We start from the raw sequence: 144,179 nt of genomic DNA on the forward strand, positions 1-144,179 counted from the left end.
CGTTTCTGTACCAGCATGACAATGCCCTTGTCCACAAAGCAAGGACCATTGACTGCATCGAAATATGTGGATGTGCTACACCGGCCTACTTAAAGCCCCGACCTGAACGTCATCAAACATCTTTGGATGGACAAGAGCGTTGGTTGCGTGCCAAATCAATTTGTCCATCAACCCGGCAACAACTATTCACCATGCTTCGGGAAGAATGGAAATAAATTCCACCTTGATTGTATCAGAACTTAGTGGAAAGCCTTCCGCGAAGATTAAACACCATAATAGTAGCAAAGTTATGTCGTACACGGTATTAGTTACATGGCTGGCGTCTTTGGAACGAATAGCAAGGGGTGTAGAGACTTTTGGCCACAACTCGCTATTACGAAAACTGTTCACCCAATAGCAATTTTTTCATTTAGCTAATAAAGTAATCTAATATGAAGGACGTACTTAGTAAAGCGAATAAGGCGAGGAACATTGCTCAAATTGATAAACGTATCTATATTTACTAAGGAGAACTGGATCTCCAATACATCCAGAATACATACTCTATACGGTACATCTAGATCTAAAGCTGAAGTGATATTGCTCACATAGATTATATTTCAAGAAAGCTGCCAAGTGTATCTTAATCTATATATATAAAATAGCTTGTCCTGACTGACTGACTGACTGACTGATTCATCATCGCCGAGCCAAAACTACTGGACATAATGAAATGAAATTTTGAGGATAAATTCATATTAAGATGTAGGTGCTCGTTAAGAGAGAATTTTTGGATATTCCGTCGCTAAGGGGGTGAAAAGGGGGGTGAAATTTGAAAATGAGTGAATCTATATCTCAAAACTTTAAAAGTTTACAAATGTAAAAATTGGTATTTAGAATCTTCTTTAAAAATAAGGCAATACGTATTTTTTTGTTTTCAGAAAATCCCAATAGGAGGGGTGAAAAAGGGTGAAAATGGGGGAAAATGGGTTGAATGCCTTTAATAAGGATACCGGTTCTTATATCTCAGAAACTGAAGGTATTACAGACCTGAAAATTGGTACTTTTGATCTCTTTTAAAAATAAAGAAACACATATTTTTTTGTTTTTGGAAAATCCAATTAATGGGAGTGTGAAAAGGGGGGTGAATTTTTAAAATCAGTGTATCTATATCTCAGAACTTTGAAAGTTTACAGATGTAAAAATTGGTATTTAGAATCTTCATTAAAAATAAAGAAACACGTATTTTTTTGTCTTCGGAAAATCCCAATAGAAAAGGTGGAAAGGGGTGAAAAATGGATTGAATGCATTTAATGAGGATACTTATATCTCAGAAACTGAATATATTACAGACCTGAAAATTGGTGTTTTGGATCTCCTTTAAAAGTAAAGAAACACGTGTGTTTTTGTTTTTGGAAAATCCAATTAATGGGGGGTGAGAGGGGGTGAATATTTAAAATGAGTGTATCTATATCACAAAATTTTTAAAGTTTATAGATGTAAAAAATTTGTATTTAGAATCTCCTTTTAAAAAAACGGGTATTTTTGTTTTCGGAAAATCCCAATAGGAAGGGTGGAAAAGAGTGAAAAATGGGTTGAATGCCTTTAATGAGGCTACTTTTATTTCAGAACCTGAAGATATTACAGACCTGAAAATTGGTATTTGGGATCTACTTTAAAAATAAAGAAACAGGTATTTTTTCGTTTTTGGAAAATCCAAATATGGGGCGGGGGGGGGGTGAAAAGGGGAGTGAATTTTTAAAATGAGTGTATCTACATCTTAAAACTTGAAAAGTTTAGAGATGTAAAAATTGGTACTTAAAACCTCCTTTAAAAATAAAGAAACATGTATTTTTTGTTTTCAGAAAATCCCAATAGGAGGGGTGTAAAAGGGTGAATAATGGGTTGAATGCCATTATTTTAATCAAGCTACTGATATCTCAAAAATGAAGATGTTACAGACGTGAAATTTGATATTTGGATTCTGCTTTAAAGTAAAGAAACACGTTTTCTCGAATAATCCAATGAAGGGGGGGGGGGGTGAAAGAATTAAAAAATTAATTGACTTAATTGTATGAGAATACTTACGCCTAATAAAAACCAAAGTTGTTACAGACGTGAAAATTGGTATTTGGATCTCCTTTAGAAACAAAGAAAACGCGTTTTTTGGGGGGGGGGGATCATCTTGGTGGGCGGGTTTGAAAAGGAGTTGAATTCCTTTCATGAGGTCACACAAATCAAGAGTGGTGATAATTGGTATTTAGGAGATCCTTTACTATTAAAGAAACAAGGTTTTTGCCGGAAAACTCAATTCGGGGGGGGGGGGGGGGAGTGTGAAAGGAAGTGAAAAAAGTGAATTATTTTTATGGGGATACTTATATCTCAAAACTGAAGGTAATAGACGTGAACATTGGTGTTTGGAATCTCCTTTAAACATAAAGAAACATGCCTTTCTGTTATTTTTGTGTGTGGGGGGGGGGTGTTAATAAACTTAACGGCGGTGGGGTGTAAAAGGAGGTGAGAACAGTTGATTTTACTGTTCATAATGTACTTATAAGGGGCCTCCGTTGCTCGGGTGGCAGCGCGCCTGCCTCTCACAGCTGGGTTATGTGGTTCAAATCCCGGTCACTCCATGAGACATTCGTGCTGGACAAAACGGAGGCGGGACAGGGTTTTCTCCGGATACTCCAGTTTTCCCTTTCATGATTCATTCCAGCAACACTGTCCAATATCATTTCATTTCATTTATCATTCATTCATTATCCATTGCCCCAGAGGAGTGCGACAGGTTTCGGCAGCCGGCACAATTCCTATTGCCGCCGCCAGATGGGGGCTTCATTCATTCCATTCCTGACCCTGTCGAATGACTGGAAATAGGCTGTAGATTTCCGATGTACTTATTCTGATCATAAACCGATCATTTTTTATCTTTCCTGGGTTCGTTTTCAAGAGCCAACTTTTTCTTCGGAGAACGTTCTTAGATTACAGTACATTCTCCTGGCATATAAATAAAAATTTAAACACCTTTTAAATAAACGATAGGAATGAGATTGACCGTCCAATTGTTCACCTCTATAATAAGGTTAACAATGCACGGAATATGTCATTCGTATCACCAGAAATCCCGCACACTTGGCTACGCGCGACAATGATGCTGGTCACATTGTTAACAATAACAGTGGCAGCAGATGTAATTTACCGCCAAGTAGCTGTCTTGCAGCTTGCTGTGGGGTCCAGAACATCTATAATAATAATAATAATAATAATAATAATAATAATAATAATAATAATAATAATAATAATAATAATGTTCTGGACTGTCGTCAAATGTGCAGACCGCGCTGGAAACGGGTCCTGGGCGGGTAATGACTAAGAATGCAGTCCAGCCGCGGGTTCAGTATCGCCAAGGCACCCAAGAGGACACCACGCCGGATCTCCTCAAGGATTTGATCAATATTAAAAATTATTATAGGAAAAGATGGCAAAGATTTAGGGACCCAACTGAGCGGGTGGAATACCTGGACCTAGCCCGGGAAGTACGAAATCGATTGCTGGAAAGAAAGATTGAAAAATGGGAGGAAACTTGCCGTAATCTATTAGAAAACGAGTCAGATCGCGAATTTTGGCGGATTCTCTCAGATAACCAGTCAGATCGCGAATTTCGGCGGATTATATAAAACAATAAGCATTCAATTGTAAATTTCAGTATAATACCGTAGCGAAGCACGGGTATCTTGCTAGTCACAGATAAAGTTGCCAGGGAATATCTTTTTACACCTTCACTTTGCATTCTTTCAGTGTTCTTCAGTACGGAATTCTAATCTGGGGAAACTGTAACCGGATTTCCCAAGTATTGCTTCTCCAGAAAAAGGCATTGCGCGCGAATGCTCATTGCAAGCCTCTTTTTGTTAAACTATCTGTCATGACTGCTGTGAACATTTATATTTCCCTTCTCGAGGTATGTGGAGAAAATGATGCAATCAAACGCAAACACAATACCAGGGCTCTGTTCCACAAAAGAAAGGTCTTCGACAACCCTCACTGCCCAGAAGACCCTGGAGAAATAGCCGACTTAAACTGCATCATACTGTCATGTAAGACGTACTCCCAACAACAGAATCATCTGTACTCTTCTTTGGTGAAGTTAAATACCCCACTGCCAACTTCAGTTGCCATCCTGTTATCAAACCTAAGTACACAATTATGCGCTGTAATTTGCCAATATTTATCAGACTGTAAGATACGACTTTTTCTTTTCAACCACGAAATGTATATACCATAAATATTTGCTCACTCTCTTCCGAGGCCTAACGCCATTAGTAATAAAAACAAAACTACAAGTGTATTGAGGTATTACTAACAGTTATTCGTAGAATTCGGTTTCAAAAAGCCAAGCTCTGCATTCGGGAGATCTGTGGGTTTGAACTCCACCGACAGCTGTCCTGATATTGGATCTCTGTGATTTGCCATTTTCACTTCCAGGCAAATGCCGGGACAGATTCTATTCACAGACCACAGCCGATCCCTTCCATCTCCTTACCCAGCTTCATTCACTTCATTAGCTCCTCAACTGAAGTTGGCATCAGGAAAGACATCCGTACATAAAATATGCCACATAATTTCATCTCACTTCATCCCTAACCCAATACCCGAAAACATGCATTATATTGTAACTTGTATAGATTTCTGTATATGTAATTCAAAGAAATGAAATATGAGGTATAGTAGGAGTAGCAGCAGTAATAAAAGTGATGATAATGACAACAATATGCTGGTGTACAAAGAAAGAATGATATTTGTACTGATATTTGATGGACGGCAGTTCCGGTTTAAGAAAAATTATTCCAATGAGGCTCAACTTGAAGGATTCCGACAGGATATAGCAGATATTTTAGATTAAGGAGGTCAAATGTACTATTTTGCTACTGACCCATCCAATACTTTTGATCAGGCAGATCTTGGGAAATTGCTGAAGAAAGTGGGGGCTACTGGACTTGACAAAAGAATGGTTGAATGGGCTGCTACATTTCTAGAAAACAGGCCTCATATAATTAGAGTAGGTGAAGTGTTATCTGATCCTGTAATCATTAAGAGAGGAATTCCTCAAGGCAGTATTATTGGACCTTTATGTTTTCTTATACATATATATATATACAGGGTTATTCACCTAACATGTTACACGCAAATAACTTCTAAACCATTAAAGATATCAGCATTCTGTCTTCATATTCGTAAATGGTACGCAGGGCCTTGTAAAATAACGTGCTACTTAGTCTCATAGGGTAATTAACAACCGAGATATTGATACTAACTCCATATTTTTAAATGGAACAGCACAAATTCATACAGCTGATTTAAAAGTTCATCTGCGTACAAGTTCAAATATGTAAGTATTTTCAAAATCGGACAATTACTTTTTGAGATATAAGTAAGAACAGCAAGTGCTGTTTTCCATGCCGCATTAGACGGCGTGAAGTCGGGCAAGGACATATTGAGGTGCAAGCAGTTCCCTGGGAGTGAGTTCAGCCATAGAACGGATACCAGGCATGTAAGCACCTCGTACACATGTGATGGGTTTGCAAAGTGTATATGGCAGATGAACACATGACAGGACAGAAAGGGTTGATGTGTTTAAAAGGAATAGAATAAGTACTTTGCCTTGAAAGGAACATAACGAAAGCTATAATTGTCACTGGTTTTAGTGTACAGTTCATACTACTCTATGAGTTGAGAAATAAACATAACACAAAACACCGGAAGACCTCCTTCTAGAAAAGCAAATGGTCAGAGCTGATCGTGGTGAGATGGCAGCAACACTATTATTTATGTTTATTTTACACGCATTAATCTCCGCAGAGCTCCAGCGCGACTGTAGTAGCGTGCATTCGGGAGAGCGTAGGTTCGAGTCCTGCCTCGCCCAATCTGAAAGTGATTTTCATGGTGTCCCATGTTCAACACCAGGCAAAAACCGGATAGGTACCTTTGTGATAAGCCACGGTCGACTTCCTTTCCAAATCCTCCCATTCCCATCCGTGAGAAAAAACGCTAAATTGAGCGCAACCCATTACATGTCAAAACAAAACAATACAAGTTTAATCTCCCTTCCCCGTTGTGTGTTCGCCAGTCATACAATAACGTTGCACACCCAGGGTATGTTACGGTACATCACATTATGTTTACAGTACATGCCTGGTATCCGTTCTGTGGCTGGAATCAAGGCCAGGAAGCAGCTTGCGCCTCAATATGTCCATGGCCGACTCACGCCGTCTGATGCGGCAGCAAAACCGCGCATGCTGTTCTTATTTATATCCCAAAAAGTAATTGTCCGATTTTGAAAATACTTACATATTTGAACTGGAACGCAGTTCATCTTTTAGGCCAGGTGTATGAATTTGTGCCGTTCCATTTAAAAATATGGAGTTAGTATGAATATCTCGGTTATTAATCACCCCATGAGACTAAGTAGCACTTTATTTTACAAGGCCCTGGGTGCCATTTACGAATATGAAAACAGAATGTCGATATCTTTAATGCTTTAGAAGTTATTTCTGTGTAACATGTTAGGTGAATAACCCTGTATACAGGGTGAAGCGTAATTCGCGCACTCGGGCGTCGCAGCGCGACTCCTCACATGCCAGCAATAAAAAAATGTCTCTTACAAAATTTCGTCTTGCGAGTATATCCGGCAGAAAAACGACGTTGAAGAGTAGCAATCTGGCAACACTGTAACCACATGTAGGGTAACTACCTCTGTCAGCAGCAGACAGTCGCACTGTACAGTTGGTGCAGTGGATAGAGTTTTGGGTTAGCATGCAGGAGGTCGAGTGGTCGATCCTGGATTGAGGCGTATGTTTTTTATTTCGTAAGTGTAGTCCAGGTGGTAAGGTATCTGGCATCTTAATCGTCAACAGCGATTGCAGTGGGTCTTCTAGAAACCATTTGCACTTACATACTACGATCCTAGAAATGGACGAACAATCGTTTTCATTGGTCAGCTTTGAAAGGCGCCCTTTCCACGTCGTGGGCGTGAATTTATTCGCACCACTTCATCTACTAGATGTGAAACCTGTTTTCTTTGTACCCTTCTTTGTACTCTCCTCCAATGGTCCCATAGATTAGTACCAACTATTATTCTTGCCTCGTTCAGGTCCATTACATTTCGTTAGGGCCTTACGTTACGTTACGTTGTTTCAGCGTTACAAAATGTTGTAAATGTAGGATACATGTGACCTCAGAAACGGTGTCTTACTGTGTTACAGTAGGTAATGTAAGATGGAAATTAGCAAATAAAAAATGCGCCTCAACCCAGGATCGAACCATCGACCTCCTGCATGCCAACCAAAAACTCTACCCACTGCACCAACTGTACAGTACGACTAACTTCTGCTGACAGAGGTAGAACCCTACATGTGGTTACAGTGTTGCCAGATTGCTACTCTTCAACGTCCGTTTTCTACCGGATATACTCGCAAGACGAAATTTTGTAAGAGGCATTTTTTTATTGCTGGCATGTGAGGAGTCGCGCTGCGACGCCCGAGTGCGCGAATTACGCTTCACCCTGTATATAGGCCTACAGTAAATGATATGAGTAAATAACTAGAAACAGCTATAAGACTTTTGCGGATAATGTTATTCTGTATAGAGTAATAAATAAGTTAAAGAAATGTATATGACTACTATGCCTGATTATTTATTTATATCGTGTCAGAAGCATACATTTAAAATTAAATATAAGGAATAAACATAAAACATAATATCATCATCATCATCATCTGTTTACCATCCAGGTTCGGTTTTTCTCTCGGACTTAGCGAGGGATCCCACCTCTACCGCCTCAAGGGCAGTGTCCTGGAGCTGCAGACTCTTGGTCGGGGGATACAACTGGAGAGTATGACCAGTACCTCGCCCAGGCGGCCTCACCTGCTATGCTGAACAGGGGCCTTGTGGAGGGATGGGAAGATTGGAAGGGATAGGCAAGGAAGAGGGAAGGAAGCGGCCGTGGCCTTAAGTTAGGTACCATCCCGGCATTCGCCTGGAGGAGAAGTGGGAAACCACGGAAAACCACTTCCAGGATGGCTGAGGTGGGAATCGAACCCACCTCTACTCAGTTGACCTCCCGAGGCTGAGTGGACCCCGTTCCAGCCCTCGTACCACTTTTCAAATTTCGTGGCAGAGCCGGAAATCGAACCCGGGCCTCCGGGGGTGGCAGCTAATCACGCTAACCACTACACCACAGAGGCGGACTAAAACATAATATAACTACTTCAAAGACGAAGAGCCACATTAAACTATGTGAGCCCAAAACCTTGCAACATCAAGTGCATTTGGCTTCGCTTTAACCAGGTCTTCTGTTGTGCAGCTGAATGGGCATGAACTATATTGCAGCAAATGGGCTGTGGTCTGCTCTTCTCCACATACACACAAGGTACTGTCCACCTCAAAACCCCATTTCTTCTGGTTTGCCCTGCACCGCGTAACACCAAATCGCAGTCTATCCAGTGCTCTCCAATTCACCCATTCTGTGACATGGCCAGGAAGGAGTTCCTCTTTTGGAGTCATCTATTGACTGATCCTCGTATGTTGACTTCTGGCGCGCCATTCTTGAATTCTTGCTTGCTGCGCTGTTCCTGCAAGTGTTTCGGTTACTCTCAAGAAGCTTTTTCTAGACTTAAGCCGCTGGCGTGGTGGCTCATATCCAAACAAAGGGTGGGCTTCCGATGTCAACACCTTTCTCTTTTCTTTCTTGGCTGCCACTTCACGGCGGATATCGGGAGGTGCTATCCCTGCAAGGCAATACACTTTTTCCAAAGGTGTAGGTCTCAAACATCCAGTAATAATGCGGCAGGTTTCGTTGAGTGCTACATCAACTGCTTTGGCATGGCAAGATTTGTACCACACCGGGCATGCGTATTCAGCTGCGGAATAGCAGAGCGAAATGGCAGATGTCCTCACTGTGTCTATTTGTATTCCCCAAGATGTTCCAGTCAGCTTCCGCACAATATTGTTTCTAGCAGCCACTTTCTGCTTGATGTTCAAACAATGTTTTCTGTAGGTTAAGGCACGATCCAGAATGACTCCGAGGTACTTCGGGGTAGGATTGTGTTGTAATACTATGCCTTGTCAAGTGACCTTCAGAGTTCGGGAAGCTTCTCTGTTGTTTAGATGGAAAACACAGGTTTGCGTCTTAGTTGGGTTTGGTGTTAGTTGATTTTTCTTGTAATAGCCAGCAAGAGTGTCTAGAGCTTTGGACAATGTTTGTTCAATCGCCTCGATAAAAGCATCATATGACATTGTGGGAATGCTAATAATCCTGGAAAACAAATTTGTTACCGACGAAGTAAACATAACCTACTTTAAGTTGTGGAATAGCTTATGAAGCAGCTATTCCTCCATCATACATTTCTATGATTACACTTGTAACTTTTTACTAATAGTTTATTAGTGTCGTAAGGTACATTTTGGAACTATAACTCCATTCATAACAAGAACCTTTACGAATAACTAATAATGTACTAGATCCTACTCTTCTCAACTTGTAGCATTCCAGCATAGCAGATATTTTAGATTCAGGAGATCAAGTGCACTGCATCGTTATTGATCTACTAGGCCTAATGCGTTTGATGGAGTGGATCATAGGAGACTACTGACAATAGTGAGGACAATTGGACTAGACAAAAGAGTGACTGCATGGAATGTTACATTTCTAGAAAACATAACTAAGAGAATTAGAGTAGGTGAAGCATTATCTGATTCTGTGATCACTAATACGGAAATTCCTTACGGAAGCATTATTGGACCTTAATATTTTCTTATATATATATATATATATATATATAAATGGCATGATTAAAGAACTAGAATCAGAGATAAGGCTTTTTGCGGACGATGTTATATTGTATAGAGTAAAGATACGGGATTGTAAACGACTGCAAAAATACCTCGACAATGTTGTGAAATGGACAGCAGACAATGGTATGGTAAACGGGGTGAACAGTCAGGTTGTGATTTTCGCCGACAGGAAAAGTCCTCTCAGTTTTAATTTTTGCGTTGATGGGATGAAAGTACCTCATGGGATCACTATAAGTGCCGAGGTGTAACCGTAAAGAAAGATCTTCATTCGGGTCATCACATAAACAATATTGTAAATAAAGGTTAGAGATCTGTTCATGTGGTTATGACGGTATTGTGGGTTGTAATAAAGATATAGAAAAGATGATATATATGTCACTGGTAAGAGCGCAATTAGAGTATAGTTCCAGTGTATGGGAACCTCACCAAAATTACTTAATACGAGAACAAGAAAAGATCCAAAGGAAGGCAGCACGATTTGTTCTGGGTGATTTGGGACAAAAGAGTAGTGTTACGAAAAATGTTGCAAACTGTGGGCTGGGAAGACTTTACAGTAAGGAGGCGAGCTGTTCGACTAGACGGTGTGTTCCGAGCTGTCAGTGGAAAGATGGTGTGGAATGGTATTAGTGGACGAGTAAGGTTGAGTAGTGTTTTTAAAATTAGAAAAGATTACAATATGAAGATAAAGCTGGAATTCAAGAGGACAAATTGGTGCAAATATTCGTTTATAGGAAGAGGAGTTAGGGATTGCAATCATTTACCAAGGAAGGTGTTCGATTAATTATCAAGTTCTTAGAAATTATTTAAGGAAAAGACTAGGTAAACAACTGATAGGGAATCTGTTATCTGGGCGTCTGCCCTAACTGCAGATCAGTGGTTATTTATTTATTTATTTATTTATTTATTTATTTATTTATTTATGATACTTTTGTGGAATGGTCCCCAGGTCGCTTAATCTTACGATGTACCTCGTTATAGGCTACAAAAAAGGGGTTTAATTAATTTCATTGTTCAGTTAAAATAAATAACAAACAGAACCCGGGTTTGTGTGATATAGCGGACGACGGGGGGGGGGGGGGGGGGAGGGAGGGGAGGGACTATGTACATAAAAACAGCTACAAAATGGTAAGTTTCTGATGCTGTCTGAGCGAATTTTGACAGAGAGGTAAAGGATGACAGTTTACCTACTTAAGTGCGGTAATAATAGCTTTCTGAGATTTTGATTCAATACTATACAATAACACTTTCGTTAAAGGAACAATTTTACCCATTTATTACAATTAAAACGAAGTATGGCGTGATTATACAATTAAAATCTTTTAGTATTTGACTACACACTAAGAAACTAACAGACAATAAAGAGACTGACAGACTGACGAACGCGAGTGGCATGCGGGTGAATCATACCTCAAAGTTCCCGACCATGGCAAAAAAATGCCCCTCCTATCCTTCATCACAGTACATGCTAAGTCTGTATTACTTGCTGTGGCGCTATACAAATCGGTTAGCCGCATGCGACTCGGACACGGATGTTACGGCGACCATCTCTACCGTATAAAAGTGTTGGGACTCTCCCACGTGTGAGTATGACCCTCCGGGTGTCGCAGATTTAAACCATGTTGTATTTGTTTGCTCAAAGTGCAATGCTGCACGAACAGTAACGCTTTCAAAATTGATTAAAACTGGAACTCCTTTTCCAACCAGTGTGCCAGTTCTTCTTTCTCCTGCCAACCAGAGAATATATGCGATTTTAGCCGAATTTATCAAAAATAGTGATCTAAATATATATATACAGTAGATATATACACTGGCCGGCAAAAAAAGTGGATCACTTTGAAAAAAATTGTTTCAATGGATATAGTGTTAGTCCAGTGTCCTAAATAAATAATAATACTGATAATACTAATCAAACATTATGTTACCTTCACGTTTAACACTAAATTCACTTTCAAAATTTATCTGACATTCACTTTATTATGACATTTTATCGTTTCTGTAATTCCTGTAATTTTTACTCATTTGCATGTCTTTCACTGTATTTAAGTTAACTCCAATTTTAACACTTTCACTGATTTACACTGTCAGAAAATGTTTTATCAAACCACTAGAGACATTAAAATCTGGTGTTTCCGCCTCTGGCAGTGATGACCTCCTGGAGGCGTTGTGGTACACTGCGCACTAGATTCCTAATTGTTTCCTGAGGAATACTGTTCCATTCTGTCACCAATCGTGCGCTCAGTTCAGCCAGAGTCTCGATATTCTGAGACCGAAGTCTTCTCCCAATCATATCCCATACGTGCTCTATGGGATTTAGGTCAGGACTCCTTGCTGGCCGGTCTAGAGTTTGAATTCCGACTTCTTCTAGGTAACGGGTGACGATACGGGCGACGTGCGGGCGAGCATTGTCGTGCATTAAAATGAAATTGTCGCCCGTAAATTGTGCAAATGGAACAACATGATCCTGCATAACTTCTTCCACATAGCGGTGAGCAGTGAGAGAACCGCCATCAAGAATCACAAGCTCGGTACGGGATTCAAAGTTTATGCCACCCCACACCATCACAGAGCCTCCCCCAAATGGTGTCCTTTGGGAGAGAGTTACGGGTGAGAATCGCTCTCCAGGCCTCCTCCACACTTTTTCTCGCCCATCTGGAGATCTCAGACAGAAGCGGCTCTCATCTGTAAAAAGCACCATGCTCCAGTCCTGAATGGTCCAGTTTCGATGCTGCATCGCGAACTCGAGTCGTCTTCTCCGATGCTGCCCCGTTAATAGTGGCCCTGTAGCGGGCCTTCTTGAAGTAAGGTTAGCCTCCTGGAGCCTTCGTCTTACGGTTCTCTCACTCACACGGACATTTCTTGTAGCCTCTAGACGATTTCTCGCCTGAACCGCTGTTGTTCTTCGGTCTCTCAAGACTTGGAGGACAAGAAATCGTTCATCCCTGGCGTTCGTAATTCGTCGACGTCCAGATCCCGGTCTCCTTTCGCATCTTCCACGTTCACGATAACGTTGCACGGCCCGTTGTACACTTCCATAAGATGCTCCTACAGCATGGGCCGCATACCGAAGGCTGCGACCGTCTTCAACCAAGGCGATTACGCGTGCAACATTTTCTCTACTTAGAGGCATCTTGACTCATCAAGGATCGAACAAAAACTGATTTGGAACTCCCCAGAGTTTTTACAAAGAACATCTTATCACTGCAAATGTTTACAGTAACTTTAACGCTTGATTAGGGGGCGAGGAACCACGTTAAAAGGGACCGTCATAAAACCATAAAAGTTAAAAGGGATCGTCATAAAAGCTAATGGCATGGAACATTATCACTAATAGTCGATCAATTCGGACCATATGCACCACACACTTACCAGAGAGTGCTGATAACATTTATTTATAAAGAGGAACATCACAAAATGAAATATGTCCTAAAAAATTTGTTTTAGCGAACAGAAAATCAACATTTTCAAAGTGATCCACTTTTTTTGCCGGCCAGTGTATATCGTGTCTTTATTCTCTTTTATTACCTATCTTCTTCTTCTTCTTCTTCTTCTTAATCTGTTTACCCTCCAGGGTCGGTTTTTTCCTCGGACTCAGCGAGGGATCCCACCTCTACCGCCTCAAGGGCAGTGTCCTGGAGCTTCAGTCTCTGGGTCGGGGGATAAAACTGAGGAGGATGACCAGTACCTCGCCCAGGCGGCCTCACCTGCTATGCTGAACAGGGGCCTTGCGGGGGGATGGGAAAAGTGGAAGGGATAGACAAGGAAGAGGGAAGGAAGCGGCCGTGGCCTTAAGTGAGGTACCATCCCGGCATATGCCTGGAGGAGAAGTGGGGAACCACGGAAAACCACTTCCAGGATGACTGAGGTGGGGATCGAACCCATCTCTACTCAGTTGACCTCCCGAGGCTGAGTGGACCCCGTTCCAGCCCTCGTACCACTTTTCAAATTTCGTGGCAGAGCCGGGAATCGAACCCGGGCCTCCGGAGGTGACAGCTAATCACACTAACCACTACACCACAGAGGCGTACACCTCTTTTAATTAATCAAAAATTTGTATTGAATTGCGTCTCGTTCATAAAAAAAAGTGTAAATCATGAACTGTGAGTGTCAGAGCATCCAAGGAGTGTGTGGTGTGAAAGAGACTGTTTCAGGTGATATTTTCTGTCTGCCATTTATGTCATTTATTTCCTGTGTCTGTCATATGCATATATATTATTGTGTGACTTGTGAATCTTTAATGGTTTGCTGGCTGTATGGTTGATGGGACCAAAAGCAAAATACATTTTTTAAATCGGTTAGCCGGGACAGTCGACATTTTGTGCGTATTCCCGCTAATAATTTTGTTAACAGTTAAAGAAAATAAAGGAAAGAATTATTAGCTGATAAGACAACACGGCTTGTAAAAATGGTTTTTTTTCTAATTTCCGTAATTCCTAGTTTCATCCGGCTAAAAAGGAATAAAATGTAATATTTTCGCCTCCCCCCCCCCCCCCCTCAATCGCCACTACTGTGTATGCGCATTTATACATTTATTTTCTTTGATATTGTATACGGTAATGTATGCAGCACGATGACTGAAAAAATATATTCCTACCTCCACAAGGCCCGAAGTTATGTTTCCCGCTTAATAAATTCATATTTCCTTTTTTGAAGATGCAATCTGTAGAAGGAAAGTTTCCTTTTTGTTCAAGGAAGAGCTACAGTAGAAGTGTTTTTATCTCTGTTTCCAGGAATGCCAAGGAGCCAGTGAGTTATCAGGCCGCCTGATATCGCGCAATACGTCTCTCTGGAATATTCTGAGATAAGGAACAGAACAGGGTTCAGTTGCATGTGGTCAACACAGAGTGAATGGTAGAACTTTACAAATGTGTGGAAATCTTTCAGGTAAGACATTATTATTTCTAAACTGCATTTGTATCCGTGAAATACTGCATATTATTATGGCTGTGAGATTTTTGGTGCTACACGATGATAGTTTTCATGCTTATTAAGAAACAAGTGAGTTACATAACGATTGTGAAAAATCTTGTTCTTCATCCACCGTACATTTTTATTTATCAGTGCTGCGTACGCGTAACTGTGATCAGCTGTGTTATTGTGAGTCTGTAACAGTGTATACTCCTGTAAATGTTTGGGCTGTCACCGGGCGAGTTGGCCGTATGATTAGGGTCGCGTAGCTGTGAGCTTGCATTCGGTAGATAATGGGTTCGAACCTCACTGTCGGTAGCCCTGAAGATGGTTTTCCGTGGTTATCTATTTTCACACCAGGCAAATGATGGGACTGTTCCTTAATTAAGGCCGCTTTCTTCCCACTCCTAACCCTTTCCCATCCCTTCGTCGCCATAAGACCTATCTATGTCGGTGCGATAAAAAAAAAGGGATGTCGGTTGCGGAGGGTGACAAAGGTATGAAATCAGCCGCATTTTCGGCATTTACTTGAAATAATATGAAAAATGCACAAATAAAACCAAGATAGTTCACTATTTGAGACTTTCAACAGTTCAGATGCCCAGTTCTGTGATGAACAGTGATTGAAGTGTTTAGTCGCTGTAATACTCGAGGCAGGTAAAATAACAATAAAAATAAAAATGTCAATTTAAAACTTCTGGCGCATGATTCTTTCCCAAATATTGCCGTCTGTTCTCACCAGAGAGACTGTCTCTTTTTACTAGATGCAGTCGCAAGGCTTGCTTAGAAGAGGCAATAAAGCCGTGCATGGTTTACTCAAAAGTAATAATAATAATAATATTGGTTTTACGTCCCATTTGTCAGAAAAAAAAGTAATGGAGTGCAGTCGAGCGAAGTCAGATGATGCAGGAAGGTAGATAATGTTGGGTCTTGGGTAGTAAAATAGCTAACGATGGCAGAAGTAAAGAGACATAAAATGCAGACTAACACAAGCAAGGAAGGCCCTTCTTAAGAACAGAAATGTGCTCATTTTGATTATTGATATCGGAATTAGAAATATGTTTTTGAAGACTTTCATCAGAAGCGTGACATTGTATGGAAGTGAAACATGGACGATAACGAGCTCAGAAAGAAAGAGAATAGAAGCTTTTGAAATGTGGGACGAGAGGTCGTTTGAGTTGATACCAGCACTAATTGCTATTAGGAATATTACCCAGGAAATTTACTGTGTACAGGGTGTATCTAAATTATACCGCCAAAAAATTTCAGGGATACTCTTCGTGTTATATAAAGAACCATACGCAGTCGAGCTGGCGGAGAAAATTTTTCTTTTCGAGAAACTAAGGTTATTTTGTTACTTCCGGGCGTGCGATTCAAATGGTTGAACTCGTCGCATTTGCTGAGCCAGAGTGCAAAGCGCAACCCGGTGCTGTTCTTCAGGGAAGGGCGGGGAAGTGAGGTGTGTGGTAGATAGTGACAGAGATAATGCTCCGCGCGAATTCACAAGTTTCCCCGTTCAACTTGCGCAGGATTGTCCTCTTCTCTTACAGGCAATATTCACAGGTTGTTTATTAAACATCCGTAACTGCACACATAGTACAAAAACACACAGTAATTAAGACACACCTGGTAGTCAAGGAATTCACCCGATCGTTTCTCCCCTCGTCTATTGATCTCAGTAACTTTCTTTATTATTTAACATGCGCGAAGATGCAGCCACACGATCTTTCATTCCTTACTCACAACAATGCAAAAGAAATGAAATACTGAACGAACAGTATAACAGTATTTCGTGTAACAAGAAAAGTCCGTTGGAGTTAAATCGACCGATCGTGGATGCTACTTAATAATTTTCCCACCACGATATACCCAACTACCTGCATAATGATCAGTTAAGTACATACATACATACATATCTTTATTGCCCACCCTAGTGTACACCATCGGCTTACAGGCAATAAAGACAGACAGAGCGAAACAAAGGAAAACAAGCAATAATAGCAACTACATCTCTCTTAAAACTACTTAACTACATTAACTACCTCTACATCTACTCAGTATCATCCCACACGTACGCGGATAGCCAGCACACATGCAGGACGATACCGCACTACTAACTACCCTAAGCCCAACCCCTGACTACCACCTAAAAAAGTAATTAAAAAATTAATTAGACTGGTCGCTGCAACAGCCCTGGCATGGAACACACGCCCACCAACCCGTCTACAGCAGCCACCAGCCTTGCCACGTGAGAACTGGTATCGTATCTCACCGACCCTCGCTGACAAACACTGTGTTCCTTTCCTTATCATGTGTTACAAGCCAACCTGGCTGAAACCAGACCCAATAGGTGGCCTGCAACACACTTCCGCTATGTACGTCACACATACTCTTGTCCATTGTCAGCACACTACCTTCCCTAGCCTTTTCCTTTCCGTGCAGACATGCTCAAGTCTAACTTCTTTGGAGTGGGATCAAGTCCCCACCCCTCCCTCTTCCCTTGGTACGTCACCCTCACCTCTCACGCACTACTCCCGCTCTCTACATCTCACTTCATAAAACTTAAGACTTAAACATCAGCTAACAACCATTTAACATCCCTCATCAACGCACCTAAAACAATTAACACTTTTTTTTTTACACAGACAAACTTTTTTCATTCGAAGTCCATTAGTTCACTCAGTCTTCTCCACCTACCGCACCACACTTCACATATCAAACCGTCTCACCTTATTAAACTTCAGACTTAAACATCAACTAACAATCACTTTACATCCCTCATCATCGCACTTAAAACAATTTGACTTTTTTTTTAACATTTCACTTACACACAAACAAACAGTTTCCATTCCAAATCCATTAGTTCACTCCGTCTTCTCAGTCTACAACACCTCAATTACATCAAACTGTTAGACTTATCCCATTTCTTCCATCCTATTAAACTTAATACATAAACATCAAGAATCCCTCAATTTTACACCCCTCATCAAGGCATCTACACCATTTCACTTTTTTTTATATGACCTACTTTCATAATTTCCATACTGCCAACATTTTTTCCTTAACTACATTCCCACTTAATCTATCTCAATTCTATCACATATACCTTCTTTATACTCCCTCCTCACACAAATACACTTAAATAATCCATTTTTTTCACTCCTCATTTACACACCAACAGACAGTACTCCATTCCAAGTCCATTAGTTCACTCAGTCAACTCGCTTTTTTATGTTTTTTTTATTTTTTTTTTTACTTCCACCTAAGCTTTACACTACACAGGGCAAGGTGCTCTCCCCCTTTCCCCTAACACTACAGCCCCCTCTTCTGATATCATGATTACCATGATAACCTTCCCTCATTTGCTCAGGGCGGATATCCATTCCTCTGAGCAAAATGCCTTCCCCCTTTTTCCCTCGGCACGAACCATATTATCTGCACAACCCCTGTTACTCCCTCAATTTCTTTATTAATATAGCTCTGGCCACATTTAAGAATTTCGCTATATTCGTTCCTTTCTCCCACTCTCTACATAACCAAGATGTTATGATCAGTTAAGTGCTGCGTGACACGGCGAGTGAAATGCAGTGGAGCGCCATTATGCCACAGCCACATTCACTGTCGAATACCCAGAGAAACATCTTCCAATAAACCAGACAGTGATTCTACCACGAATCGGTAGCACTTCTCACCATTCAGGCGAGGAGGAAGGGCATGTGGCCCAAGTAAATAGTCACCAACAATACCGGCCCAAACAATGATACTAAACCGATGCTGAAATTTGGGCACTACTGCCACATGATGATTTTCTTCCATCTTCCTTCACGCAGTCGCCTGGCAATGGGCACGAACGTTGAATGATGAAGTTGGCGGCGATTAAGTTGCCGGACGCCATAAATCAGTGCGGCTTCTCTCACGTTGCCATTTACTGCGCCATACGCTAGGTGCATATCAGATATTTCTCCGTTGGTGTAGCGAAACGGAGCCTTTCACACCAATTTCTGCTGCAAACTTAGTAGTCAATGTGTACAGAAAAAGCTGGATGCTGCCTGCTGCGGCTGTGAAGCGACTGCGCTAAACGAACGAGAAACTTGTTCATTCTCACCGATCATTATCTCTGTCTCCATCTATCATATATCACACTTACCCTCCCTCCTTTCCCTTCCCTTCTCTCCTCTGAAAGACAGCAGTGGGCAGCGGCTCTGGCACAGAAAATACGGCGAGTTCCTCAATTTGAATCTCGCGCCAGAAAGTAACGAATTAACTTCATTTTTCCGAAAAGAAACATTTTCTCCACCAATCCAACTACACCGTCGTTCTTAATACAACACGAAGAACATTCCTGATTTTTTGGTATACTTCAGTTACACCCTGTATAACAGGAGATAGGTAAGTCATAAATAATTAAGTAAACAGGTTATCATTGTAATTTAATAATAATAATAATAATAATAATAATAATACTGAGGGTTCATTTCCTGTGTCCTACGGTATTCGTATGTCTATGTCAGGATCATTTGTCTTCATTGACAAACCAGATATATTACCTCTCAAGGTCTTGTTTATTACAAATGCAGCATGGCTTCACTACAGTTCACAAAGCAAACATCAATGTTGACGGTAACGGAGGGTCCAAAACATTGGCCCCATCCAAAAACTGTACCTAATAAAAGTAGAAAAATGCAACTTCCGTTCTTTAATGTCTTAAACAATTTCCCGAGCGGAGTGGCCGCACGCAATAACGCGCAACGGCTATGGAGCCAAGCTCCCTGCATTCGGGAGACGAGTGAGTTCGCATCCCACCTTCGGATGTCCTGAGAATTGTTTTCTGTGGTTTCCCATTTTTTCTTCCAGGCAAATGTTGCGATAGTTCCTACTCATAAGCCAGAACCGAATCCTCCATCTTCATCCCCAATTTCATTCACCCTTATTCATTTCATCTTCATTAGCTCCTCACCTGAGGTTAGCGTCAGGAAGGGCATCCGACTGTAAACAACATGCCATCAAATTTCATCTCACCACATACCAGACCACGTATCAGGAAACAGGGCTATCTAGACATACAATATCCTGAACGAGTTCTTATAACGCCGTATGGGGAAGTAGAGCTAGACAAGTATCCCCGTTCAACTCTAATCAGAGTGGTGGTGGTGGTGGTGGTGATTATTGTTTTAAGAGGAAGTATAACTGGGCAACCATCCTCTATTAACACTAATCAGAAGGAAAAAGTGGAAGGGATCCGACACTTCGTAAAATGAACGTATCGGCCAAAGAGAGACAAGGGCCACGAAGGGTCCATAGGCCATGAATGCTCTAATACCGTCGGGGTCGGAAAAGAACAAGAGTTAACCAAGGGAGATCAGATAGGGTAGAAGAAAGTGAGGAGCTTGTAACAAGTAAGTGGAAACAATGCCAGGACCCAGTTAAGGGCCCCGTGGTCACCAACCCACACTCCCAAGTTCAGAACCTCTGGGGGCCCTTTTAGTCAGTATCAATCAATCAATCTACATGGATCTGGATTCAGGGCCGTCGACCAGGTGGCAGATTCCCTATCTGTTGTTTTCCTAGCCTTTGCTTAAATTATTGCAAATAATTTGGACATTTATTGAACATCTTCCTTGGTAAATTATTCCAATACCTAACTCCCCTACCTATAGGGCCTAAACGAATATTTGCCCAAATTTGTTCTCTTGAATTTCAACTTTATGTTCATATTTTGATCGTTCCTACTTTTAAAAACACCACTCAGACTTATTCGTCTACTAATGCCATTCCACGCCACTGACAGCTCGGAAGATACCACTTAGTTGAGCAGATCGTCTCCTTTCTCCCAAGTCTTCCCAGCCCAAACATTGCAACATTTTCGTAACGCTACTCTTTAATTGTAAATCACCTAGAACAAATCGAGCTTATTTTCTTTGGATTTGCTCCATTTCTCGAATCAAGTCATCATGGTGAGGGTCTCGTATACTGGAACCATACTCTAGTTGGGGGTCTTTCCAGAGACTTACATGCCCTCTCCTTTACATCTTTACTACAACCCCTATATACCCTCATAATCATGTGCAGAGATGTATACCCTTTGTCCGGCTCCATGGCTAAATGGTTAGCGTGTTGACCTTTGGTCATAGGGGTCCCGGATTCGATTCCCGGCAGGATCGGGAATTTTAGCCATCATTGGTTAATTTCGCTGGCACGGAGGCTGAGTGTTTGTGTCGTCTTCATCATCATTTCATGCTCATTACGACTCGCAGGTCGCCTTCGGCCGTCAAATTAAAAAGACTTGCACCTGGCGAGCCGAACATGTCCTCGGACACTCCCAGCACTAAAAGCCATACGCCATTTAATTTTTGAACCCTTTATTTACAGTCCCATTTATGGGATTACCCCAATGAAGATATTTCCTTATATTAACACCTAGGTACTTACAATGATCCCTATAAGGAACTTTCACCCCATCAACGCAGTAATTAAAACTGAGAGGGCTCTTCCTATTAGTGGAATTCACAACCTGACTTTTAACCCCGTTTATCATCATACCATTGCCTGCTGTCCATCCCACAACAGGCAATGGTCTCTTACGACAGTCAGGGGATGTCGTGGGTGTTATTCTACCGCCCCCACCCACAGGGGGTTGTGTGAGAGAGAAAAAGGAATCTTGAATAATATCATCGCTGTATTGAGTGATAGCATAGGTAGACTTGGCGTTGTGAATGGCCATGATTGCTGCTGTCGTTCTGTCTATTATGTGGTTATTGAAGGATGTCATGATCGTTTGAAAGAAGATACCCAAGTATTGGAATTTCTTGACTATTTCTAGTGGTTTACTTTTTATCACTATAACGTCGTTCATGGCCATCTTGCCGCCTATTCCTGGTTAATCTCAAATGTGTTTTCTGTTGCCCATGCTTCTACCTTCATTATTGTCGGGTGGAGTTTCGTCTTGGAGCATGATCCCAGTCCCATATCGTCGGCTACGTTAATAGTATGGTCGCGGTAGAGTTCAGTGTTACTCGTGTGATGACTACAGTTGCAGTGGGCTTAAGGGGTCTCCTTGTGCTACACCGTTTGTTTGAACCAACGAGCTAGAAAGAAAGCTCGTTGGTTTGAACCAAGACCGACTCCAATACTCAGACCATAACATTTTAAAAACATGGCGGCTGAAGTAGCCAGACTGTTGGTATCGGCTAACACGAAAATACCACGTAATCATTATACCAACGGCGGAAAACATGATAAATGTAACGTAATAGGAAAAATCACTGTTGCACGTATGAAAATGCTTCGCGAGCAACTACCCATGACATATAATCAACTACAATCACATATATTCTACCAGAATATATGGACAAATAGCGTTTCCTCTTAAATTTCACTTCCCTGAATAGATGGAAATACACGATAAAAATATTAAAATGATATTCATAACATCATTTTTAATGTTTAAAAATAAATTCAGGTGCGAAATTCCTCAATTTATTCACTCTCATGAGAACTATGAATCATAACTTGTTGCCTTAATTTCGAAGTGGTGGACAGTTTCTAATGCTCAGCATCCAATGAAAGAAAAGTACGCCTGAAATGATTATGCTAACCAAATAAACATCCCTGATGATGTTAACACTTGTTGGCATACGGCATAGCAACACCTCACACTATGACGGTAAACTTAGTAATGACCGAGCTCGATAGCTGCAGTCGCTTAAGTGCGGCCAGTATCCAGTATTCGGGAGATAGTAGGTTCGAACCCCACTGTCGGCAGCCCTGAAAATGGTTTTCCGTGGTTTCCCATTTTCACACCAGGCAAATGCTGGGGCTGTACCTTAATCAAGGCCACGGCCGCTTCCTTCCCACTCCTAGCCCTTCCTTGCCCCATCGTCGCTATAAGGCCTATCTGTGTCGGTGCGACGTAAAGCAACTAGCAAAAAAAAAAAAAAAAAAAAAAACTTAGTAATGAAACGTTCAGACACTAAAGATATAATAGGTTTTTATCCATGGAAGAACATGAGTGCAAAAACTCTATTGACTCTAAACACTGATGTCTTTAAACAGCATGGACGAGCTTCAATTTGGTGTAATCTGCTTGATAACAGATAACCATAACATGAATCGGAAGATGTTGGTACTGTAAAACCCCGCGATACAAATCCAGCTAATCCTTCCAGATCACTCTTTCTTCTGTGTAACAGTGTACAAATTGCTCCATCTGTCACACTTATAGGTTTTGTTATACTCCAAGATCCAGCCGAACGTTTCCGCAGGCAAGCACAGATTCTTGTAAAATACACTTGGATTTGTATCACTCGACACTTTGAAGCATATAGACACTGACTGAACAACACCGTATCAATTCTCACCTGTCTATTTTGTTGTTGTTGAGGAATACGAATAGGTTCACCATTTAGAATTTTCAAAAGTTCTTCCCTAACCTCAGACTTATTCTGAAAAGGATGTATACTGTGGTTACTCTTTCATTTGTAATGAAACATAATTAAAATATTCATGAAATAAAATACTCAATCGTCGAACTATGTACTCACACTTAGTACTTACCTAATTACTTACACGTACAATTGTTGATGGGCGCTAGCTACAAATAAATGTAACGATAATAGAATGAGAATCTTGAATATCTCTAGGGTGTAAGGTAATAAGCTTACTTTGACAGCATAACATATAGGTTCTGGGAAAAGGAGATTGAAGTTTGGTTTCCCCATTAAAATTTGAGGTTCTCTGATCTACCCTTGAAATAAAACAATCAATTGTATTTGATACCAAACAAAATATATTCTTTAAATATTGACTTTAACGGTGAGACCTGCTGTGATAATAACAATGATAATATAAAACCCTAAAATAACAACTGAAAGAAACTCTAGGCATTAAATTTGGAATCCTCTTGACCGGACATTTAAAAATGTACAAGAAATTTATCCCTCACTTGTTCACTTAACAGTACCTTGAACACTTTGAGTGTTATTACGAAGTATTCCTTTGAATTGGTATCAGCTGTAGGTATCTCAAACCAAATTTGGTGATGTATCCTTTTAGTTTCACAAACAAGATATAGCATGGTTTGAAATTATATTCACACTCACAATCAACTTTACAAGTAATTCACTGATAACTGTTAGTCTGCAGTAGGAAAAAAAAAAGCCGGAGCTGGTCTTGGGGCTAATGTGCAAGATGGTGGCTATACTTGGACTCTTATGGGACTAACTCCCTGGAGCTGGCCCAGGGGCTACTGCGCAAGATGGCGGCTACACATAGGCTCTTACGGAGAAAGGTGGCCTAGGGGAGACATACGACTTGAGAAGACGGCCTAGGGGCGATTACGCAAGATGGCGGCCGCGTTCAACTTCCTAGTTCTACGACCCCCGAGGCAAGATGGTTGCTATACATCGGTTATATGGGACTAACTTTAAGGAGATGGAGCAGGAGCTAATGGCATACATTGTTCTTATAGACCTAACTTTACAGAGCTGTCTCAGGGGCTTACAACTTGTAACTTATGACCTATAAGTTTGATCGGCCTGACATTCGAGAACTGAGGCAAGGGCTACCATGCAAGATGACTGCTATGCTCTATTCGTATAGACCGTAACTAGAGGGTCGGCTCAGGGCCTCACAACTTGTAACTTATAACCTATTAGTTTTATCAGCCTAACGTTCGAGAACTGAGGCAAGGGCTGCTATGCAAGATAGTTGCTATACTCTATTCGTATAGACCTTAGCTAGGGAGCTGCCTCAGGGCCTCACAACTTGTAACTTATGACCTATTACTTTGATCAGCCGGCCATTCGAGAACTGAGGCAAGGGCTACCATGCAAGATGACTGCTATACTCTATTCGTACAGACCTTAACTAGAGAGCTGCCTCAGGGGCTCACAACTTGTAACTTATGACCTATTAGTTTTATCAGCCTGACTTTCGAGAACTGAGGCAAGGCCTGCTCTGCGAGATGGTCGCTATACTCTATTCGTTTAGACTTGACTACAGAGCTACCTCAGGGGCTCACAATTTGTAGCTTATGACCTATAGAGCTGCGCGCTACGACGTCTGACACTTCGAGAAAATAGGATGTCGTCATCTTATGGTATACTGTCGAAGGCGGCTACTAAAAGGGGCACCTGACTTGGGTTAGCAAACTCGATGTCTTTAGCCGAGTCTAGGCATGATGCGTGCTAAGCTGTCATCTATCTAATCTCCTTGACCAACTCTTGGAGGAGGCACTTCTACCCGAGATCTGGTTGAGCAGAGTAAATTTTACTCCTAAGGATTCGAACGTGGAGCTGACATAAACTCTAAACTAAAGAGCGTAAGTGTAATTCAAATATCCTCGCCCTGTTTGAAATGTGTGTACGATGAAGGTGTACTGACTACAGTAAATGTGGAGACATGTACATCTCAGCAGAAAAAGAATGGCTTTGTGTGCTAAGCTGTATTTTCCGATATGGTATAGTAAGGGAACGCCGACAATGTGTTATGATGCAAGACGCCTGACTTGAGAGAACTCTGGGTCTACAGGTCAAAGCTTGTCAGCAGTAACGTTACTACAGCTCTCGCTACTATGATGACGTCACTGCGCTTAGATCCTTATTTTATGAGGTGGGTAGAGGGGTAGATTTGCATCAACGGTATACTGTTAGTCGTAAGGGTGACTAAAAGGGAGGGCTAACTCGGAGAGAGAGCTGTGTTATGGTGCAGGGGTAAATAGGCATACACAGAACCTTATGAATCTAACTCAGGGAGAGCTGTGCTAGGGCTTTTCACGTATTAGGTTAATGCGGGGGTTTCGTCCTCCTAACCGAATGCCCTTCCTAACATCAGTCAAACGCTGGGGCTCTTGCGTATACACAGGCTTTTATGGGACTATCCCTGGGAGAGAGCTACACTAGGGCTCTCGAGGAAGGAGAGTTACTCAAAGCTAAAAGCACAATGAGATGTAGATAAACATAGAATGTTGTTATAACCTAACTTCGTTATCCTGTTAGAAGTTTTGAAGTTCATTCAGTGTAGGATTACAAAATGCTGAACCGAAAAAAATCGTGCTACACACATGGTAGGGAATGGAACCCAGTAATCACGTCTTATCAGAAGGACAAAAGGACTCCTCCTCCTCACCGCGCCCTCCTCCTCCTAGGGCTAAATGGTCTAATGGACTAAAGGGCTAATGGGCTCCTCTTTTTTCCTCCTCTTCATTGCGCCCTCCTCCTCCTCCTCATTTACAACGGGAAGGTACCTCACTCCTCATTTCCCTGTAGTTTGTTTAATTTTGTAAATGATTACACAATAAATATTTCATTAAATTTAAAGTGTTCTACTTATTGCATACTCTTTGCCTCCTTGAGGTTAGCATTGCCCTCGTATGACCTTATATCCCCACCTAGAGGGGTCATAAGAGTTGTAAGCGTTCTTGAACACTCTTCTACAATGTTTGCATTGAAAAATTGTCCTACAATGTATCTCACGACGTCTCTTTTGATAGCCTAGGGGAAAATGTTTTTCCACACTCTTTGCAAATATAGCTAAAATGGGTTGTGTAGATTAGAAATGTAGCCTATAGTAGCTATAGGACGAGAGGACTTACCACGATGTGAACAGCTTGACGGTTGAAATCAAGGGCCATGAAGGGTATGAAAATGAAAGACTCCCTTGGATTCGCAACCTAGTACCGTCAGGGTCGAAAAGAACAAGAGCTGACTGACCAAGGGAAGTCGGATAGAATAAATGAAAGTGATAAGCGTGGCACAAGTAAGTGGATGCAATGCCAGTACTCAGCTAAGGCCCCTGTGGTCGCCAACCCACACTGCCAAGTTTGGAGCCCCTAGGATCGCTTTTAGCCGCCTCTTATAACAGACAAGCGATATAGTGGGGTGGATGTGACCTTTAAATCCCTAAAGAACTCTCTTTAATCATCATTGTCTTGGTCTTACCCTACCTCTTTTACCCTCCATTCCCAAGTCCATTATTCTCTTAGAAATCATCCTCATCCATTAGTTCTTCCTGTGGTGTTAGATGGTGGTGGTTGTGGTGGTGATCACTGTTTTAAGAGGAAGTTAATCAAAGAGGTGAATAGTTTCTGTTTGTTGGGATAACTATCTGTAGAAGTGGCTCAAGCAGTCCAGAAATTCGCCGAAGACTTGCCCTTGGAAGAGCAGCTTTCAATGGTCTGGATACGATCTTCAAGAGTTCAGATGAATCTTTGCATACTAAAGTCACAATAGTTAAGGCATTAGTCTTTCCCATACCTACATATGGTTATGAAAGCGCAACCATAAGGAAGCGTGATAGGAAGCATACTGATGCATTTGAGCTCTGGTGTTGGAGAAGGATATTGCGTATCCCTTGGACAGCCAAGAAGACAAATGCAGGGATCATTCAAAATATTAAACCAGATCTGTCTCTTGAGGCATTCATTACAAGATTACAGCTGTCATATTTTGGACACATTATAAGACGCTCTGATTGTTTCATGAGCGTTATGAAAACATAAACGTTTTAAAATCGAAATAATTTCTGAACAAAACGTACGACGATAGTGGTCAATGTCTCATACAGAACCAATGTACCCAGAAATAAAAGTCTTGTGTCTATAAGACGTCACCAGGTGTTGCAATAGCACCACCATCTTCAGGTACTAAAATAATCGTGTTGTGTCACGCGGCTAACAGTTTAGCTCTGGACTCCGACATGTGAGGTATCGTTTGATTCATCTCAATCAGCTCTACAAGAATAGGGCAAAATAAATCAAATAGTGATTATTTAAGAAAATTGTGGTACGAAGTATTATTTCGTAAAATATCGTAACATACAGACAATAAATGCCTTCAGAATCATCGCAAAACGGTGCTCTTTCCTATCGATTTGTCAGAATTCTAAAACATCCTAAATTACCATTACCGAGATTCAAAAGGCTTATTGGGAGAGACTCAAAGTTACTGTAAGACAACCGAGCGTCTTGAATAGTAGCACGTCTACTACCCCTATGGTGGAAAGTGATTTGGAATGTTATTTTAAGGGTACGTATCCCATTATCCGTACACATATAACCAAGTATATGCATTTCTTATGAAGATTATCAGTGTGTCAATTTCTGTAGAAATAAGAAATAAAATGTAAAAAATAACATTTCGAACCTATTTTGACTATTTTATTTCGCCAATATATGTCATGCGGTACGTATTCTACGTCAAAACTTGCGGCTGTAACTCAAACACAGCCGTGTTCCCAATTTTTTTGATACTGAAATTATGTCCTTGAGTTATTCAACGTTCTGGTAAATAAACTGACAAGATCTCCCGGAAGTAAATTTCTTTAACACACTGATATTAAGCACAATAAATTCAAGAGGTGAAGTGCACTGACAATTCTTGTTTTTTGTTTCTTTCTTTGTATTCGCAGTAAGTCGTCATGCTGCTTTGTATTTTAAGGGGCCTAAAATATGGGTCATCTGTCACACAATCCTACTTTTATGAACGTATTTTATATCACACTGAAAACACATTACAATACGTACGATGGTAAATATTTCAGATAGATAGGCCTATTTCCTGTGAACAGTTAATTTCACTTTTAATTCATTTAATTGATAATTGAGTTTCGCATTATCAGCCCTGAATTCGCATTATCAGTCCTGAAGAGTTCATAATAATCATAAATAATTTAGTTCTAATTATTTTCATGCTGTACTCTTTAAAATGTAACTTTGTCTAACACTGCTTTTGTTCCGAAAGTCTCAGCCGATAAATTAACTAAGGTATTGACGAACGGACGAACAGGTTTAATGCATTAGTGTAGCTTGACATTCATAGTTCCTTTATGTGAATAAATGGCAATGTATTGTCATTCAAAGTTCTCGTATGAATTCAGTTATCCCAGTGCCTTCAGAGATTATAATTTTCTGCAACAACTTGACCTTGTACGCCGACAGAGGGAAAAAAAGATAACTTATTGACCCTCAGATAAGATACTTCTGCTTCCAAACATGTTTGTAAATGGATAATGGAATGCAACTTCATTGACGACATGTATTTCTATAGAAATTGTCTGCCCATGTCTTATCTTATAATATTACATGTTGTAAAATTGTGAAATTATGGTGGCTACATGAAGGTGTGAAACATCAGTAATTTCAAACTGTAAGTGGGAAAGGCATCTTCAGGGCTAACGATAGTGGGGTTCAAACCCACTGTGCAAATTCACAGCTACGTGACCCAAACCGCGTAGCCTTAACGAACAGCTCCAGTATTTGCCTGTTGTGAAAATAGAAAACCACGGAAAACCATCTTCAGAGCTGCCGACAGTGGGGTTCGAACCCAGTATTTCCTGAATGCAAGCTCACAGCTACGTGACCCACCACGTAGCCAACACACTCCATAGGAATAGATATAGTTTAATTTTAGAAGAGCAACTTTGTGAAATTGCTACCTCGGTACAAATTAAAGCGTTGCATCGTCTTTCATGTACCCCTTATTGCAATTCACCTACAGTAGGTGAAAACCGTCTATCGGTATCTTCGATCACAATTATTAGTCAGAAGTTATATGAGGTGAAAAAGAAACATTTTCCTTTGCGAAAAACAAACGGCCATAAACAATATGCTCGGGCATCGCCATTCATGAACGGCTGCTAATTTCAGGTGACCACCAGCCATAAGACACAGCCTGCACGGTTGCTAGGTAACATTGTCTGGCAATTCACATTTTACATCACAGCCTGGTGGCCATGATCGTTAAGGCGTAGAAGTTTATATGTTCTGATACCGTGGTTAGCCGGTTCGAGTCCTGTTGGTCGAAAACATTTTCACCATCAGAATGTTGGCCGGCAGGGTAGGGGAGGTGGTGGAAGGTGGTGGTATACAATTTATAATCACTAGATTGTATGCCAAAAGCATGGATTCCATTCCAAACCTCACCGCAGTGTTCATGTGGAGTAAGGGCATATGATGCTATTAATTGTGATTCATCCGTCCGATGGGCACGTAAAGTTCTGAGCAGACCACTTTGTGTTATTCGACAGGAGCAGGCCACGTGCCGACACCGGGTTTCATCCTCTCCCTGCCTCACTATCATCATCATCACCCCACATCCAGATGCGCAGGTCGCCTATGGGAGTCAAGTGGAAAGACCTTCACCAGGCGAATCGAACATGTCCTCGGACACTCCCGGCAATAAAAGCCATACGCTAAATAAATCATAGCCTGCACGGTTGCTAGGTTACACTTCCGTCACATTTTGTGACGCTAACTTCCGTAACGCAAATTTTCAGATGACCTGCCATATAAAATAACTAGCAAATGTACCCGTGCTTCGCTACGGTACTCTACATTGTATACGGATATCGAATGAAATTACTGCACATGAAGTGAATAAGATTTTTAAATTGGATGTGTCTTGGCTTTATCCGAGAAACAACATTGTGAAATCCACAGACGTTGTTTCCAATGTAAGTGTGATTTGCGGAATTGCGATGATAACGGCAAGTCCACTTGTCTACTACAATTCACAAAGAAGTTGGTAATTTTCATTTAACGGCAGGCCCCATTGCCTAGTTCGTCGCCAAAATCAATTTGGGGAGGTTTCATTACAATGGCAGACCCCATTTCCTACTTTCAGATAGATTACAGTTGAGGAACTTTTATTATATTTGCAAGGACCTTCCTTACTGACAGTCAAAAGTGAGTTGCGTTCTTATCATTATAATGGCAGACGCATTTTCTAATGCCAGTCAGCTTACTGCCAGTCACACTGAGTTAGTGAGTTTCCATTATAAGAGCAGGCCACTATGCCTAACGTCAGTCACATTTTAGATGGGTAAATTTGTTTATAATGGAAGACACCCTTGCCTACTGACAAACAGGATCAGGTAAAAGAGTTTTGAACAAAATTGCACGCTCCCTTGTCTTCTGCTAGTCGAATCGAGAAGGAAATTATGCATTATAATAGTGCACAGGAGATGGAGTACGACCCCATTCATATTGCCTGTCAAAGTCGATGTGGGGAGGAGGGATTACAATAGCAGACGCCCTCCTTCTGACAGTCACTATCGATTTGCAAAGTATTTAATAACAATAGCAGACAAACCCTTTCTAGATAGCCACAAATCGACGTCAATGAAAGAATATAGTCGTCATACGGAAGTATATGGATGTTTACATTCATTTACAGAATAGCTGCTGCTAAACGGCACGTCAAATCGAAAAACGGATTGTACAATAAGACGCAACTTTCTGGCCACATTTAGCGATCTAAGTGTGTGGTCCTATGATATGTTCAATTATCTCATCTATTTAAAGGTAAGATTGTTTTAGAAAAATTGAATAGGGTGAAATTGGTGTAAGATTTTCACATTTAGAATTACTTTTCAGATATGTAACAGCCTAAAACATACAAATTGGCACAAATACGGCTACTGGGTGGGCCAATATTCGAGTAGAATTTGATGATCCTATCTTTCCTATAAGTGTGTTAAACAATGAAATATACTTGTAAAAATCACCAAATTTACGAACAATCCAGAAATACGGCCAAATCTAACGTATAAGGGAGAGAGATACGACAAAATGTCATAGCACCAAAGTTGTAGATCACTCCGAATTGAGGAGAGATTGTGCCATCCGTTATGTGATACGACTTACCGTTTAGCCAACAAATAGCTCAAAAGGAATGTCTGCACAGTCATTAAAATTGTCTCCATATTTCGATATCTTTGGGGGTAAAAAGTAAAAAATTTGAACAACTTGGAAATTTTACGTCGGTTAGGGACCAAAAGCTATAATTTCACCAAATTTCAATTTTCTACCTCGTCTGGCAGTTTGTGCAACCATCTTGAATTGGGGGGACGGGGGATATAAATTGGGAAATTCTTGAAAATGTTTAAGCCCACGAAACATATAGGTTGTTGCTTTGGATAAATTATACGACTGCGTTCTTATGCTGAGTCCAAAATTTGAGGCCCCCCAGCGTGCCCCCTTCAGAGAATTTTGAGAATTTTCGATTTTTCTAGGGATCCTGGGGTCATCAGCTTCTCCCATACCAAGTTTCAAATTTCTGAGATTTCTGGAAGTGCCTCATTAATTCACGTCTTTTTTCATTTTTAAATATTTATTTATACATCGCTCCAGACCGACTTGCTTATATATATATAGATAGATGACGGATAAGCATGAGCACGTTGAAAAGTGCAGACTTCCACTTCGAGATTCATAACTCCTAAACGGTGCATGATATTAACAAACAGTTTGCGCCATCTGACGCCCCATTTATTGCTCTACACATTTGTTTCTAAACCATTTCCTCGTATCTCCCATATTTAGGGGGTAAATTGAGTTCAAAATTTGAATAGGGTGAATTTTTTTACATTTTTAACGTTTCACATTACTTTTCGCCTACTTATGTATAAGCTAGAATCATTAAATTTGGTCCACATATGGCCCTTGATTGTCCCAATGTGCGCACTCAACTTGATGATCCTATCATTCCTATAAGTGTGTCAAACCATGAAATATACTTGTAAAAATCATCAAATTTACGAACAATCCAGAAATATGGCCAAATCTAACGTATAAGGGAGAGAGATACGACAAAATGTCATAGCACCAAAGTTGTAGATCACTCCGAATTGAAGGAGATTGTGCCATCCGTTTTGTGCTACGACCTACCGTTTAGCCAACAAATAGCTCAAAAGGAATGTCTACACAGTCATTAAAATTGTCTCCATATTTCGATATCTTTGGGGGTAAAAAGTGAAAAATTTGAACATCTTGGAATTTTTACGTCGGTTAGGGACCAAAATCTATAATTTTACCAAATTTCAATTTTCTACCTCGTCTGGCAGGTTGTGCCGCCATCTTGATTTGGGGGGACGGGGGATAAAAATTGGAAAATTCTTGAAAATGTTAAGCCCACGAAACATATAGGTTGTTGCTTTGGATAAATTATACGACTGCGTTCTTATGCTGAGCCCAAAATTTGAGGCCCCCTCAGCGTGCACCCTTCGGGTAATTTTGAGAATTTTCGATTTTTCTAGGGATCCTGGGGTCATCAGCTTCTCCCGTACCAAGTTTCAAATTTCTGAGATTTCTGGAAGTGCCTCATTAATTCACGTCTTTTTTTATTTTTAAATATTTGTATATACATCGCTCCAGACCGACTTGCTTTTATATATATAGATAGACGACGGATAAGCATGAGCACGTTGAAAAGTGCAGACTTCCACTTCGGGATTCGTAACTCCTAAACGGTGCATGATATTAACAAACAGTTTGCGCCATCTGACGCCCCATTTATTGATCTACATATTTGTTTCTAAACTATTTCCTCGTATCTCCCATATGTAGGGGGTAAATTGAGTTCAAAATTTGAATAGGGTGAAATTTTTATACATTTTTAACGTTTCACATTATTTTCGCCTACTTATGTATAAGCTAGAATCATGAAATTTGGTCCACATATGGCCCTTGATTGTGCCAATGTGCGCACTCAACTTGATGATTCTATCATTCCCATACGTGTGTCAAAACATGAAATATACTTGTAAAAATCATCAAATTTACGAACAATCCAGAAATATGGCCAAATCTAACGTATAAGGGAGAGAGATACGACAAAATGTCATAGCACCAAAGTTGTAGATCACTCCGAATTGAAGGAGATTGTGCCATCCGTGTTGTGCTACGACCTACTGTTTAGCCAACAAATAGCTCAAAAGGAATGTCTGCACAGTCATTAAAATTGTCTCCATATTTCGATATCTTTGGGGGTAAAAAGTGAAAAATTTGAACATCTTGGAATTTTTACGTCGGTTAGGGACCAAAAGATATAATTTCATCAAATTTCAATTTTCTACCTCGTCTGGCAGGTTGTGCCGCCATCTTGATTTGGGGGACGGGGGATAAAAATTGGAAAATTCTTGAAAATGTTTAAGCCCACGAAACATATAGGTTGTTGCTTTGGATAAATTATACGACTGCGTTCTTATGCTGAGCCCAAAATGTGAGGCCCCCGGCGTGCCCCCTTCAGGGAATTTTGAGAATTTTCGATTTTTCTAGGGATCCTGGGGTCATCAGCTTCTCCCGTACCAAGTTTCAAATTTCTGAGATTTCTGGAAGTGCCTCATTAATTCACGTCTTTTTTCATTTTTAATTATTTATATATACATCGCTCCAGACCGACTTGCTTTTATATATATAGATATTTTTATATGCAGTCGTTGCCCCCTCTCTACCGCGGGGAGGTGAATGTTAGGATTTCACCGTCATTGAAACAAGGACCAAATGGCATTTCCTTGTTTCTCCGGTTCTTTAGGGAGGTCGTTACAGTTACTTCCAGGTAATATTCCCATTGTTTTTAAGACTTCAATTATTGCTACTACACCATCATTAAATGTCAACACAACATCATATGCACCTATCCTAAGTGTCTGAATAACCAGATACAGTTGTTCAGATCTTCATTTACATTATGCGTTTTTCCATGAACACATTTTTTCAGAAGAGAGGGTTCGCTGAGATCTCGATATATTTGTTTTTTACCTTCCATTATTGGCATTGGTAAGGCATGATGATGCCTGTAGGTTCCCCCAACTGCTACATATGTTTGGTACTTACACCATGAGTCAGCCCTCTTCGGACAAAGATAGTGAATTTGATTTTAATCCTTTATAGAAAACTGATAGTTAAGATGAAAGTGGGTGTGGCACTTTCTAGCTATATTCAAAGCCTTTTTGAATAAGAAAAAAACGTAATTTTGCTATGTTTGACATATAAAATTTTTCGTAAAGGAATACAGACATTTTAAGCCAAAAATGATTTTTTGGCCAATTTTTCACTTCCTGATTACTAGGGCAAGGCATTTGATGATTTTGCATCTTTTTTTATGGAAGCCAAAATATAGCTTGAGTATATGTACATGTGTTTCATGAATTGACTGATTAAATAAGGGCAATTTGTTAGGGCAATTTTTTTCATTTTTTGCCATTTACAAGAGATAGGTCATTTTTGGAGCAATTTATGGTCATTTTTGGCATTTTTAATTGTTTTCTGGGAAGTGTTATATTTCGTTATATTTGGATATTTAATTAATATTATTTATGTTTACAATACTTGTCTATTATGTTTAACTTAGACAAATAACTTGCTCAAGAAAGAACGTAGACTTGCAACATACCCTGCTGCCACTAGTTTTCAAGGAAAGAGTATTTTCAACTCGATTGCACTTCCAAGAAAACATACTATAAGCAGTACCTGCTTCCCCTATATGTAAGACGCATAATGGACTCGCCCAAGCTGGGCATTGCTCCTTATCTTCAGCTAGATAAGAAGGAAGTCAGTCGCCCGCGTGCTGAGAGTCGAGTGAATTCTTTGTTGACAAGTACTGTAAGATGCCCAAAGTTAAAGGAAGTACAATTGTTAAATTAAAACAATTTGTTACACAATATGGAGAAAATATATTTTCCACTGATGGGAAAATATTGTTTTGCAAAGTGTGTGATGTGCGAGTTTCAGCAGAAAAGAAGTTTACAGTTGAACAACATAAACGTGGCGTGCAGCGACTTGAAGATAAAAGAAACCGTGGCTTACACCAGACACTACTGGGTGAATCTTCAACATTTTCTCCATTTTGTGAGAAACTGTGTACAGCATTTTTATGCGCCGATATTCCACTGAACAAATTGAACCATCCAAAGCTGCGTACATTCTTAGAAGAGGAGACTGGAAAATCTGTACCAGATCCCAGAACATTAAGAAGAACCTACGTTGGAAGATGCTATGACAAAACGTTACAAGAAATAAGGATAAGGGTAGGAGACGGAAACATATGGGTATGCATAGACGAAACAACAGACAATATGGGACGATATATAGCCAACGTTATTGTAGGCGTCCTGGAAGCAGGGAATGCTGGAGAACCATTTCTACTACATTGTGAGCAATTGGACAAAGCTAACTCGTCAACAATTAGCAAACTGTTTGACCAGTCTTTGAGGCTATTGTGGCCCGATAGCATTCGGAATGACAATGTGCTGCTTTTAATAACAGATGCAGCACCCTACATGGTAAAGGCTGCAAATTCGTTACAAGCGCTCTTCTCGAAAATGGTCCATGTCACATGCCTAGCCCATGCGTTACATCGGACCGCGGAAGAGGTACGACATAATTTTCCTGAAGTTGACAAGTTAATTGGGTGCATAAAGAAAGTGTTTTTAAAAGCCCCATCTAGAGTTCTAGCATTCAAAACAGAAGCTCTTGAAATTCCCTTGCCCTTTTCACCTGTTTGACTAGATGGGAAACGTGGATTGAGGCTTGTTGTTATTATTGCGAGAACTTTGAAGTTGTAAAGAAAGTGGTCGATTCCTTCGACAAAACTGAGGCTGGATCAATAAAAACACCCCAGGAACTCTTGGCTGACAAAGAAATTGCAGGTAAACTTTCCTACATAAAAACAAATTTCGGATCCCTTCCTAACGCAATAAGTGCTCTAGAAAAATCCCAAGTGCCACTAGTGGAGCAGCTGCAAATTGTGTATAAAGTTGTGAATGATCTGAATTGTGTGTGTGGTAAAGTGGGTGAAATTGTATCCATGAAATTGAATAATGTGTTGCAAAAGAACAGTGGGTATAAAACTTTGTGTTCTATTGGCAAAGCATTGTCGGGTGAAAATTTTTCTCTTACCGAGTGTGAATTGAATCCGGGAGATATCGCTTGTTTTCAGTATGCACCAATTGTTTCAGTTGAGGTAGAGAGAAGCTTTTCCATGTACAAATCGTTACTTACACACAATAGGCAATCGTTTTCATTTGAGAACCTACGCAAAGTTTTTATTGTGCATTTCAATTCGAATTTATTGTAAACAGCCACTGAAGTTTGTTTTCTTAAATATTCTTTGTTAATTTGCTAGGAGAGTATTTGAAGAATATGCCAGTTCTAAAATATTTCTTTTTTTTTACCAGGGGTGCAAAGTGGTATTTACTTTGTTAGTAACAAAAATAATTTAAACTTAATGCATTGTCATCCATTAAAATTCTCTCTCAAATCAGCGAAATGTTTCTTAAAGGATTAATAAATAAGTGACTTACGATTAATTTATTGGTCTTTTTTTCAAATTTTGTGTCATTTTTTAACCATTTTTAGGTCATAAATGCATTTTTATTTTGCATTTTCGTGCTATTTTTTGGTCATTAAATGCCTTGCCCTACTGATTACCTTGAGAGTGCAGCCCTAAGTAGGTGATAAACTCCTCTAAGGCTAATATGACCACGAGACCGATAGCGAACACGTACTTTGTACCATGAGGGAAAGCTGAAAATAACTTTGAAGAGATAGTTCAACAGTACCGGTACGTGAAACCCGAAAATACCTCAACCGGGGAGATTCAAGCCTTATCCGCGCCTCTTCCCCTGCTTTGGCCAGATGGGTCTGTCCCCCTGCACGGAGCAATCCGGCGTCTGAGTGTTAACGGGTTTCTACTCGGCCGGGTAATGGTGGCGATGTCAGTGGCCCGTACTTCTCCCCTCGTTGGACGTCGCGACCCGTTGGGTGTCGGTCTAAGGCCTGGGTCCGCGTCCCAAGGCGTGTTCGTCGGACAGACCCCCGGTGTTCCAGCCGACGGCTTGACGGTATGTGTGCGCGGAGATGATTCGCCGCCCCGCCTCCCTTTGGGGCGTCCGGTCCCTGACAAGCGAGAGCAGCGCGGCCCGACGCCGGCCTCGCTCAGCTGTTGGTTTGGGGATACTTCGGACAGATGTCGCACGTGCTGTCTGGAAGTTATTTCGATTTTAACTCTTTTTAAACTGTCGCCGGTCCAACTACGTTTCCGAAACTATAGACGTCAAAATGAGGGTGCTATGTGGCTAAATATAAGCGGACAGAAAGTTGCAATATTCTTTATTGTTCCTGTTATAACGCGCATGGTTTGATAGAGTCAAGTGTCAAACAAGTCTCGTAAGAGCACTATTTGTCCAAGGTAAGGAAGTGCAATGTTCAAGCCACGGGAAAACCAATTCGAAAACCGAAGTTCTAAGTGTTAAATAATGGTGTGTGGCCTCTGAAAAGGCGTGGTGCAGGTCTTTCGATTTGACGACGTATAGGCGACCTGCACCTATGAAGAAGGGGCCTTAGCTATGATGAATTCTGATTATGAAAACTGCACACCTACCCAGCCCCGAGCCATCGGAATTAACCAATGAAGGTTAAAATCTCCGAGTCGGCCGGAAATCGAACCCGAGACCCCGTGGACCAAAGGCCAGCACGCTATTTAGTCATGGAGAGGGACGTCCTGAGTGTTGAAGCTAAGGAAACGATGCCGTAACACAAAACTTATGTAACACGTTTCTTTCTGGTTTGGTAGTTGCAAGGGCGGCTCGAGACCAAGTTCGTACCCGTACAGAACATATTTTCGACGCCACCCACGCTGTTACTCCCTCGTCCCCCCCCCCATGTTTATCTCACCCCCCCCCCCCCCCCACTCCTATGCTATGTCCCCTGACGTATAACCGTTTTTCTTCATGGATGTTGTCAGTTCTCTTAATGCACTTGAGCGTTTATCAGCGTCTGCAACGTTATTCACCCTAGTAAATAACGTTCGAAGGAGAGCTGCTTTTTGGCACGGGTGGTGATGTGAGGACTTATGAAGATATCTTTCAGAATGTGTAGGTTTCTTGTACATTGCATGGCCTAGAGTACCATCATTCTTCTTGTATACTAGCACGAGCTGTGAAGATCGAGGATCCTAACAAGGATAGTACCAACCAGGACTACAGTAAAAAGAAGAAAGTATTCCTTCCTTACGTGGCAGGTATAACTGACAGAATAGGGCGCATTCTAGGAAGCACAATATAATTTCAGTTTTCATCACAGACCAGAAGCTCAAATCCCTGTTTCGACCGTTCAAAGAAAAACCACATCTTGAAACACCGGGCGTGTTTGAAGTTCCATGTGGTTGTGGTTGCTCATATATTGGCATGACGATAAGGCTTGTCAGCACCAGGGTGAAAGAACACATTAGGTCGGTAAAGAACTTCGCTCTTTCATCCTCCACAGAGGAGGCCATAAGCCAGTCTGCCATAGCAGAACATTTCTACAGTACAGACCATTAAATCCTCTTTGACCAGACGAAGGTCATCGCGCCTGTAAAAGACTTCTATGCTCGACTGGTAAGAGAAGCTATAGAGATAGAGCTGCGCCCAAATAACATCAACAGGGAAGACGGCTTCAAATTCAAATACATGGAGACCTGTACTGCAGAAATACATGCATAACACCACCATGGAACAGCGGGACGCACTCACGAAACCGTCGACAGACGTCGGAGAATTACAGCACGACGGTCCTTGTGTCCAATTAGTGAGGTAGGCCGTGGATAGTACGGTCATGACTTCCACGTTTCTTTGCTCACTGTCGGAAGCAGAACTTAACATGCCCCGATGAAGGCCAATGCAATTTGGCTGAAAGCTCGGCTTCATTAAATAAATATAGTGGTTTTAATCCAGTATTCATTTATTTATTTACGTTAACACGAAATAAATATAGATTTGGCTAACAACATCGAAATCCTCCGAAAAATGTCACTTCTTGCTTCTTCTTCTTCTTCTTCTTCTTCTTCTACCACTTTTCTCACACCTGTGGGGAGGCGGGTGCGAACTGTGTGGATTTGGCTCTGTTTTACGACCGGATGCCCTTCTTGACGCCAACCCTATATGGAGGGATGTAATTACTATTGCGTGTTTCTGTGGTGGTTGGTAGTGTATTGTGTGGATATGAAGAGGAAACACAAACACCCCACCCAGTCCCCAAGCCAGAAGAATTAATCAAAGGCGATTAAAATCCCCGACCCGGGCGGGAATCGAACCCGGGACCCTCTGAACAGAAGGTCCCAACGCTGACCATTCAGCCAATGAGTACCTCCGAAAATTATCGCTACTCAGTGTGAATGAAGAGTTGAAACAGTATAAGACGCTTTAAGATTTGAAAGAAATGTTGACAATGATGAAATTCAGTGGAAGAATATTTCTCGGGACCTGGGTAAATAGGTCCTCCACGAGAGAATTCTGGCTAGAAATTAATCGGTATAAAGATGCTGCAGTAGAAAATCCCGACTTAGAATTAGCCTTATTTGATCTTACGGTCTTCCATTTGTTGAAACAAATGTAGCTTACACGTCTTGAGACAAATCAACGAATACCACAAGTGCTTATGGAATGGGTGCAGTCGAGGAGGGATGAGGATGATGTATGATTTTATTGGGTGAGTTCAGTATCATCTGAAACAAACTGTACGTTTATAAATGAATCGGTTTTTTTTTCTGAAACAGCACATGTCAATAAATCTTAGTTTGGAGATATCCACCTAAAACGTACAGGAACGGTAAACAATATACACGTTGTAAAAACACTGTTTTATAGGTAGAGGACATTGAAATCTACGTTTTTATTGAAAAATAAAGGAATTAATATTGCAGTAGTTTAGGTTTGTCGGAAATTATAATATCCCCTTGACATGTGCTGTTTTAACAAAAAAATGGGCGACAAAAATTAATTTGTTACAAAATATCTTTATTTTCGCTGTTTTACAAAAGTGTTTGGTCAGTATTCATTCTAGTCATCACCGAACACATTATCTTTGGTAACTGGCCAATTAATAATCTCATTGTAGAAATCAAGATGCTCTTCTGGAATATACTGCATTGTTTTCCTTATATCCTGTATTATCTTCTCCTGAAGAGGCAGTCTTTCTCCTGGATATGCTAACTTTGAAGGGAACGTTATGACACTCATTGAATTCCTGATACCTAGATTGAACGTATGTACCACTAGACCGTCAATGAAATCTCGAGCTTGAACAGTATTCGGCATTTCACTTGAGTATGTGAAGTGACTGAAGTAGAATTCTGCATTATCTCTGATTTTTACCGGCAAGTACCGCTCGCCTCTCTGGCTCTCGGGAGTTTGCGGCCGAGCGTCCTGTGCAGCCGGTTGCGGGCTACCGATCATCAGTGACTGGCCGAGCGCGCCAAACGCTCGGTCGGTCGCCAGTAACCGGCGGACTCAGTGCTAGCCAGCCAGCGAGCTGCGCTTCGCCGGGCTCGAGATCATAGGCCACTACTTTACATTAATCCTCACCTATTTCTTTTACAAATGTCTTTCGTTTTCTACTATCAGTTCTATAACCTAAATAATACAAATGTATATGTTACATTTGAAGTGTGTTAATATGTTGCAGACTATTGGATTTTCGTCTTTGAGGTGTTCATGTATTCCAATAATTGTAACGTTATGAACTGTAAAGTCTTCATATAGTATTTTGTTCCGTTCGCTAGATAAACGGGGACACAGTAATAGTGGGCTATGTGTAGCCTATCTCCAGACTCGGCCACATATACACTGTACTAATATCAAATGCAGGATCAGGAAGGAATGCAGGATTGTTTTTAAACAAATACTCATCGATTTTCTTTTTACAAGCGTTAATTTATAAACAAATTATGACCTGTAAATAAAGTTATATGTGAACCATAACTATACAATTCGTTTTTCGTCATTGGTGCTGCCTGATGCACAGGATTCATTTGTGTTCCTGGAGCTACTACTAGAGCTGGCGGTTTGCACTTCTCCCTGTGAAGTAAATGAAAGTAGAATCATACATTTATAGCGTTTGAGGCATGTTTCCTTTCTTGTGATTACGTGGTATGTTCAGAATACTTACAAAATTGTGATGGATCAATAAGAGATCATACACCTTGTCTGATTCCAAGCACGATCTTTTGCTGGACAGCAGGTGACCGGCCTGGCTAAAATTTCTCTCGCTGGCAGCACTAGTGGCAGGAATGCAGAGTACTCTTCTGGCTACTACCGACAGAATTGAAATAATTCCGCATGCGTTTTCCACCACTTCAAAATGTGTCCTTCGGCACAGCAACAGTCGGATTTGGAGAGCGAAAGGTACCTGTCGAGATCATTAGTAGTATTTGTGTGTCCATCTTCGTCGTCCTCATCTGAACTCCAGTCCACCTTGGACTTTTTCATGGGAAGAACTTCGTCACTGTTTAGTTGAATGGACTCTAAAAATGAACAAAACATCCGTAATGCATTCCTGTCAACTTTAAATATGTATAAAACTTAGGATTACTGGTTACTATAAAGCTATATTTCCAGTGAATTCCTATATATATCGCAAAAATTACATTAAAACGCATTGTGGAATTTTTAGGCTGCGAAACCCTTCCCAAATATTGTACATTTTAGACGGCATAATTTCTGATCTAACGAAAGGTGGAAAATTAGACAAACAAACATTCGTTTTGTTGTACTTAAAGACATGATACTGTATAGGCTTTTGGACTTATGCCTTATTCTCTTGACACGGCATAAGGCCAAAGTGATTCGACCTTACCATTTACAGGCAGTTCCGAGAACAATCGTCGAACTTCAGCATAAGCGACCCGCTTTTCTTCTGCCGTGACTTTCCTAAAATGACGTCGTGATGGCTACAGAACCGTGGCAACGTAATGGATAGCCTCCAATTTGCACTTCTCTCTGATGAAGTATGCTGCTCTCGTTTTTATTATCGTCATGCACTGAAAAGTATAAACAATATATACATAATTTAATTCCGATAATTCAGCAGGTTTATAAACGATCGTAACTTATAAAAGTATTTCTTACTTCGTTGTCACTCTCTTCTGATTCACAATAATGTAACAGACGCGTGTACCAAGGCAGCACACGTTCCAGCCTTGTTACACTTTCCAAATCCAAACTCGCTTCTTTAAAAGGAGTTAGAAAAGCGATAACTGCTCGTACGCACTCTTCATGGAAAGTTTCTAAGAGTTTCGATTGCCCGCGGGATTCTAGTAGATCTCGAATATCGTCAATTTGACTTATGATGGAATTGAGCATTAACAGTATACTGTTTCACCGCGTTACAGCTTCTTGCGTCACAGAGTGCTGCAGACGCCCCGAGTGACCCGATCTCTTCAAATAGCCTACTATACCTCTTGCTGATAGCAAACAACACGACAGGATTTCAGGAGCTTCGTTTTCTAAAAACGTCTTTTGAAATGTGTGACGAAGCGCAGTCATCAGGCAGTGATCAAAGCAAGGCAAACGGTCGTAAGATGCAAGTGCCTTCTTCATATTAGCTCCTTGGTCGGTGACAAAGTAAATTTTGTAAGATCATTCTTGTTAATTGCTAACTCAAGCAACCGCTCTTCGATTTCGTGCCGAATGTTCTCTCCTGTCTTAGGTATGTCAGGAAACTCAGTTATTAGCAAAACAAGCGTTTCTAGCTGCCACTCATCGTTAACATAATGCGCTGTCACAGTCAAAAAATTTCTCTTCTTGTAGTTATCAGCGTCTAAAGCGCACATATTGTTCTTTATGGCACATATTAGCTTGGGCATCATTGTCACCCGTATTTTGTCGGCCTTTTCTTTAACATGCCGTTTTTTTTAATTTCGTGTGGCTATTTCTAGCCGAGTGCAGCCCTTGTAAGGCAGACCCTCTGATGAGGGTGGGCGGCATCTGCCATGTGTAATTATAACTGCGTGTTATTGTGGTGGAGGACAGTGTTATGTGTTGTGTGTGAGTTGCAGGGATGTTGGGGACAGCACAAACACCCAGCCCCCGAGCTAATGGAATTAACCAATTAAGGTTAAAATCCCCGACCCGGCCGGGAATCGAACCCGGGACCCTCTGAACTGAAGGCCAGTACGCTGACCATTCAGCCAACGAGTCGGACTTTAACATGCCGTGATACAGTGGTAGGGTGCGGAAGAACATCTTCTATATTGAATTTGCCATTAGTGGCGTCAACATTGATGACCTCCTGCGAATAAATCTTGAAGCCAATCTTACTACAAGTGTTTAACGGTAGCAAACCTATTCCACTCATATCGACCAACTTATCAACACCAACTTTCTTTATGCTGCTTGGTACTGCACGTGTTCGGTGGAATTCTGATACTCAGTTACTTTTGCAGCGCCAAATCATACCTGCTGTGCTTGGCTGTTAAGAAAGTACAGTATCACTGCACGAACCCAAAAGAAGCCTGCGTGACAGGATCCACTACAAGTGCAAGCGATTTCCAAGCTTCACTCTTCGCCTCCTCTTCCGACATATCTTTCTTCAGGACTAACGAGCCGCTCCTAATTCTCTCCAGAATACTTCTCTTCGTTTCTTAAATGCAGCGTTTACAACCTATACTTGGTTGATCCATAACGCTGTCTGCACTGCTCAAAGCCCAGTCACCAACTGATTTTACACACGATTTCTAATGCATTCCGCACTGTAGAGCGCGCGGCGGTTTTACTGTCACCGACCGGGATTACGATTACGCTCGAGCGCCCGGCAGTGCTCGACAGTTCCACTGATCACCGAGAGGTGAAGGAAGGCCGGCCACATGGTCCGTTAGACGGCCACAGCCTTATCGCAGCGTGGGCTTTTCCCAGCCGTCGAGCAGCGGCACGAAGTGGGCAATGCTCGAGCGGTTGTTTTCTTCAAAATGCAGAGCTCTAGACTGAAGAACGATATTTGGAACGATTGTTTTTGGTCTCGTGGAAGTCTGCGATTCATTGATTCCACAGATAGGCATTTTTTTTTTAAAGAATGAAGGCCACCAATATTTGAAGTCAATAATATCTTTGGATTCAACCATTTTAACTGTAAACTTTCTTTGACTTGTGGACAGTACAATCATCTCTGTATAATCTTTGGGAACGTAAATTCTGTCATTTTTCCTTACCACTCTTTTTACTGCAGCAAAATGCCTGTCATGGGTAAATAAGAGTGTCCTCATTGAGGAAAATACTGATTAATTGTCTGAAATCTGCCCATAGTCACCGAAGCTAAGAAAAATCGTATGACCGTGTGGTTACGATTTTGTCCAGGGCAAGAGTCTGAAAACACATGGAGGTGTTGTACCGAATTAGGCATTTCATTGTTAATGAAGTCCAAAAGAAAAGAGACAACCTCATTCGGACCTTTATGTCCTTGCCCTTCATGATATGTATAAAGCTTCGTCTTATTAGGACCCAGTGATGTGACGCTAAATATATTCACTGTTAACTGACGGAAGTAAAACAATCCTGCACAGGGATATCTGACAGGGGCAAATTTTGCATAAAATCGAATGTAATAGCAGCAATTGAATGGTCTTCCAAGCATTTCTCTTTGACGAATTTTATTTTGGAGTAATTGTTTTGCCCTCCTTTTGTGTATAAATAATTCTGCTACTGCAACTTTTTTTTTGCTTTGTCATTTAAAGATGGGTTGTTAATTTTTACTGAGAGTTCTTCACAACGGGAGCATGTATCCACTTGCGGACGACCAAAGGACAGGGTGAATCTTTCCTTAAAAACATTTCTGTATAAGCTATAAGATACTCTCATGCTAGGATGTTTTTCTTCAAAAAGTTTGTGCATCAATACTAAGTTTAGTTTAGGATTAAGATATTTCACTTCTTTGCTTGTATAATGCGCTATTTTTGTAGGAAAACTCTTGATATGGTCAATTATTGCTTGTATAACATCACCTGGTTTAGCATTGGCTGGAGTAGACTTTCCTCTTCGATCAATGGCTGGAGTTGAAAGAGCAACATGGCTACAAATCCTACGTAGTCGTCCAGCGGTGACAACTAAAATATGCATAAGTGCCTTTTTGCATACCTGAATTCTACCATGAGAAGTAGTTATACTATATACAAACGTGTGTCCTTTCGGTTTCTCCCTGTCCCCATGTCTTGGACGTTTACTTTTAATGTCCATTCTTGCAACAAGCCCCAGCAGAAATGCGTCTTGTTCATCCTTTGTTTGGAACTGCCGGAACTGGGTATGGAGCTCTTCCCTGTCTTCAGGAGTTGTACGCTGGAAACACATCACACGGCACCTATTTGAGAACAGTAATATAATGTATTAGATGGCTATAAAGGCATTTAATACGTTATTTATGTTGTACAAAGAATATAACCTTAAAAATCTTACCTGCAATCCCCTCCTGGTTTTCTTTCAGGTAGCCTACAATGTTGCCTCGATAATTAACATATTCTTCTCCAGAAATCCTAGCCTTTTTAATTACCTCTCGTTTATATATCTTCCTCTTTCTTTTCACATTCATTTCAACGATTTCCGCATCTGCACTGCACTCCATGTCTGTATATTGCACGTTCCCGCTCATTTCAATAATAGGTGCAATGTCTGCCCGCTGGATGCGTGGAACTGCCGATTGGATACAGCAATCCAGTTCATTTTACGGATAAAGTTCACATGTCAGTGACAAGTGCTGTTTCTCCAACAAACTATTATTACCAGGCAGAGCTACCGGATAAAGCAATGCAGTGACGTGTGTAGTGTCTGCAGAAAACGATAGATCTATACTTAAAGACTGTATTACTTGCCTTAACTCAATTTTGGCAAAATCTTGACATGTGTCGTTTGAAAAAAAAAACGATTCAAATATATTTTTCTCCTTCTCCCTCAGCTGCTACACTTAAAAAAAGTGTTGTGTGTGTGAACGATTTCTTTCTTTCTTTCTTTCTTAATCCGCTTACCCTCCAGGGTAGGTTTTCCCCTCATACTCAGCGAGGGATCCCACCTCTACCGCCTCAAGGGCAGTGTCCTGGAGCTTCAGACATTGGGTCTGGGATACAACTGGGGAGGATGACCAGTACCTCGCCCAGGCTGCCTCACCTGCTATGCTGAACAGGGGCCTTGCGGGGGGATGGGAAGATTGGAAGGGATAGACAAGGAAGAGGGAAGGAAGCGGCCGTGGCCTTAAGTTAGGTACCATCCCGGCATTTGCCTGGCTGAGAAGTGGGAAACCACGGAAAACCACTTCCAGGATGGCTGAGGTGGGAGTTGAACCCACCTCTACTCAGTTGACCTCCCGAGGCTGAGTGGAACCCGTTCCAGCCCTTGTACCACTTTTCAAATTTCGTGGCAGAGTCGGGAATCGAACCCGGGCCTCCGGGGTTGGCAGCTAATTACACTAACCACTACACCACAGAGACGGACGTGTGTGAACACACCCATCAATATACCGATTTTTTTTTTCAAGCTATTGCATATATTTAGCCATTTCTGGCTATTTTAGCAATCAGGTTTTAGTTAATTTTCGTCATCAGGTGTTGTTGCCAACACTGCTGAGCACAGAACCTTCTATCGAAAGCAGACTTGGTAAACAGTGATCTCCGCCTTTGAGTGGTAAGTCAGAAGCGGATACATGACGAGGACTTTATAGCTGTCTGTGTATGCGACAGTCACATCCTTCAACTGCCTGACACTCCTATCTGGCAAACAACACGTCAATTGTCATAAATCGTGCCAAAGTACCTTTAAAGTTTCACTTCGTCGGACGCCACGTGGCGTTAATTTCTGATATTCGAAATAGCTGACAGCGTGTAACTAAAGTACACCCTCCCGTTTACGTGAACTGTGACCAATCAACCTCTGATTTTGAGATGGAATACATTTCATTTTCTCTACGGACCAATCGCGCGAAACTGCGACACACAAAATATGTTTCACATACCGGTAGATAACAACATCGCTTGCCTGTGTATTCACGTCAGTTCTGGTAGCAAATCTTCAAGTTACTGATCGGTTCAGACGTGAGTGTCTAGTAAACATTAATTCAATTTGTACGTTGTAGTTTGTCAATGTACCGGTACCTAACTTAATTTCTAAATCTTATAGTATGAGTAAAATGTTGAAGTACAGCCAAACGTCTAAGGGAAAAAGATCAGTTTATGTGCTGGTTTTAATCGAATAAGGAGGAGGACGGTTTAGTGACTTGCGGCGAAATCCCAATGCTATTCATTTAATGCGTCAAACTCGATACTGAAGAAGGCTCTCAATGATACGTATGGCAGAGAAGAAGACCAAGTTGCTTGGGGCCGACCGTAATTAATCATCTGTTTTCTGTTCCTTAAGCACCTGTCAATTTTTATTAGACCTGCTGGTTTATTACCGGTACGTGTTAGCCAGGCTGAATAGCTTAGACAGTAGAGCACTGGCATTCTGAGAAGTCATTGGGTTCGACCCTAACTCAGTCCGGTGCAATTTGAAAGTACTCATACACTGTACGTCAACCTTAAGTCGGTAGATTCACTGGCACGAAAAAACTAATATGGGACAAAATTCGGACACCGCCGTTTACGAAAACCTGAAAGTAGTTAGTGGGGCGTGAAGCCAATGACTTTATTACCATTATTATTAGTTAAATGGTTTGAAATGAATATGTACTCGTCTGAAGTCGTATTTTGTAAATTTAAAAAACAATAACTTTTACTATCAGTACCTGTAAATTCTACAGTTTACTGATTTTTCTTAATGGAATCTCCTACTTTTAAAACTGGTTTGACTGGCAACACTGGTTTGCGAAGAGGTTTCAAGCTAAGAAAGGCTTAAGACTGACTGCAGTTTATTTATCATCAGACCTTTCTCGCCTTTGGCCGAAAATGGTTCCGAATAACATGCGGATTTAATGAACTTTAAATCACCTAATCTGCAAATCTTGATGCAATTGTGTCGTGAACCCTTGTTCCAAACACAGAAAAAGAAAACATTGTACAGTTCAAACTAATACGGTACACGATCCATCTTATGTCACAGGTTTTACATTCGGGAACCGACTTATGAAATAGAAAATTTAGAAACTTTATTATCTCAACACACAACATGCACCCTGCCATGTCTATACAATTAACAGAAAACAAAGAGACCTCCGATCGCACTCCACCGTTGAGGTACCTATAACGTAGGCAACGACTCCACATCCACAACCTTCTTGATCATTTCCGACATCTTCCCATCTGTTCAATGTCCGATGTGCATACCGTTGCCTACGCTACAACCAATGCAAGCTCTTAAAATGCGTAACGTTTCCTCCACATAATGTTTCGAAACCTGTGAATTTTCGGTTACATTTTGATTACGCTGAAACCTCACTCGTCGTTATTTACGCACCGGCCACGGGAAGTGATCTTTTACGTAACGAGTGAGATGAATTTCGAAACGAGTAAACGTAACCTTATCACTGTTGTTGCGTACAATATCTGAATCGCTTATTTTTTGAAGGGCCTCTTGTCACAAAATACAAACTTTAGACCGGGCGAGTTGGCCGTGCGCGTAGAGGCGCGCGGCTGTGAGCTTGCATCCGGGAGATAGTAGGTTCGAATCCCACTATCGGCAGCCCTGAAGATGGTTTTCCGTGGTTTCCCATTTTCACACCAGGCAAATGCTGGGGCTGTACCTTAATTAAGGCCACGGCCGCTTCCTTCCAACTCCCAGGCCTTTCCTATCCCATCGTCGCCATAAGACCTATCTGTGTCGGTGCGACGTAAAGCCCCTAGCAAAAAACAAACAAACAAATTTTAGGCCTATTTCTTAAACAGCTTTAAAAAAATAAAATGTAAATATTTAGCCTACTACGATTTTAGATATTCTCAGAACCCTCAATATTTTTGAAACTTTGTCTTAACATTTTAACCTTTTTTATTTTATGAAAGTCACTGACATGAGGCATTTCATAAACAAAGGTATAATAATAATAATTTCGTGTGGTTATTTCTAGCCGGGTGCAGCCCTTGTAAGGCTGACCCTCCGATGAGGGTGGGCGGCATCTGCCATGTGAAGGTAACTGCATGTTATTGTGGTGGAGGATAGTGTTATGTGTGGTATGTGAGTTGCAGGGATGTTGGGGACAGCACAAAACCCAGTCCCCGAGCCAAGGGAGTTAACCAAATCAAACCCCATGGCACTACAGCCCTTGAAGGGCCTTGGCCTACCAAGCGACCGTTGCTCAGCCCGAAGGCCTGCAGATTACGAGGTGTCGCATGTCGTGTGGTCAGCACGACGAATCCTCTCGGGCATTATTATTGGCTTTCTAGACCGGAACCGCTATCTCACCGTCAGATAGCTCCTCAGTTCTAATCACGTAGGCTGAGTGGACCTCGAACCAGTCCCTGATCTGGTCGGGAATCGAACCCGGAGCCTCCGGGTAAGAGGCAGGCACGCTACACCTCCCATTTAAGGTTAAAATCTCCGACCAGGTCGTGAATCGAACTCGGACCCATGTGACCAAAGACCAGCACGCTAACCATTTAGCCATGGAGCCGGACATAAATAAATGTGAAAAGAATTATAATACAGTTGATTTTCTCAAAGTAAACTGTTAGTTTAAGTTAAAAAAGAACATGTTTCATTTACACTATTTTTTATTGAAACACCTCTGTGGTGTAGTGGTTAGTGTGATTAACTGCCACCCTCGGAGGCCCGGGTTCGATTCCCGGATTTGCCACAAAATTTGAAAAGTGATAGGAGGGCTGGAATGGGGTGCACTCAGCCTCGGGAGGTCAACTGAGTAGAAGGGCTTCGATTCCGACCTCAGCCATCCTCGAAGTGGTTTTCCGTGGTTTTCCACTTCTTCAGGCAAATGCCAGGACGGTAGACTATCTAACTTAAGGCCACAGCCACTCCCTTCCCTCTTCCTTGTCTACTCCTTCCATCATTCCCCTCCCCCACCCACAAGGCCCCTGTTCAGCCGCCTGGGTGAGGTACTGGTTTTCCTTCCCAGTTGTATCCCTTGACCCAAAGTCTCATGCTTCAGGAGACTGCCCTTGAGGCGGTAGAGGTGTGATCCTCGCTATGTCCGAGGTAAAAACCAATCCTGGAGGATAAACGGATTAAGAAAGAAGAAAGAAACAACAAGCTATATTTAAAATACACATATATACACATAGGAGGCCCCAGTTCGATTCCCGGCCAGGTAAGGGATTTTTACCTGCATCTGAGGGCTGGTTCGAGGTCTACTCAGCCTCCATGAGCTATCTGATGGTGAGATGGCAGCCCCAGTCTAGAAAGCCAAGAATAACAGCCAAGAGGATCCGTCGTGCAGGCCTTCGGGCTGAGCAGCGGTCACTTGGCAGGCCATGGCCCTTCGGGGCTGTTGCACTATGGGGTTTGGTTTTGGTTTTATACACTTATATGTACAGTATGTACATATATAGTAATATAGCATTTATTATTCCTAATTCCTTAGTTTTCCATTTTGGAAGTAAGTAAATATTTGAAATTAACATGCCTAGTTTTTTTTAAAGTTCTTTTTGGGCATGCTATAGACCACATGGATCTTATCTCTAGCAGCTTTCTTCTTAGACCAGTACTCCTTCATTCTTGCAGTGTGAACATTTTTCTGCTCCTGAGTCCATTTCAAACCTCCTCCTGGATGCACTGTTTTTTCTGTTAGTGACTGGAGAGAGTTTGATATTCTGATCAATGTTCCTGTTAGAGATTTCACTGGGAGCAATGTACAGTAATTGTTGAAGGTCTTTTCTGACAAGTCTTGCCCACTTGGCATTAGTCACTTTCCCTCTAGAGATTGTGTGGAAGATTCTGGAGGTGAGCCTCTGATTGTCCATTCTCATGACATGACCATAGAAGTTCAATCTTCTCCTCCTCATAGATGTTATAATGCTCTCTAATTGTTGGTACAATTCAATACTGTGCCTGATTCTGTACTTGCCTTCTTCTTTAATAGGGCCTATGATTTTTCTCAGGATCTTCCTTTCCTTCAGCTCCAGTTTTCTGAGTTGCCCTTTTCTTACCACGTTTAGGCATTCTGTGGCATATCGTGCTGATGGTCTCACTACAGTACTGTAATGCCTGATTTTGAGGTTAAGGGAGAAGGATTTGGATTTGTACATACTCTTACATAGGTGATAGGCATTTTCCAATTTGATGCATCTGCTGTTCATGGCCTGATCTTCTTTCATGTTTGGGGTTATCCATTCTCCTAGGTATTTGAAGGGGTTAGTCCTTTGTACTGCTTTGTCCCTCAGTGGGATTGATTTGGGTGCATCTCTGATTTTGGTGATAAACTGTGTTTTGTTGATGGCGATCTTCAACCCTACTTTTGCTGCTATGTGGTCAAGAGAGTGTAGTTGGTGGATAGCTTACTTCACTCTGGATGCCAGGAGTGTAAGGTCATCCAGAGTCATCCTTTAGCATTTTCGTCCACTTACAAATTACTTTTTCAAGTAGGCAATTAAGGAGGATTGGAGATAGGCCATCCCCTTGTCTAACACCAGTTCTGATCTCAAAGCTCTGGGTCAGTTCCCCTCTGAATTTGATTCTGGCCGTAGTGTTGGTAAGAATTGCTTTCACAAGATTCAAGATTTTCTTATCTAGTTCCAGTTCAGCAAGTGTCTGGAAGAGTGACTCTCTATCTACTGAATCGTAGGCCTTCTGGAAGTCGACAAATGTTGCCACATAGGTGAGGTGCTTAGGTTTTTGTAAGTGATGATGGTTTTGAGGTTCAGGATCTGTTTGGTGTATGACCTTGACTTTTAAAATCCAGCTTGGTACTCTCCAATGTAGGAGTCTAATCGAGCCTCTACTCTTGTGAGTAATACTTTGGAGAGTATCGTACGTCACTGATAGGTACAAGGAAAATCCCTCTGTAGTTGTTGAGATCTGATTTGTCACCTTTTTTGTGTAATGGGTGGATGACAGCTGAGGACCAGTTGCTAGGTAATGCTTCTGTCACCCAGATATTAGATATGATTTCATGCCTAGGATTATTATTTGAAAAATAAAAAATATAATGATACTGCACCCGTCCCTACGCCTAATGGCTCCGGCATGATATCTACAGGGCGTTAACGGGTTGGAATAAAACAAATAGGCGCTTAACTAGACTTAGCTTAAAGGCATACAGGGTAGGAGACGGATCATACCTAATTACAATGAGAACACATTCGGGTTAAAGTTTAGGTTAATACAAGTGGTTTATTAGGCCTTAATGATGATGATGGTAATGACGCATTTATATACAAATGAATTACATGGATTATTATCAATTGTTGTTGTTTGTTATCGACTCTCAGTCGTTTGTGATGGATCCGAGTATTATCTATCGCAGAGCGATCCATTATGACGAGATTCGAACGGAAAACACTTATCATAGACACTGAGGCTATGTGATATCATTGACCCATAGGATTAACATGCATGCAACGAATCTGAGCAATCCCTATACTAAACACACAACTATTCCCCAACGAAGTACCAAGAAGGAACTCATAAAATTGTGGAACAAACGCCCGGGTTTGAACCGACCCTCACTTGTAAAAAAATTCACCACCCCGATGGTCAACACCATCGGCAACTCAATTATAATCACAACAAGATACATAAACCCTTAAAGAACACAAATTATATACAGTAAACACGTGAGACATCCAGCCTTCGGTTGAGCATTGGGGTACCAATGCCGCTGTCGGGAACTGAACTGGCACCCCTTGGGATGGAAGTGGGACTCTGAAAACCCTAAGCTAGATTATACTCAAGTGTGTAATGACAGTAAGCTAACAAGTACTGGTAACAATCGCCGTGTCATTTATTAGCGACTACATCATTCTGGCGTGTTGAATATTTCATTATCGGGCGATTCTTCCGCCCTCATTCTCTTCAACTCAAGGCTCCCCCTTACACGAGCGAACGAGCATACAAAAAAAAAACCAACACTTCTCCTCACTAGGTCAACTGCCCCAGCCCCTTTGCACGGCGGGTGGTCAGTGGCCTCGGCCTTCACAGGCATAACGCCCTTTCTTAACAAAACACCCCATCTCGGGGATCGTTCACTAATAAACTGAACTTCATTGTTCATTAAACAAAATTACATCGGCTCTCAATACTTCACTTCAATTCAACACACACATTCGTTTACAATATCATGATCCCGCGACGCGACACCGGTTTCTATGATACCAATACTTGCATGATTACCATAACTACAATTTATTATTATTATTATTATTATTATTATTATTATTATTATTATTATTATTATTATTATTATTATTATTGGGTTCATCGTTACACCATCTCCCTACACGACTTACCTGGAAATTAGACCATACTGCGTGATCATAATTAACTTCCTCGTAATAACGGTGTAATTAATCCATATCTAAATCGTGATTTCTGATAAATCGTCACACGGTAATACAATTATGAATTAAATATTCCTCAATTTGCACTTAAATTGTGATAAGCCTGCCAATTAAAATCGTACACTTCCTATCTAAATATATGTCAGTGGAGGCCTGGGATGTCAGTTCCGAAGTCATATCTCGTAGTTCTGGGTGCTCACGGAATAAAATTACACTATTTACCAGCCATGCATTATCATCGCTGAACTAACTACAACCTAACTTGAATTACTCTGAATTACTAAAAATTAGTCTCCTGACGCATCAATAATTACAAGTCTCCCCAAATAAAATGATTAAGTCAATCTACTACTGCATGCAAACTTATCGTATTACCCCTTTATTTACAATTGATTGCTCAGACGTGTTACTAATTAAATAAAGTAAATAGAAGCTACGTGTATCATGGTAGCACATCTACACTACTGAAGTTACAATCTTTAACATTATAGCGTCAGGTAATGATAACTGTTCCCCGCCCAATCTGATTACGTCATATTAATTATGATTTATACTCATCTCCATCTCGATGACCCGTTGTCAGCTCAGGGAGTCCATTGCTGGTTTAGTGCTGACCCATAGGCACCAAAGCAGTTACTGGAGGCACCATTCTTCTTTCCAACCGGGAGTCCATTGTTCTAGGTTGACGAAACCGCTGGCAGTATTCCTGAGGCACACAACACGTCACTATTTATTCCAAGATTTGTGTAGTTACATTCAGTGTAAACGTCCAGCCACGATATCGGACCTCACTCCGCAATCCGCGATTCAGTATCGGATTCCGCGTACCTTTGTTACTACTCGACACAGTAGCGCCGTAGTAATAATAATAATAATATTATTACAAGTTATATTATGTTCGCGACACGTCCCTGATCTTTAAAGTTTAGACACTAGCATCGCGTCTATCCAATCTCTGCAATATTTACGCACAGTACGCGATTTCACTTGTAAATTAAATTGAAATTCACTCAAACAAAAGATCGCTGGAAGCTCGACGGCACGAAGCTTCGCCGTCTGTAAGCCACAAATCCCGACTGACTCTTCTCCCTTCCTGCAGTAGTTTTTACTAGGGAGCGATACCCCTTCCACTAATTTGTGTAGCGCCTATTCCCGGCGTACTCGAGGTAAAATAGTACGGGTGGTCGGTGACCAGTATCTAGTTGGTGCGATTGAGACATAACCACTCAATTATCCTTCGGTGAATCTCTTTAAATTAATTAAAATATGTTCTGCTTCCCCTACCACACGGGGTGAAGTCCCTCCGTCGAGGACGTGTCATGAGACTAACCAGATGGCCCCAGTACTTTTCCACGCAGAAACAACACAGTATTCTTTCTTCTGCTGAAAGTTATCACGGAAGAGGACATTAAACACTCTAAATAAATGTCCCAGTAACATTTATCCCTTTTAAATCGGGAGATGAGCCCCTAATTCGAGTTTTATTAATTTTCTATCTCGTAGGTAATTCAGTTGGCCAGTCCGATTCCAAGATGGCTCCTATATTCCGTTTCGAAAAAGTTAGTTTCCCCTCATTCTGTGAGCCTTGAGGAGGGATGTCTTCTCTCGAGTGATGTCACAGGGAATCCCCATTCGTAACCCCTCCCGGGTCTAAGTTGGCTTGGCTTCATCTGCGGGGCCCCCGCTACACAAAGGATAATACTGCGCAATAAGTCGCAGACAAAGAAATCTCGTAAAATAATTTTAAAATACACAATTTATCTATCTCAATGGTATGAATATTAATTAGTTCCGGTATGACCTCTATTAATGATATGAATATTAATCATTTTCAGCGTTCTTTCCCTTTAATAGCATTGCGTGCGTAATTACGGATATCGATATCAACCTAAGGTCCTTGGATCATGCCCCTGTCGGGTTCAATACGTAACTACAAAGATAAAGGGAAACTTCTTGTGGTTCTTACATTTTCTTTCTGTCCTTCCTTTTAGTTGGTCACTATAATAACTCATTGTATAACCAGCTACATTCACTTGGTATGTAATGCAACATCTTCTTTAATTCATTAACCTTTTCTTTGCAGATTGGCCTTTTTTCTTCATATGCTCTTTGCAATGGTAAACTGACCAAATCTGATATGCAGGAAATAAGCTGGAATGTTTTCTTCTGTATTCCATCAATGAGGTCAGATGCTGAGACTTCTTTTCTTGACTCTTCAAAGATAAATTAATGGTATAATGATTCAGTAACAAACTCCATTTTTCTTTTCTTTTCTTTCTTACTTTCTTCAGAAGCTGTAGTTATTTTGTAAAAGTGGGGCTATCACTTTTGGAAATCTAAAATATCTTCTCTTTGAACAAGATCAACCATTTCCCTTGTTTTGTTGAGGACAAAATCATAGATGCAATTTCTTTTATGGTGCAGTACCTGTCTTGTTTCCTCAATTTCCTTTTAACTAGATCAAAATCCCTGTTACAGGGTAAATAAGAATGGCCTCTGATTGGTGGCCTGTAGACTACTTTTTAAATCTACCACTGTCAGTAAGAGACATTAAGAATCTTATCATGGCATGATTCATGTTCTGCCTGGTACAGTTGTCACTGTACAGGTAGAGTTCATCAACAATTGAGGGAACATTGTCATTGATGTATCCCAATAAAATGGTGCATATTATTACTCCCTTTTGTGCAACCCCTCCGTGATCAAATAGGAAGTTGCAGTCTCATTCTTGCAGTGGCGTGCGGTGGTTTTGAAAAGTGGGTATGCTGTCCAAGGTAGGACGTACTAATTACCGGGCGTAGGAAGTATAATTTAAAGTGCATCATTATATAAAGGAATATAACCAAGCTGTAACCATATAGACTTACCTCATGAAAACTGAAGGACTTCTAACCAGAGCGTACGGTATCATGTCAAATCCTTGCTTTTCAGGAAACACAAAATAACTAGTGACCACATCTATAGATTTAAAAAATCGATATAATTTTTAAATCTGCAATTAACTTATTGAGATTTATAGAAATAGTTTATTTATGCCCAATGACAATGTATAATCCGTTAAAGAAAGGAAGACAAACGTATCACTGTTGCGTTTTTGTCTAAAAATTGTTATTTTATTCAGTTTCCTACATCAAAGTGCACAGATTAGTAGAAATCACGTCTATTGATCTCTTATGTATGTATCAGAAAACTCTCTGTCCTGTTACACTTTCCACCCTTCAGCATAGAAGCCAACTTAAAATACCTCTGACACTAATGCAACAGTATCATGCATATTACATTGTACACATAGGCCTATCAAAAATTGATAGTAACTTATTTGCTACGTTTTTGTGAGAAGTTCTTCTATTGTCCACTGTATGCTCTACTACTAACAAAACTATGCCTTAAGTCCCTCCACAAGATTTTTGGTTGCTTTGAGTCTACTTGAAGGTGAAATCTAGTCGTCTCTCTTGTTTTGTGAATGTTGTGATGACATTATCATAAAATGTGTCTGTGCTTTTCAGTTGGTGCAGAACTTCCTTTTCTATGGACAGAACTGCCAAGCCTGATAGCCGCTCTTGACTTTGTGTTGACCTCTGATAAGTTTTAATCCTCCTGAGGGCTGAAAACGATCTTTCAACTGACGCTGTTGTGCTTGGAACAGTTACTATAAGTACACCCAATTTGTACACTTCAGGCAGGGCTGTATCTAATTGTTTGCTTTTCAGGGAACACACTAACTGATGAGGGTGTTGACCATAAAATTCGTCAAACGAATACAGCACGGTAAGTTCATTCTTCAAGCGGATAAAATCAAACAAGTCTTTATAGGACAGTTCAAGATTTTCAAAGGCAGAATGAGGAAAAGTAGCTTTGTACACTTCATACTTCAGAGGATCCAACAAGGAAGTAAACTGTAATTGGTTTAATGACTCAAATCGTTCGTCTAATTGTACAACAATGTCAAAAATAGAGTGGTAAAGGCATTTCCTTGACATTATTGGATCTTCTTCTCGACATTGTCGCAAGACCAGAGTCTCGGCCCAAATTACGTCGCACTTTTTCCTGAGGTTTAGTATCTCTCTTTTGATTTCCTGAACTGTTTGCGAGCAGTATAGGACGTCTAAATGCTTGGATTGAAGGATATTGAAAAGGATATCAGTGAAGGTGAAAATGTTGCTAAAAATCAGTAACAAAAAGGAAGTTTCAGTGCTGGTTAGAAATTTCATGAAGCCTTGTGCCGCTACAACTGTTTTACTGTCCCAGTTTGAGCTTTCATCTAAAACATTCCGAAAGAATTCAAGGAATGAAGTGCGATGTTCTTTCACTGTGTGAACAAGACGAGATGAAAAATTCCACCGTGTTGGAGCATTTCATTTCATTTCATTTGCGGTAAATTCTTTCGGTTCATGAGATCGTTTAGAGGACTTGTGAAAAAATGATCCTATCCCGTTAAGGTCTGAAAAAATATTCTACATTCCTTGATACAAGAAACTGACTGTGTCAAAATCAGATTAAGCTTGTGACTAAAGCAATGGATACATATGGCCTTCGGAAAGAGTTCTTGTACTTTGGTTCTTAGTCCACTTGTACGGCCGGCCATCACAGCTGCTCCGTCGAACGTTTGTGCAACCAACCTATAGTTTAAGTCAAACTCAGTAACAATGTTTTTCACATGTACAAACAAACAACTGGCTGTTCGATCTGCGCTGACATCAGTGAAAGTAATGAACCTTTCGTGAACTTTACCACTTTCAGGATCAACCTATCAGAGTGGTTGATAGTTGAGACAAATTCATAATGTCTGAAGTCTCGTCAAGAAGAAGGGCAACGAAAATAGCGTGTTTTATTTCTGACTTCACTTTTTCCAAACCTACATCACTGTTTGCCCTTATTAAGCCATTTTGTATCCTGTTTGAAGTCCCGCGGAACACGGTCGATGTTTCTAGGTGTATACTTAACGTCGCATCGTAAGTGGCGAGTAAGTTCACTGCACCCAAATAAGCACCCCTGTTCAAAGAATCTTCACCCTCAGAATGTCCACTGAATGGTAATTCGTGAATAGCTAAAAACCACACATCATAAATTAATCGCTTGAGCACCTCTCTGTTTTTCCGAACGGTCTCATTATATTGTGCAGTGCTTGCACGCAATTGAGCATCAAGCTGAATATCAATTCTAGATTTTCCAAACGTTGTCAGCTGTAATAGTGCAGAAATGTGTGACTGCGATTTCTCATGCTTTTGAATGGCATTGTGCAAGTTACTCAGATTATCATAACCAGTGTCAGACCAAACAGTTCGGCCTCTTGCAAAGAGTAAACATGGCCAGCAAAATAGTTTATTAAATTTGGAACTTCCAGCAATCCATTCTGTTTTACTGTACTGTGAAGTTTGGAAATGACGAACGTACTCTTGACTTTTGCTTTTATGCGTCCCTTTAAGGTTGGGCATATCTGGAGAAGGTTTTTGAGATTGAACAATTTCTAGTTTCTCACATAAGTTCCTACAACGAAACGGTTTGTCCAGCAGTTGTTCAGTCACACAAATAGAATCAGCCATCGCAAATATTACGATACTTGAAACTAATAAGAAATTACCGTACCGTATAATTCACTAATACTTCTACGTAAATACACAATTGTGCACTCACGACACAGCACTGTCGTTATTATGAAAACCATTAGAACGTACGCCCCTACAAACACGCCACATGGTCCACAACAACGCTGGTACCTACTATATAGTAGGCAAGTTTTTCTCACACTGTTACATTTAAGAAAAAAATAATTTTCAATTCTAAAATGAACTGGGTATTCGTACTTTTAAAACGTTCTTCACTGCTGTCAGTTATCACTTGCAAGAGCTGTTTCAGCAATAAGCCAAATAACAATAAATAAACGTAAATAAATAAATAAACCAAACAATAAATAAACCAACACAAAGTTGCTTCACACTGCTACACCATGCGATCAAGCCGGGCAGCGTTGAGTTATCGGCTTACCAAGCTCACATACTGGCGCGGTTACTACGCATGCGTCACTTTGAACTCGATGCTGGGCGAGCCAAGCGGTAGGTGTGCCGCGTACCCACGCTAATGCAGAAATTCGTACTGCAGAATAATCTTACTGCATACTGCAGAAAACCATACTGCAGCAAATGCTCTTAGTTTAAAAAATAGTATTGCCAACTGACAAGATAAAATTATTTGTTGCACTTACAGTTGCATTACTGCTTACTTTGCTTCTTAAATCCAGCGGGTAAGCCCGGCTTAGCCTGCATACCCACAATGCACGCTACTGCATTCTTGGCATTATGCATGCCAAAAGGAAGAACAGACAGCTGTCTGAGATAGTAAATCTCTTGAACGGAGATTGTTGGTAGCAAGATGTTTTGCATGTAGTCAAAACATAAAAGGAGTGCATTTTCATGGGTGGTACAGTACTTTTTTGTAGGTATTATGCAAACTGTTATAAAATTTATTACTCCTCCTCCTCTCCTGCTACGGTACTCTTTTTGCAGTATCATTGAGCTGTGGGTTTTTAAGTCTCTCTCTGAGCTGCTCACACTCACATCATGTATCTATTTGAAGCCTACCAAAATGATAATTGAAATGTTCTTTGTACATTTTATAATATTAACTGTACTTACAATCAGAATCGGTTAAACTGTATTTTTCTTTGAACAAAGAATGCATCATTTTAATGTCAAGCTTCGCGTCTAAGTACTTGATTTCCTTCGAAGCATAGTGGCTAGTCTTCACAGGAAATGAATTAATATGACACTTAATCATGTCTGAAAAGTCCTTTGGAAAAGTCTTGCAATTGCTTTGCTGTCCCTTGAGATCTTTAGGGCTCTGACCCATCAATAATAGCTCTTTTAGCCATCTTACTCTTTTTTCATCAACACCACTTAGACTTAAAAATACTTTTTTACATACCAGTACATTAATTCTTGATTTTCCAACCACGGTATCCCCCTGCCTGTCATAAGAGGCACCCAGAAGGGGTCCCAGGGGCTCTGAACTTTGGAGCGTGGGTTGGTGACCACGGGGTCCTCAGCTGAGTCCTGGCATTGCTTCCACTTACTTGTGCCAGACTCCTCACTTTCATCTATCCTATCTGACCTCACTTGGTCAACTCTTGTTCTTTTCCGACCCCGACGCTATTAGGTTTGCGAGGACTAGGGAGTCTTTCAATTTCATGCCCTTCATGGCCCTTGTCTTTCTCTGACTGATATCTTCATTTCTTGAAGTGTTGGATCCCTTCCATTTTTCCCTCTGATTAGTGTTATATAGAGGATGGTTACCTAGTTGTACTTCCTTTTAAAACAATAATCACCACCAGCACCATTACAAAAAAATAATTGAACTTCCATGATCCACAGAATGACTGGACCTGGGTTGCATTTCAATTTCCCCATTATCTTCTGCAGGCCTAAGCCTAGAGCATTTGGTCTTCACAGGAAGTGCTTCTATTAAGGACTTAAAAAACTGATCTTGTTCGATTTTGCTGTTAAAATCTCCACTTTTCTGTAGAATTTCAGTTTGGTCATTTTCAGTTAACTTATTTTATTGAACTGCTTCCAGTCTTCACGAATTTTCTCTGTAATTTCTGTGTAACATTTCAGTGATAATACCATCTTCCCCTGTGGCTTTGTTATTCTTAAGTTCACTGATTATTTGCTTTATTTCTTCTGGTAAGGGGGGTTCTGAACCTAGATTTGGAGTAGGTTGTTCAAATGAGAGTTGTTCTATGGGAGGTTTGCAGTTTAAAATTTCATGCAAGTAGTTAGTGAGAAGTTTACAGTTTTCTTTATTATTTGTTTCCAGGAGCCAGTCCAGATGTTTGAAACATAAACTAGGTGCTTTGTTAATTTGATGGTTCCTCAGCGAATGTTTTGTAAAAGTTTCTTGTATTGTTTTTTCATGAAAATTTTATCTATTTCTGTCAGTCTATTTTGATCATATTTGCCTTTTTCAGATCTTATCACTTTTGAGACTTCTGTCTGAACTTTGATGAATTCATGCCAGTTTTGTTCTATTTTATGGGAACTCCATTTTTGCCATTCCACCATTTATGTTTGCATTTTTGAGGAAGAACACCAATAATCCAGGAAGCTTCTATGAGTGTATATTTTAAATTTATCCAATTGGAAGTATTTTGGTCAGAGATATTTTCAAGAGAAATGTTTGAATTTTTTAAAAGAAATTCCAGGACAATTTTGAGGTTGGGTCTGTCAGGTTGAAAATTTACTTTGATTAAAGATAAGTGGTGATTGGAGTTAATGTCACCCTTTTCCACTGTAACATTCATAATTTCTTTCTGGCTTCCTTTTTAAATTGCTACAGGGTCTATTTGAAATTCTCCTAAGTGAAAATTTGGTGATTTTCAGGTTGTTTTCTTGTGTGGAAGGGCCAGGAAATGGGTTGACATCAGCTTTAACTCAAAATTCTTGCAGAAAATTATTCATCTTTCTCTCTTCTTGTTGGTTCAGTTGGTTCTAAATTTGTTTTCTTTATCAATTTGTGCATTGAAATCTCCTAGCAGAATTTGAACATGATGTTTGGGAATCTTTGTTGTAATCTCTTCCAGTACGTCCCAGAATTCCTCTACTTTTTGTGTGGCTTTTTGGTTGTGGTTGTTTGTAAATGCATGTACACCCAGACAACTCCTCTTATTTTAATTGAAAAAGGAAAAAAAAAATTTGTAATAAATCAAAATAAAACATTACAAAGCTATTCTATCCTCAAGTCATTGCCTGAATGTCCGACTCATTGGCTGAATGGTCAGCGTACTGGCCTTTGGTTCAGAGGGTCCCGGATTCTATTCTCGGTCGGGTTGGGGATTTTAATCTTCATTGTTTAATTCCAGTGGCCCTCGGGCTGGGTGTTTGTGCTGTCCCCAACATCCCTGCAACTCACACACCACACATTTCACTATTCTTGACCACAATAACACACAGTTACCTACACGTGGCATATGCCGCCCATCCTCATTGGAGGATCTGCCTCACAAGAGCTGCACCCGGCTAGATATAGCCATATGAAATTTAAAAAGAAATTGCCTGAATGTTCAGTAACTGTGATTCAATCAGTGGTGAAGTGTGCTAGTATCCACTGTTAACACTGGTAACAGTTTGAAAATATAAAACTTGAATATTCTTTAATATTAATATTTAATATTTTTGTTTCTTCACCTGGACGTGTTGCGAGAACTCTATTGCAGCAGTCTGCCACTGTCAAAGCTGAGCGAGAGGTTGTTACCACTCCAAGCAGTGGTTATGCTTTGAATCTCTTCTAACAACTAGGCAAGTATTACTGTGCCTGCGCCAAGCAAGGCCCCTTTCCCCTCGACGCTGGGATGTATCCTACTACATTCTCCGCTCGTGTTACCACAGTGGAAAGTGGAAAGAAAAGCTTGTAACGTTGGCGCTGAGCTGTTCCATTTGTTTGTTCCGCCGTGTTCAACAGTGCATTTTTATATTATTGTGTTATTATTTTTCTATTATAATAATGTGACTTCTCTTGTTAAAGTGCGAATTTATATTTAATTTATGTTAGGTAAGGATAGCCTATAGGACTGCACAATATATTAAACACTAAAATGAGTGCTGTTGCTTCCACCTCAAAAGTAAGTGAGTTGGCAGGCCCAGAATGTTCATGTATAATATAAATCTTAATGAACATGCCATTTTCGTTGAGAACTTTTGAAGAAAAAAAAAACATAATTGAAAAAGGTAGACCCACCTCTTCTCTCAAAAATGTATTCAAGGAATCGGAAAGAACAGTACAATATTTTCATGACTCATGGTACATAAATCTGGACTGCTTATGTGGTTGTGCAAAAAATGAATAAACTGTACTGTTGGCCATGTATTCTATTTTCCTCAGAAAATAATGCTTGGAATAAAGACGGTGTGTACAATTTAGATAGTTTCATAGTTCTAAAGAGATGCTATTAGGTGTCTCAAGCACACATCAACGATGTTGCCGATATGATTCAGTTCGGAAGGTCCAGAATAGAGTTCTGTTTGAGTACAGCTTACAGAAAGAAAGTTGACGATCATAATAAGCTAGTAAAAAATAACACATATATTGTCAGCACTTTAATAGATACAGTATTGTGTGGTTTTTTAAAAAGCAAGGATTACCTTCCAGAGATCATCAAGAAACTGAAGAATCCAATAACAGAGGTAATTAGAGAGTTACTAGCATTAATTGCTAAGAAAGATGACGTATTTTGGCACCCCTTAGAAACATCTACAGTTTCCTTAGGACTTTCATCTGATATATAAAATGATATTATTGAAGCCATAGGTACTTTTATGACCAGCAAAATTAAAGATGAGGTTAAGGAAGCAAACTTTATTTATGTTATTTCAGATTAAAGTACAGACGTTTCTAACAGAGCACAACTCTCAACTCTATTTAGATATGTTAGTCCTGAAGGCGAAATACAAGAAAGATTTTTGAGATTCAGTGATGTAAGCGGTGGCTGTTCTGCTATTTCTCTCTCTAAACATCTCTTTGGAGTGTTACAAGAATTTCAGTGTGGTGAAAAGTTAGTAGCAGAAACATTTGATGGTGCAGCAGTGATGGCAGGACAGCACAATAGGTTGCAGAATTTAGTCAGAAATAAATACGCCCAGACTATATTTGTTCACTGCTACAGTTATAGGCTCAACTTGGTATTACAGCAATCTGTTAACCACATCAAGGAATGCAAAGTAATTTTTTCATACCTTGTCCAGGTTAGCAGGGTTTTTTTCATCATCCCCTAAAAGGGCCGCAGCTCTTACCGAAGTAATACAAAGACGTTTACCAACAGTAGCGCCTACCCGATGGATATATGCTGGTAGGCTCGTTGAAGTTAAGTTGTGTCCTCTCTCTATACAGATCTCCTTGAACTCTCCAAAGAAATGAAAGATAACGTAGATGAATGGGACGGTGGGACGAGAATTCAAGCTAAGGGTTACTATGTTATGCTGCAAGCCTTTGATTTCTATTTCCTATTAAATTTATTTGCTGAAGTGCTTCCTCAATCTGATGTTCCATATCAGATCCTTCAGAAGAAAATATGTAATATTGCCTTCTGCTCCAAAGAGATCCAGGAATTTAAAGCGTTTTTGTAGACAACCAGAAATAATTTCGAAACTATGTGGTCAAAGTTGCAAGACAATGAAGGGATGCAAGATTACCCTCAAAACCACCAGAGAATTGATTTTATGGTAACTAAGAAAACATCGTATCTCCAATTGTATTTGGAAATAATTAACATCATATCCGTGCAACTATCAGATAGATTTTCTGATATTAACAAGCTGGAGTTCCTTCAGTTAATTGATATTGACCAGTTTAACAATTTCATAAAGGAGTTCCTGAACAGTGCCTACCAGTCGTTAGTAAAGACCTGTGGACGAAATTTTGACTGCATGAAACTTAAAAGTGAACTGTCTGTTCTTTACACCACATGGAAAGTATTTTTTCAGACCTTGTCTGGGTTAGCAGGGTTTTTTCATCATCCCCTAAAAGGGCTGCTGCTCTCACCAAAGTAATACAAAGAAAAATAATGCATATGACCTCTACCAATATTTGCACACCAGTGGTCTTAAAAAAGCATATCCAGAAGCAACAAAATTGATTGACCTCATTCTCACCATCCTGGCAACTAGCGCTTCCGCTGAAAGAACCTTCTCGGCCTTAAAAAGGATACACACCTTCCAAGGAAATTCACAAGTACAGGGCAGGCTCTCTGCACTTTCTTTGATTGCGATTGAGAAGAAATTTCTGAGTGACATAATGAAGAGGCCTAATTTCTATGATGCTGTGATAGATATTTTTGATGATACAACATGCTGTCATATCAAGCTGAAGTACAAATAGGAAATACTGAGGTAAGCCTTGAAGCTCCGTTAGAAATTAATTTTAAACGTTACGTTTATGAGTGCATGAGTAGCCTGCCATACGTTTTTCATGATGTGAACTATTTTCAGTTAGTGCATAATCGAGACTGCTAGTTTCTATGATGTTGATGCTCACTAGTGTTCAATATATTATGTGCCATTTCATCATTTTCAAATGATGTTTTCTTATACAAAAGTACAGTAATATCAATTATATCAAGTCTTTCACTTTTATGAAATGACATCTGTACTGCTCATTAAAATGCTGCAGTGTGTGTGACAATATATCGTACTCTCAGAAGGAGTGTGGTAACACTTTTCTTAACGTCAAGCGTTGCAACTGGATTCAATCCTTAATAGTGAACCAGACTATAGTAAATTGCATATTTCTGGGTGTATTGTTAATGTTAACCATATCTATGCCACAGTTCCTGCTTGTATACTGTCCCATTCCATTGCTGGATGCGCTTGTGAATGGTCGGCTGTTGAGTGTGCTCTTATATTTTTGTAGTGATAAAGTAGTTAAAACATTTTGAAATTATTTCATTTTTTTGTGTGTGTGATCCATTTAGTGCTATTTATATATTGGTGTTTAGTGCTTGTTGATAGAAATTGGGAGTAGTGATATTTATTTGAATTTTATAACAAGTAGTTCAGTTAGTATTCAGTAGATTATGGTTTCTAGGTTAAGTAGGCTAGCTAGGTGTACCTTGTTTTGAATTTAGATTTAGGAAATACTTTAGGTACTAATATTAAATTTTAAAAAATGTTTTTAAATAACTGCAGGTTCATTGGTATAATACTTACAAAGGCAGATTATCATAAGGAGCTATAACTTCCGCAACTTTTCCAGTACCGGTATTCCGTAGGTATAGATATCCGTTCGCACTATCATGAAGGTAATAATTTATTAAATTAAATAACACTATACACCTGTAAACTTCAATTTAAAAAGAAGTTAAAGAGAATACACGGCATTTCACTGGATAATTATGGTACTCAACAGTCTTTGGATTGTTGACGATTCCGACGAGATCAAGGAATACATGCACATGGTAGTTGTGTAAACAAATACAAAAATCAGCTGATTATTATATTCTGATAATTTGTAGTCTAAGTTCCCGGCATACTATGTACTTTGCACCTTTGTTTATTCATCGAGTAAAAGTTAATAATCAAATTTCTATATCCCAATAATTTTGCAGTTCAAGCCCTCTGCATAGTTTTGACAGAAATTATTGTAGACAACACCTCTTATTTTTCAGCATTTAAGGACACTTTTTTTCTCTTTCACTTGTAGTAGGAAAAATAACAATAATCCACCAGTGGTAAAAAACATATAATCACATTTCAGTTGAGAAGTGTAGAGTAGATACGGTATATTTAGATAGTACCGTATCTTGCCTGCTATATTCGAGTATATCTTTGTGTGTGTATCCTTCGTGTGTATCTATTAGAGCATAGTACTATTAATAATCTGTCTAAGCATTAAGCTTTGTTGGTAATTTTCGAGTAGATCTTGCAAATTTAAAACTTGCAATTTTCATTTCTGTTTGTGCTTAGTAGTAACATACGTTATTGTAATTAGGATACATCTGAATGTAGTTTAAAATTATTGTAATGTACTGTACAGTAGTATACGAGTAATATATTATTAGAAATTAGCACGCTTATTCTTTTATTGTGAAATATTTGTGTTGTATAATAGAGGTATCTGGAAATTCTCTTACTAGAATTCTGTAGTTGTAATTAGGATAGGCTTAACTGCAGTTTAGAATTGTGTAATTCTTGTGTATTCCTTTTGGTATTCAGTAATTAACAGCAGTTTTTATTTTGTTGTGGTGATGTAGGATAAAAATAGAGTACGACTAAGTATTATTGTAGTGCAGTAGTATATTAATTACCTTATTGTCGTGTGATCTTTGTGTACTATCGTAGACTATATTTCTTTCCTTTCATTTATTTTTCACAAAATAAGTTATTTAATTTTTCCTTTTCTTTTAATTTTTTCAGTAAAGAATGGCTAAGGAGTGCAAGTGTAGGAACTGTGGGTGTGGCGAGGCATTGAAGAGTATGAGGGTGGAGTTGAAGGTTACGTGAATGAATTGGATTCACAAAATGTCACTGTCATTTTTGTCCCAAATGGAAGATAATAATTGCTTTTACTGAAATAGAGTCTAAATTTAAGGGCTGTCACTTCACTTGTCACTTCACGGTAGGGCTGCAAAGGAAGAAACATAATAAGGCATCATTTCCTGAATTATATCGCGATATGCAAGAATTAATTGGCGATAAAAAGCTATGGCCTATGTACATTAGAAGAATACTGTGGACTAGTGAACTGAAATACAGAGATAGATTACCACTTACAGTGTTCTTTTTTGGAAATGGTTGTTCTATGGACTTTTTCATTGATTTTTTGGAAAGGTTGTAGATGAAAGTCTAACATGTTGACTCAAAAAAAAAAAAAAAATCATAGGAATCTGGAAATGGTTGGAGAAATGTGTGGAAGAAAAAAGGATGGATATTTTGAAGAGACGAACATATTATGACATCTTGTTTGGGCGAGTTCTGGACTTGTGCCCTAACTGATTCATTAAATGATTTATTGGTCCAGGAATCATGCTATTTTCCTTTTAAAAAAATGCTATTTTTCTTTCAACAAAAACAATTTTTGTGGTACTTAAGATATTTCTCTGTAATGTGCAGCTCCAAGTTTTCGAATGCATCCTTAGTTGATTTTTCATACAGTTCCAGCCTCATGAACTGGTCAAACACCCCCCCACCCCCCAAAGCAGATACGGCCAGTCCATAATTCCATTCAAGGTAGAACATGTTCTAAAATAATGTCAGTTAATGTTTTTGATTTTCCATCATTCACATAAATAATCATTCCCCTTTTTTTCAGTGTCATAAAGACTGAAAATCCACTTTTGTTTAACTATTCTCCCAACATTATGTTTCCTTTTCATAATAATACTTTCGTCCAACTGAACAATAGTGCCTACACCACCGAACTGAAATTTGTCTTTATCATTAATCAATTTCCACGAGCAAATGTTGCGGAAAGATCTGAATTGCTACACTACAGAATGCTTCTTCATATTCATGAGATTAACACTCGCTAAGATGCGAGATTTAGATGCCCATAATCACATTAATATAAATATTGTTCTCACTTCAAATTTTGAGTCGCTAAAAAATGTCCCTTTACTGAGGCTTCTGAAATTTTGGCACTTTTTGCACTTGAAACTGTAGCCTAGCAATCCACTCCTCTCTTTCTTTACCAAAGTGCAGTTGCCTCTACAGTTTCTTCCGACACACCTGTCTTCCTTCAGCAATAGCTTTAGGTCTTGTAGCTTCCTTATAACACAGTCATTTGCCTAATTAAAGAATGTGATAACATCTTCAATCTCGATGACCTCCATTTTGCTGTTTGAACTGCCCACGCTAGTCATATGGACAAAGATAACGAGAATTCACAGACATAGCACTCCCATTCATCGGTGCCAGCCCTGGACCTCAAGAAAGAAACTAAAGACGGCGCGAGCAGTGGAATGCAACATAATGGAGTCTTGTCTACAGCCCGTAAGTATGTATACATATTTCTCTAGAGATTTCTCTAGAACGATGGTATTTGTTAATTTACCACAGATTTTAGACTTTATTTGAGTAAAAACAATTATTATCTTCCATTTGGGACAAATATTACACTGACATTTCGTGGATCGATTTTTTCTTAACAGGATACAGTAGGTATAAAAGAGGGATGGGTAGGAAAGGGAGGAATTGTGGAAGACAGGTGTTCTAGTGGTCTAAGGGGAAGGAGATTGCAGGCTAAGGGCTCTATTCAGGTTCAGAATTCAGGACAGGTGTCTCTGAGAAATTGGTACGAGTCACTGCAGGTAGAACGACAGAGGGAAGATGAGGAACAGGGAACTGTTGCTGAGATGTGTGGAAGCAGGAGGAAGGGAAAAGGTAGGAAATGGAAATGTAGAGTAGAGGATAGGAAAAGACAGGTGGAACAGGGTCATGGGAGGCAGGAAAGGGAGGAGGAAGTAGCTTCTGCAGCTGTCAGGAAAGATAGGGCTGAACAGGAGGGGAGGGGATCAAATGAGGTGGGTAGAGGATCAAATGAGGTGGGTAGGGTTGAGGCTCTGGTCATGGGGGATTCCATCGTTAGACATGTGGGAAAAGTGTGTGGATGAAAGGGAACCAGGGTAGAGTGTTATCCAGGAATTAGGTTGAGGCAGATGTTGAGGAAAGTACAAGAGAAGGAGGAGGGGAAGGAGAAGTGGTAATGTTTCATGTTGGTACCAACAACGTAAGGCAAGCTGGTATAAGTACCAACATAGTTGAGGATGTGTAGGATCTGGTAAATGCAGCACGGGTGAAGTTTAAGGAAGCAGAGATTGTTATCAGTGGAATACTGTGTAGGAGGGATTCTGACTGGAGGGTGATTGGGGATTTAAATGAGACTATGGAGTGGGTATGTGGGAAACTTGGAGTGAAATTTGTAGATTCTAATGCGAGGGTAGGAGATAGGTATCTGCGCTCAGATAGCCTTCACTTAAACCGCAATGGTACATATAAGTTAGGAAATTTGTTTGGAAGTAGGGTGATCTAGGGAGCGGTGATAAGGTTACAGAGATCTGGAAGACAAGTATGGATGACATAAAAATGTTAGGCCGCGTGCATACCGAGCGCGCTTCGCATAGTGTATCGCGTGTAGCGTGAAATGCTATGCATAGCGCAAGGCGTGCTTGTTGTTCACACCGAAAACTCTACGCCGTGCTCTCAGCTTAGTTTGTTGCGAGGCGTTTTAGGGTAGTCACAAACTAATGCCGATATCCAAGTACACTAGAAACAGTTTACTGATAGATAACAGTTACCTAAAATTAAAAATTAGAATGGAGAATCGAAAGTGGATTCATGAATTTAATGAAGAACGAATTACTTTCGGAGAATTCCATCGTTTGTACAGAGATGCAAGACTTTATCGCGATAAATTTTATGATTACTTAAGAAAGCAAAAAATACCTTTGACCTTCCAAACCCTACAACTGAAATGTGGCGACAAGTAGCAGAGAAGTATTGGGAGAAATTCAATTTTCCCAATTGTCCAGGAGCACCGTGCACTAACACGTGGAAATTAAATTTCCGGCTAAATCACGTTCTTTATATAATATTTATAAATACTATTTTACAATACTGTTACAATTAGCATACACAATTTATCATCATAACAAAAGCGAAGTAAATGTGTGACAAATATTATATTTACTTCCAAACCCACTCCTAGCCTGCAGAGTGATATTCTTCATGTTACCACCCTCCATTTGCAAAATTATAGATTTTTATGCACTTTGTCACAAAGTGTCTGGCTACATGGCTAAATGGTTACCGTACTGGCCTTTGGTCACAGGAGTCCCGGGTTCGATTCCCGGCAGAGTCAGGAATTGTAATCATAATTAGTAAGTTCCATTGGCACGGGGGCTCGGTGTATGTGTGTATTCATAATCATTTCATCCTCATCACGACGCAGGTCACCTACGGGCGTTAATTCAAAAGACTTGCACCTGGCAAACCGAACTTCTCCTCGGACACTTCCGACACTAAAATCCATACGCAATTTCATCCTGTCACAATGTTAAGCCCAGTGAAGTGTGACAGTAGAAGTAATATTACTGTATATGTTTACTGTAGAAATGCGATAAAACTGCTGTAGGTACGTAGGTCCACTTATTTTGCAAAACAGTTACATTTTTATAGTTTTTGTGTCTTGGGTTCCATATTTCTTCTCTTTGAAACACTGCATGAATAATTTCTTCTACCATAGCTTCAGAACCAGGTAGGTAACGCTAAGCAATTAACCAACACTGTGCGTTGTCTGGCGCTTCGCTTAGCTGTAAGGTAGGCGTTCAGCGCAGCAGAGCGCGGATGGTGTGAACACCTGGATTACGAACAAAGCACTGGTTATGCTTAGCGTGACGCTTAGCGTTGAGCAACACGCAACACACTATGCGAAACGCGCTCGATGTGCACGCGGCCTTAGTGTTACACTTTAGAAGTATTGTAAAGACAGGAATAGAATTAAGTAATTTAATAGATATGCACTTACCAGATATTGTAATAGGAGTTGAATCATGGGTAAGAAATGATATAATGGATGCAGAAATTTTCTCATGGAACTGGGGTGTGTAATTCTAAAATATCACACATAAATTTATTAAAATGCATCTATTCAATACAATACTAGAGTGTGTATCATAGAGATAGGATAGGAATGGTGGGAGGCCAGTATCCATTGTGGTGAAAGAAGAATTTATAAGCTACGAAAAAGTTAAAGATGACAAACATGAAATTCTAGGTGTAAGGCTCATTTCTAAAGATAATAAGCAACTTGATGTCTTTGGACTGTACAGACTGGGAAAGGGTAGCACTGATGCTGATTCAGAATTATTTGATAAGATAATCAGGTATAAGTTAATCATGATAATGGGAGATCTGAATGCTCATGTGGGAAGTGATAGAATGGGATATGAGAATGATCTGGGCCCACATGCGTATGGCGATAGAAATGAAGATGGAGAGAAACTGTTGGAATTCTGTATCAGAAATAACCTGATAATAAAGAACACTAAGTTTATGAAGAAGAATAGCCATAAGATCAGCCGATATAGTTGGGATGAACAGTATGGAACACTCATCGATTTTATAACAACAGACCGAGAATGGGGAAGATACGTCATGAATACGAAGATAATCCCCAGTAGAAGTATGGAGGGTGAACATAGGTTATATTATTAATTGCAGAATTAAAACAAGTAAAAATTCCTAGAATTGTATTGAAGTAGAAACCAAAGGTCAGGATTTGGGAATTGGAGGAGGAGGATAAAAGAATGGCATTCCAATATTGTATAAAAAGGAAGTTGCCTAACACTAAAATACGAAGTGGAGAAGAAGAGTGGGACTATTTAAGACAGACATTTGTGGAAGCAGCAATTGAGGTATGCAGAAAAACAAAAGCAAAGGTTAGGGAAAGGAAACATGGTGGTGGACAGACAAAATAGAAAGTAAATAAAAGAAAGGAACAAGGTGAAGAAAGAAATGGATAAAGAAAAGCAAAAAACATATCAGAGGGATGAGAATAAGATAGAAAGGTTATGTGTGGAATACAAAAGATTGAAACTACAAGTAAAGAGGAGGAGTATCAAGGAAGAAAAGGAGAAATGTTGGGGAGAGTTTACGAACAAAATTGAGCAAGATAGTCGAGGAAATCAGAAACTGTTGTACAGAATAATAAAATCAAAAAGAAAAAATCAAGGCATTAGAGAGAGAAGATGGATCCATAGTACATGACGAAAAGGGTCTTCAGAAGGTGATGGCAAAGTATTTTGAAAAAGCTTTATAATGAGGATGACTGCTTGGAGGAAGAAGGAGATAAGAAAGTGGAAATAATAGATGGGGATAAAGAAGAGAACCCGATAACATGGTTGGAACTTGAAAGGGCATTGAAAGCAATGACCAATGGGAAAGCAAGTGGAAAAGATGAATTCAATGCTGATATGATTAAGGCAGCTGGAAGCATTGGACTACAGAGGCTATACCGATCCCTTGAAGCCATATGGATGGAAGAAAGGATACCTGAAGATTGGCAACAAGGAAGCATTGTACCATTGTTCAAAAGAGGAAATAGGAAGAAATGTGAAAATTATAGACATATAACCCTATTATCACATGGGCTAAAAATAATGGAGAAAGTCATTGACAAAAGACTGAGGGATATAATAGAAACACAGTTAGAGGAAGAACAATATGGCTTTAGACCGAATAGATCAACACTAGACTTGATATTTACAGTTCAAACGATAATGGAAAAAGATCTGGAAAGTAACAAGGAAATCATCTTTATATTATTGGATTTGGGAAAAGCTTATGATACAGTTAAGGGGAAACATATATGGGAATGCGTACTGAAAAGAAATGTAGCAAAATAATTAATTAACAAGATAAAAATGTTGTATCATGAGAGTAAAAGCAGTGTACAAGTGGGGAGTGGTGAGTCTGAAACATTTTATACAAAAAAAGGTCTCAAGCAAGGAAGTGCACTGTCACCATTATTGTTATTTTATTGATGGATGAAATCATAAAACGTGTAAAACAGAGTATCAGTAGTGATGAAATGATTGCTTTGGTATTTGGAGAAGATGTGATTTGGGGAAAGGGAGAAAAGGAAATACAAAGGAGACTGGACATTTGGAATGAAAATCTGGAGTTTGGAATGGTAATTAGTAAAAAGAAAACTGTAGGCCTAGTCATGTACTGTGGAAAAGAGAAAAAGAGAAGCCAAGTGAACATAGACGGAGAGCGGTTAGAGAATGTAGAACAGTTTACATATCTGGGTGGCATTATTAATGGAAATAATGAAATCAACCCTGAAATTATTAACAGACTAAGTAAAGGTACAACATTTTATCATCAAATCAGAGAGCTTTTATGGGATGACAAAGTACCCAAAAGAACGAAATTAACATTATACACTGACTGACAGAGCAAATGCAACACCAAGAAGGAGTGGTCAGAACTTTATGCCAATTGCAGGGTAGACTGACGTCACTGAGGTATGCTCATGATGTGAAATGCGCCGCTGTGCTGCGCACGTAGCGAACGATAAATGGGACACGGTGTTGGCGAATGGCCCACTTCGTACCGTGATTTCTCAGCCGACAGTCATTGTAGAACGTGTTGTCGTGTGCCACAGGACACGTGTATAGCTAAGAATGCCAGGCCGCCGTCAACAGAGGCATTTCCAGCAGACAGACGCCTTTACGAGGGGTATGGTGATCGGGCTGAGAAGGTCAGGTTGGTCGCTTCGTCAAATCGCAGCCGATACCCATAGGGATGTGTCCACGGTGCAGCGCCTGTGGCGAAGATGGTTGGCGCAGGGACATGTGGCACGTGCGAGGGGTCCAGGCGCAGCCCGAGTGACGTCAGCACGCGAGGATCGGCGCATCTGCCGCCAAGCGGTGGCAGCCCCGCACGCCACGTCAACCGCCATTCTTCAGCATGTGCAAGACACCCTGGCTGTTCCAATATCGACCAGAACAATTTCCCGTTGATTGGTTGAAGGAGGCCTGCACTCCCGGCGTCCGCTCAGAAGACTACCATTGACTCCACAGCATAGACGTGCATGCCTGGCATGGTGCCGGGCTAGAGCGACTTGGATGAGGGAATGGCGGAACGTCGTGTTCTCCGATGAGTCGCGCTTCTGTTCTGTCAGTGATAGTCACCGCAGACGAGTGTGGCGTCGGCGTGGAGAAAGGTCAAATCCGGCAGTAACTGTGGAGCGCCCTACCGCTAGACAACGCGGCATCATGGTTTGGGGCGCTATTGCGTATGATTCCACGTCACCTCTATTGCGTATTCAAGGCACGTTAAATGCCCACCGCTACGTGCAGCATGTGCTGCGGCCGGTGGCACTCTCGTACCTTCAGGGGCTGCCCAATGCTCTGTTTCAGCAGGATAATGCCCGTCCACACACTGCTCGCATCTCCCAACAGGCTCTACGAGGTGTACAGATGCTTCCGTGGCCAGCGTACTCTCCAGATCTCTCACCAATCGAACACGTGTGAGATCTCATTGGACGCCGTTTGCAAACTCTGCCCCAGCCTCGTACGGACGACCAACTGTGGCAAATGGTTGACAGAGAATGGAGAACCATCCCTCAGGACACCATCCGCACTCTTATTGACTCTGTACCTCGACGTGTTTCTGCGTGCATCGCCGCTTGCGGTGGTCCTACATCCTACTGAGTCGATGCCGTGCGCATTGTGTAACCTGCATATCGGTTTGAAATAAACATCAATTATTCGTCCGTGCCGTCTCTGTTTTTTCCCCAACTTTCATCCCTTTCGAACCACTCCTCCTTGGTGTTGCATTTGCTCTGTCAGTCAGTGTATAAACAGTATTTCATACCATTTGTAACATATGGACTAGAAACGCTGGTAACTAATAAGAGACAAGTTAGTAGGATCCAAGCAGTAGAAATGAAATTTTAAAGAACATCAGTTAAAAAGACAAGAAGAGATAGAATTCAAATTTTAAATTCAGAGAAGAGCTAAATATAAAACGTTAGTACAGAACATACAGAAAGCAAGACTGAGATGGTTCGGACATGTAAAAAGAATGGGAAAGGAATGGGTAACAAGAAGGGAATTGGAAAGAGAAGTCAAGGTAAAGAGACCAGTTGGAAGACTGGAAAGAAGGTGGATGGATCGATGTGGAAGGACATTAGAGAAGCTGGATTGGATGTGTAGAAGTAATGGAGCAGGAAAAGTGGAAGGACAGAAAGGAGTGGAGGAGGCTTGTTAACCAAACCTGGGCAACTGGAGTAGGACATTGATGATGATGATGATGATGATGGTGGTGGTGGTGGTGATGATGATGATAATGATGATGATGATAATCAGGTATGTGGGAAACGACATGGAAAGGACTGTGATTGTAGCGGGAGATCTGAATTTACCAAATGTCAATTGGGAAGGTAATGCGAACGACAGGAAGCATGACCAACAAATGGCAAGTAAGCTAATATGGGAAGGACAGCTGATTCAGAAAGTGATGGAACCAACTAGAGGGAAAAATATCCTGGGCGTGGTGCTGATAAAACCAGATAAGCTCTATATAGAAACCGAAGTAATAGATGGTATTAGTGATCATGAAGCTGTTTTTGTCGTAGTTAAAAATAGATGTGATAGAAAGGAAGGCCTTAAAAGTAGGATTATTAGGCAGTACCATATGGCTGATAAAGCAGGCTTGACGGAGATTTTAAAAAGTAACTATGATTGGTGGAAAACAGTAAATAAAAATGTAAACAGACTCTGGGATAGGTTTAAAGCAATTGTTGAGGACTGTTTTATTTTTCTATTTGTTTTACGTCGCACCGACACAGATAGGTCTTATGGCGACGATGGGACAGGAAAGGCCTAGGAATGGGAAGGAAGCGGTCGTGGCCTTAATTATGGTACAGCCCCAGCATTTGTCTGGTGTGAAATTGGGAAACCATGGAAAACCATTTTCAGGGCTGCTGACAGTGGGGTTCGAACCCACTATCTCCTGGATGCTAGCTCACAGCTGCACGCTCCTAACCGCCGGCCAACTCACCCACTGTTAAGGACTGTGAAAATAGGTTTGTACCTTTAAAGGTGGTAAGGAATGGTAAAGACCCACCTTATTATAATAGAGAAATATAGAGACTAAGAAGGAGGTGCAGATTGGCAATAAATATAGTTAGAAATAGCTGTGGAAGTAAGGAGAAATTGAAGGAACTTACTAGGAAATTGAATCTAGTAAAGAAGTCAGTAAAGGAGAACATGATGGCAAGCATAATTGGCAGTCATACAAATTTTAGTAAAACATGGAAGGGTATGTATAGGTATTTTAAGGCAGAAACAGGTTCCAAGAAGGACATTCCAGGAATAATTAATGAACAAGGAGAGTGTGTATGTGAGGATCTTCAAAAGGCAGAAGTATTCAGTCAGCAGTATGTAAAGATTGTTGGTTACAAGGATAATGTCCAGATAGAGGAGGAGACTAAGGCCAAAGAAGTATTAAAATTTACATATGATACAAAAGTTGAAAACTAGAAAAGCGGCTGGATTTGATCAGATTTCTGGGGATATACTAAAGACAATGGGTTGGGATATAGTACCATATCTGAAGTACTTATTTGATTATTGTTTGGTCAGAGGAGCTATACCAGATGAATGGAGAGTTGCTCTAGTAAGCCCTGTGTATAAAGGAAAGGGTGATAGACATAAAGCTGAAAATTACAGGCCAGTCAATTTGATATGCACTGCATGTAAACTTTGGGAAGGCATTCTTTCTGATTATATTAGACACGTTTGCAAAATTAATAACTGGTTCGATAGAAGGCAGTTCGGGCTGAGGAAAAGTTATTCCACTGAAGCTCAACTTGTAGGATTCCAGCAAGTTATAGCAGATATCTTGGATTCAGGAGGTCAAATCGACTGTATCATGATTGACCTGTCTAAAGCATTTGATAGGGTGGATCATGGGAGACTACTGGCAAGAATGAGTGCAATTGGACTAGACAAAAGAGTGACTGAATGGATTGCTATATTTCTAGAAAACAGATCTCAGAGAATTGGAGTAGGTGAAGCTTTATCTGACCCTGTAATAATTAAGAGGGGAATTCCTCAAGGCAGTATTAATGGACCTTTATGTTTTCTTATATACGAGGGTAATCCCAAAAATAAGGTCTCCTATGTTTGTATAAATACAGAACTCTGTTCATGGGGCTGTTGGTCACAATATTGTGAAGAGTGTTTCCCGTGCTCGCATATAAACATGCGCACGCCACCTGAGGCACTCAGTCTTGGCTTGGCAGCCGTTGAGAGTGGAGCTCCCATTGGATGTTACCGCCAGGTGCGAAGTGCGCGCAGTTATTCGGTTTTTGAACGCAAAAGGTACTGAAGCAATTGAAATCCATCGCCAATTGACGGAAGTGTATGGTGAGTCGTGTATGGATGTCAAAAATGTTCATAACTGGTATAGAGAGTTTGCAGTTGGTCGGACTGAAATTCACGACGAACGAACAAAGGAGCGGGAGACCGTTAATTTCCGTCGAGACAGTCGTGAAGGTTGAGCAAATCATGGGTGAAGATCGGTGGATCACCCTGGATGATCTCTGCACTTTTGTTCCTGAGGTTTCCCGAAGCGCCGCTCAGAACTTCCTGAACAGCATGGCGGCGAGCTGGCATGACATGGGCATACAAAAACTGTCACAGCGTCTATGAAAATGCATCGACGGAAATAGTGATTCTATAGAAAAATAGCTAAATGTTCAAGCTGTAAAATGATGTAAAGCATTGTAGAAATAAACAGGTCTATGTATGTATAAAAAAATAGACCTTATTTTTGGGATTACCTTCGTATATATACTAGCAAGATACCCATGCTTCGCTATGGTTTTAAACTGAAAGTTATTATTTAAAGTTTTACAATTTGGAGAGTCCATTTTCAGCTGAGCCCATGAAATATGCCCTCACTTTGTACATCAAATGGTTTTGGGGGAATGATTTTTTATTTTCTGATCTAACACTTTACGGCCACCTTGATGATTCGTTGACCAACCCTTGCTCTTTTCCAACATTGACAGATCAAGGTTTGTAGATCTAAGGGATCTACCATGGCCTTCCATATTCTTTAGCTGATGACCTAACTCAAACTCTTTTGTCTCCCGCTTTAAATACATGTTATAAGAGCTGAAAATTTGTTTCCCCCTTCCCCTTAAAATATTATTCACCAGAGACATCAACAATACCATGAAGGCTACACTGGAAAAAAATAACAACAATATGATTGCTAGGAAGGTGTATAAGTCTCTGATAAGATCCCAGTTAGAGTATGGTTCCAGTGCATGGGACCCACTTGATACCAGAACTGGAAATAGAAATACTCATTGAAAACCTTACTGAATAATTTGAATGTTTTAAACCCTATCTTATTTAATATCTCGTATGTAAAAGCGACCAACTTGTGAAATTTTGATTTTGTACGTTGATCAGTAATGGAGGAATGAATACTTTTTAAGGGGTGAATGCTTTTTAGGATATAGAAGATCACCCTTCATAAACAAAATTAAGTTCGTGCCTGAAACGATTTTGGAAGAATGGATATTGTGCTTTTGGGAGTCAACCACCATATAAACCCCTTTAGGAGAGAAATATTTTGAAGTATACGATTTTACACCTAGGACATAAAAGAAGACCCTTCTCGTAAAATTAAAACTTTGTATGTCAAACGGTTTTCGAGGGATGAAAAGTTTCATTTACGGAGCTAACCTCATTTAACACTTTGGGGGTGGAACATTAAAACTTATTTCCTACTTCACACCTAGAATTTAAAATATATATACCAGTATTTGGAATTTTGTCTTCGTACGTTAAACCGTTTCAGAGGAAGCAATTAATATATTTCTTTTCGGATCTTAATCCCCATTTAACTCTCTGAGTGGTTAAATTTGTTTCAAACCTTCTGCTATTTTATACCTAGGATATTATTCAAAATTTTAGCTTCATAATTCAAATGGTTTCATATAAATGCATATTTTTATCATCATTCCTCACCCCCCAGTCAAAACTCCCTTACGAGTGTATTGATTTAAGTCCACTTCTTACTTGTATCCTTATAAAAAGAATTCAACTCCTTTTTACATCTCCCTTAAGTTGATTAAGCCCCCCTCCCCCGCCACAAAATACATGTTTTTATTTTTAAAGGGGACTCCAAATAGGCCTACCAATTTTCTCGTCTGCAACATCCTTCATTTTTGAGATATAAGTATCCTCAAACAAAGAATTTAACTCATTTTTCCATTCTTTTATCCCCCCATAATTGGATTTTTGAAAAACAAAAGAATACATGTTTCTTTATTTTTAAAGGAGATTCCAAATACAAATTTACATGTCTGTAACATCTTCAGTTTTTGAGATATAAGTATCCTCATAAAAAGAATTTAACCCACTTTTCAGTCCTTTTTACAACCCTCTTAAGTGAATTTTCTGAAAACCAAAAAATTACGTGTTTCATTGTTTTTAAAGGAGATTCCAAATACCAATTTTTACGTCTGTAATATCTTCAGTTTGGAGATACCCATATCCTAATAAAAATAATTCAACTCTCTTTTCCAGTCATTTTTACCCCACCTTAATTTTTTCTGAAAATAAAAAAATACGTGTTACTTTATTTTTAAAAGATTAAAAATACCAATTCTAACATTTGTAATATGTTGAGTTTTTGAGATGCAGATATGGTTGTTTTAAAATTTAACACTTTGCCTTAAGAGGATTTTCAAAAAACAAATTATGTGTGTTCTTTTACTTTTACAGATTCCAAATACCAAAGTTCACATCTGTAACATGTTGTGTTTTTGAGATATATTGTAGAAATACTCATATTAAAAATTCACCCCCTTTGTCACTCCTGTTTACCCCCTCTTAAGTAGATTTTCCAAAAACAAAGCAATACATGTTTCTTTATTTTTAAAGGAGATTTCAAATACTAATTTTCATGACTGTAACATCTTCAGTTTTTGAGATATAAGTATCTTCATAAAAGGTATTCAACCCCTTTTTCACCTTTTTTCCACCCACCTTAAGCGGATTTTCCAAAATCAAAAAGTACGTGTTTCCTTACTTTTAAAGTAGATTGCAAATACCAACTTTCACAACTTTAAACTGTTAAGTTTTTGAGATATAGATACACTCATTTTAAAAATTCATCCCCCTTTCAACACCCTTAGTGACAGAATATCCAAAAATCCTCCCTTAGCGATCACCTACATTGTAATGTAAATGTATCCTCAAAATTTCATTTCTTGCAGTCCAGTAGTTTTGGCTCGGCGATGCTGAATCAGTCAGTCAGGACATGTTATTTTATAATATAATATGAGTAAAGAAGTAGAATCAGAGATAAGGCTCTTTTCAGATAATGTTATTCTGTACAGAGTAATAAATAAGTTACAAGATTGTGAGCAACTGCAAAATTACCTCGATAATGTTGTGAGATGGACAGCAGGCATTGGTATGACGATAAACGGGGTTAAAAGTCAGGTTGTGAGTTTCACAAATAGGAAAAGTCCTCTATGTTTTAATTACTGCATTGATGGGGTGAAAGTTCCTTTTGAGGATCATTGTAAGTATCTAGGTGTTAATATAAGTAAAGATCTTCATTGGGGTAATCACATAAATGGGATTGTAAATAAAAGGTACAGATCTCTGCACATGTTTATGAGGGTGTTTAGGGGTTGTAATAAGGATGTAAAGGATAGGGCATAAAAGTCTCTGGTAAGACACCAACTAGAGTATGGTTCCAGTATATGGGATCCTTAACAGGATTACTTGATTCATGAACCGGAAAAAATTCAAAGAAGAGCAGAAAAGCAGCTCGATTTGTTCTGAGTGATTTCCAACAAAAGAATAGCATTACAAAAATGTTGCAAAGTTTAGACTGGGTAGACTTGGGAGAAAGAAGACAAGCTGCTCGACTAAGTGGTATGTGATATAGATGTTGATTTCCATAGGAAACCTGAAATATTTGTCCCTTAATGAGTAAATTTATAATACCAATATAAATGGTCCGTTATTGGACATTATAAATTTTCCAGCTAAGTCATTCCCGTTTGCCAGCGTTTCGCCCTAGTGTGCTAAGTTGGGCTCATCAGTTGGTAAATAGCACACCCAACAAGATGCATGGCTAGTGCATACAGTGGAGGCCACTGCGTAGGCTACTTGGATCCACCGGCAGTGCCAATGCGCTATGAGAGACTTTGTCTCATTACCAAAAATTGATGCCTGCTTGGCCATCAGATGATATAGATGTTGTTTTCTGTAATAGTTGTAAAACGTGTAAATTAGTTTTTCCCTCAAAATTGACTGTGTGTGATATTTAAAAAGAATGAACGAAAACTATGAACTTTTGAAGATTATTTTCTATTGTAAAATTTGTGTGTTTTAAGTGAAAAACGCTTATTTTCTGGATGTGTGTCTTAAGTGAAAGGTGTTAATGATTTTAGGGTTGTTTGTTTTTGGCAGTTTCATTATGTGTAGATCATTTATTCTGTAAAAGTATTTTCTTTGTAACTTTCGGAGCACGGTGTAGTCGCACGTATCAGGTTTTGGTAAGATGCTTCTGATAGTTTCCGGTTGCATCAGAAAGGAAATTTCTGGAGGCTATAAAGGTATTTTCTCATCAAATTATCTGGGCCCTCATTGGCCAAAATAAAACCCCTTCCTATTGGCGAATGTAAGAACTGTGGGTGCGCTAATTAGTTATTTCTCGATTGCACCACTTCCAACTGCTGGCCACGTGGCCAGAGCCAAGCTTGTTCCCTTCGTCTTTATTGTTGGACCGGCGAAGGGAAAAGTAGTTTCCTTCATCTGATGGGCCTCCTGGCCCTCCGAATGAGCACTATTTAGTTCATATTTTGGGTTTTAACCTTCAAATGTAGTTTCTTAATTTAAATTTTCCTTGCCCTCCGGAGTTTACCCAGGGTTTCTTCCATTTGCCAATTTTAATTTCAGATGACTTAGTCTTCACAGCTAATCATACCCATTTTGTTTTAGAGGCATTTCCCTTTTAGCTTATAAACTGTGTAGTAATTATGTAAAATTTCATTCCACTTTTCTTTTGTTTTAATTGTGTAAAATATGTAAATTTTAAATTTCCCTCGGGTTTGCCTCTAGCAGCACTGTTTCATCTTAGCGTACTCCTGTTCAGGATATGCTCTTTATTAAGAGTTTTAGAAAAGGCAGCTACCTGATCAGGCTCGGAGTTAAGATTTTAATAATTAACACCCTTTCTATTCCTTCTTTATACCTTAATATGTAGGTGTGGTTTGTTAACATGTGTCCTTTTTTAAACATATTTGGTTAAATTATTCCTGTATATTATTTTAAAATTATCGCCGTGAAATTTGTACACTTGGTATTATTAGTTTCTCTAAATTTGCTGTGTTAACCTTAACTTGCGTCATTGATTTTCCAGTTGTCATCATTTTAGTAAATGTAGTAAACCACCGTTAATTTTGTTTTCCAAGCAACACAATACCTTTTCACGGCCCGGGTAGGGTCCCAACCACTTCCCATCTCTATTCCTTTAGTTGTCATGTTGGCTAACCTGGTAGTTATATTCTGATGTTGTTTCCCAGTACTTATCATCTGTGAGTGTTCAATTCTATCTGATCTATTCTCAAAGTCATCATTTTTCTTAATAGTGTTTATTATTGTTAGTATTTTAAATTTTTTGATGCTGCATAATCTGGAAGGGTTACATTTTCCATAGGGAACCTGAAATATTTGTCCCAAATGAGTAAATTTATAATACCAATATAAATGGCCCGTTATTGGACATCATACATTTTCCAGCTAACTAATTTCTGTTTGCCAGCGTTTCTCCCTAGTGTGCTAAGTTGGGCTCATCAGTTGGTAAATAGCACACCCACCAAGACGCATGGCTAGTGCATACCATGGAGGCCACTGCGTAGGCTACTTGGACCCACCGGCAGTGCCAATGCACTGTGAGAGGAGACTTTGTCTCATTACCAAAAATTGATGCCTGCCTGGCCATGCTGTAGTAGAAACAGCAAGGGAATGCCTAGGAATAACTGTGTGTAAAGATGGGAAATAACGAACATCCTGGAGGAATGATGAAGTGAGAGCAGCTTGTAAATGTAAAAAGAAGGCTTATCAGAAAGGGCTCAAGACAAGAGCTGATGCAGACAGGGAATTGTACATAGATGAAAGAAACAGAGCAAAACAAATAGTTGTAGAATCCAAAAAGAAGTTGTGGGAAGATTTTGGTAATAACATGGAAAGCCTAGGTCAAGCAGCAGGGAAACCTTTCTGGACAGTGACAAAGAATCTTAGAAATAGAGGGAAAAAGGAATTGAACAGTGTTTTGGGTAATTCAGGTGAACTCATAATAGATCCCAGGGAATCTCTGGACTGGTGGAGGGAATATTTTGAAAATCTTCTCAATGTAAAAGGAAGTCTTCCTAGAGCTGTCACGAACAACTGAGCTCATAGGGAGGAGAAAAATGATGTTAGTGAAATTACACTTCAGGAAGTGGAAAGGTTGGTAAATAAAATCCATTGTCATAAAGCAGCAGGAATAATTGAAATTAGACCTGAAATAGTCAAGTATAGTGGGAAGGCAGGAATGAAATGGCTTCATACAGTAATAAGATTAGCATGGAGTATTGGAAAGATACCTTCAGATTGGACCAAAACAGTAATTGCACCTATAAACAAGGGAACAGGAAGCATTGCAACAACTATCAAGGTACAGTATCTCATTGATTAGTGTACCAGGCAAAGTATTCACTGGATCTTCAAAGGGAGGGTGCGATCCGTGGTTGAGAGGAAGATGGATGAAAACCAGTGTGATTTCAGACAACAGAGAGGCTGTCAGGATCACATTTTCAGTATGCACCAGGTAATTGAAAAATGCTACCAGAGGAATAGTCAGTTGTGTTTATGTTGCGTAGTTCTAGAGAAAGCATATGACAGGGTACCAAGGGAAAAGATGTTTGCCATACTGGGGGACTATGGAATTAAGGGTACCGGTAGATTATTAAAATCAATCGAAGGCATTTATGGTGACAATTGGGCTGCAGTAAGGATTGATGGTAGAATAATTTCTTGGTTCAGGGTACTTACAGGGGTTAAACAAGGCGAATGGAGGAGGATAGGTTACCTAAGAAAATAATGGACTCTGTTTTATGGAGGGTTAGAGGAGTAGAGGGAGACCAAAACGAAGATGTTTAGACTAAGTTTCTAACGATTTAAAGATAAGAGGTATAGAACTAAATGAGGCCACAGCACTAGTTACAAATAGAGGATTGTGGCGATGTTTGGTAAATTCACAGAGGCTTGCAGACTGAACGCTGAAGGGCATAATGGTCAATAATGACTATGTTTGTATGTACAGTATAACCAAGTATGAAACAATATTATTTCAACTACAGTGAAGGAAATAAAAACAATGTATTATTATTGATACAAAATACTGTATATTAATTTAGCAAACAAAGACAGTATTTTCAGGGTAAGAAAGTCCAAAATCCTCAATCGTGCTGCTGAAGACAACAAAAGAACTTTCCTTACCTGCATGAACAGCAGTGTTGCTAGGATGTTCTCCCCCCACCCCTTATTTGCCTTTAGCTCGTCTCTTAGGACATGCTCACCACCTGCTTTCAAACTTCTCTTTATTTCTGGATAGTCCCCAGTTTGCACAGGATTTCATCTGCATTTTGTTCTGGAGGAATCAATCAATCAATCAATCAATCAATCAATCAATCAATCAATCAATCAATCAATCAATCAATCAATCTGCATTTAGGGCTGCTACTCTGGTTTCACCTTTCCTATCAGTTATTTACCTAGTCTGTCTCCAATGATTTCAAAGAACTTGGAAATTTATCAAACATTTCACTTGATAAATTATTTCAATCACTAATTCCTCTTCCTAAAACTGAATACATGCTCCAAATTCTCATCTTGAATTCCTACTTTATCATCATATTATTATCTTTCCTACATTTAAAAGCTCCATTCAGCTTATTTAATCCATGCCATCTCTGCACTGACAACTCAGAACATACTACTTAGTCAAGCAGCTTGTCTCCTTGCTCCCGAGTCTTCCCAGCCCAAAGTTTGCAACATTTTTGTAACACTACTCTTTTGTTTGAAATTATCCAGAACATACTGTATCATGCAGCTTTCCTTTAGATCATTTTTATTTCTTGTATAAAGTAATCCTGGGATGATTACCCCAATGAAGATTTTTTCGTTATAAGTATTTGTGTAAGTACAGCAATGTTATATTAAGTGTAGTCAGTGATACTGGTGGTATTATTGTATTTAACTACATTGCTGCACCTACATCAATATTAACACCTAGATACATTCAGTGATCTCCATGAGGTATGGTACTTTCACCACATCAATACAGTAATTAAAAGTGAGAGGCCTTTTCCTCTTGGTGAAACCTGCAACCTGACATTGTATCCCGTTTACCACCATACCATTGTCTGCTGTTTATCTCACAATGTTGAGGTTTTTTTTTTTCCAGTTGGTCATAATCTTGTAACGTATTTCCTACTCTAAATATTATAATATCATCTGAAAAAAGCCTTATCTGTGATTCCCGTTCTTTACTCATAAAGAAAAAGGTCCAATATGAGTCTCAGTGAAACAACCTTTCTTAAACCCAAAGTGTCTTCTAACAAACCAATTAGTAATTTCAAAAACGTATCTAATATAATCAGAAAGAATGCTTCCTCAGAGTTTGTATGAAACACGTCAAGCTGATTGGCTTGTGATTACCTGCTTTACATTTATATCCATTTCCTTTGTACATTGGGGTCACTTTAGCAGCCCACCTGGTAACCATGATCGTTAAGGTGTTGAAGTCCAAATGGTCTGACACTGTGGTTAGCCGGTTCAAGTCCCGTTGGTCGAAAAAAATTTCACCATCAGAATGTTGGTCGATGGGGCAGGGAGGTGGTGGTATACAATTTCTAATCAGTAGATTGTGAGCCAAAAGCCTGGATTAAATTCCAAACCTCTCCGCAGTGCTCATGTGGAGTGAGGGCATATGACGCTGTTGATGGTGATTCGTCCGTCAGACGGAGACATTAAGCCTTGAGCAGACCTCTTGGTGCTATTCAACAGGAGTAGGCTATGTACCAGAACCCTCTCCCTTCCTGTTATCATATATCACATCATTAATTTCATCTTATTAATTCCTCTGATGAAGTTGACATCAGGAAGGGCATCCGGTCGTAAAAGCCCACCACAACAGATTTCACCTCACCTCATACACGACCTCATAGAGAAATGGGACAAGGATTGGACAAACATTGGGGTCACTATATCAACTCTCTATTCATTTGGTATAGCTCCTTCATGCAAACAGTAATCAAATATGGGTATTTCAGATAGAGCACTATATTTCAACCCATTGCATTTAGTATATCCATAGAAATCTTATCAACCTCAGCTGATTTTCTATCTTTCATTTTTTTATCTTTTTGTAATTGTCTTTTTTATCATAGTTAATTTCAGTACTTTGCCAGTTGTACAGCCTCCTCAACCTCCTTACATCCAACTATCTTTACATATTGTTGACTGGATACTTCTGCCTTCTCTAAATCCTCATGTACACACCCCTTGTTCATTTATGACCTCTGGAATGTCCTTCCTGGAATCTGTTTCTGCCTTAAAGTACCTATATATACCCTTCCATTTTCCCCTAAAATTCATATGACTACTGATTATGTTTGCCATCATGTTATCATTAACTGGCCTTTTTGCTAAAGTAAATTTCCTATAAGTTCCTCTAATCTCTTCTTACTTTCATATACCAACATATACTAATGATTTGACCCCTGTTGACTTGCAAAAGCATTGGAGCCATGGTGATTATGAAATAACTTGTTCACCACTGAATGAGGAGAGACTTTGTTGTTCTTAGTGACTCCGATCCTTGCAGGCAAGCAACTCTGCCTTTGTTTATACATTGCTCTTGAAGTAATGCGATAGGTATACTATAATTTATATACAAAAATAATAATAATAATAATAATAATAATAATAATAATAATAATAATAATAATAATAATAATAATAATAATAATAATAATTTTTTTAAGCTGATTGAGAGTTTTGTCTTAGTTTATATTCTTAATATTTTATTCTTTCCTTTTCTTTTTCAGTTTCCCTGAAGGTTGTCACGGTGATTCTTGCAGTAATACTCCCCGGGGTATATAGCTGCACTAGATCTTGCCGATGTTTCCATCAATTTTTATATGAACGGAAAGATGATGGAATTTATCTGTTTAGTGAAAGAGAAAGGGCATATTATGCTTTTGAATATTCCCCAGAAATGAACAACCAACTGTACACAGCTGCTTGCTCCTTCAAGAACTTAACTGAACTGCCTCTGGGAGTAGATAGGACTGTAAAAACTATCTACTTGAACAACAACAATATCACACACTTGGCAAATGATGCCTTTAAATTGATTGGATTAACAGACCTGGTTATTATATACCTGCAAAACAACTCTATCTCTATTATTGAGGATAATGCATTTAGTGGCCTTGACAACATGAAGAAATTGGTTCTTGATTATAACAATATAACTACTCTCTCTGAAAATGTTTTAAAATTCTGCACTAATCTCATACATCTTTCTATGAATGGAAATAAATTGATTTTACCAGACAGTAACTTTGTAAGTCATCTCAGTGTATTATCGATACTTAAACTATCTAACTGCAATTTAAAGTCTTTGCCTAAGGAGTTATATTCAAAGAGAATGACATATTTAGATATCAGTAACAATGAGCTTCAATCTGTTATGCTGAACTTTACTATTCAGACACTTAATATCTCTAACAACAATGAAATTTACCTCTCACAAGAAGCAGACTTGACCTCACTTCAGGTACTGAATATGAGTGCTAATTCTGTAATAAACCCTCATGGCGCAAGACTTAATGCTCCAGACTTAGAAGTACTATTCTTAAATTCTTGTAATATAACTGATGAAGATCTTAAATTCCTCCTACACAATAACTCTGGAATAAGAATACTTGAACTCAGTAATAATAACCTGAAACAACTGGAATTATTAGGAATCCAGTCTTTAACAAATTTACAAGAAATCAATATTCAGATGAACAGTATCACTTATTTCCATCCAAATATATTTTCAAATAATTTCCACTTGTCAAAAATAAATTTAAATAAAAATATTCTAAACCCAGCAGAAAATGCGGCACTTCTCAATTCATCGTCATTAGAGGTACTGTTTCTCCAAAATTGCAACTTAACACTAATTACAGAGCACACATTTAGTGGTACATTGAACCTTGAGGAAATTTACCTGGATTACAATCTCTTGGACAATGTAGATCTTGCCTTCCATGAGCTACAGTATTTACGTATTATTTCACTAGAAGGAAATAGAATTAAAACACTGGATCCAGATGCATTTGTGAACAATATTAAACTTAGATCTTTGATTCTTTCTCGGAATCCCATAGTGTTTCCTGAGGCACCTCATTTACTTAATGCTCCAACTCTGAGTGAAATAAAACTTGATTTTTGTAATATTACTCATATTCCAGTGAATATCTTTTCCAATACCCCATATCTACAGAATATAAGACTGGCTAACAATAGCATTAGTTCTTTAGATTCTAAAATCTTTGAGGGACTTAAGAGTGTGTTAAGAGTGGACATAAGTGGAAACCCACTCATATGTGATGCTCGTCTCAAGAAGGTGCTTCATGTACTTATCACAACCAATGTGATTAGCCACGCACAGTGTGTCTCACCTAAAGGTGATTGGAGGATGTTAGAACATATGCACTTTGATGAGAAGCACGAAGAAACAGAGTTACCACAGCCGTCACCAACACTTGCCATCTTGGCTGAATCCAGCAAGGTATTGCAGCCTCAAGAAAATGGGTTGGCCACATCCATGATGTCAATTCTCTTAGCAGTTGGTCTTGTGATTGGCATCATAGTAGGAGTGGCACTGAATATATTCCTTGTTCGTAGATATCGAGGTTTCTCTCTAAGAAGTGGTTCAAACTGGAGGCGAATACTGTTTCAACGTAACTCTACTTAAATTGAAACTGACATTTATGCTATGGTTTAATATCTTGACATGAATTAGCCTGCATTGCTAAATTGAGCAGTAACCTGTCATGTTACTGTAATACCGTACCTCTTACTGAAATTTACAGGCATTCAGCAAGCAATGTATAAATTGAATGGATGAAAACCATAACGGTATAAGTGACATTTAAAAAAATGAGTTAAGTGCAGGATGTAACTCCGGGAGGATGTATCCTTTCACCAGCAAAGAGATACAAGTGATAGCGGTCCATTAAACGTGCAATATTTATTTTTTTGTTTTATTCCATACCTGACTTTATACGAGTGTTAAGATGTTTAAATGCCTTTTTCTCTGAATGATCAAAATGCTACTTATACCGTTATGGTTTTCATCCATTCAATTGTGGACAAATATTCAAGTTGTATATATCATAATAATTTTCTTTTGATAGACTACTGGTATTGTGAATTAAGTTATTAAATAGCTGCAATTTATTTTGAAATATCTTAACATGTTGAAGTGAGTTACAGAATTGTGTTGTGTGCTCAAATTACAGGATTCAAGTGAGAAAATTGACCATCTATTTCTTAAAAATAATTGTGCTTTCTCAACAAACACTGTATTTTTGTTGTCAACTATCCTGATTGTATCATCTATGATGTAATGAAAGAAAGTAAAATTTCTTGCCAAGGAGAATGGTAAAACATTAGTGAAACCCAGATTATTTTTAGGATACAATAGTGTGAGACAAGGGAAGAGAGCTGAAAACAATACATTTTCCAAGAAACATTAGCATTGGTACCCAGTGATTTGAATTTAAATGAATAGGAATAATGTTTCAATTCAGAAATAATTGAAAACTGGTTGTAGTAAAAAATTCACAACATATTGTCAATGGAGTGAATTCAGATTATTTTGAGATTATTTATTTCTTAACTCACAAAGGATAAAGGATATTTTAAATTGTGTTTGTTATTATAAGAGATAAAGAGATACTCTGAGCATCTCATTACCTACCTACTAACAAAAATGGCATGCCAGAAGAACGAAGAATCTGAATTCATTCCACACCTTGTAAAGATTTTGCCCGTACATATTTATAAATTTTTCAAATTTTGGACTTGAAATACATAGTTTTATGGTTCCTTTTCCTTTCTGCCCTATTGTCAGGATATTTGACATATTCTAATAATGTCCAAAATATGAGTGACTGACTAAAACAATTATCAAAATGAAATTATGTGCCTTGTATAATTTTAATTTATTTGTATTATAGTAAATCAAAATGTATATACTGCCTTGTATCATTATGTTTTCCCTTCCCTAAGTTATACAGTGGACACCGCTTATTATGATCACTCTGGGACGCAGATAATTTGATAACATTAACTGATTGATAACAGTAGCCGAAGAATAACAATTGATAGGTAGCTTACTGTATTTATAACCTACATGCACTACAATGAAACAGATACCGGTACACAGCCCTGCAATACAGTTAACTGTTTTTTTCATCTATGCAAAGTCCGACTCGTTGGCTGAATAGTCAGCGTACTGGCCTTCGGTTCAGAGGGTCCCGGGTTCGATTCCCGGCCGGGTCGGGGATTTTAACCTTCATTGGTTAATTCCAATGGCTTGGGGGCTGGGTGTTTGTGCTGTCCCCAACATACCTGCAACTCACACACCACACATAACACCATCCTCCACCACAACAACACGCAGTTACCTACACATGGCAGATGCCGCCCACCCTCACCGGAGGGTCTGCCTTACAAGGGCTGCACTCGGCTAGAAATAGCCACACGAAATTATTATTATCTATGCAAAATAGTCTCTAATTGTTGTTTGCTTCTGGTTGTCTTTCAAAAGTCCATTAATTAATCTTTCATATTCATAATGTTTTTGGAAGTCCACTGCCTTAAGCTGAACACCTCGTCGCAAGATATCTAGCGCCTGTCACATTTCAGTATTCGTTGGTGTTCGGGAAGTTTCGGCAACATCGTCATCGTCAGTATCACTATCTTTTGCTCCATGTTCTTTACCTCTCATATCTAATTCTGCGAAAGTAAATGCCTCACCTATGTCGTCTTCTGTCTGTTTCACATCAGTAATGATGCCCTCATCTATGTTCATCCATTCCTGAAATTCATCTTCCGTTAAGCCTGTTGGACAAAGTTCAACACTCTCCTCTACTTTTGGTAACTCTCTTAAAAGTCCCCCATGCCGGAAATAGTTCCTTATTGTATGTGCTGAGACAATATTCCATGACATGGCTAAAAGATGCAGGGCATCGTAAAGGCTGGTTGTTTTGGCAAGGGCGTTGGCACTTAGTTTTATGTGAGTCCTCTGTTTTCTAAGATTCTTGTGCGCATTTCATGGCGATAATACGCTTTTATGGTGTGAATGATTCCTTGATCGCATGGTTGAATAAATGAAGTTGTATTCGCCGGTAAGAAAACCGCATTGATGTTCTTGAGCTCGCAATTCACAATGTGTGCTGCACAGTTGTCAACCACCTAAACTATTTTATGGTCCAGCCTATTATCCCAATTCAGTAAACAATAGGGCAGTCATCCATGCATTATTAGAGTTCGAATGATAGTCAACTGAAAATTTATTGATGCCTTTAAAGCAACGTGGGTTCTTACTTTTCCCAATCACTAATAGTCTTTTCGTTTCAGCAGACATACTCGCACAGCATAACTGTTACTCGTTCCTTGGAGGTTTTACAGCCTTTAGCACTTTTATTTTTGAACAAGACTAGTGTGTTCAGGCAAGGCGCGATAATACAGTGCAGCCTCATCAGCATCATGTACACACTCGGGAGGGAATTCAGAAGCAATTTTAGGCCACTCTTCTATCCACCTATCAGCAGCGACAGAATCAGCATCCTTCTGCTCACCATGTGTTTGTTTGTACATTAGCTTTTCTCGTTTCTTCCATGACAGGCACAGTGTAAAAACGAGCTTTTAAAAGTTGGGAGCGTTTTCTTTGTATGCACTCTACTCGCATACTTCAGAACGAAATCCTCGAAAACAAATGTGATAACATAAACTGAATTCATTATCACAATAAATGGAAGATTTTCAATGTTTCAGTATTTGTCCGTACGGGACTTCATAAAAGTGATTATATAATACGGTTGATAACATTATCCGTGATTACAATAAATGGCGTCCACTGTATTTATGTTCTTCAATGCTGATATCCATCACCTAATAATGAATGAAATCCACAGCCTGTTTCCAGTCATTCGACCGAATCAGGAATGGAATGAATGAAGACCCATCTAGCGACGAGGATAGGAAATGTGCCGGCTGCCGAAGCCTGTCGCACTCCTCTGGCATCACCTAAAAATAATGATAAGAATATAATAAAAATCTTCCGGGCTATTATGCCGTGGTCCACTCCTCTCATTTTGTCTCACTGCTGCGGTAGTCGAAACCATGGCATAATAACCTGGAAGATTTTTATTATATTGACACCGGCCGTGAAAGCCTTCATACTTTAATGATAAGAATGCATTATAAATGGTGATAACTTCATCATTATATGGTAAAAAAAATTTACCTTGTAGGAGCAATTCTCTATTACTGAAGATAACCAAACAAAATCAGCTCAAAGTCCTCCAAAGAGGTAAGTCCATCCATTGTGATATGTATAATTTGGAACTAAACCACTTCTCACAACAACCAGTACATAATTTGTATCATTGACTTTTGGATACTTCTCACTCAGTGACAGTTCATGTCAGAAGTTAGATGTGAATTACAGAGTGCGCACAAAGTTCGTATACCCCTATATTAAATTAAATTAAACTTAAACTGACATGATATAAAAGTGCATCTCATTATTTATTTATTTCTACTTACATCTTACATCTTAGGAATCTAAAACATCTTGCTGCCGTGTTCTGATGCTCATATTAATCAATGCTTGGGGTCACTGTCTGAAAAGCTTCGCACACCGCATGTTTGAGATCATCAGTTCCAACATACCACTGCTTCCTCACCTATTCCTTGATGTGACTTCACAGTGCATTATCGGGTGTTGTTAGATCAGGGCTTTTGGTGGCCATGGAAGAGGAGCTGGATCATTGTCCGATCCTCAACCAATCCAGCAATTCTCAAAGACTGTGTTCAGCCATTGTCAAACTGCTGTCAACAATCAAAGTCGATAACAAAGGGTATTTCACAATAGAAATAAATACATAATGAGTAGTGGTATACAGACTTTGTGTGCACTGTGTACGGTATATTATTTTTTAAATAACCAACCTAAGGGGCAAAAGGCAAGCAAGAAAACACACACACATAGAAGATAATATAAATAGAATTAATGTATATGCAATGTAAATAAAATAATTTAATTCATGGGTGTCAAAGCTTCCCTTCAGTAAACGCAGTGCCCGTGTTAGAAATGAGGGCGCAAGTCACTTCCCTTCAGCCGGCTTGTACTTCCCCATGTTGCTGACTCAGGGCTGTGCACGCCTACCAGTGATAGGCTCCAGTTACCTGGTTTGATCTACAAGTAATGGTTGAAACATTCAGCTGCACAGGCTGTGGCATAAGGACTGACAGAGTAATTTGTTAAGAGTGTGTTTGTGTACTTCTGTATCAACATGGTTGCTTGAAGAGATGCTACTTTTTTCATAGCCTACTTTCTTTTGTTTAAGTTTATAAAAGCATGACGTTTTGCCACAGAAGCAATATGGTAGCGGCATAGTATTTGGTATTATTCTGCTTCGTAACTGTTCATAGGAGGGTTGAGCATGTCAAGCCCCTAAAAAATAAATGCCATTTATTTTGTACTTCATTGCTTTGAAGTAATGATTTATTTTCCTTGCAATGTAACTGGCTACCCTAATTATTAAATGAAAAGCACACAATGTGCAAAAAAAGTTTTTGTACAGATGGTCAACTATGCTAATGCCATTCTTATTATTGAGGTTGTCCTCATTTTGCAGTTTTGTGCATGGTATCTTTCACAATGATCGTTGCACAGGTTACATATAGTCTTCGTTCGGCTGGTGGAAGTTTTTGGTTTGGCAGAATCTGTGGTGAAATCCATGAGTGGCGTAACGTGTAATTACGTGCTGTAGCTCGTAATTTGCTTGCTTCCACTCTTCCGTCATTATAGCATCCGTGGAATAGAAGTCGGACCAAATAGCATTCCTTTTCTCGTTTAAAGTTTGGCATGCATTCTCGTAGGGCTTGGTGTTTGGTAGACAAAACTGTGTTTTGATATCGTCAATGAAGTAGTCCTCCTTGGTAAGAACATATGTTAACCTTGAAGGGGCTGACTTCCCAATGCCTAGTATTCTCTTGAGATATCGGGCCTTGACTTTTTCTATTGTCATCAGGTCGCTGAGTGTGAGTTTTTCCCAGGTGATGCTAATCCCATAGGTTGCTATTGGTGATATGGCTGTCCTGAACAGTAGCATTGCTGTACCCAATGATATTTGTTGAGGTTGTTGAATGTTGTAGATGGCTTTTATTGCTGTGGCTGCTCTTTCTTTGACGTGGATATTGTAGGATGTTAGAGTAGTTTGGAGAGTAACTCCAAGGTACTTGAATTTCGGCACTACTTCCAGAGGTTTGTTGTGCATGGTTATTCTATTTTTAGGTGCATGTTTTCCTCCTTTCCTAAAGGTCATTTGTTTAGTTTTGTTGTGGTTTATTTGTAAACCGTTTCTTTCTGCCCATGATGTGAGCCTATTGAGGACCTCTTGGAGCTCTTCTATGTTTTCTGAGCCTATTGCCATATCATGTGCGTAAAGTATAAGCAATGCTGAGGTATCTGTGATTATTTCTGTGATGTCTGCTGTCATGATGTTGAATAAAATTGGGCTGATTGGGTCACCTTGTAGGACTCCGTTTGTTTGGGTTACGTTTTTGGATAGGGTTATGCTGTCTGATATTTGGACATAGTTATATTTGAGGATATTCGAGATTATGATTGCTATCGGATGTGTAGCCCCTATTAGGTAATTGAGTTTCCGGATGAGTGTTGCTCTATCAACGAGGTCAAAAGCCTTACGATAGTCTATGAAGACTACAAAATATTTCTTTCCTGGATGCCTCAATGTATCTTGGACTTGTTCTATTAGGTATTTTACGGCATGTAGTGTGCTTCTTCCCTTTTGGAAGCCGAATTGATTTTCTGGTATCTGGGAGTCTATTTCTTCTGCAAGCCTGATTGTTAAGATTTTCATGAAGATTTTGAATGATGTATTTTCGAGGGCTATACCTCGATATGAATCAGGATTGTCAGTTTCTCCTTTCTTAAACATCATTTTGATTGTTGACAATCTCCATTGCTCTGGAATTTCTCCAGTGTGCATGCATGTGTTGAATAGTTCTACCCAGTAGTCTAGCATGACAGGTAGAGAGTCTTTCAGGTGTTCTGTGCAAATGCTGTCTGGGCCGGGGGCCTTTCCATTTTTTGCTGCTGTTATTGTATTATATATTTCCTGCCTCGTTATGGGGATGTGATTTCCCGTCATTGTTACTGGAGTTAATTCAAAAGCTGTTGATCGGTGTTGGAGGTTATGTTTTTGAAATGGTTTTCCCATGACTCCATTGAGATATTATTTGATGCTGAAGTTTTTGGTTTCCTAAGCACTAGGAATGGGTCATTTTGGGCGTTTGCAGCACGTCTCCTGGCGTCTTCTTCAATGTACTCCATTCTTGTTTTCTTGATTAGTGATTTATATGTCCTTCTTTGTTCGGCGTATTGGGCCAGGTGACTCGGGTTCGATGTGTTCTTCGCTCGATGTAGTGCCAGGAGGGTCTTTTTCTGTTCATTGTAACAGTCTTTATTGAACCATGGCTGTGATCTCCTTACTTTCGTGTGAGTTTGGCATGATTGAAGGGTTCTTGTACACATTTCCACTGCTTCAGTTAGTTCATGTCGTTGAACTAATAGCCTTGCTTTATCTATCTCATCACCATATGTCTTAGTTTCTCTGGATCTAATTTCCTGGATATTTTCTTCCTTGGTTGTATTGGCAATTGATCTTTATGAGTAATTTCAAAGACTGTCAAGATTGGTATATGTTTCCTAATCGGGGCTATGGCTGAAGTCCATAATGCTTTTTGACTGAATATTTTAATGTCTGTACCTCTGTAAAAGACTAAATCTATGGCGCTGCTTCCATTCGAGGCTATGTACGTTTTCATGTAGGGACTGTTAACAAGGACATAGCCGGCTTCTTCCAGAGCCTCTTTAATAAATTCTGTTCTGACGGTTGGTTTGTCTATTCTTGCATTTAGGTCGCCTGCGAAGATTACTCTATCATCTGTTTGCGTTTGTGACAAGGCCTCTGTTATTCTTTCGATTGTGTCCTCTGTTGACATATGTGGTTGAACATACATGCCAATGATTGATAGTAGGCTGGTCTTTACGGTAATTGTGTTTTCTTCTTTTATGATTTGTTTTATTTTCCCTAAGCTCGGTTTGAGAAAGATGGAGACCCCTCCTGATGGTCTTCCTGTGGTCTGACGGGCGAATGAATGAATTCCGTAATATCCTTGAATGTTGAAATCGTGTGTTAAGAATGTTTCTGTCAGTATAATGGTGCTGTAGTTGCTTAATGTCTCTATTGGAAAGAGAGGCAGAGCGTTTTTTATGCCTTCAATGTTCCATAGGAGCACATGTGTATGTTTATTGTAGTTCTCCTCCTTCAGCACGGTTTGCTCTCCGAAAACGAAATCTTCTTACGATTGTTCTATTTGGCCAGAATTCCGGTCGTACAGCATCTTCAAGGAATTTGAAAGGGAAACCTATTTTGAAGGCCTTGTTTTCACTTCATGTGTGAAGTTCTTCACAATGGATATTATTTTTAATTCCATTTTTCTCTAGGTACTTCTTAACCATCTCTTCTGTTGCGTTTCCTTTCAGATTGCCTAGGTAAAGCCATGCCATTTTGTCAGCAGCTTGTAGATCATTTTCTTGAACCCTTGTCCCTCTGATGGTTTGTGTGTTTCTTTTATTTATTACAGTAGTCCATTCTGTTTCTCCTCTATAGTTATGATCGTTATCCCTTCCGTCTGTTTTGTTATTGAGTACTTCATTATCCTTGTGAGTAAGCACTGCATTCCTATTCAGGGTCTGCGTAACTTTTTCTTCAATAATTATATTTATTTTATTCGTTACGAAGTCCATCATATATCTTACGGTTTCTTTTAAATCTGCTAGATCCGTAGTTTCATTGTTCACGGCTTTCTTTTGCTGAATGAGCTGGGTTGTCCGTTCAAGTAAATGCGAGCTTTGCATTCCGGCGTCAGATGGTTGAAGTTGGTTGTTGTTGCTGTTTGTAGGTTCTTGGTTGTGGCCGGGAGATGAAGCTATTTGTTCCGAGGTCGAGCTACCTTCTCCTGCTTGGGTGTGGCCGCTAGATGGAAGTAGCTGCCAGTTGGAGTTACTTGCAGGTTCTTGGTTGTGGCCAACAGATGGTGCTAGTTGTCTCGGAATCAAACTGTCTTCTCCCTCTGATACGTCTTCTCTTTGGTATTCCATAACCTCGCTTTCAGAAACAATCATTTTGTTGTTCTTGTCCTTCACTACATTAGTTAATATATCAAAGCAGTTTCTCAGATCGCTTACCGCTTTTAGTATCTCTTCTTTCTTCTCGTTCTTAAGGTAACCACCTGTTTCTGTAATATTAACTATCGTTTTGAGAGCGTTCTCAATCCGTGTTTTCATTTGGTCCGCCATTATGAGTACCCTAATCAGATGCAAAACCAGGAGCCTTTAGCAAGTAGGCCTACTGAGTAATATTTTCATATTTCATCTGATTTTGGAACAGGGGAAGGCAGTCATGTTCAGCTTGGTTCTCTGGTTAAAGATCCATTTAAGAAATTGAAGAATACCAAAAAAGAGTTTAGAAACCACAAAAATACAGAATATCACAAAAAAGCCAGTATTATTATTAAAAATGTTCTCTTTGTTTTTGCAAACAAATATAGTTATGTTATTGACCAAATAGACAGAGGCAGGAAAACTCAAATAGCGGTAAAAAAAAAACCCTCCAATTATCAAAACTGTACTCTTTTGTGGCAGAGAAGACAGTGGCGGCTCGTGACAAAATTTTCAGGGGGTTCACAAAAAATGTGTGTTCACGTCTCAAATATACCAAATTAGAATGCAAATCAGTACAAAATAACTTTAAATCATTTCATTAAAAGTTCCTTGTACGGTTGCTTCTCCACTCATAATTTGGCAGAACCCCTATAACCGAGGGTGCATTTTTCCGAGACTGATCATTGAGTGAACAACAAAACTAAAATTATGACTGCCGAGCTGCGTGGCTCAGACGAATTTCTGAACCCAAGTTGGCAGGTTCTATACTTAGCTCGGTAAAAGTAAAATTCACAGCAACTTTGCTACAATGCTGTATTATAGCGAATATTAAAAGATGCAAACCCTATTCTTGGATTTACATAGCACGAAGTTCACCTAAGTATGACAACAAACATAAGAATAGTCAGTGCAATTACCACATTTACCAGTACTCAAATTGAAACGATTCTCCACCCACAATGTAAAGCAAACTTCTTCCCGTGTGTTCAGAATTACCTACTAGCGAAATCTTCCGGCGATGTAATGCAATAGTAACTTCTGGGAGCTGTGGCCAACAGAAACAGGGGAGGTGGCAGACCCTTGTGGTCAACTGTAATACTATCACTTGTTTGAGGGTAGTTGTAGACTGAAAGGCACATACCTTACCGTGCTCCTCGCTTATGGATATACCTGTGAATAAACCATGACGTCATCTCCATGCGCATGCGTATAGTCTTCAGGCTTGTAGCAAAATCTCCAGTGTGTTCCCTCAGTCGAAACGAACAGCTGTCAGTGTAACGGAGCATCGATATAAGTCGAATACTTTCGATCGATTGATGAAATCAGCCAGAAACAAAGGAAACAATTTTGAATTATCCATGAATGCGTGAATATGCATTAGAACTGGGTGTTCACGTGCTCATGTGCTCCTGAGAGCCCACTGCCACTGAGAGAAGATCATAGAGAATCCAGTCACACTTCTTTGGAAAAAAATCAACGTGTGCATGACGGCAATATAAGAGCATTTTTGCATTTTCTAATTGAAGCCAGTGAGAGTGAGCTAAAATAAAATCTTACGCATTGTGATGCTAATCCAACTTATGCCAGTCCAAGGATACAAAATGAAATTATAATAATTTTGTGTGGCTATTTCTAGCCGGGTTCAGCCCTTGTAAGGCAGATCCTCCGATGAGGGTGGGCGGTATCTGCCACGTGTAGGTAACTGTGTGTTATTGTGGTGGAGGGTAGTGTTATGTGTGGTGTGTGAGTTGCAGGAATGTTGGGGACAGCACAAACACCCAGCCCCCGAGCCATTGGAATTAACCAATGTAGGTTAAAATCCCTGACCCGGCCTGGAATCGAACCCGGGACCCTCTGAACCGAAGGCCAGTATGCTGACCATTCAGCCAACGAGTCGGACAATTAAGTTATTAAAGTATGGGGACAAATTTTTACCAACAATATTGTCATAAAAATTAACGAGTGTAGGCCTACATATTTTAGTGTTCTAGCAGATGAAGCTGCAGATGTTTCAGTTATTGAACTATTCTCTCTCTCTGCATTTATTATGTACACATTCAGAAACAATAATTCGGGAAGATTTCCTTAAATTTGTTGCCGTATATGACGCTCGTGGTTTTTCATTGGCCAAAGTTCTTATTGAAAATTTGCACAATCTTGGTCTAAATTTGAACAATTTAAGAGGTATAGATTTTAGTGAAGCCAGCAATATGAGCAGAAAAATTAATATCTTTGCTAGTAAAATAAGGAGAAGTACCCTCAGGCACTGTATCTGCACTGTGCAAACCATTCATTTAATTTAGTACTTTCTTATGCATGCAACGTACCGAGTATAAGGAATTGTTTGGCCACTATGACCCTAAATTTCTTGTACAGCTATGGGATTCTCTCGGTCTCAGCTGGACACGACTTCACGACATCGCTATCGCCGCAATACGAGGTTCAGTGACCATACTCCAAAATCATCTATATAACATCTGAAGAACCATATTGCAAATCTATTCCCGAGCCTTTTGGTGAATCTTCTACCTGGCACACTAGCAAAATCAACAGTAACTTAGACGACAAAATACTGTGTAGTCGACATACTTTGTTCTTGTGGCAGCCTCCGCATGGGGGAAGTTGTGCTAATAATAATAAAAAAACCATTTTTAGAGAATTGCCTAAAAGAGAAACTATATTAAAGAAACGCATTGAGCAAAATACGTGAAGTGCTAAACGAAAAATATTATTCAAATTCTGCGGGACATGCTAGGTTAAACACTTGAAAGCTGTTGCCTTTTTTTACAGAACTGTATGATTTCATTGTTTACTCACTTCTAGAAATTCAGAACTCTGTAGAACATGAAACATCAAGCAAGGCATTTTCATTTGCAGCTGCGATTCATTCTGATTTTATAGTATCAATGGTTATTGTTCATCACATTTTCAGTTTGTCCCTTGGACTTTACACAGTTCTTCAGTCAAAGCAGGTAGATATGAGAACTTGTGTTAATCTGTGTGAAGATCTTGAAGAGGACTGATAGACATAAAATACATGTTCAATTTGATTTTCATGCAATTGAAAGAAATTGCAAAACAAATTGGAGTTGATAAGCTGGAGATTCCTCGGAAAGTAGTCAACAAATACATTGAGCCAACTATGAGACTAATGACTCAGAGGAGTATGACAGGTTATCGATTTTCTTCCCCTTTTTCTTTCTTTCTTGCGAACCGGCCAAACTTAGGACCATGCCAATACCACTTCACTTCCTTTTTATCATCCCCTCTTCCTTCCTCTTTCTCCACAGTGCCATCATTCTTTCAGAATGTTGCGCTCTTCTCTCTTAAGTCCATCTTCCCCCTCTGCGCTCTTTCTGTTCTTCCACAAGAACTTTTAGTTGGAAAGTCTTTTCCTGAATTGGTCTCTATCACAACATTCTTCATCTACAATTCCTAACGTCTTGAGTTCTTCCTTCATCTGCTTGGCATATCCCCCCTGGCTCTTCAAGTAGTATATTTTATTAAAAATTTGTTTATTTAACCTTGCTGGATCCATTCTGACCATGTGTCCATAGAATTGCAGCCGTCTTTTCCTTATTGTTGTTTCCAGGTCTTCTGTTCTTTTGTATATCTCCTCATTTGATCGTGATCTGTAGTTTTCCTCTACCACCCCTGGGCTCCACCTTAATATTCTCCTTTCAATCTTTAGTAGTTTTTCCAAGTTCGTTAGTGTTGTTGTTATTACAAGTGATGATTTTCATTTTGACCATATTGTAAATCAATTATTAAATGTTGAATATTAATTTATTGAAACCACCTATTCAATACTGGTTAATTACAAAATGTTGAACATTAATTTATTGAAACCACCTATTCAATACTGGTTAAGTCTTTATGACTATAACAATGTCATTACATTAACTTTGAGTATGGTACATGTTTCGCCTGGCATAGCAGGCATCATCAGCCATTAATTCTATCTCCAAGTCAGAGCTCTGAGTGGGTGCTATTTTAGGATTAATCATAGTCAATATTATTTATATAACATTGCAAAGGAGTGATTAAGCCGTCCATGTTTTAAAGTTCTAAAGTGGCATTCTACTCATGTTCACATTTAATGGAATGTATTGACTGTTAACTTTCATAATGTCGGTAATGAGAACGGCTTGCTGCAAGTGGAATTAAATCATCTGTACATTTTTACAACTTATTGGAGATTACCCTTGTCTTGCAGTTTCAATGGAATGTCTTATTCATATCCTGTCAAATGGAGAAAATGCTGATGCTGGGATGGCATTATAGTCTACTGAAGTCATAGCATTTAAATATACCTTTTTATATTTGTAGGACATTGAAACATGTTCAGCTTATATGGTTTTTTTTTTTTTTTTTTTTTTTTTTTTTTTTTTTTTTTTTTTTTTTTTTTGTCTAAATATTCTATAGATCAGTATCACACCTTAGAAGAACATCAATATATAGGTGTCTTAAAGTGGAAAGGCGAGAATGCTGTTAGAGAGTTTGATCAAGATTTGTTAGATAACAGATTAATACATGACCGTATAAACTTGTTGTATGTTATTTCGTTGTGGAGCTTTTTGAGGTTATTCAGTGTCAGGTTGAAGAGCAGTTGACTGGATTCAAGATGTAGTATGTGGCTGGTGGGTGTGTTGAAGTCTGTGGAATAAAACAATGAAAGTGTGTGAGTGCTATATTAGGAAAAATTAACACATTTTAAACTACAACCCAACCATATAATGGTCTCATATGACATCACTAATATGTATTCAAGCACCCCTATTAATGATACTATAAATATTATCAAAATGAACCTTACCAAACACAGTAAATTAAGCAAATTTGAAATAAATGACTTTATCAAATTGTTGAGCTTTGTTTTGAACAACAACTACTTCACTTTCAACAACAAAATCTACCATCAAAAAGGACTGGCAATGGGAGATCCCGTTTCAGGCATTTTAGCTAACATTTTTATGGATAATCTAGAGGCTAACAAAATTGTAAACAAAATCAACGGTCTCCACCTATGGATAAGATTTGTTGATAACACGTTTGCCATCATTGATAAACAACAAAACAACAGCAACAACATTTTAGAATTTCTTAATGGACTCAATAATAACATTACCTTCACAAAAGAAGATGAAACCAACAACTCTTTAAATTTTCTAGATGTAACCATAAATAGAACCCATGATAAATTCAAATTCCAAATCTATAGAAAACCCACTTTTGCCCCTCTGACTATAAAAAAAGAATCTATGCACCCGCATTCCCACAAATTAGCAACCTTCTACAGCTTAATCTATAGAGCATTCAAAATTCCTCTTTCCAACAATAACCGAAAAAAAAAAAACTACAGTATATTAAAGAACTAGCAAAACTTAACAGCTACGATCCAAACACAGTCAATAAAATTATAAATAAAATCAAATTAAAAACTGCTACTAACCTAACCCCTGAAAGACCTAAAAAAAAAAAAAAAAATTACTGCCTTCACCAACACAAATCCGGCTCTTTACCAAATCACTAACCCAATCAAGAAACAGGACATCAATATTGCATTCAAAACCCGCAACACGAACAGAAATATATTCTTTAACTCCCATACAGTAAATTCAACACACGACCGATACTCCAATTCAGGAGTTTATAGACTCAAATGCGCCCAATGTGAATTTTCTTATGTTGGGCAAACTGGACGCAGCTTTCATACAAGATATTTAGAACATTACAATGCATCTAAGCACAATAAACACTCCGCTATGAGTATCCATATGAAAGAAACGGGACATAACTTCACCACCATAGACCAGGACCTTCAAATCTTAAATATCATCAATAAAGGTAGTCTAATGAATGAATTTGAAAACACCTACATCCTTTTAGACCAACACTCAATAAAAACAAAAATCTAAATGACACCGTTGAAACAAAGAACCCGGTCATGGAACAAATCCCTAATTTATTGTCATCTCTTAACATAAACACTCCCTGCCAACAATGAAACATACCTACAATACAAGAAGCAGAGATAAAGCAACTGTTCAGACCACCTCACACAAGCAACACAACAGGACCTCCTCCTAACATCTAAAGGGTAAGTTTCAAGAACATTAAATCTACTAACTAATAAATCATCCTAATATAGCACTCACACACTTTTATTGTTTTATTCCACAGACTTCAAACACCCACCAGCCACACACTACATCTTGAATCCAGTGAACTGCTCTTCAACCTGACACTGAATAACCTCAAAAAGCTCCACAACGAAATAACATACAACAAGTTTATACGGTCATGTAGCTGATCTATAGAATATTTAGACCTCAAAAAAAAAAAAAAAAAAAAAAACCCACATATAAGCTGAACATGTTTCAATGTCCTACAAATATAAAAAGGTATATTTAAGTGATATGACTTCAATAGACTATAATGCCATCCCAGCATCAGCATTTTCTCCATTTGACAGGATATGAATAAGACATTCCATTGAAATTTCAAGAAAAGTTCAACCAGTTCAGTTCCAAAATGTACCGTAAGTTTGTATATATATTATGTAAATTGTTGTAAAAAATAATGTTTAAGAATAGTTCTAGCATATGTTAATCTCCAATAAGTTGTAAAAATGTACAGATGATTTAATTCCACTTGCAGCAAGCCGTTCTCATTACCGACATTATGAAAGTTAACAGTCAATATATTCCATTAAATGTGAGCATGAGTAGAATGTCACTTTAGAACTTTAAAACATGGATGGCTTAATCACTCCTTTGCAATGTTATATAAATAATATTGACTATGATTAATCCTAAAATAGCACCCACTCAGAGCTCTGACTTGGAGATAGAATTAATGGCTGATGATGCCTGCTATGCCAGGCGAAACATGTACCATACTCAAAGTTAATGTAATGACATTGTTATAGTCATAAAGACTTAACCAGTATTGAATAGGTGATTTCAATAAATTAATGTTCAACATTTTGTAATTACCAGTATTGAATAGGTGGTTTCAATAAATTAATGTTCAACATTTAATAGTGTTGCTGTTTTCACCCCAAACAGAATCACTGGTTTTACCACAGCATCATAATGTCTTAGTTTGGCGTTAATGGAAAGATTATTTTTGTTGTAAACGGCTTTGGTGGCAGTGTTCAGCCTTTCCAACTGAAGTCTCCTATCTTCCATGGCCTTCTTATCCATCCCGTTGCTGCTGATAATCTCTCCCAGGTATTTAAACTGCTTTGCGACCTTCACTTTGCCATATTTCGTCTTCGTTGTTCTCTTCACATAATTCCTGTCCGTGCTCATCATCTCTGTTTTTGTGAATGAGATTTTTTAACCTGTTTTCTCAGCTATCTCTTGTAGTTCATTTATCTGTGTTATTGCTTCCTCTTCTGTCTCAGCGAAGAGTGCCAAATCATCAGCAAAGGCCATACACTTGAGTTTGATATGTTTATTTTTACTACCTATTATAGCACCTGAGTCATTATGTTTCCACAGTGTTTTCATGACCTTATCTAGAACCACATTGAACAGTGCTGCTGATAAGCTGTCACCCTGTCTCAGACCTGTTTTTATCTGGAAGGGTTTGCTGATCTCTCCCTCAGTCAATTGTGAAGGCATCATACGATGAAGTAAATATTGTTGTTCATGCCATTATGACTCAATGGCCAAATCAATGTGGGTAAAATAGTACTTTCCAATTAACTCAAAATGTGGAAAATATGTTTTTATTTTAAAAGAAATCATTCAGAACCAATGGACTTCATTTCTTCACAGAACATTTTGCGACAGTGATATTTTCCCAACAATTCATCGAGTACTGAAACTGTTTGCTGTCTTACCAGTAACCACTGCCACACCAGAATGCTCTTTTTCATCCCTGAAGTATTTAAAAGGTTATTTGCAGAACATGACTGCACAAGAAAGATTGAATGGGTTAGCACTTTGTACATACACAAAGAAGAACATGGCGATTTAGAAACTATAATCCATGAGTTGGTCAAAAATCCCAGGAGACTTCTGGTATTTTAATCGACATCAATACAAATGTGTTTTAATTAAATATTTGTGTTATTTTGAAAATTTTAAGGGGAGAGACCCAGCTTAACAGAGGAAAAATAAGGTTAATATTCATTCGATTGTTAAATATGCTACAATTGTTGTTGACAATTGGTGAACATATCCCAGTATTGGCATGCTTCCTGGCAACCAGAAGCAACTTAAATAATGTCAAAATTCTAATAATTCTAATATTTTAAAATAAAATGTTCAAAATTTCCCACCTTTTTAACAGTATATCACTGTTTCCCGTATAAATTCCAAGTTTATAAGAATTTTCATACTTTTCCTTTTTTAAAGTGTGTATCAAACTTCCACCTACAAAATGAACCTCAATCATTAATATAGACTGTCATTTAGATATTTTTGTCAAGTTTTTATTCCAAGCACCTGAAAATATTTATATTTTTATAAATAAATATGTTATACAAAATCTAATATAAATCCTATTGATCTGAATGAGGTACAGATTGTAGCACAACACTATGGGAGGAAACCCTGAAAAAAAAAAAAAAAACATAATTATTTGTGAAACAGTAAGAGAGTTATGAAGAAAACCGTGATATAATGTTAAAAAGGCGGGAAATTTTGAACATTTTACTTTAAAATGTTATAATTAGAATTTTGACATTATTGAAGTTGCTTCTGATTGCTCTGAAGCATGCCAATATTGCGATATGTGCAGCATTTGTCAACAACGTTTGTAGCATATATACCTAACAATCGAATGAATATTGGCCTATTTTCCCCGTGTTAAGCTGGGTCTCTCCCCTTAATTTAGTGTTTCTAATTTCACAATATACACCCAACATTATTTAATAGAAGTCCTCAAATTTTAATATTTAATATAACCCCCCTGCTACAAAATAATTTCTGCGTATGCCCCTGCCTGTCATTAAATGATTCATGTAAATTACAACAATATGGGTGAAAAATTACAGCCTTTTCTAACTGCTGTGATTACTTTGAACCAGGAATTCGTTCCAACTGCAGCCTGATTATCAACCTAAATGTCTATGATTGCCTGTAATAACTTACTGGTACCTACCTTTAATACCATAATTTCTCAGTATAGGTAGCCAACATCATTTCACTTGGTACACTGACTCATGCCTTCTCGAGTTCTAGAAAGCATAATTGTCTATCCCTTCGCAGCATTCCTCAATTACTCACCACCTATTGAAAATCTGGCTCTGTAAGTCTCTTTGTGATGTGATATAGCATTGGTTTCAAACCAACTTACTGATAACACACTTTTATCTTGGTCAAAGAAATTCCTCAATCCTCTTCACAACAATATATAAAGTTTAAACAGTGATGTTGAGTACCCAAAAGGTTCCAAGATATGAAGTTAACTTCGTATAAAAAGTATGATATGAAAGTAACATAATTTGTATTTCAAGACAAAACACACATAAGAATAAATACCAGTGGCAATTGGCACATTGAAACACAGTGAAGCATAGCATTTAAATTCACTTGTGAGTCCTAAAATCACTATCTTTGAATGTATGATATAGCAAGATATAGCAGATTCTTAGATTCAGGAGGTCAAATGGGCTGTATCACGATTGACCTATCTAAGGCATTTAATAGGGTAAATCATGCGAGATTGCTGGCAAAAATGAGTGCAATTATTAATATTTTATTGATGGCATGAAACCATGTTACAGAGGTGCTAATATGTAACTAAGAAATTTTTACATAAAGCATAAAGGAGAAGCTGGTAACGTAAATATCAAATTATCTCAGTACAAAGTACGAGGGTGGATCAAATATAAACAGGAATTACTTTTTAAAATTTATTGCATCAACCAAAAAAATACACATATAGAGTTCACTTTTCTACATAGTGTCCTGCCTTTGATACACATTTTTTCCATTGGATTGGTAAGTTTTTGATACCGTTCTGATAGAAAGAAGAGGGATGTGTGTGGAGCCAGTTGCGCATGAACTCTTCTACACTTGCATCATCATTGAACCATTGTCCTCCTAGGTCTTGTTTGAGTGTCAAAACAAATGGTAGTCACAGGGCGATAAATCTGGACTGTATGGAGGGTGTTCCAGAGGTGTTCAGTGAATTTCCTTCAGTTTTTCCCCACTTTAAAGCGGCAGTATGCGGCTTTGCATTGTCATGAAGAAGAATGACATTTCGGATTGGTTGCTGGCATCGCTTGTTGCGATATGTAGCTTTTGCTTTATCCAAAAGGTGATAGTAATAGGCTGCATTAATTATCCTTTGTTTGTGAAGAAAATCCACCAGCAAAACTCCTGCGGAGTCCCAGAAAATGGTTGCAAGCACCTTTCCAGCAGATGGGCATGTTTTGGCCTTGACCGGACCTGTTTTGTCTCTTCGCTCCCACTCTATGCTTGCTTGCTTTGACTCTGGGGTGTAATGATCCTCTCCTTCCTCCTTATAGTGATGCAGGAGTCTCTACATACTTCCTGGCATAAAGTTTTATGTTCCTGGTTGAGGAATGAGGAACTCATCTGGCAATCAATTTTCTGAAATGGAGCTCATCTTGGTTGAAGGTTTGAACACTTCCATAACTCATTCCTACGGCTAAAACAATTTGCGCAATTTTTATTCGCCGATCTTCCAAAATAATGTCACGAATGGCAATAATGTTGTCTGCAGTGATGGTTGTCCGCGATCTCCTTTCATGAGGTTCATTTTTCACAGCTTCTCTTCCTGACAAACATTTTTTATCTCACTCATACACTCGAGTCTGCGAAAGTGTTTCTTCCTCAAACTATGCGTAGAGCAGCCTCAAAATTTTGGAAGGTTTGGTGCCCTCTTTTGCGAGAAATTTGTTAATGATGCGTTGCGCAATAGACGCGTGCTCCTCTTGCTCACTCATGTTGTACTGAAGCAGCCCAGTTCTTCACTGTCATTCGTACACACAAACCCCTTCTCCAGACACCCCCACCAACATCCTGGTAAAGCCCTGCCTCAGAATTATTACTAACAGCAGCAGTACATTCAAATTCCCATTTATATTTGATCTACATGCGTATTATAAAACAAATAAGCTAGGTTACCTAATGATTTTAGTACATTAAATTTTCTAGTATTTTTCGAAAGATGAGACTGTGGACAGTCAAATATACCTATATCCAACTTATTCACATTTCTCATCATTCTTTACAATGAACTAAGGAAAGCATAGTTTGTTCTGTGCCAGTTTGTTACAAAAGACTGATTTAATCTCATGTATACAGGAGGAACATAAATGTTCACTTTTTCCAATAATTCAGAACGATTTATATGAAAATGGAGTAATTTATAAGTGAAACTAATATTGAAGCCTTTCCTGAAGAGACTGTAATTCCAGATATATCAAATTTTTATATTCTATGCAGTCATATAGGATACCAATTTTGTAAGAAAAAATACATAAAAATTTATGTTGGACAGTCTCTATCCTAGATATGCAAACAGTATGGTTACGATTCCATATCTGAGTGCGGTATTCTAATAATGGATATACCAGTGTTACGTATTGTAGGAACCTGAAAAAAATCGCATTTGCGATAAATGCAAATTTTTGAATCTTGTACTGAATCCAAGCCTACGGTAATTCTAATGTGGAATAAAAACATTTTTATGCGTAAATAGAAGTGCGACAAAATGCGAATTGTTACTCAAAATGTGTATTGTGACCCAAAATGCGAAATTAGTATGAATATGCGATTTTGGTGCGAATTCTGCAAAAATGTGCTATTTTACTGATGAAAACAACATATTTTGGCAAAATCATCAGAAATCCTCAAAATAAATCTTTTGATGAAGAAAAAGAGCCGATTGATTGCTGCTTGCTGACTTTAATCGATATTTACAATGGGAATAGCAAGGGGAATAAGATCTGTATCAATTATTATTGAAATGTAAATCGAGTGTCACGGAAATAACGAGATAGACGCAGTGTTGTTTTCCTGTTGTTCAAAATTGAAACTATAGTTCATTCCATGTTAAGAAAACAGTATTGCTCTTATGATGACAGGGTTGTCATATCGAATGGTTCCGCTCAATACCATCACAGGAAAACGGCAGCACATAAATTTGTGAAATTCTGTATTTAAGTTCAAGATAATTACTGGAAGAAACTAAGCTGCAAATTATTTTTTTGAACTAAATGGGTTGGGGTGTTTACGGGGGCTATTTTTGGTTTTTACAGAATCAGAGGTAAACTACGGCACATTAAAAAAATCTCAGCATTGAAGTGTAAGGCAAACTGGGCGAAAAAGTAGAAAAAAATATTTTTTTTTAATGGAATCTAGGAGTGAGGGATGTATTTAATTGCATTTAATAAATTTCCCTGGCAACACGGGGAACTACTGTGTTGTCGTCTCGCTCACAAAAACAGTAGTACAAATTAAATGCGGTCGTAAAAGAAAATAGTGGTAAAATTAAAATGTGCTTAAGAAAAAACAGCTAAGTAACAAAACCAAGCACAAGTTATGCCCTGATGTATTGCTACACACACACAACACCAAAATATTAAGTAACAACTTCTGTACAGTACAAAAATCGTAGAACACACACAAATACTATGCAATATACAGCCAACTTTCACTCTGCTCAAAACAAGTACACACTGATTTAAAGCCTAAAAGCACACATGCAACAAAGAAATACTGTAGATGACTTCACTGCAGAAGTGATCTACCAGTGGTGGTTCACAGACTGAGGGACTACACGATGCTTGTACCAGGGCAACACAGAAAAGGGGAAATGAAGGAAGACAACGAAGCGATGGCTGTTCCTGCCATTGTGTTTCCTCCCTAAGAATATATTTATGAAAAAGGAAATGTTATGTAGTTATTTTAATAACTCACAGAATAAAATGCATCATCCTTTTTTTCTTTCTTTCATAATACATTACAAAGTACAGTAAAATATCCCTTAATCATGAGGAATTATGTGTGTCTTGGAGGGGTGTGTTTACTCCTTGTAGGTCCGTAAGAGCAATACTGTTTTCTTAATGTAGCATGAGCTATAGTGAAGAGTAGAAAGTTGAGCGATCATTTAGGTTATGGGGCGCACAACAAAAACTGTGCATGAAAGGGCTCAGCAATATGCAAAGGATGGTTTGTATGACACAGATTCAGCGACAGTGTTTTGCAAGTATTGTAATTGCCTAGCTGGGTGGGAAAAAAGATAGCATTGTGAAACATGTTAAATCTGAAAAGAAAAAAAAAAAAAGAAAGAAAAAAAAAAAAACCAACATGTGGGTAAGCGACGCAATAACGAAAATTCAACCCCTGCTGCTAGTACGTCTCAAAGAAAGCAATCTTCTGTGTTTACACAGTTAGATAGTTGCAAACGACGAAAAATTTCCAGAGATAACTTCTCAAAACGCACAGTTGAAGTATTTGCCAAAGCAAATATACCTCTGAAAAAGCTGGAAAGCAAAGAGCTGGGAGCCTGGATTACTGAGTTTTCAAATGAAGAGCTGCCATGTGTGAGAACTGTACGTGAAGTATATTTACTGGGTAAGTTTCGATTTCATTGATCGGGTACGGTTTAGGTATTACGACATCGAAACCACGCACAAATTTGAAGGATACCAAATTTGAGTGCGATTTCCATATCGAACTATCTTACCTGTACCCAATTGATCCAGTAATTTTAAATTATATTGTTATAATTTGAGGTCTTTCTTCCTTTCTAGAAGTTGCATCTGACCACCAGAAATAAACAGCAGAGGCTTTAGTGGGGAAGAACATCAACATACTCTGTGATGAAACTAAAGATAGAATGGGCCGTTTTGTTTTTATCATCATATTCCAAGTCCCAGCTGGATCGAAAAGAGAGCTGCACGTTGTTTCTGTGAACTATCTTGATGCAGGAAATGTTACAAACTGCTCTCATGCTGTTTTAGAAGCTCTGCACAGTTATAGTGTACCACATGATTCAGTTAAAGTGTTTGTTAGTGACAGTGCCCCGTAAATGACCTGGTGTTATGAAACATTAAGTGTGGTCATAGGGGATCATTTAATGCATCTACAGTGCTGGGCACATAAGATCAGCTTGGTTCGCAATAGTTGGGTCACAGTGATGACAGATTTAAAGCATGTGGTTGTGATGGTGAAGTCTGCATTTTTGAACACAAGAAAGTGAAAATATAATTACACTGACTGACAGAGCAAATGCAACACCAAGAAGGAGTGGTCAGAACTTTATGCCAATTGCAGGGTAGACTGACGTCACTGAGGTATGCTCATGATGTGAAATGCGCCGCTGTGCTGCGCACGTAGCGAACGATAAATGGGACACGGCGTTGGCGAATGGCCCACTTCGTACCGTGATTTCTCAGCCGACAGTCATTGTAGAACGTGTTGTCGTGTGCCACAGGACACGTGTATAGCTAAGAATGCCAGGCCGCCGTCAACGGAGGCATTTCCAGCAGACAGACGACTTTACGAGGGGTATGGTGATCGGGCTGAGAAGGGCAGGTTGGTCGCTTCGTCAAATCGCAGCCGATACCCATAGGGATGTGTCCACGGTGCAGCGCCTGTGGCGAAGATGGTTGGCGCAGGGACATGTGGCACGTGCGAGGGGTCCAGGCGCAGCCCGAGTGACGTCAGCACGTGAGGATCGGCGCATCCGCCGCCAAGCGGTGGCAGCCCCGCACGCCACGTCAACCGCCATTCTTCAGCATGTGCAAGACACCCTGGCTGTTCCAATATCGACCAGAACAATTTCCCGTCGATTGGTTGAAGGAGGCCTGCACTCCCGGCGGCCGCTCAGAAGACTACCATTGACTCCACAGCATAGACGTGCACGCCTGGCATGGTGCCGGGCTAGAGCGACTTGGATGAGGGAATGGCGGAACGTCGTGTTCTCCGATGAGTCACGCTTCTGTTCTGTCAGTGATAGTCACCGCAGACGAGTGTGGCGTCGGCGTGGAGAAAGGTCAAATCCGGCAGTAACTGTGGAGCGCCCTACCGCTAGACAACGCGGCATCATGGTTTGGGGCGCTATTGCGTATGATTCCACGTCACCTCTAGTGCGTATTCAAGGCACGTTAAATGCCCACCGCTACGTGCAGCATGTGCTGCGGCCGGTGGCACTCCCGTACCTTCAGGGGCTGCCCAATGCTCTGTTTCAGCAGGATAATGCCCGCCCACACACTGCTCGCATCTCCCAACAGGCTCTACGAGGTGTACAGATGCTTCCGTGGCCAGCGTACTCTCCGGATCTCTCACCAATCGAACACGTGTGGGATCTCATTGGACGCCGTTTGCAAACTCTGCCCCAGCCTCGTACGGACGACCAACTGAGGCAAATGGTTGACAGAGAATGGAGAACCATCCCTCAGGACACCATCCGCACTCTTATTGACTCTGTACCTCGACGTGTTTCTGCGTGCATCGCCGCTCGCGGTGGTCTTACATCCTACTGAGTCGATGCCGTGCGCATTGTGTAACCTGCATATCGGTTTGAAATAAACATCAATTATTCTTCCGTGCCGACTCTGTTTTTTCCCCAACTTTCATCCCTTTCGAACCACTCCTCCTTGGTGTTGCATTTACTCTGTCAGTCAGTGTATTTACAATTCTTTTTTTTTTTTGCTAGGGGCTTTACGTCGCACCGACACAGATAGGTCTTACGGCGACGATGGGACAGGAAAGGTCTAGGAGTTGGAAGGAAGCGGCCGTGGCCTTAATTAAGGTACAGCCCCAGCATTTGCCTGGTGTGAAAATGGGAAACCACGGAAAACCATCTTCAGGGCTGCCGATAGTGGGATTCGAACCTACTATTTACAATTCTTAACATAATAGTATGGTGCTTCAAAGGAAGCAAAGCTTTTTTCTGCACCTGTCATAACCTGATGGAATAGCTTGTTTCAGGCTGTCTTCTATCTGAGCGCTTACTTTACTGATGTCGTTACATTTTTCAAGATGTCTGACATGAAAGACATCAACAACTGTGGTGTTAAGTACCTGACTGATCTGAGTGACCAAGAACTGAATAGGCTTCACTCCCACATGGTTTTTGTCATAGATCATGCAGCTGGATTGGTTGACCTCCTTACTGAACTTGAAGGGGGTCTCTGTATCCTACCTGTCATCTCCTTTACCCCAAACTGCATAACCTTGATGCCAGTTTTACCTTCATTTGTGAGGGGAATTTTTCTGAGGCAACTAATGATGCTTTGATTAAGCTCACTCCTCTACAGCAGGCTGCATGTAGAGACACATTTGTCAAAGCTGCTCATTCTTCACAGTGCAAGCTAGGCACATTGAAAGCTAAAGACCCTAACCATGAGCATTTTGTATCAATTTCTCAAGCTTTGTATCCAAAAAATATAATTTTGAATAACACTGATAAATTAGATGAACTTGAGATATTGTTTGGAGTGACAGATCTCTCACGAAACAATATCTGGTTTGGTTACTGTTCTCTGAAACATGCAATTCAAACCCAGATGAAAGAAAGTGAAAAATGTGATGTCATGCTTGCATTAACTGCAGTTCTGACAGAGTTCAGCATATTTGCTAAATACTGTCTTGAGTTGTTATGGACTTCAACGAACAATGTAGATAGCGAGCGCTTGTTGTCTCATTACAACACAGTGGTTACAGACAGACGGTGCAATTTAAAAAGAAGAAGCAATGCCAAAGTACTGATAATGCTTTTGTTTGAACAATGAATTTGTATTGTTTGTGAACCAAGGACAATAATTGCACTTCATAAACTTGGAATCGTTAAAATTAATAATAGCATGCGATTATTTTAACTTTGTAAATAGATGCTAATTTTGGAAAAAACAGATGCTAATTCTGAAACAAATAGATGCTAATTTTTCAGGTCCCTATGTATTGGTGTTTAAAAGTGAGCAAATTGGTAATCTCTCTGGAATACCTTGTTATGCAGCTAAGTCTTTGTAAGGATTTTTTACATATCTGTTCAATGTGATCACTGAAGTTCAGGATATTTGTGAAAATAGTACACCTAAGTCATTTATTTGTTCAACAGTACCTACAGAAATTTTGGAATTTAGTTTATAATCAAAGAAGATATTTCATTTTGTTTTAGAAAAATGGAATATATGGAAGCTAATGGGAATGGGAAACGTTTGCTGGACTTCTGTGCTAGTATGGGTTTAGCTGTTACGAATACATTCTTCAAGCATAAGGCTATTCACCACTACACATGGGAGGCTAGGGGTACCAGATCCATAATAGACTATATTTTAACAGACTTTGAATTCAGGAAATCTGTTAGGAATGTAAGAGTTTTTCGTGGATTTTTCGATGATACAGACCAGTATCTGATCTGTAGTGAATTAAGTATTTCTAGGCCTAGAGTAGAGAAAGTAAAATCTGTCTGCAAACGAATAAGGGTAGAAAATCTCCAGGACGAGGAAATTAGGTAGAAGTACGTGGATATGATTAGTGAGAAGTTTCGAACAGTAGCCAGTAAGCAGATTCAGGATATAGAAAGTGAATGGGTGGCATTCAGGGATGCTGTAGTAGAAACAGCAAGGGAATGCCTAGGAACAACTGTGTGTAAAGATGGAAAAAGGCGAACATCTTGGTGGAATGATGAAGTGAGAGCAGCCTGTAAACATAAAAAGAAGGCTTATCAGAAATGGCTCCAAACAAGGGCCGAGGCAGACAGGGATTTGCACATAGATGAAAGAAACAGAGCGAAACAAATAGTTGTTGAATCCAAAAAGAAGTCATAGGAAGATTTTGGTAATAACCTGGAAAGGCTAGGTCAAGCAACAGGGAAACCTTTCTGGACAGTAATAAAGAATCTGAGGAAGGGAGGGAAAAAGGAAATGAACAGTGTTTTGAGTAATTCAGGTGAACTCATAACATATCCCAGGGAATCACTGGAGAGGTGGAGGGAATATTTTGAACATCTTCTCAATGAAAAAGGAAATCATCCTGCTGGTGTTTCAAACAGTCAAGCTCATGGGGAGGAGAAAAATTATGTTGGTGGAATTATGCTTGAGGAAGTGGAAAGGATGGTAAATAAAATCCATTGTCATAAGGCAGCAGGAATAGATGAAATTAGACCTGAAATGGTGAAGTATAGTGGGAAGGCAGGGATGAAATGGCTTTATAGAGTAGTAAAATTAGCGTGGAGTGTTGGTAAGGTACCTTCAGATTGGACAAAAGCAGTAATTGCACCTATCTATAAGCAAGGGAACAGGAAGGATTGCAACAACTATCGAGGTATCTCATTGGTTAGTATACCAGGCAAAGTATTCACTGGCATGTTGGAAGGGAGGGTGCGATCAGTCATTGAGAGGAAGTTGGATGAAAACCAGTGTGGTTTCAGACCACAGAGAGGCTGTCAGGATCAGATTTTCAGTATGCGCCAGGTAATTGAAAAATGCTACGAGAGGAATAGGCAGTTGTGTTTATGTTTCGTAGATCTAGAGAAAAAATATGACAGGGTACCGAGGGAAAAGATGTTCACTATACTGGGGGGGAGTATGGAATTAAAGGTAGATTATTAAAATCAATCAAAGGCATTTATGTTGACAATTGGGCTTCAGTGAGAATTGATGGTAGAATGAGTTCTTGGTTCAGGGTACTTACAGGGGTTAGACAAGGCTGTAATCTTTCACCTTTGCTGTTCATAGTTTGCATTTATCATCTGCTGAAAGGTATAAAATGGCAGGGAGGGATTCAGTTAGGTGGAAATGTTGTAAGCAGTTTGGCCTATGCTGACGACTTGGTCTTAATGGCAGATTGTTCCAAAATCCTGCGGTCTAATATCTTGGCACTTGAAAATTGGTGCAATGAGTATGGTATGAAAATTAGCCTCTCGAAGACTAAATTGATTACAAGTGACTAATCTCATGTTTTAATCCGTATTGAAATCTGTTAGTATACAATAATATAGTTTTATTATGAATCCACTTTGTTCAATACATTATAATGTTGTTACATTAAAATAACTTCATTACTTAAAAAGTTATATATGGGACATGTTTCGCTCCCTTATAGAGCATCATCAGCCAAATCCGAATCTCAAACAATTGTTATTTACGTAACAAAGACTTAAGAACCATTAGAACACTTTTGACAAACTTAAAACTTATTCTATTCAAAAATCATAAAATATAAAATCCTTGTATACATGGCTCAATTACACGTGCTTAATAGGAACATACATTAAAATTATGGAAGAGAGAGTACTAAAATATAAAATAAATAATATGTATATCATGTCCAAAATCCTAGAAAGATGTGAAGATCAATCTTAGGAGCCAAATTTGTGGATCTTCTTAGCAATGAGATCTGGTAAAAAAGTTATTTATCCCTTGTGGATAAGAGTCTATAAAGATTCAAAATTTATCGTCAAATTTGATGATTGAACTTATAACAGGATAAATGTTGGTCTTCAAGAAATTTAAATGCTTGTCATGTGACCTCGGCGAATGCTGTTGAAAAGATATGTTCTTATAGTTGTCAATGACCGTTCGTTGAATTAATGGATTTGATAAGGATGATTGAAAGGGACGTAAATCAACGTTTGTATTGAAAGCTGCTGCTTGGTTTATCTTGTTGAATGTCTGTAACAAGAAAAGGAATCTTGTAAGTAATCGGAATTTGTGTTGCTTCTCTTCACCCAAAATCACATAAACAGGCGGCTTTTTACAGTTTAGTTTATAGAGCTTTCAAAATCCCCCTTTCAGAGAGTAACTTAAAAAAGGAACTCAATTTTATAAAAGATCTGGCCTCAATTAATGGATATAAAATAAATACAGTCAATCGGATCATCAATAAAGTAAAACAAAAGTTAGTAACTAATCTTACTCCCGAAAAAACTAAGCAGTCCAAATTCGCAACATTTACATTCACCAATCCAGCCATTTTTCAAATAACTAATCCTATCAAAAAACGAGATGTGAATGTAGCATTCAAAACACAAAATACAAACAGAAACATTTTTTTCAACCACAATAGTATAAATTCCAACAAGAACCCTTATCTAAGTTCTGGCATCTATAGATTAACATGTGTAGAATGTAAATGTTCATATGTTGGCCAAACTGGCCGTAACTTTCTCACAAGATACCTTGAACACGTTAATGCTACAAAGCACAACAAACATTCTGCGATGAGTGCTCACATGAGAGAGTCAGGCCACCAATTTACAACCATAGAGAAAGACCTAAAAATTATAAAGAAGATAGAAAAAGGTAAACTAATGACAGAATTAGAAAATATTTATATCCACTTAGACCAGTATTTCAATAAGGAAAAAAATTTAAATGACGAAATTGAAATAAGAAATCCGTTGCACGAACAATTACCGAAACTCTTAAAGACGCTTAATCTAGAAAAAAGTACTTTTGCCAAAGTTTTCATTCCCAAAATAACTAATAATCATCCAACATTAAAAAACTCAACCCCTCCCTGCGCTCCTACTAGACATTCCCCTTCCAAAACCACACCCACAAACATTTCTCCTCCTACCTCTACTCCCTCCCCTCAACCCCCACCACCTCACTCTTACAACACAAGGAGTAGACACAGAACAGACAGTCACCACATAACCTCGGACAACACCAAACCGACAAACAGCAACTGGAGGGGTAAGTGAAGTTTCTAGAAACACACTCTTAACTAGCAACACAAATTCCGATTAGTTACAAGATTCCTTTTCTTGTTACAGACATTCAACAAGATAAACCAAGCAGCAGCTTTCAATACAAACGTTGATTTACGTCCCTTTCAATCATCCTTATCAAATCCATTAATTCAACGAACGGTCATTGACAACTATAAGAACATATCTTTTCAACAGCATTCGCCGAGGTCACATGACAAGCATTTAAATTTCTTGAAGACCAACATTTATCCTGTTATAAGTTCAATCATCAAATTTGACGATAAATTTTGAATCTTTATAGACTCTTATCCACAAGGGATAAATAACTTTTTTACCAGATCTCATTGCTAAGAAGATCCACAAATTTGGCTCCTAAGATTGATCTTCACATCTTTCTAGGATTTTGGACATGATATACATATTATTTATTTTATATTTTAGTACTCTCTCTTCCATAATTTTAATGTATGTTCCTATTAAGCACGTGTAATTGAGCCATGTATACAAGGGTTTTATATTTTATGATTTTTGAATAGAATAAGTTTTAAGTTTGTCAAAAGTGTTCTAATGGTTCTTAAGTCTTTGTTACGTAAATAACAATTGTTTGAGATTCGGATTTGGCTGATGATGCTCTATAAGGGAGCGAAACATGTCCCATATATAACTTTTTAACTAATGAAGTTATTTTAATGTAACAACATTATAATGTATTGAACAGGTGGATTCATAATAAAACTATATTATTGTAGACTAAATTGATGTCAGTAGATGAGAAATTCAACAGAATTGAATGTCAGATTGGTGATACAAAGCTAGAACAGGTTGATAATTTCAAGTATTTAACTTGTGTGTTCTCCCAGGATGGTAATATAGTAAGTGAGATTGAATCAAGGTGTAGTAAAGCTAATGCAGTGAGCTCGCAGTTGCGATCAACAGTATTCTATAAGAAGGAAGTCAGCTCCCAGACGAAACTATCTTTACATCAGTCTGTTTTCTGACCAACTTTGCTTTACGGGAGCGAAAGCTGGGTGGACTCAGGATATCTTATTCATAAGTTAGAAGTAACAGACATGAAAGTAGCAAGAATGATTGCTGGTAAAAACAGGTGGGAACAATGGCAGGAGGATACTCGGAACGAGGAGTTAAAGGCTAATTTAGGAATGAACTCGATGGATGAAGCTGTATGCATAAACCGGCTTTGGTGGTGGGGTCATGCGAGGTGAATGGAGGAGAATAGGTTACCTAGGAGAATAATGGACTCTGCTATGGAGGGTAAGAGAAGTATAGGGAGACCAAGACGACAAAGGTTAGACTTGGTTTCTAACGATTTAAAGATAAGAGGTATAGAAATAAATGAGGCCACAACACTAGTTGCAAATCGAGGATTGTGGCGACGTTTAGTAAATTCACAGAGGCTTGCAGACTGAACGCTGAAAGGCGTAACAGTCTATAATGATGATGTATGTATGTATGTAAACAGATTATCTTACACCTTTTTGTGATTGAGCTTAAAACCATTGCTTGAACAATAAACTTCAAGTTGATTTAAGTCTTTTTGTGATCTAAGGCAATCCCTATGTGAATCGATTCTTGTAAATAATTTTACATCGTCTACAAACATAATGAATTTAGAATTTGCAAAAACCTCTTTAATATAAGTACCGGTATTATATAGCAAAAACATCAATGGAACAAGATGGACACCTTGTGAGACACTGCTAGTGGCAGTATAAGGGCTAGAAAGGTGATTGTGTATCTGAACTCTAAATATACAACCTTGGAGATATGACTGAAATCATGACAGAAGAGGTAAGTGAATGCCGTATGCAGAAAGTTTATTTAGTAAAAGGCTATGGTCAACTGTATCAAAAGCTTTGAAAAAGTCTGTATATATGCAGTCAACCTGTCCATGATTTTTCATAGCATCAATAACAAATTGGTAACATAGCATGAAATTAGTACAAGTTGGGCATCCAGAAACTAATCTATGTTGCTCTTCTATCACGATTTGTTTGAAAAGAGGAGTTAATTTATCAGTTATTATATCTTCAAAATTGAGACATATTTGTGACAGGCTTCTATTGTTTTATATCTCTTTTATCCCCATTTTTAAACAATGGAATAACAAAACTACATTTCCATTTTTCAGGGAAAATGCTTTGGTCAAAGGGCAATCTGAAAAAATGAAAAAGGGTTTCAATTAGAATGTAATGGCATTCCTTGAGAAGATATGGAGATATCAGATCATAACTTTGAGATAACTTAATTTAGAATATACATTGTATCTCTTGATGTTAATGTTCCTCACATCAACTGAATGAGGATAATCAAAAGAAGTGTTATTTTTAAAACTAGAAGAAAATACAGGTGAGAAATGTTACACAAAAAAAGATTCACTATGTTTTCACCACTTTCAGCTCTCGTTTCATTTAGATGCATTAAGAAAGGGATGGAATCCCGAAACTGTTTTGATCTCAGATAAGCCAGAAATATTGAGGGTTGGAATAAAGATTAGAGTAAAACTCAGACATATACTTTGAAAAGCATAGTTTACATTCAATTTGACATTCCTTCCTTAGTTGGGAAAATGTTTCATAATACTGTCTTGAGTGTGTGGACTTGTAAAGTTTATGAAATGTTTTATTTTCTAAAATGAGAGATTTCATTTTATATCTGAACCATTTAGGGAATTTTGGAGTTTTTAACATTGAATAGGAATGCAGCAATGAATGCTATAATACATAATGGAATAAAATATGTGAAATGCTGAATCTATTGATTGACAGTCTAATACCTTTTACCAGTTAAAAGCAGTAAGAAATATTTTCAAACTTTTATAATCACCATTTATAAAATCATAATAATAATATTAAACTGTAAGGTTTGTTCAGAACAATTCCTACATTAGCCACTACTTATATCTAAGGAGGGATGTCATCTATGAAGAAGTATGAGTGTCTTAAGACTTTTTGCAATCTCAACAGCAGGTGAATTAGAAATTATTAGATCTAGTATACGATTTAAGGAGTTTGGTATGTTATTGAATTGGGAGAGATTAAGGTAGGTAAAAGTGTCTAATATTAATGTAGACTGAATGATAGCCATGGGTAGAGAAGACAGAAGTGGAATCTTCATTTTTGTACCAACTAAGTTGTGGCAGATTATAGTCACCAGCAATGATAAAAACATGTTTTACATTATGTGACCGTATGTTCTCCACTGAATCTGCATAATCTTTATATTTCTGAAATGGAGATTTGGGAGGAATATAAACACTTTCAATAATGACCTTGAGTAAGCCAATTTGCACGCCTACATCCAACTGCTTGACTGTGTTACGACACTGAGTGATGGAACAATTAAATTATACATATCATAACTCTCCCATGTGATCCTTTCATACCATTCAAAGGAGAAGGATTGCAAAAGGAATATTTGAACAAATGTAGTTCACTAATATGTTTGGAAATCATGAAATCATAATGGGTAATATTGGTAGCTAGCTTAAAATCAGCCAATTTTGATTCAAGTCCATTGACTTTCTGATAATTTCCTTGCAAGACTTGGCTACCATTAACAAAGCATATATTTCCATAAAAGTCTTGAGAACGAAATGTGTATTTCCTTCTTCTCACTGATATTATTATGGAATATAAACGTCATGTTAATTGGTCCATATTGAACTGTGATTACATTAATCTATATAAATAAAATCATAATGACCGTGTGTGTGTACATTGACTACATTGGCGAAAATTCCATACAGTTATCTGTTTCAGGTGTAATAATGACCTTCTGCATATTTTTTTGCTTTGGTGTCTGTTTGTTTGATTGTCTGTTTGTCTATAACTTGAAAACTACTGGATATATTTTTACCAAACTTCGTATTTAGAATCCACCTGTCCTTGGGTAGGTTTTAAGGCCAATACTGTTTCTAAATTCCTGAACTGACTGGGGGTTGCAGCACTATCTGCCAGACGAGCTAGAAAATTGAAATTAGGCAAAATTATACATTTTAGCCTGCAACAGATGGAAAACTTCCCAGATCTTTAAATTTCATTTATCCCTGAAGAATATCGAAATTTAGAGGCAAATTTAATAAAGGTGCAGACCTTCATTTCTAGGTATTTTGCGGCTAAACGGTAAGTCCTATCACAAAACGGATGGCACAATCTCCATTCAATTTGGAATGATCTACAACTTTGGTCCTATGACTTTTTGTCGTCTCTTTCTCTCCCTTATACGTTGGATTTGGCTGTATTTCTTGATTTTCGTAAATTTTGCTGGCACGTCCACGTCGCGGGAGTGGGCACCCTACACTTCAGTAGGCCGGAGTGATAGGACGGCTGAGTTCAGTCGGGGACCCAGTCCTGTGGGGTATAACACAGAACCCATGGCCAGGGATACGGGTGAAGACCTCAACGGCAGTGAAGGCGGAAGTGAAAATCACTGGTACGGCGGATCTGGCGGAAGAGGCAATATCTGATCCCTGAGATCTGACTCAGGGCCTTCTGCCTTGCAGGTTGATAGGGGACTATTAAAGGCTAAGGGAGATAACCCTGACAGAAAAATCTTCGGAAGTGATAGGCCCAGCAAGCCAGCTTCTGAATAATTTGGAATTGCTTTCAAAACTAAACGAGGCCTCGGATGGAAATATTGTAATCACCAGAATAATGACTCTAGTTCCCTCATTGGTAATGATATTAATGGCGGTTCAATACCCGATGCTCCATCACAACCAAAGAGGAGAGCACACAAAACTTGATATGAGACTGAAATCAAAATTGCCACGCTAAACATTCTGACACTAACTGGAAAAATAGAGGAATGTGTAGACTTAATGAAAACAAGGAATATAAACATACTGGGACTCAGTGAAACCAAGTGGAAGGGAAAAGGATCAAAGGAACTCAGAGAGGGATACCATCTATTTTGGTCAGGTGGAGATCAAGCAAAAAATGGAGTTGGTGTTGTTATGGATCATCAAATGAAAGATCATGTAGTAGAAGTAAAATATGTTTCTGATCGGATTCTTCACATAATGCTGAAATTGGATTCTTCCCAGAACATCAACATCATTCAGTACTATGCACCACAGACTGGTTGTGAAGATGAAGAAAAAGAACATTTTGAAGAAGACATAGAGGAAAGAATAAGAGGAGATGGAACAATTATCAAAGGGGATATGAATGCTCAAGTAGGAACTGTGAGAGATGGATATGAAAGAATTCTAAGAGCACATGGATGGGGTCCACGAAACCCAGAAGGAACTAGACTACTTGACCTCTGCCTGAGGAACAACCTTATAATAGGGAACTCATGGTATCAAAAACAAAAAAGCCATAAGGTCACAATATATGGATGGGATGGAAAAAGTGAATCTCTTATAGATTACTTTTTGATCGAGAAACAACTACAAAATAGACCGTTAGATGCAAAAGTGATTCCTAGTGTCTCCCTGGAAAGTGATCATAGACTCCTCATTGGATACTTAAAGTTTAACAAGTTAAAAGAAGTAAGAACCACACAGGTAAAGAAACTCAAGACCTGGAAGCTGAAGGACAATGATAGAATAATAGAGTTCCAAGAAAACATCAAAACAGTGATACCAAAGACAGATGAAAGAACAGTTGAGGAGGAATGGAAGGATCTGAAGGAAAATCTAGTAATGATAACTGAGAAGGTTTGTGGACGAACCAGTGGCACAAGAAGATGGAAGGAAACTTCATGGTGGAATGACAGAACAAGAACTGCTGTCCTGAACAAGAACAACATGTTCAGAAAATATTTCAAGAACCAGACTGATCATAATAAGGAACTATACAGGGTTGCTAAAAAACAAGCAAACAAAGTTGTTACAGATGAACGAGAGAAGTGGTTGAACAAGTGGAGTGATGAATTGAAAGAGGATGTTAATGGTAATAAGAAAATGTTATATGGGATGATGAAAAATAGAAAAAGAGATAAAGAACACCCCAAATACCTAAGAGATGATAATGAAAATCTGATCACTGAAGATGAGAAGATCAAAGAGACTTGGAGGACTTACTTTGATGAATTACTAAATGTGAATTGCATGCAGCCTACACAAAAAGACAGTACCGGTACTACCTCCTGCAAGTCTGCCTCTGACAACAGGTTAGAATTAACATGGAATGATGTAGAATATGCCTGGAAATACATCAAAACTGGAAAATCAGCAGGGGCTGATGAAATTAATGGAGAAATGATCAAGGCAATAGGCATTTCTGGAAAACATTGGATCTACAGACTCTTTCGTAAGATCTGGAAAGAAGGGGACATACCAGTCGATTGGAAAACAGGCATCATAATTCCAATCTTCAAGAAAGGAGACAGAAAGAAATGTTCCAACTGTAGAGGCATCACTTTAACATCTCAATTTTGTAAACTTTATGAAAGAATTATAGAGCGTAAAATCAGACCCCTTATTGAAGAGAACCTCTTCGAAGAACAGTATGGATTCAGGAAGGGGAGATCAACAACTGATTTAATCTTTACAGTCCGTCAGTTAATGGAAAAATACTATGAACACAACCAAGATTTGTGGTTAGCCTTTCTGGATATCAAGAAAGCATTTGATGCAGTGAATAGAGAGAAGGTGTGGGAAGCACTGAAGAAAATTGGAATACAGGATGATATGATACACCGGATCAAGAATTTGTATGAAGATACCCGAAGTAAAGTCAAAACACCTGTAGGAATGACTGAAGCCTTTGATATAAAATCTGGGTTAAGACAGGGAGGTGTTCTGTCTCCTCTTCTTTTCATCACTGTGATGAACGAGATTCAGAGAAAAGTTCACCAGACCATTGTTATATTGCTCGCAGATGATATATGCTTGTGGGGAGACTCTAAAGAAGATCTTCAAGGACAAATAAACTCCTGGGCAGAATCTGCTAAAGAATATGGACTCATCTTCAGCCAAGAGAAAAGTGAGGTTATGGTCATGAAGAGATACGGGCAACCAATGGCACACATTGAAATGGAGGGGAAGCAGCTACAGATGAACCATCAATTCAAATATCTTGGAAGTGTTATCTCTGATACTGGTTCTATAGATAAGGAAATTTCCCACAGAATTCAGGCAGGTAGCAACTTTTACAAATAGTTAAAGACATAATATGGAACAAGGAAATACCAACCAAATGTAAGAGAGTCATATATGAAACTTATTACATACCAATCCTGACCTATGGTTGCGAAACATGGACCATGAGAAACAAAGATGTTAGTAGAATCCAGGCAGCAGAAATGAAATTTGTCCGTAGCATGATCGGCAAAACACGGAGGGACAGAGTCCGTAATGAGGAAATCCGCAAGCAGGCTCAAGTTGTAAGACTGCAGGACAAAATAACAGTGCAGCGACTGAGATGGTATGGACATATGCGACGCATGGGTGACAACAGATTACCAAAAAAAATGTACGATCTAAAACTTGAAGACAAAAGACCAAGAGGGCGACCAAGACTCAGGTACAAGGACATGGTGAAGATTGACATTCAACAGAGAGGACATACTTTGGAAAGCATTGAAGAAGGAGAGAAGTTCAGGGACCGCAACTGGTGGAGAAGCCTCATTTGCCGACCCATCGCTTAAGATGGAACGACGTGGGATATGTATGTATGTATGTATGTATGTATGTATGTATGTATGTATGTATGTTGTGCTTTTTACACATATTTTACTTAGTTTGACATGCTTCTAGGAGAGATAGAGTCATCAAATTTGGCACACGTATTGACACAATCGAAGGCCATATGTGAACCAAATTTCATGATTCTAGCGTACACATAAGTATGCAAAACATAATGTAAAGTGTTAAAAATGAAGGTACTCAAATTTCACCATAGTCAGATTTTTGAACTCAGTCTAACCCATAAATATGGGAGATACGAGAATTTTTTTTAGAACCAGACATGTAGGAGTAGAAAAGGGGGCATATGATGGCGCAAACCATTTGTTGATATGATGTACCGTTTAGGAGTAGTAAATCTCGAAGTGGAGGTCTGCACTTTTAAACGAACTCATGCTTATCTGTCATCTATATATGTCGGTCTGGAGCGATATATGTATAAAGGTATAAAAGTAAAAATAGACGTGAATTAATGAGGCACTTACAGAAATCTCAGAAATTTGAAACTTTCTACCACAGAAGTTGATGACCCCAGGATCCCTAGAAAAATACAAAAAATTCTCAAAATTCCCTGAACGCTGGGGGAGAGGATTCAAATTTTGGGCTCAGCATAAGAACGCAGTCGTATAATTTATTCAAAACGACAACCTATAGATTTCGTGGGCTTAAAAAATTTTCAGGAATTTCCTATTTTTATCCCCCTTTCCCCCAAATGAAGATGGCGGCACAATCTGCCAGACGAGCTAGAAAATTGAAATTTGGCGAAATTATAGCTTTTAGCCTGTAACCGACGGAAAAATTCCAAGATGTTGAAATTATTCACTTTTTAGCCCCGAAAAATATCAAAATATGGAGGCAATTTTAATGACTGTGCAGACATTCCTTTTGAGGTATTTGTTGGCTAAATTTAGTCATATCCCAGAATGGATGGCACAATCTCCATTCAATTTGGAGTGATCTACAACTTTGGTCCTATGACTTTTTGACGTATGTCTCTCCCTTATTTGTTAGATTTGGCTGTACTTTTGGATTGTTCGTAAATTTGGTGAGTTTTACACGTATGTATCATTGTTTGATACACTTGTAGGAAAGATAGTCATCAGGTTTAGTGTGTACATTTAGAAGACCGATCGCCAAATGTGAACCAAATTTAATGATTCTAGCTTTGCACATCCTGTAAGTATGCAAAAAATAATGTATAGTGTTCAAAATGTACCCAAATTTCACCCTATTCAAAAGTTCTAACTCATTCTAACCCGTAAATATGGGAGATACGAGAAAATATTTTAGAACCAAACATGTAGAACAATAAAAGCGGAGTCTGATGATGCAAACCATTTGTCAATATGATGTACCCTTTAGGAACAGTAAATAAGTAAATGAATATCTGCTAAATTGCAAGTGTGCATATACCTTCATATATCGAACTATATTCATTGAAGTCGATTTGAATCAATCTAGAAAGGTGTGGCTGTCATTATTATTAATACTTTAGAAATTGATGGTGATTGTCAGCAGGATGGCGTCTCGTGTTGTAATCAGTTCTCTCCATATGGTATCTACTTTGACTGGCAGTAGGAATGTGGTCCTTCTCCAACTCCTGTGTAACTGGCAGTAAGGAGGGCCTACCATTTTAATGAAGATTTCCCTTCTTGGTTTGACCAGCAGAAGGCAATGGAGCATGCAATTTTGTCCAAATCTCCCCTACCCGATTCTGTCTGGCGGTAAGCAAAGGTACCCACCATTATGAACAAGTTTACGCATTTAAAATGTGACTTTCATTAGGCAAAGTTGCCTGCTATTATAATTGAAACTCACCAACTCGAGTATTACTGGCAGTGAGTTGACTGGCATTAGGAAAAAGGGCCTGTCATTATCATGGTAACAACATAACTCAAATTTGACTGGCAGTCAAGAACGTTTCTGCCGTTATAATCATAGCTCCTCAACTGGAATGTGTCTGGAAGTAGGAAAGGTGGCCTGCCATTTCCAGGAAAACTCCCCAAATCAATTTTGACTGGCAGTAGGCAAGGCAGGCTTACTTGCCGACTGAATTCACAATTGAGTTGGGAAGTTTCATTATAATGGCAGGCCTGCCGTTATCATCACAGCTCTACAACTCGCACCTTACATGGGAAAGAATGTATGGGAACTTCCCCACGGCGTTTCTTTGATAATGCTAAGTGACATGCAAATTAATAAAATCACAATCACTGCGTGTAAAGTTATTTACGTAGAAATCCGTATACGATGTAGAAAACCATACCCAAGCACGGGCACATTTGCTAGTAGTTAAATAAATCTTATCAGTTCCACTTTTCCAATACAAATCTTTGCAATGTGTTTACATTACAAGTTAATTTAATTTGGCACTAGTTTCGACCTAAGGTCAAGGACATCATCAGCTATAACACAAATTATAAAATATATCAAATGGTCCAAAAACAGTGTACTAATACAATGACATTAAAATGAACATGTGAGAGTTAAAATTAGACAGATTTTTTAAAATTGTAGTGTACCATTACAAAGTTAAAAACTAAAGATAAAGGGTGGTCACAATGATATTCAAAATGTTAAATTGTGCATACAATACATTAAAATAAGGCTCTTGGATGCCACTAAAGAATATTTCTAGTTAATTGTTCTTGATGCTGAAGAAGATTCTTAAAAATGTGTTGCATTCCATTCCAAAGTTCTAATAGCCAGATGACATTTTGTGGTAACAATGACAAACAGTGGTCAATGTAATGTTGTTGTTGTTTAATGTTATGCCCTTTCGATATTGTAGGCCTTTACATTTAGTTTTCTTCCGACTATGAAATGTTATGTTATGTTATGTTATGTTATGTTATGTTATGTTATGTTATGTTATGTTATGTTATGTTATGTTATGTTATGTTATGTTATGTTATGTTATGTTATGTTATGTTATGTTATGTTATGTTATGTTATGTTATGTTATGTTATGTTATGTTATGTTATGTTATGTAGTACTTTTTGATAGGACCAATAACATAGGTATTTAAAGAATTAAAATTAAAACTACGATTTCATCCCGGGTGAATAAAATTGCTTATAGCTTAGACTGTATTTTCTTATTCCCTGACTCTATGTACCAATTTTTATTAAATTCTGTTTAACCTGGTAAGCAACCACGGATGAGACTATAGTGAAGAGCGGCCTTAACTGCCTAACGAGCTTTGAACCGCTCCCCTCCTATTTTCTGTGCTGGCCTCAGCAGCTCGAGCACTTGGGGGTGGACACGTTCACAAGAAGAGAAAAAAACCTAAGATGGAGCCTTATGTAATATGAAAGTAGGATCTCTGGGTTCAACTGTCTACTGGATACTGCTTAACACTGCTACAAATGACAAGAATCATGTAATAAGGGTTATGAAGACTAATTTATTATGAATTGTGACATAACAGGAAACAGCCCTATACAATAAATTCTCCGCATGCAGAGGGAAACAAAAGAAAAGCAATAAACCCTTTAAACTGACTCGCCTGAGGGCGTTCATTTAGCACAAAGGTATAATTGAGGTTTTGCAGCTAATATCGTCTATCTTTCCCTGATTAATTTCGTACCATTTTCGTTAATTTTATTCTTTTGTCGATCACACCGTGTAATATGAGATGATGTCCCCTTATATAATACATTCTATTCTTAGCACGTAATTAACCAGTCCCTATGCTACATAATTGACTTATTAGAAATATATTTACATAACACAAAAAAACACATACCATTTAGCTAAACTCCCCGGACTCCCTAATCTGGCACCAAGACGAACAACGTCGGACATCGGTTCTGTTTGAACTCAAAGTAATATACACTCAACACTAAACACAATCATATGTACACATCATGTATAAATGGGGCCATTCCTGTAAAAAAAACATGGTTATCAATTTCTTCTGCCCCGGCGCAAACATAACGGAAGTTCGCACAAGGCGGCCCATTCTGACCTGGGCTCGAAATGGACGCCTTTCGACTGAGAGGTACATGTCTGAAAATCCCTAGAGTATCCACGGCCTCATACTACCAGATATTGGGGGATCTGTAATTATTTATTAACTATCCTCTAAATCATCGTGATATTATCAGTTACACAAGTGTTCTTAGCCGAACCATTGAAAACTAACAAACAGGCACAGTGTGAAATCCAGAGTCCCGAGTCTTCAACTTCAGTAACATGGTAGAGCCGCTTTTTTGCTAGGAGAGAGAAAGTGAAAGGGGAGGTCATTGTGCGCTACTACTGTCACCCATTTAGTGGCTACGCAGGGTTTCTGACCCTTTTACAACAGCCAGTTCTGCTCTCCCAGATACACATATTTCTTTCCCACTTCATTTGTTTATTCCATCTTACCGCAGAATTCCCAAGATCTTCACTTACTCTCGACCGTCTCATTCTTATCGTTGAGCGCCGAATGTGCGGCAACATAACATCCAAATTATCTCATCGTAGACCATCTGGGCATTCGGCCCTCTCACTACACCTCATATCACATATCCTAATTCCTCGGAGCATAGGGCTCTCTTGATTCCTTTCCCGACCCTTCTTAGTTCTCTTTGATCATCACAATATATATATTGACTATCCATTAAAGCCCCCGGCCTCTCTATATCTCACACTGGTTACGAAGAACAAAAAAACTCCAGACAAATTCTGGTCAAATAATCAATAATCATGGAACTTGCATATTGTGCCTCACATAATTTACCTAAATAACACAGTTCTGTACCTCTCTCAGTCGGGACTTCTTCTCTCTTGATATTCATGATATTCATGTACGCATCAGCTAAGCATGCATTGACTAACGGGCCCATGAGCTTCCCCAGCATATACGATAGCCATATTGGACATTAAATAACAACCTTTGGACATGGTCTTCCCTGCTCATCAACACTACTGTTCCAACCACCCCTAGGGGAACTTGAAATACTCTTCTATCCTTGTTCCTCATACTTGCTAGGATATTATACATATTACTAATAATTACTCCTCACAAAAAACTAATCACTAAGAAAGAAATGGGTTGTCCGGAGAGTTAGCTTCCTTGAATTTACGTTATCATGACAAAGAACAAAAAATAATCCATATTAGGACATGCATGATTTACAACATTTAGGTATTACAAAAGAAACAGCTCATCCTATGACCCTGGTTATACATTATTGTGCTAAGGCATTAAATTTTGACATCAGTCATCTGTTTGGTGGCCGGGTTTTTTCCTTCCATGGGAGACCCATGGTGGAGTTTACTGCTGCATTGCCTCGGCACTGGAAACGAGCGTGTTGTCCTTTGATCCTGGTCTGAAAAAGTCCGTCATCCTGGTTGGCTCGTTCACTGCTACAATCTTAAAGTAATCCAAAAGGGTGTCACTCCACAACTCATCACACGTTCCTCTGTTTACAGCGACACACACACAAAATTTACACCAGATATTTCCTCATGCCGGCAGGTCATTCTAATCACAAGCGGCACGCATTCACAGAACGAATCGGGTGGCTCATAGGACTTGAGAACCCTGACTGAGAGTAGCGGATTTTATAACACCAACTTATTAAAAACATGTACTCATTTAGGCCAACATTGTTCATAGCCGACTCCCGCTACTCATTCATAAATTATGCTAACAGCCTAATTAATTGATACGCGGAACTGAGACACTTGCCTAGGCTCGCTTGGCTATTACTTGACTTCCCACCTACAATTCACAAGGTTTTTATCATTCACAGCCGCGACGGACACAATAACTCTGTCTTTGTAAGCAGGCAATAGATTTAGGATGGTAGACTGTAAAAACTGGAACACATGTAACACACTATCCTCTCTCAACGACCCTCTATGAACTGTCTTCAGCGAGGGCCAGTCCAGCTTTTATTATTTCCGCGCCGGAAGACGGGGTGTGTAGGCCTTTCACGGTTCATTAAGGACACAAGCCCCTTTCATCCCGGGAATACAAGACATTTAAATGGTGCATATTGTAACCCTCTACTTCCTCTTTCATTTGAGCCAGGTCTGATCGGACTGCGATCAGCAGTTCTCACATAATTAGGCTCCCGCCATTAATTATTTTACTAGCATCTGCATGGGGGAGGAGCCAACTTTGAGCACGATTCTTAGCTTGGGTGACGCTCTACATTCACATGTGTTAGTATTACATTACAGCTGGACATCTAGTGACCTCATTTTGCCCCTTAAATAAAGTATTCCATATTTTCAGTCTGGGATACACAGAAAATTCAGCTCTATTCATTGGTGTGCCTCCCATAATTTTCCCATGTTTGGATCAAAATATCATATAATTTTTTGTGCCAAAATTCAACGTTGGCATCAGTGGAACGTGCATAAAAAACCAGAAGTTCCTTCTGTTAGTGTGGAATCCTGAGAAACTAGGCCACATCTCTGGGTGTATTAGACTACCGTAGCGTCGCGTCGTATCTCCAACTCTGTCTGCAAGTTGAGAGGGCTTTTTCACGAGGGCTTGGCTCCAGCTGAACCTTTCCTTTGTTTTCCAGGCGATCTTTCGCGGATCTCATTCTGGCCACACGTCGCTCGAGTCCCTTTGCCCCTCATACTACAAATGATGCGACTTTCAAAAATGATTTTAATAGGTTAGAAAGGCACCTATGATGTCAATGAGCTGTACAGGACACTGTACGGTTTCAATACATACATACATACATACATACATACATACATACATACATACATACAGAAATTAGGGAAAACTAAAAAGTGCATTTTCTTGTTACGGTGGACATGACCGATATAAAAATACCATTTTCAAATTCTAAGCAATGTACAGACAAAACTCTTACTTATATATACCGGTATAGATTAGCAGTGAAGAGGGGGTTTCTGCTCTGGCTTGGAGGAAAAATTTGCCTCTAAGTCAGATACATTTTTCCGCCGCCAGTGTAGTAAATTGAGATTATCCGACTCATCGGGTACTCCTAGGAAACAGATTAGTAAAAAGGCATAGTTTTTGCCCTGGGACTTTTCACTATTCGACTCCCCCAGCCGAAAATAGATGAAGAGTATTCACGGATCACGGCTGTCTGCAGCTTGGTCATTCCAGCTATGGAACTTTGGACTGTTAGATCAGCAGCATAGTACTGTTCGTTAAGTGAGAAAATGTGTGGTTTTTCATTTGATCAAATATTTCATATGAAAGCATTGCTTTTAATGGTGCCATTCCTACTGACGTCATTGTAATGACCTATGTTCATTTCAGTTGGGAAAACCACCAAAACAGTCTTTCTGAGGATGTAAAAAGACAGGTGGAGAGTGAGTGTCTGCCATTATAATGAAAACTCCCCAACATGACTGTGACTGATGGCAGGCAAGCAGGCCTACCTTTACAATGAAAATGCCCTAACCCAATCTTCATATGAGAAAAGACGTTCGGTAAATTCCCCTTCGCGTTTCTAGGGTAACGTTAAGAGCTATGCAATTTAATATAATCTAGCTCACAACGTGTACAATACCTAACCTAGAATTCTGTATAAAATGTAGAATTCCATGTACAATGTAGAATTCTGTAGCAAAACACGGGTACATCAGCTAGTTAAAAAATAAATGCGACAGAAAGGAAGGTTGTAAGAGTAGGACTTCTTCCTCCTGAAAAGTTTCTGTTTATGCAGGTCATTCAAAGAGTAGGACAATTAAGCAGAACCATATGGTTGATAAGAGAGGCATGAGAGAATTTAAAAAAGTAATTATGATATATGGAAAATGGTAAATAAAAAGGTAAAGGTGGAACAGAATGGTAAAGCCCCACTATATTATAATAGAGAAGTAAAGATATGAAGAAGAAGGAGGTGCAGGTTGGAAAGAAATAAGAGTTAGAAATGGTTTTGGAAGCAAGGAGAAATTGAAGGAATTTACTAGGAATCTGAATTTAGGAAAAAAGTCAGTAAACATGATGGCAAGCATAATAATTGGCAGTCATACAAATTTTAGCGTACAATGGAAGGCAGAAACAGGTTCCAAACAGGAGTGGCGGCAGTGAGTATGTGATATATTAAGTGAAGTGACGAAAAAACAAATTTATGTGAGTAATATCCACAATTCTTCAGGAATATACTGCAGATCAGTAACATCAATAACTCAGGAAACCATTAAAACAAAATCTAATTAGCACTCAAACAGCTACAACTAAATAAATAAGATAAACAACATCATGGTGTTCGTGTGCTCCCCGTGTGGCAAGAAAATAAAAAACAATCAACAGGCTGTAGGCTGTGATGGTAAATGCGAACGTTGGTTCCACGTAACATGTGTAAAAATGAACAAAGAAACTCTCCAAAACTTCCGTAAGGAAGAACAATTCCAATGGTCGTGTAAACGTGAAGACTGCATTGCACAACCTAACATAAATGAGGTTATGGCGAACTTCTCCAAACAACTGGAAGAGTCCCTCAAAGTACTAACGGAAGAAAGCAAAGAATTACGGAAATTAGCGACCTTTCTTTCTGAAAAATATGATGACCTCAAGAAAGAACTAGACACTTTGAGGAAAGATAAGAAAAATGCGGAAATTGCGACAACGGCAGCCGTGAACGAGCTAGAAGACTTGAAGCAGTATCAACGCAAAAACAATTTACTAGTGTATGGAGTTCCTGCTGAAAAGGATGAAAAAGTGTTCCAGAAAGTAACTGAAGTTGGCAAGGCGCTGGGAGTCGATATAAAGCCCGAAGATATTGACGCTGCACACATACTTCCATCCACGAAACCTGGACCACAACCTATCATCGTGAAGTTTGTTAATCGATGGAAGAAAGAAGAAATCCTCAGTAGCAGACGACAAAAAAAGACACTAAAAACGAACGAAATCGGATATAGCTCGGTAAATAACATCTATATCAACGAGCACTTAACGCCTAGGAATGAGACCCTCGCCAAAAAATGCCGCGAGCTACGGCAACAGGGGAAAACATTTGGCACATGGGTCAGGGACTGTAAAGTGTATATCCGTAAGTTCCAGGACGGTCCTTCGAGGCTAGTGGCAAACCCTGAAGTTCTGCATGAACTTGCTCGCTCCTGCTGATCTGGAAACAATGAGGTAACCTTTCCTTGTGTTGTGCCCGCTTCAATTCCAAGCTTTCTTTACTTAATTTCAAATTTTTGTCCTTACATAACCAAACCTGGATCCTGAAAACAAATTTCTTGAAGTACACGAATTTAAATGTGAAACCCTCTATAATTATATTAAAGATAGAGTTTCAGAAAGTAGATCATGTGAATTGAAAGGCCTACACATAAATGCACAAAGCATGAAAAATAAATTTGATAATATACAAATTATCTTAGATCAGATTAAAGAAGTAGATATTCTTGCAATCTCTGAAAATTGGTTAACCAACAAACTAACCCACGCTTTTGAAATAAAAAACTACACTTCTCATCATGTGGTAAGAGAGCAGATAGGTGGGGGTGTTTCGCTTTATGTTTCAAACAAATGGAAAAGCAATGTCATAAATGAAATAAATAAATCTCATAGCATACTGCAAGTCATGATTACAAAAGGAAATCAAAGATATGAAATCATTACCATTTATAACCCACAGGATAGTAACTCTCCAAGTTTTTTGTTTGATCTAGAAAATATCCTAAATAGCAGTTCAGGGCATACTTCAATAATACTTGGAGATACAAATATAGACTTGCTTTCTACCTCCAGAAACAGAACTTTGTATGACAATTTAATAACAACTTACGGCTATATAACATGTAATAACAAATACCCAACTAGAGTAACAAAAACAACCTCCACATTAATTGATCACATACTTGTCACAAATAGTAGTAAAAAATGTCATGTATTCAATATAACAAATAACTTAAGTGATCACTACCTACTGGTATGTGAAATTTCTAGTGAAAAATCAGTTCCAGCAGTACCAATAATCAAAGATAGTGGTAAGCAATTTGTAAATTACAACAAATTAAATCAGTATATCCTACAAAATAAATTTAAATGTGAGGAAATGGATATAAACACTTATTATAATAAATTTATTGAGTATATCAGCACAGGAATTGAAACCAGCTCAATTTCAATAAAAAGAATGAACCCCAAAGACATTCCCCTAAAACCTTGGGTTACCCAAGAATTACTAACACTGATTCACATCAAAGACTCACTGTTTTCAAAAACTAAAGTAAAAAACCCCTCTGCAGAAGTAATTGAAGAATACAAAAGAATCAGTAATAAAATAACCAAATTGAAGAGAGAGTTACAAAAAAGGTATTATGAACACAGATTACAGAATTGCAAAAACCAAAAAGAAACATGGTATGTAGTCAATGAAGTGTTAAATAGGAAGCTTGGACATAAACATGAAATCAGCCATCTGGTGGTAAATGATGTCAGCATTACAAACACAGAGGACATATGCAATAACCTAAATGAACTATACGTTAATGTAGCTGAAAATATAAGAAAAGGTCTTCCTGAAGACGAGCAAGTTCATGGCAGCACAACAGCTGAAAGTCAAACTAATAGTATTTTCATGTCTCCTACTGATGAATGTGAAGTGCTCAAAATTATCACTTCTCTAAAAAATAAAAATAATTTAACTGAAGATAAAATAACCAATGTCGTATTAAAAACCTGTGTTGAAAGTTTAGTACCATATATTGTGGAAATTATTAACCGTTCAATTCTCAGTGGAGAAATACCCCAATTACTCAAATGTGCCAGAATTGTACCTATCTTTAAATCAGGAGATAACACAGATCCATCCAATTACAGACCAATTAGTATATTATCTGCAATTGGAAAACTCATAGAAATGGTAGTAAAAATTAGATTGGTAAATTTTCTGTGTAAAACTAATTACTTCTCCAATAATCAATATGGGTTTCTCCCAAATAGAGGAACTGATAATGCTGTATTTGATACAGTAATAGATGTTCAAAAGACCTTAGATGAAAATAAATTAGCAGCAGGGCTACTCATAGATCTTAAAAAAGCATTTGACCTGGTTGACCACAAAATACTTCTGAACAAGTTAAAATTAGCAGGAATTAGAGGTTTAGCACACAAATGGTTCCAAAATTATTTATCAAATCGAACACAATATGTGATGATTAACGATACTAAAAGTTTTAAGCAGCAGACAAAAACGGGAATACCGCAGGGCTCAGTACTAGGTCCAATTCTATTTCTGATTTATATTAATGACATACAATCTCTAACACTAAAGGGGAAATGTAAAGTATTTGCTGATGATATCTTAATAACTTACAAAGGACTATGTGAAACACGAATTATGGAAGACATAAATTGTGACTTGGACAAGTTATCGGAATGGGCTTTATCTAAAAAAAAGATCATAAATGTGACAAAAACAAAATACCTAATCTTTCATAAAACAGCCCATAAGATAACAGCGGCTAACACTGTTAACCTAAAGGACCAAGTAATAGAGCGAGTCAACTCAGCTAAGTATCTTGGTATAATATTAGACTCAACACTTTCCTGGAAAAACCATATTGATTATGTAATCAGCAAAATTACCCCTTTGATAGGAATAATGCACAGATTAAGATACAGTAATTTTTCTCATCAACAATTGAAGTGTATATATTATGCAATAATCCACCCACATCTAACATACGCAAGCTTTATTTGGGGAAGATGTAGGAAAGATTACATTAATAATTTGGAAATCCTACAAAAAAGAGCCATCAAAATCATGTATGGATTCCCCTTCCTCAAACCATCACATGAAGTTTTTTCAGAGTCAAATATTCTGCCATTCCATAAACAAATTGCATTTTCATCAGCAATCTTTATGTATAAGCTAGACAGGAAGTTAACCCATTCTACTGTTAACTTCTCCCACTTTAGTGAAGTTCATGGATATGAAACTAGAGGATCATTAAGGATATATCCCTCTCATTCTAATTCAGTAAAGTACGGAGTGAAAGGCATAGAATCATCAATGTTTAGGGAATATAATGTGTTGCCTCCTGTTATAAAGAACTCTAAATCGATTATATGTTTTAAGAAAAAACTGAAGGAATATTACTCTTTTACAGATATCTTAATATAATCTCTATATAACTTGCTTTAATTAATACAATAATATATATATTGTCCATATTTAGTATATTACAGCCATGCAATATCTGAATATACTTCTGAAAAATTATGATCCTAACATGTAAAAAGAAAGAAAAAAAAAGTACTTGTCACTTTACAGAAAAGCCATTGTATATGAAATGTAATTATTGTGTTGCCTTAAAAAAGTATGTACTGTATTGTCCCTATCACGAGCCAGAGGCTCATGGGACCTTTTATCACCAATAAATAAATCATTAATGAAAAAGGGGAGTGTGTATGTGAGGATTTACAGAAGGCAGAAGAGTTCAGTCAGCAGTATGTGAAGATCGTTGGTTACAAGGGTAGTGTCCAGGTTGAAGAAGTGACTAAAACTAATGAAATACAGCATTGAAATTTACCTACAATTTTGTACGAAGGTAATCCCAAAAATAAGGTCTCCTAATTTTTTAAATAAATATATAGACCTGTTTATATGTACAATGTGTACATTATTTTAAAAGTTGAACATTTAGCTATTTTTCTATATAATCACCATTTCAGTCGATGTATTTTTTTAGACGCTGTGACAGTTTTTGTATGCCCATGTTATACCAACTCGCCGCCATGCTATTCAGGAAGTTGTGAGCAGCATTTCAGGAAACCTCAGGAACCAAAATGCAGAGATCATCCAGGGTGATCCGCCGATCTTCATGCATGATTTGCTTAACCCGTTCCTTTGTTCGTTCACCGTGAATTTCAGTCTGACCGGCTGCAAACTCTCTACACCACTTACCAACATTTCTGACATCCATGCACAACTTACCATACACTTCCATCAATTGGTAATGGATTTCAATTCATTCAGTACCTTTTGCATTAAAAAACCAAATAACTGTGCGCACTTCATACTTGGCGGTAACATCCAGCAGGAGCTCTATTCTCAACGGCTGCCAAGCCAAGACCGAGTGCCTCAGCGTGGCGTGCGCATGTTTATATGCAAGTGCAGGAAACACTCTTCACATTATTGTGACCGACAGCCATACGAATAGAGTTCTGTATTTATATAAAAAATAGGAGACCTTATTTTTAGGATTAGCCTCGTAACACTACTCTTTTGTTGGAAATCACCCAGAACGAATTGTGCTGCTTTCCTTTGGTTCTTTTTCAGTTTGTTATCAAGTAATCCTGGTGAGGGTCCCATTCTCTGGAACCATACTCTAATTGAGGTTTTATATAAAGGAACAAATGAGTTACTGTGCTGTATGGATGTAAACAAATAGTAGGATAAACAGTGTGACAATTCTGGGTGAGAAGAGAGAACAACAGAAAGGAAAGACAGGAACGTTACATGAAAGCCATCTCCACCTTGATAGGGTCTCGATTGCTCCCATTCCGTATGAACACTCCATCACCAACAGTGCCTTCTGCCCCCACTCCATGTGAGTACTGCAGAGAGGTTTGAAACTCAACCCAGGCTTTTGCCATGGAATCTAGTGATTAGAAATTGTGTACCATCACCTCTTCTACCGTGCTGGCCAACATTCTGTGAAAATTTGTTTCCACCAATCGGACTCGAACCAGCTAACCATGGTGCTAGACTGTCAAGACTTGATACCTTAACGATCATGGTCACCAGGCAGGCTAATACAGATGGCAAAGTACTAGGAGCACAGAAGAAACATAGAAGGGCAAAAGGAGCCCAGGGGGTCAATATACGAGTAAGTAATAATAAAGGAAGCTAACAAATGATGAATTAAGTCATATTGATGACTTGTTTGAGGCAGAAAAGTCCAGTCATGGACGAAGCTGCTGCACATAGGAAAGGGCATTGTGCTCTTCCAGGAATACATGCCATGGAACAAAATGGATAAGAGATCACCAAGGCTTATCCTGTGTGGAATGGAGAAAGGCTATCAACATAACAGCGAGTGTGTGCGCCGTTCACTCCGTGCCGGGAAGGTCCTAGGACAATACCCTCTGTTAGCATTGCCACAGAGAGCACAAAACTCTTGCCCATGTCCTGGGTGCCTGTCCTCACAGCGAGGTATTGAGAAATTCCTGCCATCATTCAATACGGCACACAATCGCGAACTCACTGAGAGATCACGGTTTCATGGTGCACAAAGAGGTTTCTGGCCTAGCTACCGATGGGAGTAACTGGCATATTGACATGATAGCGTTTCAACCAGCTAGCAAGCAAGGACTAATCTTAGATCCCACAATATGCTTCAAGTCGCACATTGGCCAAGCCGAAGAGGTGGACACCGAGAAGAATTCGATTTACCAGCCTACCGTAAACTATTATAAAGACAAATATCACCTAGACACCATCTCCGTCCATGGACTCATGATCAGAGCTCAGGGCATAATCCTTAAATTTCTTGCACAAATATGGGATTCTCTTGGTCTCAACCAGACATGACTTCACGACATCGCTATTGCCACAATACGAAGTTCAATAACTATACTCCGCAATCATCTATATAAAATTTGAAGAACCATACATCATGCCATGTTATTTCTATCTGGCACACTAGCAAACTCGTCAATAACTTAGAAGACAAAATATTGTGTAGTCAACATACTTTGTCCTTGTGGCAGCCTCCTCATGAGGCAAGTTGTATTAATAATAATGAAAAATTGATAAACTTATATATTTGGACTAAAGGCTGAAGCACTTATATGTGAAGCTGTTCAACGATGAAAAATATAAAACTGAATTATACTGCCCTCCAGTGGCCAGTTAGTAAACCATCTATATATGATTAGCCAGACTTTAGTGTGAAATACTCTTAGACATTGATAACGATCAAACATTTTAGATTTAGTTGTTTGTAATAATACTTATTTAATAAAGTGAAACAACTATTAAAAGATTACATTTTCAAATGACCAGTTAGATTCACCTGATAAGTAATATTTTCAAGAAAAAATTACATTATTTCCACCCTTCGTGCAATGTGAGTTACTCAAAAGTCTGAAAATTGATTAAAATATAATGAAAACCAAGAACTCTTAACTGTAAGTTGAAAAACTTGTTTGTCCAGTAACAGGCATATAAAGTAAACATTTTGTAAGTTATCAATAAATGCATGTTTCTAAGATGTTATGTTACATTATATATATATATTTATAAAGCATTAAGGTGTGTTTTTCACAAAACTCAAACTCCAAAACTCCAAGGAGTTAGGAAGTGCAGATTGAACCAAAATATTTTAAATTGTCGGAAAAATGGAGGAGAAATCCTTAATTCCTTGAAAGTGTACAAATGAAGAATGAAATGAAAATCGGAGCCTGTTTCCAGTCATTCGACCGGGTCAGGAATGAAAAAGTACAAATATTTTGATTCGAATATACTCTGTGTGCATAGATGATCTTCATCACTAAGTTATGGCTGCCATACTACCGAACAAATATCTGTGCACACCTATTCATTCAAGGCGGGCATCAGTCAATCATTAGTGATACTGTAATAAGAAACAGAATGCTTATAAATCTGTAACATCAAGTTTTTGTTTGCAAGATGAGGGATTACTGTTCTTTCTCCAGCTTGTTTCAACAGTCAGAGCTATGGATGACAGTGCAGTAATCTGGTTTAGCAGTACTGCATTGGGACTTGAGTATCACCTGAATAATGAAGAAAAATATCTAAACCTGCTAGAAAGTCAACAAAATTGCTTTTATTCTAGATGTAAGATATAGCCTTTAAGAGTTATTGATAAGTACAGTATCTGCAGTGGAGTTTATAACATAGAGGACTCTTGCCTGGGAATCTGTGGTTTATCCTACTTTATTGGCCTTGCAAATTGTTTTTATCATTGTATTATTTACTAGTCAAGGAATATTATTAATGGTTTGCATTATTTTTAGTGCCAGATTAACAAGTCATACTCTAGTGCTCTTTCTATATATATGTATGTATATTACATACATATAGCAAATAACAGCCTATGTTGTTTCCATTACAAGATCATTTTCATAACTGAAGTTGATTATCAGCGATGATAAGGAAACACTGCCCTGTCTCGATGCAATTTAATGTCTCAAGAATAGGAAGAGAGAGAATTATGCAGATGCCAAACCCTCAAGACAGATAAATAAAAATGTACTCAAACAACAAACCAAAGAACGGAGGGAACTTGAAAAGAACATAACGAATAATGACGTAGATGCAGCCGCATTATCCCTGGAGAAGACAATCAAATCAGCACTTGTGTATAAGCGGAAGAGAAGATCGCGAATATGGTTCGATAAAGATTGCTATAAGAAGAGAAAGAGCACTATTAAGGCCATGCATGCAGCAAAGAGCAACAAAAGCATTGAGACAATAAGGCAATATATCGTCATCAGGAAGGAATACAAAAAACTGCTATTGGAAAAACACAATGAACATATGGAAAAGGAAGCAATAAAAATTGTGAAAGAAGCCATCAAGGACCCGTTTGTAGCATTAAAGCCTAGGAAAGTGCAAAGCAGTGGAATGATAGAAATGGATACATGAGAGGATTACTTTAGGAATATACTAAATGTTGATGAGGACATCAATAATGAGGCTGCGATAACAGGATCATACCAAGTTGTTACTGACCCATTCACAAAGGCAGACATGTACGAAGCTAATATGTCATTAAAAAATAAGAAGGCCATAGGATCTGATGGCATGTACATCGAACGCATAAAAGACTCATCAGAGACACTATTACCGGTGATTTCAAACCTAATGAACCTTTGTCTATAAGTATGCAACATCCCCACATATTGGAGAACCTGAACTATGAAAATGTTGTACAAGGTAAAAGGCGACCAGTCAGACCCTAACTCATACAGAGGAATAGTTATAGAAAAATGCATGTTGAAAATAATGACAAAGCTTAACACAAAAAGAGTCGCAGATGCAGTAGAACACAAACTCCCAGAGGAACAGTTTGGATTCCGTAAAGGAAGGAGCACCCTCCATGCCATTAACAACCTCATCAATGACATTAAAGAAGCCCTCAGACATCCAAGAGGCAAATTCCATGCAGTAGTTGTTGATTATGCAAAAGCTTTCGACACGTTAAGCAGACCACTAATAATCACGAAGCTGGAAGCCATAATGCAGAAAGACAAGCTCACGACTCTGATAAACAACATACTGACGACAAATTACAAATTAATGATCAAGTCGCGACTTCGAAACTGATGATACAGACCAACGGAGTACTCCAAGGAGACCCACTAAGCCCCTTGTTGTTTAACATTCTGACGTATGATGTGGTAAAGGTTACTCAGCAAGGAATAGAGGATTTGAAAATATATTTATATGCAGACGACATGGTCATTGAATCAAGTTCCCTACATGATGTGCAAAAAGCTGTAGACAATCTAGACAGGTGGGCAAAAGATAACAAGATGAAAATTAATACAGAGAAAACAGTGAAAATGACATTTCGGAAAGGTATTA

The 144,179-nt window shown here is 38.9% G+C and overlaps 1 protein-coding gene across 1 annotated transcript; it reads left to right on the plus strand.

The window, feature by feature from the left end:
* Window positions 1–14,597: 14,597 nt before the first annotated feature.
* On the plus strand, window positions 14,598–90,882 carry LOC136878910 (leucine-rich repeat-containing protein 15). The gene is made up of 2 exons (XM_067152510.2): window positions 14,598–14,709; window positions 87,864–90,882. Exons 1-2 carry the CDS (start codon window positions 14,691–14,693, stop codon window positions 89,786–89,788), a joined length of 1,944 nt encoding a protein of 647 aa, XP_067008611.2. The 5' UTR covers window positions 14,598–14,690; the 3' UTR covers window positions 89,789–90,882.
* Window positions 90,883–144,179: the final 53,297 nt, after the last annotated feature.

Source organism: Anabrus simplex, chromosome 8, assembly GCF_040414725.1.
Source record: "Anabrus simplex isolate iqAnaSimp1 chromosome 8, ASM4041472v1, whole genome shotgun sequence".
Taxonomy (NCBI): domain Eukaryota; kingdom Metazoa; phylum Arthropoda; class Insecta; order Orthoptera; family Tettigoniidae; genus Anabrus; species Anabrus simplex.